The 144,179-nt window shown below is 37.3% G+C and overlaps 4 protein-coding genes and 1 pseudogene across 5 annotated transcripts; 4 read left to right on the top strand and 1 right to left on the bottom strand.

The window, feature by feature from the left end:
- Window positions 1-19,204: 19,204 nt before the first annotated feature.
- On the top strand, window positions 19,205-56,993 carry hhip (hedgehog interacting protein). The gene is made up of 13 exons (XM_051111875.1): window positions 19,205-19,902; window positions 22,628-22,820; window positions 26,993-27,134; window positions 30,380-30,581; window positions 36,693-36,844; window positions 37,851-38,024; window positions 38,134-38,277; window positions 38,717-38,838; window positions 40,159-40,282; window positions 40,761-40,891; window positions 43,089-43,173; window positions 54,271-54,419; window positions 54,507-56,993. The coding sequence occupies exons 1-13, from the start codon at window positions 19,633-19,635 to the stop codon at window positions 54,701-54,703; spliced, it is 2,085 nt and encodes a 694-aa protein (XP_050967832.1). The 5' UTR covers window positions 19,205-19,632; the 3' UTR covers window positions 54,704-56,993.
- A 16,989-nt stretch (window positions 56,994-73,982) lies between these two features.
- LOC127163162 (nephronectin) lies at window positions 73,983-79,947 on the top strand. The gene is made up of 6 exons (XM_051106253.1): window positions 73,983-74,074; window positions 75,493-75,563; window positions 75,949-76,071; window positions 76,286-76,405; window positions 78,279-78,413; window positions 79,751-79,947. Exons 1-6 carry the CDS (start codon window positions 73,983-73,985, stop codon window positions 79,945-79,947), a joined length of 738 nt encoding a protein of 245 aa, XP_050962210.1.
- A 9,189-nt stretch (window positions 79,948-89,136) lies between these two features.
- LOC127163157 (serine/threonine-protein kinase pim-2-like) lies at window positions 89,137-89,977 on the top strand (annotated as a pseudogene).
- Window positions 89,978-91,381: 1,404 nt separating this feature from the next.
- smad1 (SMAD family member 1) lies at window positions 91,382-116,121 on the bottom strand. 2 transcript variants are annotated; one of them, XM_051117797.1, is made up of 8 exons: window positions 115,979-116,067; window positions 113,475-113,536; window positions 107,452-108,035; window positions 102,137-102,415; window positions 101,529-101,645; window positions 95,441-95,662; window positions 95,014-95,270; window positions 91,382-92,883 (listed from the first exon to the last, which is right to left on the bottom strand). In XM_051117797.1, the coding sequence occupies exons 3-8, from the start codon at window positions 107,849-107,851 to the stop codon at window positions 92,740-92,742; spliced, it is 1,419 nt and encodes a 472-aa protein (XP_050973754.1). In that variant the 5' UTR covers window positions 107,852-108,035; window positions 113,475-113,536; window positions 115,979-116,067; the 3' UTR covers window positions 91,382-92,739. The 2 variants fall into 2 exon arrangements, with proteins under 2 accessions (XP_050973754.1, XP_050973746.1); XM_051117789.1 differs by lacking the exon at window positions 113,475-113,536 and having other exon boundaries at window positions 115,979-116,121.
- Window positions 116,122-133,201: 17,080 nt separating this feature from the next.
- On the top strand, window positions 133,202-142,490 carry mmaa (metabolism of cobalamin associated A). The gene is made up of 7 exons (XM_051124538.1): window positions 133,202-133,375; window positions 134,853-135,275; window positions 135,376-135,498; window positions 136,669-136,839; window positions 136,952-137,037; window positions 137,811-137,960; window positions 140,846-142,490. Exons 2-7 carry the CDS (start codon window positions 134,882-134,884, stop codon window positions 141,131-141,133), a joined length of 1,212 nt encoding a protein of 403 aa, XP_050980495.1. The 5' UTR covers window positions 133,202-133,375; window positions 134,853-134,881; the 3' UTR covers window positions 141,134-142,490.
- Window positions 142,491-144,179: the final 1,689 nt, after the last annotated feature.

Below are 144,179 nucleotides of genomic sequence, written 5' to 3'. Positions count from 1 at the left end.
TATAAAGCACATATTCTGCATGACCACATCCCTTATTCTACCTAATACCTAAACTTACTATAAAGCCTACTATAAATAAGCAGCAAATTAGGAGTTTATTGAGGCAAAAACTGTAGTTACTTGTTGGTTAATCGCAAGAATTGGACCTTAAAATAAAGTGCGGCCAAATTGTAGGGGTAGAAATATCAAAACAGCATTTAAAACTGTATTTGTGCTTTACCTTGAGTCACTGCAGTAAACCTACAATAATGATTTATATTTTGAAAGGACAGGTCGGAATTGTCAGGAATTTAAATGTGAAATTTGATCCTCATTTGTCCTTGTATATTACGTCCGTAAATATATAAAGGTTTTGTCTACTTTGTCTACTACTACCTTGTTTTTTTTTTTGTTTGTTTGTTTGTTTGTTTTTTTATATATATATATTTTCTCATAATTTCTCATAGGATGTTCTTACTGTGGGCCTTTGTGCATAACAAGGTTAGATAACAGGGTTTCACAAGAAAAACTAAATAATTAAAGGTAGGGTAAGTAATTTCTGGTAGCCAATGTTAATATCTGAAATCTCCAAAACAAACACGCCCCTACCCCAAAAGGGTCTCGCCCCTATTTTAAAGGCTTTATTCAACAGTTTCTTCTCCTCTGTATCAACTTCCATCTATGGAGGATCTCTCAGATTTCATCAAAAATATCTTAATTTGTGTTCTGAAGCTGAACAAAAGTCTTACAGATTTAGAATGGCATGAGGGTGAGTAATTAACCCGTTTAATCCCAAATTTGTTACATTTGAACTTTTCATTTAGCACAATATTTTGTCATTGCAACAGTTTAGTGCAGTTTTCACTAACAACTGCAATTGGATTTATTATTGTATACCTAAATTCACTGCTTTCCCACTGGTCACTATTGTGACCATCAACATGTTTACTCATTCTGTGACCACACGCAACAAAACTGAATATATCTAATTAATATATTAATACTAGACACCTTAAAGATAATGTGTACGAAAAATCTTTCTTATATCTTTATGTTAACATACTTTACTAGCCTTTCGTTTTGAAGGTTTGAGACCCTTTATTTTTTCCATATTTGCAGGAAGTGCACTAAAACATCAAAAAAAGTCTTTTAGAGCTTTATCAACGAAAACTTTTTTTATAGTCACTGTTGTGCCCAGTAGGATTAATGACAGAATTTTCATTTTTTGGTGAACTATTCCTTACAAGAAGAGAAAAGTAGCTAGATAAATTTGCCCTTTAGTCTACATCTTTGCCTGACTACAGCCTTTCAGATTCAAGACTCAACAGGTGCGCTGCACCCTCAATCCACAAAAGGGACCAAACCACCAAAGAAGGCACTGCCTCTGTCGTCCTGATGTCTCGTACTGGCACGGTGTGGAGACATTGTGAATCTTTGTGGTCTGCTATCTGCAATGTGGTCTGTCGGTGGGAATAATGGGTGGATTTTGGTGTGTGTGTGTGCGTAGAGAGGGCTTACTATTGCACAGATCGCTCTTTATGCTACTGTTTATTATGGTCAGGACAAAGTCATGCCTTGTGCACTGCACAAGAGCTGCCATATGTCAACATCTTGCTGGTGGTTCTCGGACTTCCAAACAGCAGATAGGGTGCAATGAACCTGCCATGTAAATTTTGGACAACGCATTTAGCAGAACTGTAATTATTTACAAAGAGCCAGTGCATGGGATTTTTCCCCTGTTTTTTTTTTTTTTCTCTGTTGTTGAGGGTAGTAAAACTAATTATATTGGTTCATCTAATTCTATTTTGCGCCTTCAGTGCTTTACCAGCTTGATGAAGGGTTCTTATTAAACATGATTCATCTTTTCATTGGAAGTGTTTGGCAGGGGGTGTGTGTATGTGTGTGTTTGTTCGTGAGAGGTTGTTATTGGGGGGATATTTGTGAGCACTCCTACAATGCCCCACCTGTGCCTCAGCCGTACCCCCTCGGACCACCCACTTAGGGGAGAGACAGGGCAGTGGGGAAGGCCTATAACCTCTCTGGGTGGGCAATAAGACCTTGAACTCAAGTAGAATATTTCAGAGTTGTGATCAAGAATCTGTGTGTCTGTGTTGATTGCATGGATGGGTCATGTTGCTTAAATAGTGCCACGGTTAGGTGTGTTTCTACTGGATGAAAACAAATGTTACATTGAATTCAAGCTGGTTTGCATGGGTAAAATGCCACGTACTTGTGTGCCTCCAAAACAAACCAGCTAAAATTGTCCCTCCTGGATTTTCACTTGCACACAATAGGCCAGAGAGGGGATTAACTATGGTAAGAAGGACTGGCTCTTTAAATGGGAGCGTTAAGCTGCTGGTCAATGGTGATTAGAGTGCTGTTTGTTTCTGGATTTTAAGAGGTCATCCAGTGGAAACATTGGTCCTAGATCAGCTTCCATCTGATTTTGTTGGCTGTAATTGGAGTGATAAGGCTTTCTGTGTACTTGAGGAAGAGGAGAACAGGCAGGGTGATGAGCGGGATGGCCAAGGGGAAGAACCCCTCCACGGTGGTCTGAAGAAATGCTGAACTCCCACAGCCACAGTGCACTGACTGCTAGTGACCCTGATCACTCCAGGGCTGACATGGAACCGATGCTCTTGCTCTCTGTGCCTCTCGCTTTCTCTATATTTATGCCATCCATCCTTATAATAATAATAATTTCTCCCTGCCGTTATATAGCCATGGTTTTAAAGGGATAGTTAACCCAAAAAATACATTTTTGAACAGTAGGTACTGTTAAAAAACAATTCTAATTTTAACTTAGTTTGTTTTACACTGTTTATATACACTGCTGTTCACCCAAAAATGAAAATTCTGTCATTAATTACTCAACCTCACGTCATTTCAAACCTGTAAGACCTTCGTTCATCTTCGGAACACAAATTAAGATATTTTTGATGAAATCTGAGATCTTTCTGACCCTGCACAGAGAGCAATGTAATTACCATGTTCAATGGCCAGAAAGGAGGATAGACATCATTAAAATAGTCCATGTGACATCATGTAATTTTATGAAGCTACGAGAATATTTTTTGTGCGCAAAGAAAAGAAATGTACGACTTTATTAAACAATTTCTTCTCTTCCGTGTCAGTCTCCACCATTGATGTCACATGGACTATTTTAACAATGTCCTTACTATCTTTCTGGGCCTTGAACGTGTCAGTTGCATTGAATGTCAGAAAGCTTTTGGATTTCACCAAACATATCTTAAAGTGTCCCTATTATGGATTATAAAAGGTTCATATTTTGGTTTTGGGAGTCATTTGCATGTGAGGTAAAAAAAAAAAAAAAAAAAAAAAACTTTAATTGTCTTATAATACGCATTTATTTTTACCTTATTTACTCCTTTAATCCTTATTTTTACCTTTACTTATTTTTATTTACCTTATTTTTACCTTAACTACTCCCAACGATTAGTTACTCAACGATTCATTTCCTCTTTCACGTGAAGCTAATCTGCAGTGATTGGTCCGATGACCCAGTCTGTTGTGATTGGTCTACTGCGTGCAGCGCATGTTGAAAACGGAACGCCCATCACCATTACATTAAACACCCAAACAGCCATGGTATGTTCATTATCCCAATGCAGAAACGTATTGATAAAGCACTGCAGTTTGTACACCAACATGTTGCTCTATTTTTTATTAGAACTCCAAGTGATAACAATGACAAACATTCACTATTCATCGACACATTTCTAGACAATCGTGAGCTAACAGATGTTGCCAGAGCTAACACAACTAAATACATCTAAACACTAAACACAACTAAATACATATTTTGCATGCTACAGAGTACACGAGAGCAATAATTTTTAAAAGATTACTCCACTTTCAGAATAAAAATGTCCTGATAATTTACTCATCCTCATGTCATCCAAGATATTCATGTCTTTCTTTCTTCAGATGCTAAGAAATTGCATTTTTTTCAGGAATACATTCTAGGATTTTTCTAAATATAGTGAACTTCAGTGGTGCTTAACGGATTGAAGGTTAAAAATGTAGTTTCAATGCAGCGTCAAAGGGCTCTAAACGATCCCAGCCGAGGAAGAAGGGTCTTATCTTGGAAAACTCGTCCATTTAAAAAAATAAAAATTAAAAATTAATATACCTTTAACATCAAATGCTCATCTTGTCTAGCTCTGCCATGCGCATGCGTACTCTGTGCACTCCGTTTCAAGACATTTAGGGTGTGTTGAAAAACTCCCACTTCATTTTCTCCCCCAACTTCAAAATCATCCTACATCACTGTTTTTGCCCTTTTTTTGTAAAGGGTGTTTGACCCTCCTTGCATGTTCACTTTGTAAACACTGAATCGGTACTGCAGTGATGTAGGACGATTTTTTTACTCTTTCTTTTGAAAGACAATAACTTTATAAACAGAGCACTTTCAGATTTACAACTTTGGAGGATGTTTTCATTAACTTAGAGCTATGTGACACATTGCATGAATGGTCATTTTCAAAAATCCATAATAGGGGCACTTTAATTTGTGTTCCAAAGATGAACAAAGGTCTTATGGGAAGCTAATGACACTAAAACAAATTCCTTGTATGTGCAAGCATACTTGGCAATAAAGCTCTTTCTGATTCAGATGTTTTATGTTTGGGTGAACTATTCCTTTAAGGCTGCATTTATTTGCTCAAAAATACAGTAAAAACAAACCATAATATTGTGAAATATTATTGTAATGTAAAGTAACTGTTTTCTATTTCAATGTATTGTAAAATGTCATTTATTATTCCTATAATGGCAAAGCTGAGTTTCAGCAGCCATGACTCAAGTTCTCAGTGTCACAAGATTTTTGAGAAATCATTTTGTGCTGATTTGCTGCTCAAAAACATTTTTTATTTCTTCTAATGTTGAAAATGTATGTGTTGATATTTTTGTGGAAATTACATTACATTTTTTTAAGGTTCTTTGAATAGAAATTTTAAAAGAACAGAATTTATTTGAAATAGAAATTTGTAGCAATGCAAGTCAAAAAAAAGTGGCCAGAGTAACATTCAAACGTTCACATTTTGTGTTCCATGGAAGAAAGAAAGTCATATGTGTGGGTAAATGATGAGAGAAATTTCATTTCTGTGTGAAGTGCAAACTATATTGATCTGTCCTGCTCCCTTACCTTGCAAAAGACACAGCAGTGTTTCTTGCAGTCCAAGCAAGAAACCGATATACAGAACATCTATTGTTGTGGCACAAACACGGACCGGAAGATAAAACTACTTCACGCATACCGTTCACATTCAAATAAACACGCGTGTACGCGTGTGGCGACATGGGGCCGAGAGGAACAAAACACACATTCACCAGCTATACAGCAAATTGAGCCCCCACCTAATAAGACAATCAAACACTGCTACTGACCCTTGGCGTGCCCAGGTTGGTTGGTTTACACCCGCGCCACCGGCCACCCCGTGTCTCTTTACCCACAGCCAATCTTTGCCTTGACTGATGGATTATATTGTTTGGCCTTCCTTGACTATAATTGGCTGTGTTGTATAGATTAACGCTTGAGATATACTCAGCAGATCCCAAACATGCCACGCATGGCCCCTGGGTCAATAACACTTCTATCAGTCTAGGGGCCTCAAAATGGTAAACAGGGTCAATTTCAGCTCCAACAGAGGTCCAGTCCTCCAGGACCAAACATACAGAGCCGATGGAACAAATGACGCTTTTTCCCCGTCTCTTTTTACTGAACTGATAAATATTTAGTCAGCCCTAAGATGATGTGACAGACTGGTAGTCCAAACAGCTCGCTAAACAATTGTCGAGACACGATTTGTATACTGTTCAGCTTCTTTGTGGCGAGTGTTGAAAATAATATTCCTAAACAGATGGGCATTTGTATTCTCTTATCGCTAAAGGACCCACTGGATTTACTCGAAATTATACATATAAAGTCATACAAATGCGATCTGAATTATAACAATACTCCAGGTTGAACATGCAACTAGGACATTCCAGTGCAATGTGAGGTCTTTGAGCAGAAATCCTTATATGGAATGTGCGGGAAAGGCCTCACCTGCCATTCAGAGCAGGGCGTGACTTTGAAGTCCACTGCAATTAACATCATGTCTTACTTGGAGCTGCAATGCGACGATAATTGTCTCTGCAGACTTTTGAATGCATTCCATTCATAAAAAGGAGAAAAGGAAGCCTGAGAAGATGAAAAGAGGCAAAAGCAGTTAGGTGTGAGGTAACCGCTTATGAGCTCACACAAAACGGTTCACTCAGAGTTCGACCGGTCTGTCTGCAACCTAACATCAAAGGAGAAAGCCATCATTTCACAGCGACAGTCCCACAATCTCATGTTAACAGCGATTGCAAACTAAACCGCCACAAATAGCTGGCTTTACTGTTCCTAAACATTGAAAAGCGACGCGTTAAACTATTTTCCGCCATGAAATTTGAGTTAAATGATCTGTATCTGCATCTTATCTCCACCCATATCCTTCATCGGAGTACTACGGGATGTAATTTAAAGAGTTAATACTTGGAAAGCTCAAGAGTGTTTGGACATGACTCGTGGGCTGCAACCGCAACAGTACACTGTCCAATTGACCATACAAATATTTGGAGTCTGCAAAGTGCTCATATTTGGCAGGCGACTCTTCCTCAAAGCGGCGTGGAAACCGCAGGTTGAGAGCGATAGAAAAAGGGCCCTCCCAAAGGAAAGACAAGTGTTGAGAGGTCTTTGCGAGTTCCTCTGCGCGCAGCGGTGATTGATGATCGATTGACCGCTTTGTTGCTGCATCAAAACAGGCCATGTGAACTCAGCGATGCAGATTCGCTGAGAGAACCCTGCGAACTTGGTGGGCCAAATGCATCCGATTGTAATGTCTCAGCTCATTAAACGTTTAATAAAAAACACACCTTGTGGCCTTGTTGCTTGGCACACGGAACCGCAGAGACAGACTCGCTTTGCGAGAATCAAAGGGGCGCATGCAAATGCTACATTGATTCAGAGATTGATTAGAAACACTGGAAGGATGTCTGACCGAGATGCTAAGATGAATAACTTCTGGATTAGAAATGTATGCCTCATTAGCTGATTTGCAGTATTTCCTATTCAGGCCTTGCTTTACAATGGAAAATTCCCATCTGTGGCACACAACACTCATCAAGTGATGACAGCTGGATAATACAGTGTGTTTCTTTTCTCAATCCCCTTTCACATACTGTTCTCCTGATGTGTTCGTGCCAGTCTTCTGAGAGAATACAGCACGTCCCGACTATGGGGACTTTCAGAACAACACAGTTATGCTGAGTTTCACTCAGGTGCTTATGAAATGAGACTCTTATTCCTCGGCTGGGATCGTGTAGAGCCCTTTGAAGCTGCATTAAAACTGCAATTTGGACCTTCAACCCGTTGGCCACCTTTGAAGTCCACTATATGGAGAAAAATCCTGGAATGTTTCCCTCAAAAACCTTCATTTCTTTTCGGATCGAAGGAAGAAAGACATGAACATCTTGGATGACATGGGGGTGAGTAAACTATCAGGAAATTTTGATTCTGGAAGTGAACTAATCCTTTATGTTTCTGCTTCAAGAGACAGAGAAGAACCAGAGGCAACGGCAGAATGCTTTTCAGCTCGGGAAGCACAGACCTCACTGTCAAGCCACAAAACGGACAGCCAGTGTAGCAAAGCCCTTTATCTGGGTCTATATACATCTTAAGTCAATAAAGGGTACTTTGTGTCTTTGGTGGTCCGCTGGTGCTATCAGGACCTGGAATGCAGCAAATGCAGCACGGACCACAACTAGCTCAAGGCCCGGCGGTGTGTCTTTGCAATTAGCTTAAGATAAACCTGGGGTTTTGCATTTGAACTGATTTATACTTTGTTCTCTTGGATATTTACAGAACACGCTTTCCAGCACAAAAGCAGCAGGGCCTAGTGTCTGTTTATAGTTATTGGCACTGCCTAATTTATAGCCAGGCTCAAGTGGTCCCGGAACGGCAGAAAGGGATGATGTTTGTTCAGAGATTGAGTGTATTTGCGTGTTTAATATTCAGTTTTGTGTGTGAGAAAATTTGTGTGTGAGGCATTTTTAATTTATGTGCATATGTTTTCAAACAGGGGCTTTGAAACGTTTTGATGCTGATGATTCTCCAGTATGATGATCCTATAGCAAGAGGCCCCCTACCAAAAATAAAAAGTTCACCAAAAAATGAAAGTACTGTCATTAATTACTTAGCATGTGGTATGGTATGGTAGTGAATATGCGGTGAAGACTGACATGGAAGAGAAGAAAGTGTTTAATAAAGTCCTTATTTTTATTTTCACAAGAAAAGGTATTCTCATAGATTTACAACAATATGGCTGAACCACTGATATCACATTTTAATGATGTCCTTACTACCTTTCTGTGCCTTGAACGTGGTAGTTGTGCTCGGATTTTATAAAAATATATCTTAATTTGTGTTCTGAAGATCTTAAGGTGTTATGGGTTTGGAACGACATGAGGGTAAATAATTAATGACAGAATTTTCATTTTAGGGCAAACTATCCCTTTAAATAATGGTTTTGAAAAATTGTGAAGCCAAACCATATTTTTGAAAATATAATTGTTATTTAAAACATTTTTTGTATAAATGATTTCAGTTCTATTATAATTTTATTTTTATTTATTTGTTTGTTTGTTTTGTGTTGCAGTTTGACAGTCATACAAAATTTGTACTTCAGTTTGTACTTCTTTTTTTTATTTTCTTTCCATGGATCCAATAAAGTCATTTGGTGGCCCCCAGAATTCCCAAATTGAAAAAAAAAAAAAAAACAATACATATATATACACACACACACACACACACACACATAATGCCTACATTTAAAATGAAATCAAAACTAAAAATTATGTAAAACTAAAAATAAATAAACAAACAAACAAATAAAACCATTGATCCAATAGAGCCATTTTGTGGCCTCCAGAAGTCCCAAATTGAAATGAATAAATAAATAAGTACAGAAATAAATAAATAAATAAAACCTGCATGTCATGTGGTCATTAACTTACATCAAAGCAGGGTGTTTTTCCCATAGAATAACAACTGTTGGTCCCCCAGAGAACCTTCCAGTGAACAGTTCCTAAAATAACCACTTTGAAGAACATTTAAAAAATTTAAAGAACCTTTTTTTTTTTTTTTTTTTTGACTATTAGGAACCTTTTATGCATTTGAAAGTTTCCATGGATTTTCATGGTTCTTCACAGAACCACTGATGTCAATAAAGAACCTTTATTTTTAAGAGTGAATATGTGAATGTGTTGTTAAATTATGAAAATTTATCTTAAAATCTATATATATCTATAATATAATCTATAATATTTTAGGTCAAAGGCAAAAGAGAATCCCTGTTCTAGACTAGCACATCTTACATGTATATAAACTATAGTGGGTTGAAGGACAGAAGTCACCATATGCCTGCTGAGGTTCAGCAGAACAGACTGTCCCATGGCTCTCTCTGGCTCCATGACACAACTGAGGAATGAGAGAAGACGTGTGGTTGTTAGACAGGGTGATGACCCCACTGCTTGCGAGGGTGAAGGCCTTGCTGGGAAAAGTCTGAGGCCCCGGTCCCACTAGCGCAATCGCATTGGCTCAAGCCACCGCTCGCTGGGTGGACCTGATGGAACACCCTGACACCCGCGTCACCCGGGAGCTAATGAGAACCTTCAGGCGGACCTCACTAACACCCATATGTATAATAGAAATAACAGACGCATAAACGCTTTGACTGTCAGCAACTTTTCGAAATACTCAGGAAAACACTTCAGACCAAATGGAGTGAAGCAACACGGGAGGGCAGAAAAGAAATTCAATGTGAATGCTTGACCTGCGCTGTATGTACAACCAAATACCCGCCGTGAACTGTATCAGCAAATACAACGCTGGCCGCAGTTTGTGTTTCATTCAGGGTGGCAGGATGGAAAAAATACTCTGAAGCTGTTGTTCTATGGTTTCTTTTGTACTTACCTTCTCCTTTAAGCAGAAAAAAAGATGTAATAAAAACATATGGACGTAGAAAGCTGAGCTTACTAGTGGAATGAGTCATTCCTGGTAATAAGATGCACGTCAAAGGGAAGTTTTCACTTTGGTTTTTGATATAAAAGAATAGCCAGAGGGCTAAGCTGGGAAATATTATTCTGCGACTGAGACCTCAGACCCTTCCCTGGGACAATAAAACATGGTGCAGTTACAAACTCGTGACCTTTTGAACTGAGATGAAAGTGAGAGCTCAGCACGGAGCACACTGGACCAATCTACCGCCTGCCCACTGTGTATCTGAGCCTCTCTCCACTATCTGATCTGGGCAACCGTTCTTACTGGAAAAAAAGGCAGACTGAGTCAACATTGTTTCCATGTCACATTTCAGATTCCCACACACATTGCAGATCACAACCTTGTGGTGCTTAAAGGTTAAGTTCACCCAATAATAAAAATTCTGCCATTTATTTACCCTCATGTGGTTCATGTTTGCTTTGGTACGCAAATAAAGATATTTTTAGCATTTTCTCCTCAGTTTTGTCTATCCACTGAAAGTCTAGTTAATCAACAGTTTTAAGCTTCAGAGGCTCTTCAGAAGTGACACGATTGCTTTACAGCATATGAAGAAACTGATTTACCCTAGGCTTTTATTCATATATAAACATTTTAGCATTATGGTAAACAGAACCTCAACCAATGAGGTTTGAAGTACAGTTGAGCTGCTGTGTTTACCATTTTTGACAATTACTGTACCTATAAGATAACGTAAGGAGCTAAATACAAGACCACATTGATACATTTCCTTCCCTAGATGTTTTCCTTTCCTTTTCACCTCATGTTGTTACAAAACCATTTGACTTTCTGTCATCTGAAGGACACAAAAAACTAGATTGTGAAAAATGTTTCAACTTTATTTGTCCATGCATTCAATGTTAAATGAAAAGTTCACTTCCAGAACAAAAATTTACTGATAATTTACTCACCCCCTTGTCATCCATTTATGTCTTTCTTTCTTTAGTTGTAAAGAAATTATGTTTTTTTGAGAAAAACATTTCAGGATTTCCCTCCATATAGTGGACTTCAGTGGTGCCCACGATTTTGAACTTCCAAAATGCCGTTTCAATGCAGCAAAGGGCTCTTAATGATCCCAGCTGAGGAAGAAGGGTCTTATATAGCAAAACGATTGGTTATTTTCTAAAAAAAAATTATAATTTATATACCTTTTAACATTAAATGCTCATCTTGTATAGCTCTGCATTAACTCTGTGTATTCCTTTTCAAGACAGTTAGGGTAGGCTGAAAAACTCCCATCTCATTTTCTTCTCCAATTTCAAAATCGTCCTACATCGCTGTTTTAGCTTTTTTTGTAAAGGCCGTTTGTTCTTCTTTGCATGTTGAGTTTGTAAACACTGGGTCGGTACTTCTGTAGCGATGTAGGATGATTTTGAAGTTGGAGGAGAAAATGAGAAGGGAGTTTTTCGACATACCCTAACTTTCTTGAACGGTAATACACAGAGTTCACGCAGAGCTAGACAAGATAAGCATTTAAGGATAAAAAGTATATAAATTGTCAATTTTTTAGAAAATAACCGATAATTTTACTAGATAAGACCCTTCATTTTGGAAGTTTAAACTCGCTGGCACCATAGAAGTCCACTATATGGAGAGAAATCCTGAAATGTTTTCCTCAAAAAATTTAATTTCTTTGTGACTGAAGAAAGAAAGACATGAACATCTTGGATGACAAGGGAGTGAGCCCATTATCTGTAAATTTTTGTTCTGGAAGTGAACTTCTCCTTAGTAGGGTCTAAAACAACATGAGACCTTACTGATTATAGTCTTGTATCAATCAATCAGTAATGATTTTGAGTACTTTAAAATATGTTGCGGTGGTAATATGCAAAATGTACAACATGTACAAAGTTCAAATATGTCCATTCAGAAGTAACAGCAGAGATATGTGTAATGTTTCAAATAAATGCTGTTCTTTTAACCACCTGTTCATCAAAGAATCCTGAGAAGAAAAAACAGTTTTCAACATAATTTGATGAGATTAATTAGAACCATTATTAATCATTGAGCAGCAACAACTGAGCACCAAATAACCACAATGGAATGATCATGCTTCAGTGAAGACTAGAGCAATGACTGCTAAAAATGCAGTATGAATTATATTTTATTAAAGTAGAAAACAGTTATTTTAAATTGTATAGTATTTCACAGTATTACAGTTTTACTGTATTTATGATCAAATTCAGCCTTAGTGAGAATAAGAGACTCCTTTGAAAGTTTTTTACCGGTAGCGGTAACTTTTTGACCGGTAGTCCACATCCTTTATTTTTGTCAGATCTGAGGAGCCGAGGACTCCCACATCGTTTGTGTGCCACTCGCTCATTTGTCACAAGCACGCGGCGGTCGATTTGGTCAACACTGGCGGAGTGTCCTGCCAGTCTGGGTTTCATAAAACAGTAGACGTCTGATAGAGATTTGAGTAGGCCGAGTCGGAACAGATGGGCCAAGCGTGGGGCACTGGTGGGATCATGTTGAAGGACCACCATCAATGCTGCTACGCACAGCACAACATGCTCGTGGCCCATTCCTCCCTTTCAACTCATTTGCAGTAAAGCCCAAGATGCAAAATCAGAACGAAGCCCCTGCTGCAATTTGCACTGACATATGGGAGGCAAATCTATGAGTCTACTCTGGGTAGCGCCGTTGGCCCCTACTGGAACCGTTTACAAATAATTAGCCTAGGGACAGGAAAAAAAGAACGAGAAAAAGAAAATCCATCTGTGTGCTAACCCTATGCTAACCTTTCAGGATGGGAAGCTTTGTGTGATCAGAATGAAATTTGGGAGGCCAAGCATAAAATGGACATAAATGATGTGGTTTATTTGACATTATCCAATCCGTTAGACCTCATAGCAAGCAGTGCAGGTTCCCTCTGGTCTGCGAAAGAGGAATCAGAAAGAGATGGTCATGGATGATGAAAGGCATGTGTGAGTGTGCGTGTGATGGGGTGGTAGTGGTGTCGGGAGTTTGTGTGTGGTAAATGAAAGCCTCTATGATGAAAAACCAGCGTTACGCACAGGTCAGGGAACAGCTTCGGGTCACGCTTTGGTGGGGTCTCTTGAGAAGCCTGCTTTTGCCATACCGATCACTAATCTGTGTTCTTGATAGGACTGCGCTTCCTGTAAGAAACTGAATCCAACACAGCACTGATCCATTTCCTTCCCCAGAGCAATGTCTACCATCTTGCTCCTTAAAAGCAGTATCACTCTTTGGCTTTAACATGAAAGAGGGGAAACATTGAAGAATCAAGTGTCGTGTTAACAGTTATTCAACTAATCCAGCGTCTTGACTTGCTTGCCTTACTGTACTGTCTCTCTTTAGCTATAATGGGATGGATGTGGTTCTCATAGACTTCAGTTACTTCAGAATGAAGAAAATCTCTAAGAACAAATGATTAAAGGAGGATTCCAGGTTCAGTGCAAGTTAAGCTCAGTCGACAGCATAATGTTGATTACCACAAAAATGATTTTAACTCATCACTCCTTTTCTTTAAAAAAAACTATGGTGAGGCACTTGGGGCCAATTTTTGGTAGACTTAAAGGAGTTTACCAAAAATGAAAATTCTGTCAATAATTTCTCACCTTCATGTCGTTCCAAACCCGTAAGAACTTCATCTTCGTAACACAAGTTAAGATATTTTTAATGAAAAAAGAGCTTTCTGACCCTGCATAGACAGCAATGCAATTACCACGTTCAAGGCCCCAATTTTTGTTAAAATAGTTCATGCGACATTTGTGGTTCAACCGCAATGTTATGAAGCTATGAGAATACTTTTGGTGTGCAAAGAAAACAAAAATAACTATTTCTTCTCTTTCATATCAGTCTTCAGCGAAAGTACCACAACACACAACTGACATGGAAGAGAAGAAGTTGTTGAATACCCTGTTAAAAAAAACAGCATATGCGGGTTAGGTATGTTTTGAAGCATGGCAGCTGGTTTGAGATGGTTATAAACTGGTTATGAGCTGGTCCTGAGCAGGAGCTAGTTGCTTTGGACCAGTGACCAGCTTAAACCAGCCCATAATCATCTTATAACCAGCTCAGGGCCAGCTTAATCCAGCACTCAACCAACTAAAGACCAGTTTAAACCAGCTCAAACCAGCTACCATGCTTCAAAACATACCTAACCGGCATATGCTGTTTTTTTTCAGCAGGGTAAAGTCATTATTTTTGGTTTCTTTGAGCACAAAAAAATTTCCTTGTAGCTTCATAACATTACGATTGAACCACTGTTGTCACATGGACTATTTTAAAGGGGTCATCGGATGCAAAACTTTGAACATAAAGTTGTTTGAATATAAATGTGTGTTGGCACAACCACCCTATAATATGAAATATATAATCTTTATAAGTGATATCCTCTTTTTCAAATCAAGCCATTTTCAGCATCTTGTCTGTGTAACATCAGAAAAAACCCAACCCGCTCCCATGATAGTTGATTGACACTGCCAGCTTACCTTAGACCCGCCCTGAGTGAGCTGAGAACAGTCCAACTCTGACTGCCATTGTGTCAACTCCAGTGCAGGGGAAGACAAGAATGTCTCAGATTGAGCGATTGAGGTGTTTTGTTGTTGGATGTAATAATGAACACAGTGGTCATAATTTACTCCCAACATCTGAGCCACTGAAGATGCAGTGGATTAACGTTACTTTCGTTTTTGCGCCCGGCGATCTACATAAATGCATCTATGTTCACGCGAATCATTCGTGAACCAGCTTCACCTACAGCAGAAGTGAGTATAAGGGTTTTTTTATGCATCTTTGTAAATCAGCTTTCTTAATAATGTACTAGTTAGGAAGTTTTGCGGCTAAAGTAAACAGTACTGCTCTGCACCCCACAGAAGAGAGGGGCGTGGCAAGCAGAGCTCATTAGCATTTAAAGGCAAATGCATCAAAACGGCTCACTCTGAAAAGGGCTAATTTTGACATGGTAAAAAGGGTGTTTTTACACTACCACTGAGAAATTTAAGAAACTTAAGTATGTTATAGACTTCTCATTAAGACCCTAACAAATTATATCAACTTGTGGAAAATGGGCATCGAATGACCCCTTTAACAATGTCCTTACTACCTTTCTGGGCCTTGAACGTGGTAATTGCGTTGCTGTCTATGCAGAGTCAGAAAGCTCTCGTATTTCATCATAAATATCCTAATTTGAAGATGAATGAAAGTCTTACGGGTTTGGAACGACATGACGGTGAGTAATTAATGACAGAATTTTCTCATTTTTTTAAACAGTTTAAATCAGTTTTATAATAATTTTGAGGTTTACATTATTACACTATCATGGTGACATAGTGACACTTCCATTGTAAAGACTTCAGTGTAACCCAGAGGTCTTTTTTTTTTTTTTCTTCTGTTTCTTTGAAGGACAAGTTGAAATTAATTTGTTGTGGTAACCAACATGTCATTATGCTGTCAGTTGATCTGAACTGGAATTGCACCCGGAATATTCCTTTAACAGAAAAAAAAATGAATTAAAGAGAAACGAGGACATGAGAGGCATAAAGATGGAAAGAAATGAAGAAATTAGAGAAGAGAAGATACACAGATGCCGAGGTGAAAGATGAAATAGTAGGGAAGGAGGATGTGACTACGTTCAGGAAAAAACGGAGCGATACGAACAGAGGCAGGTAGTCAAACTGAAACGGAGTAAAAGACGGGAATGAAGGAAACTTCGTGTGGTCCAATGGCAAAGGCCAATGATTTAGAGGTTGTTGATCCCGGGCAGGCGGCCCAGCGGCTCAGCGCAACCAATGACTCACTCACTCTCTCACACTCACTGGGAGCTGGCTCTCTGTCTAAGTCACCACACTTAAAACATCCTTATGTGTTTAGAGTCATTGAAGTGGAAACCAGGGCCTGCACCCATTGCTGGAAAGAGCTACTGAATCCCTCTCTCTCCCGCTCTCACTCTCCAGAATGTTCATAAACAGATGGCCGGACCTCATTAGCCATGTCACAACTACTGAGAACATCATGAACACATTGCATTCTCTCTGAATATGAAAGCCTGAACATGAAACCGTAGACAATTACCATTAGTGCTGAAATAAAAAAAAAAAACAGGGAGCAGGTTAAAGAAGGGGTTTCAAACTTTTTCATGCCACAGACCCTCAAATATGACGACCCCCTTGAGAGAAACCGTAAAATATAAAGAGAGCTATATATTTTCATGTACAAAGACCCATTTATACCTTATGAGAAAAGGTACAGTATTATATAACTGGATTTTATATAATTGGTTTTTCTATCTAAACACTACTACTACTACTAGTTCTTTTATCAATCTACATGCATTTTATTTTATGATGAGTAAATTCAGAGTGAACACTTGCTGGTGTACATGTTATAAGAGTCTACGTTTGGCCTGTGTTTCACAATGTTCATGCTGTTCTTGTAAGGATTTACTGTGATGGAGGCAAATGGTTTGCAATTGTCCTCCCCGCTATTAAACTGCGTTGTGTGCACGAAAACATTGGAGTGTGGCGTAATACACAGATAGGCACCACTTAGGAAGAACACTGACAAATGGCTGCTGACAGGACACTGTCACCTTTTCTCTTGTCGCTTACGATATTTGCTTGAGTGTTGTTTGCCACCTCTAATCTGTGAGTTCAAGGGTGTTACTGGATTCTGTGTGGTCAGGGACTATCCATCCCTCGGTGGGGAGTATTTTTCTTCAAGGGATATTGGACCAGAGCTGAGCCTTGTTACTGCTGAATGAGACAACAGATCTAACCCAGGGACTTTCCCAAATGACAAAGCAAGAAATATCCTGCCATCTCCGACCTCAATTGACGACTATATATTAGGTTCTGGTCAGGGCATAACTTCTCGTATAAACCAAAAAGGATAGTGCACATTGTTGTTAATGTCCTCGGTACTAAATCAGAGCATATGTGAAATTGCGGTTTTGCTTGAAATTGAAACTTTAAGAGTTTTCTCATAACAAAAACTCATTTCGCCATCTGTTGTTTGTTGAAACGGGGACCTGGAAGGGGTTACAAATTACTCATAATGTCTAATAGAATGCTTAAATATTACCAACGGTGTCGTAATAGTCACAACAGCAATGCTGAAAATGAGGGTTGAATGCATAATTTCAAAGCTCATAAATTCTCGTTGAGTCACAAAAAATTGGAACGGTTACTCTCAGATATTTGTCAATACATGTTGCCTTTTAACATCTAACATGCTTTAAGCGGGCCAGAAGATGCCAGTGGAAGAATATTGTAGCTTCTGCACAATAAGAAGGGTTGTATCTCTCCAAACAGATGTATTCCCAAGCCACAGCTGTATCGCACATGTTTTTATGTCACTCACCAATACTGGACTGATCTCTCTCAAGGACCTCAGTGATATGTGAATCATTGTCATTTCTGCAGTGCATAGAGACAGATCAAATAGGCCGGGCTCGCTTCTGAACGCAGAACAGGCCTGGCTGGATATGGTGGCATGCTGTTCGACGCTCAGGGCCATTTCCATAATTACCCAACAGTCCAATCACTGTGGATTCCTGCAACTCTTGATCTCTGCTGATAATCAGCCAGTGTTCTGGTCAGTGCTGGACCCCCAAGGATGAACAGGTGCGGTAATGCGACTGATTGCAACTAATGCAACTGAGGTCTGTTCAGAGAGGACATTCCCCTCTGGACCTGCAATCTGAAGATCTCTCTATAGATGAGAAGAAAAGAGGACTTGTCCTGCATTTGGCTCAGTCTTATCAGAAACCCTCTGAAGAGCAAGAATGCCAGACATTCTCACAACTCTGTTAACGTAAGAGTGTCGGACACTCAGATCAACAAACTGTCCTGCTGTAGCCCTTGATCGCCAACAGAGCACTTGGATGTTAGCATCTAATAGAAATAATTCATCAGGCAGGCGCATAAATAAATAAACAATACACGAGAGATAATGTATTAGCGAAATAAAGATTTACATTATCTCAGATGTTGAATTTAGGTTGTCCAATAACAATTGCTCCATCTAAATCCACAGCTGTGTACGAATTTGAACTACAGAGCAAATGTAATTGATATAAATCTTTTGACTTTGCATAATTTTTTTCTGTAAAAAAAATAAATAAATAAATAAAAAATAGAAAAAAATACTGAATATCATTTACTCACCCTCATGTTGTATGGATGAAAAACTGTACGACTTCATTCTGTGGAACATAAAAGATAAAGTCAATGTAAACCCAAACTGTTTGGTTACCAACATTCTTCAAAGTGTCTTCTTTTATGTTTTACAGATGAAAAAATCATACAGGTTTGTAACAACATGAGGGAGAGTAAATGATGACAGAATTTCATCTTTACGTCTAGCTATCTATATCTAGCTATCAATTTTCATGTATCTGTGGTTGTCAGAAAAAATATTATAAAAAGTGTTACAAGTGTTAACCAAACATTTTACACTATCTAATTGTTTCACTGAGAGTGTGGATCCTCATATAAAAATATGAATATCTTAAATGTTTTTAGTAATATTGTTATTAATATTAATAATAATAATAATTGTAATTAATTTTGTGTAGCATAAGCTTCAGCGTGTAAAAAATGTAGTACTTCCTCCACTTTTGAGCAAAAACAGAAATGCTGAAAAGTGCAAGCGGCCATGCAAAGAGAGCAGTGCTTTCCAGAGGTAGACACCTTTCAAACATGGGAAACAAAGTCTTCACATTTCTCCATTTAATTTATATATCATTGATATTTGGCATGGAAAGCATCATGATGACTTAAAAGTGATCTAAATTTCCAGCAACTAAGGTCAGTAGTGCCCCACACAAAGACAATAAAAAGTCAGTGTGAAACTCGTGTCAGTGAAATATGAAATAAATAAGATATAATGCATCATAAGACATAACAATAGTAATTTCATCTATATTTTACATTCAATAAAATGGTAACAGGTTCGTACTGTAATGACCAAACGATATATATAAACAATAAAATGTAAAAAAAAAAAGCAATGCAACATTGTTTTCCGTTAACCTTACACTTACAGTGTGTAACAGTTTAATTTACTTAGACGATGACGCGCGTTCCCGGACTGGATAGACGTCATCGTGCGCGTTCCCCTTCTCGCGCGCTGGTTAAAAAGAAGGTGGAAAGAGCACAGGGAAACATGTGAGTGCACTGAAGAGCATGCAACAGACAACTTAGTGCAACTTTTGATCACACGCATCAACCTTTGTGCACCAACGGGATTTAACTTTTGGGAAAGGAGACGTACAATTTCTGTATATAATCCGATCACTTTTATTTTTTTTTTTTTTGAATTTCTTATTAAAATACAGTATCATGTTTTTTTCCACTTTAACAACATCATAACCAGCACTTGTCTTAATTTATTATCATCATTTTTTTCATTTTCTTTTTTAACACCTTTGCTATTATTTAATTCAGATTACTTTATAAGCGAATAGTTGCTTTAATCAATATTAGTTATTCTATAACAACTTTCCGGACGCGTGGGGACTGTCATACGGCAGTCCTGATTTCTGAGCAGTCGCGTGTTCCGCTTTTGGTTTAATCCCTCTGAAAATGAAGCATTTGAAATTTGTGCTCCTGTTGGCCATCGCGGCCAATTTTTGGGAATGTGGTGATGCGAAATTCGGCGAGAAAGGAGAATTAAGTCCAAGGAGGAGGAGATGTTACGATGGAAGTCTGCCGAAACGCCTGAAGAAGAAAGAGAGAAAACTGTCACTGGAGGGAAGCGGCGGAGGGGAGGTTTGTCACAGGCTGTATCCTCGCGTGTCCTGCTGTCCGTCCAGGAGGGCTCCGTATCAGATACTCCATCGCAAAGATGCTCGGGTATGTTCAGGCTTCCTGCAGCCTCAAATTGACCTAGTGATTCTCATGCATGTTTTGTTATGGTAACGGGTTAATGCATTGATTTTGAGATGTTTGCAACAGCAGTATGCATGGTTGATCTTGTGCTGAACATATGGATACACACAGTATAAGCAGTAAGCGCGCTGTGTGTATCGAACGCGTTTTGCGTTAAAACCAGCAAGGCGCAGAACGCGTGAGTCTCAAGACGCGCTTTAAAAGTTAAACTTGTTATAACTTAGAAAATAGCGTGGCATGAGACGCCGATAAACACGGCGAGATCGCTCGCAATGGCTTAAGACGTCCGTCCCGCATGTGTTTACATGGAAAAACAATTAAAAACAGCTCGGACGGAGGTAAGAACGCGTGCGGTGCGGTTCACTCGCGAGCACGAGGCGTATGAATGAAATCGCTTAATTTTCATGCTCCCCTGCAGCAACATTGTGTTTCCGAAATCGGAATCGCTCTTAAAACCTGTATTCTTGCAATTCAATGTTTGCATGTGTAGATTAGACATTTTGCGCAACTTTTCTCGCTGATGTTTCAATGACAGCATGTGCTTCTCGCAGTGATGGATATAATTTGCATAAAACAGATGGGAAACAAATGTCTCTCGATCGGTAATGAATCGCACCTTTCTGAGGCTTTCTATAGACGTGAGAAGATTCATCTCAATAGTTTTATCAATGAACGCATTCTATGCCGAGAAATCGCTCTCTTTTCTCATGTAAACAACCTCCGCAAATCGACATACGCGGCTGGGTGGCATCGCACGTCGGTTTGTGACAAAAAGCCATATTGCATCATTTAATTTGCTCAAGTCATGCAAATAAGAGCGAGGCTGAATGGAACAAAAAAGAGTCGACATCTCCTCCTCCCCACTACACTGCCCACACACGGAGTCTTTTTGCTTATGGCAAAAGAATAACAACAACACCATTGTGTTTGTTAGTTTCACTAATGGGTGAAGCTGGAGAACATCATTCTCCCCCAGTCCTTGGCTCTGTCCAAGTGTTAGTTAATGCCTTTGAGTGAGTATTTGTCCTGCTCCCCACCCCAAACTTACTTACACCAATTCCCAGAGGGCCAAAATGGTTTCACTTAAGCTGTTTAATACAAGCTTACAGGTTTTGTGGGGAAGTTAGCTCAGTTGTGGTTTCATTTGGAGGGCGGCTGAACTGCGAATTCCGTGAATCGTGTCAGGTGATTCATTCGTTAAATCATCTGTTTGTTGAATCTTACGGTTGTGGTAACTAAGATCATCGATCACCTTTTTCTGGCACCTCAGAGCTGTAGCTTCCCTCATTGTTTGTCGCTAAATGACGAGCGATTGTTTTCGAATGAGTCTTTGTGTTTACGTTTGTTCTGTCAGTTTCAGTGACAAAGGATGTTGTGTGCCGTAATGCATCATCCCAACATCTGCTCAGATTTCACCATATAAACACGACTATCGTGACCTTTCATGCCGAACCGTACTATTTCAAAGCATATACTGTTAACTAAGTAATAGACAGTTGAACTTATACGTGCCTCCTATTTGCACTGGCGTGTTTTGACAGTAGTTACGTATGGCCTTACAAGGCTGTGATGTAGACCGTGGTGTGATTCGAAGCCGGTTTGAGCAACTTTTGGCATTTTTTGGAAAGCACAAAAAAACAAAACAAAGGTCCTCTTGTTGCTGGTGAGGGTGATGGCAACATTGGAGCCCATCCCAGCAACATATGGGTAGAGTGCATGGTTGAGAGCACACAAATGCTTCTCTCCATGGACCATGTGCCAGTCCATGGCTCGCTAAATCAATGGGCAATTTAAAGCAGGAGAGTTGCCACTCACAGATCGGGCTAACACACCAGCCACTGCAAGACTGAGAGCGAAGAGAGCTTGAAAATTCCCGTTCCGAACTCTCTGGTTCATATGGAGGTGTCAGTACGTTTTCTGGACACGGTTTTATCTTCCACCCACAAAGATGGTTTTGATTCACTCGAAAGAATCTGGAGAATCAAAATCAAAGAAATCTGTCAAAATGGTTTACTACGCAGAGCGGCGGGCCGGGGAGGAGGTGGGCCGTCTATGCGCTGTCTGCTGGGTGTGCTGGTCTAATTGACTTGGACAGACTGCTAATTTGTTGATACCAGCACGGGAATGATGTGCCCGTCTATCTATAAATTGGTGTTTACACATGGACCTCACACAGAGAGAGGGAGGTTTACCAGACTGCTGCGGCACAGGCGCATGTCTGGGGAAGGGAGCAGATTACATTGTTGTTTTATTACAGCTAATTTGTTACATAAATAAGCCTGCTCATTTTCTCGGCCCTAATCTACTGTTTACTTTTGTTTGGTGACTTAAGAAACATTTTGAGTATCCTCATTTCGGTCCGTTCGCTCCAGCATGGGTTCAGCTGCCATGCGAGGTGCAATTTTGGCTTAGCTGTTTGTGAGCTCAAATAAACAAATCAGGAGAAATCAAGTCCACATGGATGTGTGGTGTTTGTTAAGAGAGATGTTTAGAATGTGAATTCGTCCAATTAACGAGAAAACATTCCAAAAATGTGTGTCAAACCACCTAGTTTGATTTTCTTTTATTACGTATATACACAATATACAGTCGTTATATAAGAACGGCATTGTGGCATGAGTGCAATTTGGATTTGCCGTTCAATTAGAGCCACAGTTTTAACCTGTGCTGGTTGTTTTTCACTCCTCAGATCTTCTCAACCAATAACACAGAGTGCTCTAGACTGCTGGAGGAGATTAAGTGTGCCCATTGCTCACCACATGCCCAGATGCTCTTCCACTCGCCCAAAGTTGAAAAAGCACCACACAGAGAACAAGATCTACCCCGCTTATGCCACGACTACTGCCAAGAGTTCTACTACACCTGCAGAGGACACGTACCAGGTAACAAACAAGATCCATGCAAGAGTTTTACATAAAGAACATCAGGAATGTTCCCGTTCTGACACATGTATTGTGATCGTTCTAAATCCGGGTGAACAAATTACCTCAGATTAACACGTCAGACTGTGGGAGAAAACAAAATAACTGTGGCAGTTCCTGCATGGCAGAAGTGCCATTTAGGAACCACTTGTTGCACGTTTTTTTTGCAATGACTTGTGTATCACAAAGGCTTTAAATTATTGGTATTATACAAATATAAACGATAAAAATGTTCTGTTTAAAATAAATAGAAGCTTGAAGTTGTGACAAACACAATGAAGAACGCAAAAACACCCCTAACAAAGCTTGAAAATCTGTAGCTGTAAATGAATGATTTTATGACCTGTTTCTTCCCTTCGGTCCTTTGGCAAGCATCTTTTTTTTTTACGTCAGCACAGCCTGCCAAGATGTGTTTGGTGTTTATGTGCGTCTGTCTCTGGGTATGTGTGTGCGCGGGCATGGTCTGACTACGGTCTAGACATGACTGACACTCACACCTCACACAACGCACACACACACGCGCACGCTTTACAGGATGCAGCGGAAAACGAGGCCTGTTCAAGGCAATGCTCACATAATCAGTTTGTTTTTCTTGGTGGCAGCCTACGTTCAATGAAAAGACAAACATTAAGGCCTCTGAAACATAAGGGGGGGAAAAACAGATGGCAGTGGGGAGGAGTCCGAAGACCTGAAAAGCTCTAAGCCATCATAAGGTTTGTATTTTCTCCCAAACATGAATGACATCAGGAGCAAACATCCAATAGCTGCTCTATAGTGTTGCAACATTCGCTGTGTGATGCATTCCATCAGATGGAATGGTATGCAAAAGCTGGCCGCCAGACCAAACCTTCTTCCTATCAGCGCAGCCATAACAGATTAGATGGGGGCCGATATGCAAACAGAGAGCAAACGCAAGCCACACGCACATACACAGCCACGGAAATGTGAACAGACCAACAAAAATGAGACACTGTATGCATACAGTTTACCTTTCTGTCTTCCTCTACAAAACAGATAAATAAGGGTGGGCTGTCTGTTGCGACTCTTTGTAGAGGGAGTAAGCGTATGGGAAAGAGAGAGAGAAAGAGAGAGAAAATAGTGGTAAAGACTCTGAGAACAGGAGCTGGGGCCAAAAGACTTTCCCTCCTCCTCTCTCCCCCTCCCAAATCAGCATATGTGGTGACGAATGACACATTTATTTTTCTACAAAGGTTGTGTATATGTAAAACTGCTGAAGTGCATCAAGATGTCAAGTACTTTGGGTGGCCACCCAGGTTGCTTTGGAAGATAACCAGATGGAAGTATAACTATAGCGCTGAGGATGTGGAGTCTCTTTCTCTCTGTCCTGTTTTTTTGTAGGCCAGTACAATAAAACCAGAGCATATTGTGGAGGGGCTGAGACCGTGGTCGAGGCCACACAGTGTTTTCGCCATGTTTAGGGAAGTTATGAATCGTTCAAATTAGACAGTCCTTTCAGTACATGTAATTCATTTTTATCCATATTTTCAAACCATGTTGTTGGACCGTGATTGCATATTGGTTTTCAACAGTAATAAAAGTCCCTTCATATTTTCATGGCTTTTACTTTCAGTCCACTGAGATTAAGTAAAAACATGTCATTTCCAAAGTATTTACAGTACTTTTCAATGTGTTGATCTCATTTGATTTGGGAAAGCTTAAACTTTAAATTGGTTGGGTTAAATAAGGTTAGGTTTTAATTCTCAAAATTGCATAACACTTTGGGAGGTTAAGACTCAGATCTGTTGAAGATATTGCCACTAAAAAGTAGTTTCGAGATGATATATTCACACCCCACATCGGCAGACACTTTTTTTGATCCCCATGACCTTATAGATATAACGGAGACATAAACAAGTTCCCACATTCTTGAAAAAAAGATTACAAAAGGGTTTATTTGTAACACCATAGAAGAGCCATTTTGGGTTTCCCAAATGAACAGTTCTTCATTTCCAAAAGAACCGTTTTTCTAAGTGTAAAGAACATTTTAATCATCTAAAGAACCATTTTCCTTCCAAGGAACTTTTGATGTTAATAGCTCTTCATGGAATCATAAATGTCAAAAAAAGAACCTTTATGTTTAAAAGTCATTAAAAATCAAGAAAACAGGTAATTTTAGCGTTTTGTTTTCATGATAAAAAACTAAACTGTAATGATAAAAAAACTAAACTGTATAATATACTTTTTTCACCATATTTGATCACGTTTTTAAGTGACTTTTTTTGAATTGCTTTTTTCAGTCAGAAATGGTTGAACTTGTTCTGTTCTGAATGATTTGTTAGTAAACAGGTCTGAATGAAAATGTTTTTTAAAACTCTTTATCCATCAAAATGAGATACAGACATTGAATAGGTATGGTTAAATAAGGTTAGGATTTAATTTACAAAACTGCATTACACATCTAAAATATAGAGCAAAACTGGATCTAAACAAATGAGAGGTTGGCAGGTTAAGACTTGACCTGTTGAAGATATTGCTGCCAAAAAGTAGTTTTGAGATGATATATTCACACCCCACATCAGCAGACACTTTTTTTTTGATCCACACGACCTCACAGATATAACGGAGACATAAACAGGTTCCCACATTCTTGAAACAAAGTTTACGAAAGGGTTTCGTGATACCATAGAAGAGCAATTTTGGTTTCCCAAAGAAACTTTCAGTGAACAGTTCTTCTGGTTCTTTAAAAGAACTATTTTTCTTAGTGTAAGAACATTTTATTCATCTAAAGAACCCGTTTTTCCACCATATTTAATCAAATTTTTAAGTGACTTTTGAATTGCTTTCTGTTCACATATTAGTCTGAGTGATTCGTTAGTAATAGGTCTGAATTAAAATGTTTTTTAAAAATCTTTAACCATTTATGAGATACTGGCATGGAAAGGATATGGAAAATCATGGAAATTCAAAAGTGTGGGAACTGCATAAAGACTCTGACCTGTCAGCTACTATTGACAACAACTCCTGGACCCTTACCGCTCACACCAGCAGGCCCAAGATAACCACTGCGGTTTGCGTGTGGGTGGCATGCCAGTGTGAGTGGAGGTGGTGGTGGTGGGTGTGTGTGTGTTTGATCTCACTGTTGTGTTTAGATGTTTAGGGATATCCTATCACCTCTGTTGTTGGTGCTGTTGCTTCCCTCCCACACGCAGCCCCCTTCCTCAAGCGGCATGGGGGGCTCGCTGGAGATGAAAGGAAGGAGAGGAGTGTGTTTGTGTTTCTATCACTGCTGTATTTGCTCTACTCCTCCCCATGAGAGGGTTTAGCTAAGGTGGTAACCATATCAGTGAGGTTTTTAGGTCACAGGGGCTGCCAAACCGAGTGCTGTTCTCTCTCCTTGTTGTCGTGCTGCTCGTTCAACCAAAAGGAAAACGGTTCCTAGAAATGGACTGTTGTGTTGAGTTAATTTTCACAATTTTCATTGCACATTCCTCAACGCTAGATATCTGAATTATGGTTAATTTATTTTGGCTACTATTGGAGAAATAAATAAGGGTGTTTCCCATAAAAGTAAGCAAGCAAACTTAATCTCTTAAATGTAATCAATCAGTTTGGGTGTGTACTTATCATTTATTTGGATTTAACCTGCGTGTTTCTGCTGATAGATATAACAGCGAAGGAGATACAGACTGAACATTTGGCATTTTTGGGTTTAATTAAACTCACAAACTTTCCACATACGGACCACACATGTTTGAAGCGGTTTGTAATACCTCACTGGGGTTCAACCATCACATAATTGTAGCACCCAGAAGTGTGTATCGTTGTGGTTCTGTCAGCTATGACTGTTTTTAACAAATGGTTAAAGGTCTGGACCGATATGAATGACCATGACTTGCACTTGTCAGATATGAGAGGCAAAAACAAATGTCTTGATTTGAGACTCAGTATTTCATAAATGCACCATAGTCAAGATAGGAATTAAGCTTGGCACCGGAATCACCACCAAAACGCCCACACAATAAGCCGTCTGATGGCTGAGGACATACTTGACTCGAGTACAGCTTTGACTGTAGGGGATTCAGTTGGTTTTGGAGGTGATTACATCATCCGTGGACCCTGTGTGGTGTCTATCTCAGGCTGAGACCAGTTGTCTGTCTGTCTGTGTTTTTTAGAACTGTTCCAAGCCGACGTGGATGAGTTCTGCCAGTACTATGGAAGGAAGGACGGAGGCCTGTGCTTTCCAGATTTTCACAGAAAGCAACTGCGCCGAGATTCCAACTACCTGTTAGATGAAAAAATAGAAGTGATTAACAGGTATGCCTAATTCAGTTTCACACATTTGTTTTACTGTTAAACTGTAAAGAAACAGTTTACCTAAAAATAAAAATTCTGTCAATATTTATTCACTTATGTCATTCCAGCTGAGCTGTCAAGCTTCAAATTGCATACCTCCACATGACTGGTGTATACACTACAGTCAAAAGTTTTTGAACAGTAAGATTTTTAATGTTTTAGAGAAGTCTCTTTTGTTCACCAAGTTTGCATTTATTTGATCCAAAGTATAGGAAAGACAGTAACATTTTGAAATATTTGTACTATTTAAAATAACTGTTTTCTATTTGAATATGTTTTGAAATGTAATTTATTCCTGTGATTTCAAAGCTGAATTTTTAGTATCATAACTCCAGTCAGATGTTCCCTCAGAAATCATTCTAATATTCTAATTTGCTGCTCCAAAAACATTTATTATTATTCTGTTAAAAACAGCTGAGTAGATTTTTTCAGGTTTCATTGATGAATAGAAAGTTCAGAAGAACAGCATTTATCTGAAATTTATCTCAAATCAATAAATTAATAATACTGACTCCGAGCTTTGGAATGGTGTAGTGTAGAAGTTTTTTTATTTCAGATGAATGCTAATCTTTGAATCTTTCTATTAATCAGAGAAAAAATGTACTTAACTGTTTTAAATTTTGATAATAATAATAATAATAAATGTTTTTTGAACAGCAAATCAGCATATTAGAATGATTTCTGCAGGGTCATGCGACACTGAAGACTGGAGTAATGATGCTAAAAAAATTTAGCTTTTATCAAAGGAATAAATTACATTTTTAAATATATTCAAAGAAATTAGTTATTTTAAATAGTAAAAATATTTCACAATATTGCTGCTTTTGTTGTCATTTGGATCAGGCTTGATGAGCCGCAGAGCATTCTTTAAAAAATGTTAAAAATGACTTTTAGTGTATATGGATATGTATATATATAACATATATATGGTATATATACCATATCTACTCATAGTCATATGGCCAAAATTGAAGTCTTGACAGCTGTACTAGCTTTCCTTGGCACTTTAATTAGTATATATGATTAACAATGTCTGATTTGTGAACTAATTATTCTTTTTGATGAATCGGTTGATCCAGTTCACAAAACCAGTCTGAATGATTCATAAATAGTTCTGAATGGTTCTAATTGATTCTAAGGATCAGCTCAGAGTCTTGTTGCAACAGCCAGTGGCAAGGAAGATTATCAGTGAACAATGACTTTGTGTCACACAAATTGTACTGTAAGGCTGTTGATAAACGGGGCAACCTTTTGAGCAATGTTTCCGCCAATGGGCAACCAGGTGAGACACTGGGCCCACGACCGATCTAAAGTATGCATATAGAAAATTGATACCCATTCTCAGTGGGAAAGCCCAAGCAACACTGCTCAAAAAAGTTGCCTGGTAAAAAAAAAAACTCTAAAAGTTGCCCCATGTATCATCAGCGTGGAATCTAGTGAAGAAGTTGTATGGACTATATCTGTGGTACTTTTGCATCCTTTTTGACACGTGAAAGTTCCAGTTCCCATTCGTTGTAACTGCATGGAAAAGAGATCCAGTCCATTATTCAACATTTGACGTCAAGGTAATTAAATAATGACAGAATTTACATTTTTTGGGATGAGCTGTTCCCTGTAATGACATCTGCGTGTAACAACATTCGTCATCAGGCATGAGAGAAGCTTCCTTACCGTCATCTAATGTCCCGTGGCCCAGTACTGGCCTGCTTTGACTACTAGGTCATCAGGGCAGCCCCAACAAGGTCACTAGAGACAAGACACGCCTGACTAACCTTCCATGTCACAACATTCCTGCATGTACTCGTTGACTGGTCCATTGCCCCCTTTTCCAAGCCAAAGCTTTGTGGCCAGACGGAGTTTAGCCAGCTTTAAGAACACAAAGAAAGTGCTTATTCAGCAGGAACTCTGAGCTGTTGGTGACAGCCAGAGGGCTTTGACCATTTGTGACAGGACATAGTAAGGGATGTCATTTGGGGCTGGCTCTGATAGACTTTAGCTCATAGCTGAATATCCTGTTAATTGTAACTTCATTAAGTGTTTGGAAAAAAAGGGGATACACTCTTAAAAAAAGGTGCTTCACGATGTCATAGAATTTTTTTTTTGTTCAAATGGTTTCATAAAGAGCCTTCAACATCTGAAGAACCTTTCTGTTTCACACTTTGTGTGCAAAAGAAGGTTCTTCAGACTATAAAAAGGTGCTTTAAAGAGTGGTGCTTTGTGAAAGCAAAAATGGTTCTTCCTATATTTTTGAGAGTGTAGTTCACTCAAAAATGAAAATTCTGTCATTCTGTCTACACCTGTAAGGCTCTTCTTCAGAACACATAAGATGTTTTTGATTAATTCCAAGAGCTTCCTGACATTCGTGACAGCAGTGCAACTGACACGTCAGAAAGCTCTTGGATTTCATCAAAAATATCTTTGTGTTCCTAAGATGAACGAAGGTTTTACGGGTTTGGAATGACATGAGGGTGAGTAATTTTTTGGTGAACTATGATCTGATTTATTGACTCATTTCAGTGAAGTGTGCCCTCAGAACCTTTAGTTTTAACAGTGCTAAATGCCTCACTTTTGTATGACCTTCTGAAGCAAATAATGACAAGCTGTGAATCCACCATGTGTTTTGAGAAGGCCCTGAGCCCACAGTCATTGTAAATGAACGTCATAATTCTTCATGGGACCTCCCATTGCGAAGGGCCAGTAAAGCAGCATATCTGATCAGGCACAGTCACTGCAAGCACGTCAGACTGACGTTATTCTACAGCTCAGGCACAAGATGTCAGACATACATTTGCTGCCAGTTTGCCCGCTATTACATCTATGGAAAATCCCTTCAAGACTGCTTGTTAACAGGAGCACCCACAACGCTGATGCCCTTGTTTTATTTAAGGCATAATGCGAGTTGGCGTGTCCCCACATCAGATGTGACTTGTGGTTAATGGAACACTTGTTTCACAGCTTGAGAGCCCCCAACGTCTGACTATGTTAAATGAACTTCTCCTGTGGTGTTTTATTCAGTCTACTTCCAAACCAGTCCATCAAGCAGAAAGGATTCTGCCGTGTTCCTAACTGTAATAAACCTGTTTATAACAATTCAAATTATACAGTTACATTATTTATAACCAAAATAGACATTAGACAAGAACTTAAAAGCCTGATGCATAAACTAACCCATCAAAATTTCAAATCTTTCCATTCCTTTCCCACAGAAAACATAAACACAACTGTTACTGCACTCAGGAGATCCTTAGTGGTCTTCGACAGCCTATTGGCGTGGTGCATTGTGGGGATGGATCGCAGCGGCTTTTTATTTTGGAGAAGGAAGGATTTGTCCGTGTCCTAACACATGACATGGAGCTCCTAAAAGAGCCTTTTCTGGACATTCACAAGCTGGTCCAAAGTGGTATAAAGGTAAGCAGCACTTTGCTTGTTTATTGCCATTTTGATGTTATCAGGTGGCTGGGTTGACAATGTTTTATTTTATGTATTAAAAGGTATGCTCAGTGATTTTGTTTTTTCATTACAAACTATTATACATAAAGAAATGAATATGAAATTTATGCTTACAATCATGTGCACGTATATCAGATTAATATTCATTGGTGACTTGAAAATTCTACAGAAAATTATGTTTGTTTTTATATTATACAGCTATAAATTCATAAAAACATTGTTTTGGGAAAACACACTGTGATTAAAATGTTTTCACCAGTTTCAACTTAAAAACTTAAGTTTAGCAGCTGCCTTAAAATTTTAAGTTAAATCAGCTAAGTCATTTTAACTCATTAAAATAATATGAGTTGGAATGACTTGTACTTTTAAGTTGATTTCGCTTAAAACTTTAAAGCTGGTGCTAAACTTCAAAGTTTTTAAGTTTAAACTGGTAAAAACATTTTACAGTGCACTGGCATATAATGTAAAACATTACTGATTTCCTCCCTTATTCTTGGATACGTTTAACTATGAGATGCATGAAAAATTAATGACTATGAATAGAGCTGAAGTTCAAAAATGACATAAAGTTGACATGGAATGAAAATTTGATATATAATACAATGCAATTAATTTCCCAGTGGATATCCCAATGGATTTATACGTTCTTTTAAGTATTTTTGTTAAGCGTGCAAATAGAATTTTAGGGAAACTTCTAAACTTGAAGGTTTTCACTCCCGACATTGCTGACATATCTGCCTCTGAAGAGAAACTAGCTCCTATTTGATATTCATGCAGCCTGACCTCCCACCATCAGAGAAGTCTGTCTCGCATAAATCAGGAAGCCTCGCTGAAACCTGAAAGATCTGTTGTTCATCATTTTGGTTTGGCACCTTCTCAGACGAAGCCGAGGTGGGAGAAACGAAGCGCCCTAACAGAATAGAATCTTTAAGAAGCAAAATAACAACTTCTATGGATTTATTTCCATTCTTCCTCTCCTCCCACCACAAATCAAAACCTGAATGGAGGGTGATACTGACGCCAAAAATAGTGTTGGCGCAAAAATTGTATTATTATACAAATGTATTCTGTATGTGGGCTTCTATGTGTGTGGTTTGCTTGCTGTCAACCTGACTGCCAGCAGAGGAAACCTTGTGTTTGATTGTTGAGGATCAGTGAGAAAGGCTGAAATGTTGCCAGCTGTAGCGTTCGCTTACATGCATGTCTGTCAGTAGTAGTTATGGCGTGTGTCACAACAGATGTTTATCTGCCCCCACAAGTAGTGAGGCATTCTGTAATTCGAGAACATTTTGTTTAGGAAGTGTCCGGAGATGTAGAACAAGACCTGCTTTTTGACAGGAAGTTTATATATATTGCATACCTCCCGTTGCTTCACTTATAAAAGGAGAAGGAGTAATTATGGAGTCAACATGCAACAGCCCCACAGGAAAGACCCCCAATGTGCCTTATCATCATTAAACATAATTGGTTGTGGATAAAGCAATCATTATGACCATTAGAGTAAGCTCAAGCCCCAGCGGTCCCCAAGAGTGCTATTCTGTCAAGTTTAGCCGTTATCATTTCAAGTCGGCTGTGTTTACTCGGAGCATCAACAGGACATGTGGCCTTTGTGCCCGTGGAAGGCCCGGAGACCCGCTGGGACCCGACTTGGGCATGAAGGGGGACGATAGTGTTTTATCATGACTTTGATTTTAATGTTGTGTATCTCCTTCAAGCCCAATCCCCTTACTGCCAGTTAAGCCAAACTGCTTGGAAACAATGCTCTGTCTACTTAAGGGAGTCTTCCGGAGCACCGTGGGTGTTCTCTGATGAAACCGTATCTCTTCAGTCACTCACACACGCAAACAAACTGTGTGACATTATCAAATATTCGGAGCGACTTGTGCTTCTCCAATTACTGACGGAAGTTGTGTACTGAAATGCAAAAACAGGCTGTCTTCAAACTACTTAACATCTCTCCTTCCCTTTTATGAAGTTTTTTCTCATCACAGGTGGGTCAATGAGGTTCTCATTTTTATTTTTTTTGTCCAGATGTGTTAATTTAAGAATATGATCAAATTAACGGGATAGTTCACCCTTAAATGAAAATTTTGTCATTAATTACTAACAATCATGTCGTTCCAAACCTGTAAGACGTCCAACCTTTGACCTCCCGCATGCATCAAGGTAGTCTTGTGAACGTACGTCGAAGACTGACACGGAAGAGAAGAAATTGTTGAATCAAGTTATTTTTGTTTTGTTTGGGCACAAAAACTATTATTGTAGCTTTATACCATTATGGTTGAACCACTGATGTCACATGATCTATTTTAACAATGTCCTTACTACCTTTCTGGGCCTTAAAAGTGTGAGCAACGCAACTGACACATTGCGTGAATTATCTCTTTCATTTATTTTAAAAAATATGGCAAAATTAATGCATACGACTTGTATACATCTCTTCTATGATGGCATGGTTTTTACATTTATTTTGATATCTTTTGTGAGGCTTAAAGTCAAAATGTCTTAATATAATAAAAGAAAACCTTTTAATGGTTATACCATATGACATTTTTACAGTCATTGAAATGTTTCATAAATTCAACATTTTTTTAAACCATATGAAACAATAATACAAAAAGCACATTCCTTAGAACTCGGCCATCTGTTTTAAGCTAGATTTTTGAAAGATTCACAGATCACAGACTCTTGTCTGTCACTGACTCAGATGTCTCAATTCAGATCTTCCAAAGGAAGTGTCAGAGATCAAACACATAATGCCTTTTCGGTTTTGACACGGCGGAGAAGGATAGCCATTTTGGCTTCTGCTGCTTAGATCCAGCAAGGTGGATTGCACTGGCTACTGTGGAAGCATGTTGTAGGACTGCGGTCATATTTGATTTATTGCAAACTACTTTATTACACTCTCACATCTGTGGCTGGTCTTCAAGCGTAACCCTGCACCAGTCTGATTGGTTTAAACAAAGTAAGAGTGCTATCAGTAGAGGTGCTTAAATAGTTAACTACCAGTTGTCTATTTTGGGATGTCTTGTAAACTAGTTACCGTGTTCCAGATGCCGAAAAAAAGTCCTACATTGACAAGCGAAATTGTGAAGCGTAGGATTTCAGCGCCCTAAAGTGTTTATCTTCTAAACTATTTGTGTGAAAGAGCCCTGATTCGGTTCAAGTTGACATGATAGGTACACAAGTATGGTACTGCTTTGTTGTTGTCCTTGCTAGACGTAGTGAAGAAGACATCTGCACGCAATGTGAGCGGAGTTCCATTGTGGTGTATCAACTAACTCAAGGGCTCCAGCTGCAAAAAACGATTTCTTGCCGAAGCAAATAGATCACAGCATGTTGTGCACTCTGTCACTTGACACGCACAGCTGTTGAGCTCTTTCAGCTAGACGAGCAGGAGGGCTCTCGACTCTGTCAAAAAATAAGTATCCTGGCTTTGACAAATGGACCTTTTCCTCTCTCGTCCTTTGACTCTTTGAACAGTCCTCTTTGAGAAACGGCCTCTGCTTAGCTGTCATCTCGCATAGCTTCCTCGGAGTTCCTGGCCGGGGTTTTGACTTTGCGAGGACCCCTGAGACAGGATGAGCACCTGTGATGGAGCCATTCAGAAGATTTGTGGATTGCTCCAGAGAGCTGCCGCTGCAATAAGTGAATGTTATCCTACGATTCGATCTGCTCTTTTCACCGCTTGAAAGTGAGCGATCCTCACTCCAGCGCTGTCACAGGATTAATGTGTGTTAACAGGTGGAGGAGGGGGATTTGACTTGGGTCTTGGGATTCATTGTGTTGAACTAAATGGAACTCTGAATTAGTGAGCATTTCAGATTGCCTTTGAGGTAGGCACGCATTGTTTTTCTCCAATCAGCTCGGGTGGAATGCCTCTTTATGTAGGATTGCCTGAGCCAATAAGGATCAAAAGGTGCTCAGAAACAATGTGCAAGCCAGGCCATGCATCAAGCCCTGAAAGGCAAGCAGCTGCCGATGGGGCGGATGGGGGTCCGGGAGAGGGGGGCGGTAGCGCTCCCTGTTCCTGTCTGCGAATACATCTGACCCTCATGTATTCTCACTAGCATTCTTTTCGAGAAGCTGTTACAACCTAATCTTCACACTGTCAAAGCAACAGGCAACGCACAGAATGCTAACAATAACACAGAACCCCTGACCATGACGTTTTGAAGCCACATTTCACTGATGAGATGTCTAAGAAAAGTTCTCGTGGCTGCCGCAGTGGAACAATATGTACCAGCGCTGCAGCTAAGCAGAGGCTTGTACACGTAGCCCTATGATGGATGGAGGGAGAATATCATGAAGTTTGTCTTCTCTTAATTAAGTTTTTGGTAGCACCCAGAGGAACGGGCCTGGAAAAATGAAGGGTTTTTTTGTGCCTACTTGTTGAAGGAACGATCATTAGCAAAAGCTAATATTTCAGCTAATTTTGTTCTTTGGTGGTCCCTGGCCTGAGATCATACGACTCTCTGGAATTCTTAACTTGACCTGCTCCTTCTGTGTTTGTTTTGGGATTCAGGTCAGTGCATCAGGAGTCCAACATGTTGAGAGGGAGTTTCGGGAAAAGGAAGAACTTTTCATTCGCAAAAGCAGAGCGTGGAGAAATGATATCAACCTGCTGTTAACTCGACCCAACCTCGTTTTGTGTTTGACTAATGTGGAACAGACATTTAATGGGTACCACAAAGTTTTGCTTGTGATTTCACTCTTTGCGGTCTGCTAAAGAGTCCTCCCGAGTGCTATTATTCATGTCCCTACAGATCCAATTCGAATTCCTCCGGAGCATTCCAGAGATGGAGCGCTCGCACTTGAAGCCTATTCGAATTGGATTACTTCAGCACAGCCCAACAGAGTCGCTCTGACCAATTTATGATCTGTATGTTTTGGCGTGTACTGTGAGCTGAACCACGCCGTTAACTTGAGCAATCCACAGAAGACCTCTCTTTGCTGAATTCCTGTGAGAAATCCGAAAGGAATGCCGCAGAGATGGCACAGCCAGCTAATTTCATGAAAACTCTATTTGTTTACTTATTCGACAGCCAATATCACTAAATTGTTAGTGTATGCGCTGTAATTAAACTGGCGTTATGTCTTATCCCAAAGCATTAAATCATAATCGTTTTTCAGGGACTTGCCTCAAACCCGTTTGTTCATTCATTGATTCATTGATTCATTCATGAGGCGTGCGCTTAGCAATCTGTTCATTCATTTCATTTGTGTTACCAGAAAGAAAACAAAGTTGGAAAGATGAAAGGGTGGAAAGCCCAACATTATTACTTTCCCCAGGAACTAAAGCGACATAGCTGCTTATTACAACGGCCTATGATGAGTGGACCACCAGAGTAGTGACAACTCATGTAGTAGCCTCCGGGATGAGAGGTTTTACCTATTACACAAGCAATTTCAATGTTTTCTAACTTGTTGCCAAGACAGTGGGAGTGTTTTTTTTTTTTTTTTTCTGCCCATTCCTTTTCTTGCCTCTCTCAAATTTTGCATGGGTTTAAAAATAAAAAGCGAGAGAGAGAGAGAGACAGAGAGAGGGAAGAGGGTGGATGGGGGTGCTAAAGGAATCCTGGACTTTTGTGCTCTCTATGAACTGCGAGCGAGCTAATGAATTGTTTCAGCCACTCGGCACTGCATTCACGGATATCCCCCAAAGATTACACACACAAATCACTTGCACAATGGAGGCCGCAAGGAGGGCCTGGGCATCCCAGAGGAGCCTGGCCCCAAATACAAGCGCCTATAACCAAGACGGGGTTGGTGAAAAGGTGGGTGTGTGGGGGGGTTTGCTTGAAGTCAAATGTTTTATAATCGTTTGTAATGCAGTAGTCAAGGAGAGGGGAGGTAAGGGAAAAAAGCAAGGGGGCAAGAGGGCATGGGGTAACTGGCCCCCATATGGAGAGAGACCGAGATGGAGAAAGACAGAAAGAAAAAGGAGAGAGAGAGAGAGAGAGAGGGGGACATGGGGAGGCCCGGCTTTAGCTTTTTGCAGCCCAGCCCAATCTAAAAAAGGGACATAATTAACTTCTGGATTCTTTGTGTACCCCATCTGACTTGCAGGGAGGAGATGAAAGGGGCTTGCTAAGCCTTGCATTCCACCCCAATTATAAGAAAAATGGAAAGCTCTACGTCTCCTACACGACCAACCAAGAGCGCTGGGCTATCGGACCACACGACCACATTCTTCGTGTTGTCGAGTACACTGTGTCCAGGTAATGAGAAACCAGTCAACACCTGACCAACCATCATAGACATATTCTCATATTCACATATCACCAGACTATCCACCTTGATATTCAAAAAAGCAAAACAAACCAAAAAAAAGGATCAAAATTCAGTTAGAGACAAAACCTTGCCCTACCCCAATGTCAATACTTGGTTACGGCCTTGGATCAAACACTATACACATGGACTTGTATGCGTAATGTTTGTTTTCCATGTGGTTTTGGATAAGTCATGAGAAGCCGAGCTCCTCGTGAAATGCCTTCGCTGACAGTGATGAATGTTTTATAGAGATATGTAATCACAACATATAATTATCACGAAAGCTGACATCCATTCTGATTGTGTTCGGCTCCCCAGCTGCGATGCATAACACCCAGCATTAACAAAACGAGCTCAAGTATACATTTTGTAAATTAGCCTTTCAAATGCCATGATAATCAGACATGGAATCCGTTGCCCCTTTTTGCATTTTCTTTGCTGATTTTTAGGGAATAATCTCTTGTCATTTTTAAACTAATAAATAAATATATTTTGCGCTTATTGTGTACATACATGCTTTTATGTTGTACTTCTTTTTTTTTTTTTTTTAAATCTGCATGTAATTACATCTGTAATTAATTTCTGATTATATTTGTAATTACACTGTTCACCAATCCCTTACACCTTAACTCACCCTTAAACCTACCCATACCAACAAACCTGTCCCTAACCTTACCCGTATAAAAGAGTTTTGTAATACAATATGAACACAATCATTACATTGTACTTATTTTTTATGTAAGTACATAGTAGTTAAGGCCACCTAATATAAAGTGGGAGCAAAAAAGGATATAATAATTCAGATTTGTATTAAAATGTATTTATTTTCTATGTTACAATAGAGTCATCCTTGTGAGCCTACAGAGGTTTTTACCCTAGTGGTTTGGAAAATGGATGGATTGGTGGATTTGGTTTTATATTTATATTTATATATGTTTTAATATTTGGTTTTAGGAAAAACCCAAACCAGGTGGACACAAGGACCACTCGGGTTTTAATGGAAGTAGCTGAGCTCCACCGAAAGCATCTGGGAGGACAGCTCCTCTTTGGTCCTGATGGGCTTCTACACATCTTTTTAGGTGATGGCATGATCACTTTGGATGATATGGAGGAGATGGATGGTCTGAGGTAAGTATTGAATGCTTATAGCTGTAATACATCAGGCACTATTGATGAGTCAAGCTATATATATCAGTGCTGTTTCAAATATATTCAGTGGAGTGTTCTTTTGCCATAGTGATTTCACAGGATCTGTCCTCCGGGTGGATGTGGACACAGATTGCTGTAGCACTCCTTACTCTATACCCAAAAACAACCCCTATTTTAACAGCACAAATCAGCCTCCTGAAATCTTTGCCCATGGACTGCATGACCCAGGGAGGTAAGGTCAAACATGTTACTGAATTTGTCCTTTCCTAACAGCTGCTTTTTAAATTCTTTACATTATATGTTGGAATATGGATGTGGGAAATTGCACCTGTACATCACTGAGGTCAGGTTCTGATGTTGGGCGATGAGGGTTCTAGTCATCATTCCAGTTCAGGTCTGGGTTTTGTGCAGGCTAGTAAATCCAGACGCAGTAAATCATTTCTTTATGGACCCACACAAACTGTTACCATAAAGGTGGAAGCACGGAATTTCTCGAGAATGTAACTGGATAGTGTTAAGATGTGTCTGAAATTAAGGGACATTGCCAGTCTCGCCTGTTTGAATTAGAAGTGCACGCAAACACATATATTTTATATTTAAATAAAGTGTCATATAACAAATAGCAGTGTTGTTTACTGCAAAATGCATTAAAATGGTACTTTGTGGTCTAGGTGTGCAGTGGATAAGCTCCGCATGGACACCAATGGGAGTCTGCTGATCCTGTGCACAGATACTGTTGGCAAAAATACGACAACAGGCAGGATCCTACAGGTCATCAAAGGGAAAGACTACGGTATGTCTGTTAGAAGTGGCTGATTTCTAAAAACATGATGGATTACTGTACAAGCAGAAAGGCTTTTCAACAAGCCAAGTAATTCCAACCAGGCAACCACTCAAGAAGTTCCTGTATTGTATTTCACAAAACATTAAATTCTCAGTCCATGTACTGGTTATGAAATAATGTTAAGCTTTTATGCTGAGAACAGAATGTCTTCGATGAAATAGGAGTGTGTTCCAAAAAATGATTTAAGACTTTCCGTAGAAACCGATCAACGCTTTATTCAAGAGTTTCATTACAACACTATCGTTTCATAACGTGAGAACATACTTTAAATATTAAAATTCTTTTTTAATCCCTGGGGACTTGCAAGCACATATAACTATATTATGTATCGCTCTCAAAGAGCGTTTATATGCTCATTTAGTACATTGTTGAAACACAAAACGAGCAGCATGGCAGTCCATCTCTCAATCGTGCTGACTAAGACCCTAAATCAATACCAGAAGTGAATATATATTATTTCCTATGGCCAAAGTAATGGATTGGCTTTCTTGTACTCCTCCGTACACATTTGGCAGCAAACAAATATGGCTTTCTCCCAACCAATGCATTTAAACCCCAAAAAGATTGTCTGGCGAGCGAGCCAAATTACCCCAAACACCAAGCCATTTACGATGTTAAACCATCACCATGGTGAATGACTTACTTCATTAAATCACATTTTATTGTTTTACGGGGCTCTGACTGTAACGTTATAATACTCGCCATTCCCTAAGCTGCTGTAATCTTTGTAGCCATACACAAATATACACAAACACTCAATAGTAATTGTAGGATTACCTCACCCTTTCCTCTCGTGTCCTTTTCCTAATCTATTTGAGCTATAATGTGAACTTAACAGTGCTTAAACTCAACGTTAATAAGGACATTTAGTGAAACGAACATAGCCCTCCATATCAAGTTTACATAGTGTTTTTATAACCGTCTGGGGAATAGCTAATTAAAACCAGCCTGTGTGAAGTGCTAATGGTCTCTTGACAGATTGTGGTAAACATGGATATCCCTTACACAAACAAAGAAAACTGTTATTATGGGGATAAATCAACTTTGCGACACATGTAGGGTGGTGATTGAAGACATTTAGAGTGTAAAATGTGTAAAATTGACTTATCCAAACAATGCAGATGATTTCCGTTAGCTCATTTGAATTTTGGAGCTCAAATAACCCATAACTCATAAAAATAACCTAAAACTCATAAAATGTACAACCACATGTTACCTTGCTCTGTTTTTCTTTTTTTAATGGTGAGTTGTTGGTGTGTCTGCCCACAGAAAATGAGCCATCTATGTTTGATTTGGGGTCAAATGAAGGTGCCGTCCCAGTCGGTGGATTCATCTACAGGGGATGTCAGTCAAGAAGACTTTATGGAAGTTATGTATTTGGAGACAAAAATGGGTATGTTGCGTTATTATATGATGTGATATTATAATAATTAATTATGCTTGCAAAAAACGGATATTGAACTTCCGTTAAATTTTTTTTTTTTTTTTTTTTGATAATTGTTAAACTGCGAATGGAAACTGCCATCTTTCCTGTGCAATTGACTGTGCCAACACACACACACTCGGCACATACCCCAATGAAGAAAAAGAGCTTTTTCAGGGAAAATTGATAGCAGGTTTCCTGCCAGGTCAATGGGCCGCTGGTATATGTTTTTCACACTTTGTGCAGGTTTGTAATTCATCCTCACTATCAGCCTGCCTTTTTTTGTCAACAGTGAGAGATAAACTTTAGAAAATAAATCGTTCCTGGAAATCCAAAGCAGTAAATGTCATGTGATTTTGTTTTGTAAAATAAAGATGTTCTGCTGGGACTTTGTGCAGAGTAGACAGAGCAATGACATTTTTAACCCTTGACTTTATGATTGTTACAGGAACTTCAGAATTCTGCAGAGGCCGTCAGAAGACAGGTCGTGGCAAGAGAAGCCTCTTTGTCTTGGTACAAGCAGTTCCTGTGGTTCCTCGCTGGTAGGCCACATCCTGGGGTTTGGCGAAGATGAATTAGGTCAGTGAGCTCTCAAAAAGCTTTATGTGTGGTCATTTCACCGCACATTTTGTGTGCTTCTGTCATAACCTTTATTCATGGGTTCTGTCAAGTTTTCTTTAAAAACTATATTACGCAGAAGGTACATACACTATTGTTCAAATTGTTGTTTTTTAAAATATTTATTTAAAGAAATTAAAGGATAAGTTCACTACAGAATTAAAGTTTCCTAATAATTTACTCACTCCTATATCATCCAAGATGTTAATGTCTGTCTTTCTTCAGTCGAAATGAAATTAAGGTTTTTGAGGAAAACACTTCAGTAGTTCAAGGTTCAAGGTATACTTAATTGTCCCTTTTTAGGGAAATTTGTCTTCAGAAGACAACTACCACATTACATAAAACACATAGTTGCAAAATAGCACACACAAAAAACCACACTCTACCTAATGTAGGTAGAGCACGAGCCTGGGTCGCAAGCAGAGCAGCGCCACCGGAAGTGGAAGTTTATAGCCGTATACTGGACTTCAATGGGGGCCAAGGGGTTGAAGGTCCAAATTGTAGTTTCAATACAGCTTCAAATGGCTCTAAACAATCCCACACGAGGAATAAGGGTATTACCTAGGGAAACGATTGTTCATTTTCTAAAAAAAAATGAAAATTGATATACTTTTTAACCACAAATGCTCACCTTCACAACTTAACGCATTACATAGTCATGTTGGAAAGGTCATGCGTGATGTAGGCGGAAGTACCGACCCGACAAAGTGAATGTGCAACACTCCCTTTACAAAATGATAAAACAACTATGTTGGGCGATTTTGAAGTTAGAGGAGAAAATGAGATGGAGTTTTTTCCTACTTTTTTAAACCGAAGTACACAGGCGAAGAATTAACCATGCGTGACCTTTCCCATGTGATTACGTAATTCATAAAGTTGTGGATGCACAACTGGTTTTATAGAAAATGACCATTTTGCTAGATAAGACCCTTATTCCTCATCTGGGACCATGTAGAGCCTTTTTAAGCTGCATTGAAACTGCAATTTGGACCTTCAGCCTGCTGATCCCCATTGAAGTCCACTATATGGAGAAAAATCCTTGAAAGTTTGAAATAAAATAAACACTGAGAAACTAAGAAATGTTTTTTTTTTTTTTTCAAACACCAAATCAGCATATTAGAATGATTTCTGAAGACAGGAGAACACATTTAAAAACAAATGATTATATTAATGTAATAATATTTCACAATATTTCTGGTTTTACTGATCAAATAAATGCATCCTTGGTGTGCATAAGAGGCTTCTGAACATTTGAACAGTAGTGTAACTACAGGCATTTCTCAAAAGCACTAATGCAAAAAAGAAAACAAAGGATTTGTTTAGTTTAGACAAGGTCTAATGAAGTGATCGTTTTACATTAGACTGTGTATACTGTAGTCACAGGAGGGAGAAATAGTGGCTCCCGAATCCAAGAATCATCTGAATGACACAGAACAGAAAGAAAACCAATCCCTTGTCTTACGTCCCATTTTCAAATCTTTCCTCTAAGGAACATTCTGCTATGATACACTACTCCTTTAGTTTCCTGACAGATTACTTCCTCTCTTTTGCTGCTAACAGACGATACAATTGGAAATCAAAGGTCAGCGCAATCTGTCAGCATATAGAGTTTATATGCGCAATCTCCTCCGTTTCCTTAGTTGTTCTTTCAACATTGATAACAACTGATTTCAGGCTTACGGGAACAGTAATGGGGGTCATTTTTATGTGAACTGGATGCCAAAGTTATGCCCGCTCACTGCTGCTAGGCTGTAGTCTCTGCCACCATGTAATATCCCCACAGCTCAGAGCATCACAGGGAACATAAACTCTCGAATCCAAACACCAGGTCAAGTGTGACAGAGAATAAATCCCGAGCTTTGCCAAGAGTGGGCCTCTGTGAGGGAGAGATAGCATTTGTTGCTGATTTGTAAGAGGGATTCAGTGGAAGGCTGTACTGGAGACCCACATGGCAGTCTCCTGACACATGTTTACAATCTGTGCACAGTGCTGCAAGCTTGCTCCTCATTAAATTACTTGCATGACGATTTAATGAGCCCCTCTCGAAACCCTCTCATGCACCAGTGTCAAGTGCAACGAGTAGGAAGGAAGGAAGGTGAGAGAAGACAAATGAGATCCCTAAAAGACCTACATGTTTTTTTTTTTTTTGCTTCTGCAGGTGAGGTCTACATCCTCGCTTCCAGCAAAAGCACGGCGATACAGTCGCACAACGGAAAACTCTACAAGTTGGTGGACCCTAAAAGGTGCGTTAAGCCTCAAATACACAGAGCAACATATTGTATACAACGGAGTTTATGCAACAGCCTCTCTGTTTTTCCGTTTTCATTGCTTGCATGTGAAATATGTGATGTTACTGCTGAGCAATGCTAATATTGAAACACGCGTAATTAATTCCATTTTTATTCCGCTTTACAAAACATCCCCCGGTATTCTTCTTACGTGCTATGGTTTGAACATCTGCGTGGTTAGTTCATACCAAGAGAGAGAAGGTTATTTTGAAAAATGTTACAACTGGATTTTTTCATGCGATGAAAATCGATGGGGTCCGAAGCGTTGACAAAAACGCTGAGACGCCTTACAATATATCTTTCTTTTGTGGGTGAGTTAATGATGACAGAATGGTCATTTGTGGGTGAATAATCCCGTTAAAGCATTACTCGTTTTCGCTCGCAGACACGCACGAGGACTCTAGCTTCCCTTAAACAAATCATCACACAACTGCCGGTCTTAGCCAACACAAACCTCGGCCATAATTGGAGAGTAAGCATACCATTTCCAAATGTTAGTGTAACGTGTTTCTAACACCAACACAGTCAAGGTGGCTCGGACACAGCGCTGGTTAACTAGCGAGCTTGTGTGGTCGGTTGGGTGTTTTCCTTGCTTGGACAGGACTTACACACCTGTCTTCAACAGAGGGAATGCTTTCTCTGAGAACCCTGAGTGCGCTCACATGCATCTGCGGCTGAACCGAATTTATCCAATTGACATACATGTGCACGAGTTCACAGCGAGAGATTCAACACATGTGAATGGAGTCGGTTAAAGGATTTAATCATTTCTGTATGCTCGTGGGATTTTTCAATATGGCGTAATTTAACCCGTGTGTTTTACACCACTAAAAGCCACTTTTACGATAGATCTCGAAAATCGTTCTCACCAAGCCAAGTACATATGAAAGGCATATCATCTATTAGAAATGAGCGTATGAATTCCCACATAACAACTGCCAAAAGTGTTTGCATTTTTAATAGATCAAATATATCATTTCCAGAAAAAAGGGACATTACAATAGGCACAGGCAGATCTGTCAAGTCTCTAATTCAAACCAATCGCTCATGAAACTTGTTTTTGTGCTTTCTACGCCATTCAAAGTCCTTTTACTGGACCTTTTTACACCATGAGTGTATAAATTACCCTCTATTATCAGGTGAAATGATTCAAAACTTAGAATCTGTGTCTTGTTTATTAGTTACAAAGCACTGACATTCCAAAATAGCTGAATTTTCAAATTCAGTCTCACATTTTGATAAATCCACCTTGCATATCAATATGCAATATCAATTATTAGTTCACATACTCATATGGCTTTCATTAGTTAATGCATTATGAACTAACATGAACAATGAACAACTGTATTTTTATTAACTAACATTAAATCAGAAGTCCACTTCCAAAACAAAAATTTACAGATAATGTACTGACCCCCTTGTCATCCAAGATGTTCATGTCTTAAAGAAATTATGTTTTTTGAGTTGAACATTCAAAGATTTTTCTTCATATAATGGACTGATATGGTGCCCCGATTTTGAACTTCCAAAATGCAGTTTAAATGCGGTTGTAAATGATCCCAGCCGAGGAAGAAGGGTCTTATCTAGTGAAACAATCAGTTATTTTCATTAAAAAATACAATTTAAACACTTTTTAATCTCAAACGCTCGTCTTGTCTTGCTCTGCCTGAACTCTGTGTATTCTGGCTCAAGACAGTTAGGGTATGTCGAAAAACTCCAATCTTTTGAGTTTTTATTTTCTCCCTCAACTTCAAAAATCATTTCAAAATCATCCTACATCATTGCAGAAGTACTGACCCAGTCTTTGCAAAGTGAACATGCAAAGAAGATCAAACACCCTCAACAAAAAAGGCAAAACAGCGATATAAGATGATTTTGAAGTTAAGGGGGAACATGAGAAGGGTGTTTTTCGACATACGCTAACTGTCATGAACCAGAAAAAAACAGTTCAGACAGACTGAGACAAGACGAGCGTTTGACATTAAAAATATATAAATTGCATTATTTTTATGAAAATAACCGATCATTTCGCTAGATAAGACCCTTCTTCCTCGGCTGGGATCTTCTGAAGACGCATTTCAACTGCATTTTGGAAGTTCAAAATCTGGGCACCATACCAGTCCATTATATGGAAAATCCTGAAATGTTTCCCACAAAAACATAATTTCTTTATGGCTGACGAAAGAAAGACATGAACATCTTGGATGACAAGGAGTGAGTACATTATCTGCCAATTTTTGTTCTGGAAGTGGACTTCTCCTTTAACGAAGATTAATAAATAGTGTAATAAATGTATTATTCATTATTTTTTAATGTTATCTAATGACACTTTATTGTAAAGTGTTACAAAAAATGATTTAGAATAATTTATATAATATGCAGCTTTATTTAAGTGAGGACTGAAGGCTGTGAAAATGAAAACTAAAAGCATTCCAGGGAAAAATACAAAACAATATCCAAGTGATTTTCCAAAGGGTTCAATTATCTGGAAGTGGAAGCCACCCAGACACTGGCTAGGCTGGTCCTCAAAAACTCTCCATTCAAACAAGAAGCAGAAAGGCTGTTGATCACTACAAAGTTCAGTTTCCAAGAACCACACAGAAGTCCACCAGTCAATTATAAGATAAGAGTCCTTTGTAACACTGGTAGGTATAGGGGACCACGAGACGGCACATCTGAAGTTTGCCTTAGTAGTGGCCCTATTGCAGTTGTGCTCTAGATAAGGCCTAGATTCAAAGCAGTATGTGTGGCGCAAATCTAACACTGCCCACATCTTAGTGTACGCTATACCTGCAGTGAAGTATGTTGGTGAACGCATCATGTGGGCTGTGTTTCATCAGCAGGAAATGGCAAATATTTTCCAGACCATGCTGAAGCCTGGAGCAAAATTGCCTGGAAAAATGAGCCAACATCACATGTAATAAATAGAGATTGTCATTACTGAAAAAAAAAATTCCTTTTTTCTCCATATAGTTGGACTTCTTTTGCAATTCTTTTGGCCTATACAGCCTGTTCTGACAGCTGAATGACAACATCCACACATATCAATAGAAACCAATAAATGTTTGAAGAACACATCTGAGAAACACTTTCCTCATTGTTTTGTCACCAAAATAGATGTAGAGTTGTGGTTGAGTGTCACTTCTGAAGTGACTTTTATTCACTCCCTACATTTTTGAACCAGGGACTTAAAGATATGTCAGAAAGAAAACAAATATAACTGCATATCTTCCATATTCCAGCCAATATCACATGCAATAAATAGAGACTGTCATTACTGTAAAAAAACAAAACAAAATTCCTTTTGACGGAAAAGTTCCAGAATGAAAATTTCCTGATAATTTGCTCACCCCCATCTCATCCAAGATGTTCATGTCTTTCTTTCTTCACTGGCAAAGAAATTAAGGTTTTGAGGAAAACATTCCAGGATTTTTCTCCCTATAGTTGGACTTCAATTAGGATCAACGGGTTAAAGGTCCAAATTGCAGTTTCAATTTAGCTTCAAAAGGCTCAACACAATCCCAGCTGAGGAATAAGGGTCTTATCTAGCGAAACGATTGATCATTTTGTTAAAAAAAAAATATAATAATATACTTTTTAACCACAAATGCTTATCTTGCACTAGCTCGACAATGTGCATCTTCATGTATTTCGTAATCACTTTGGAAAAGTCATGCGCGGTTAGTTCTTCGTCTGTGTACTTCGGTTTAAAAAGGTAGGGTAGGTCAAAAAACTCCATCTCAACTTCCCCTCCAACTTCAAAATTGTCTGACATTATTTTACCTTTTTTGTAAAGGGTGTTTAACTTTCTTTGCGTGTCCGCTTTACAAACACTGGGTCGGAACTTTCGCCTACGCCTCGCTATGTGATTACGTAATGCGTGAATACAAGCATTTGTGGTTAAAAGGTATATAAATTTGTATTTTTCTTAGAAAATGACAGATCGTTTCGCTAGATAAAACCCTTTTTCCTCATCTGGGATCGTGTAGAGCCCTTTGAAGCAGCATTAAAACAGCAGTTTGGACCTTCAACCAGTTGGCCACCACTGAAGTCCACTAAACCAAGGAAAATCCTGGAAAGTTTTCCTCAAAAACTTCAACATTTTCATTCTGGAAATTAACTTCTGCTTTAAAAATATGTATTGAATCAGTATGCAAACAATGAAATGCTGTTGTCACAGACACCAATATTTGCATGTAGGATTTCAGCAAAGATTGAGAGAAAATTGCTTGAAGGTCTGACTATTTTTGTGACGCACTGTATACCCAGGTGACGACAGTGCCACCCAAGTCTAATGCTATTAATTACCACAGATGTTTCCATGAGTCTGCTAAACAAGGCCCCTCAAACTTACTTTATTTATGTTTTCTGGCATTGCTGCATTTTTCCAAAGAACAATTTTTTCCACCATTGATTGGGGTTGTTTAGTCTGTCGGACCTGTGGTGTTGGGTTCACTGTTTTATATATCATGTCACTTTTCGTGATCTAATTACCAAATAAAAGAGCTGATGTAACATTTCTGAGTGACTAGCACTGTCAAGTGGGGTGGTCCAGCATTTACATTTCTAGTATCTACATTTACATCTTTCCCGCACCTTTTAACCTTTGCGTTCTGGCTAGGTTTGAGGGCTTCAAAATACCTTTGTTGTGTTTGGAATATGATCTGCCACATTGAGTATTTGGGCGGGTAGGGGTGAGTGCGTAAAATATATCATAGAGTATCATATCACATGAAAGTCAAATGTTTGAGATGTTGCAGTAAACCTCACCGGGATGACTGCACTCATCCGAGTTTGTTTAGCAGTCTGTTAATGTAAAATAATAAATAAGCCACCGCACTCTGAAATGTACACGTATCAATGTCCGATGTGAACAAGAGAGAAATTGTAGGATTGTTTATTGGCCGGTGGCAATAAGTGCGAAGATGCCAGTAACCGAACTATTTATAATTTGGTTTTTCAGTAATATTAAACACAAACTGACGCACATCCTAAGTCCCATTCAGTTTTTTTAACTGATCCAGTATATGAAATGTTGAAATGTTTGTTATCTCAGTAGGCACACTCCTTGTAAGCAAAATTTAGCTCAGCAAATAAAGTTCACCTCATGTAAGCTACCAGAAACAAGAATTTCATAGCAATTCTTTTGGCCTATACAGCCTGTTCTGACAGCTGAATGACAACATCCAAACATGTCAATAGAAACCAATAAATGTTTGAAGAACACATCTCAGAAACACTTTCCTCATTGTTTTGTCACCTAAATAGATGTAGAGTTGTGGTTGAGTGTCACTTCTGAAGTGACTTTTATTCACTCCCTACATTTTTGAACCATAGACTTAAAAATATGTCAGAAAGAAAACAAATATAACCGCATATCTTCCATGACTTTGGATTTTGGCTGAATGTGTTGAATAGGCTCTTTAGATGCACTTTTCTGTAGCGATATGGAAGTTGCAAATTCTTCTAGGCTTAAGTGTGCGTGTCAAGAGCTGATATATAAACACTTTAAAAAGTGCTCACATTCTCCTGGTCCCCATCTCTCACAAGCCTCCTTTATTTCACGGCCTGTCCTAAATCTCTCCTGCTCACAACCGTGTTCCTCCCCTTGACAAAGACCCTTAGGGGTGGCACTGAAAGGCCTACAGCTACAATACACAGTAAATTTTTTGATACAATGTAACCACAAAGAGGTGCTAACAAAAGAGAGAGATGACAAAAAGGACAGAGGAGTCACACAGAGTGCCTTGATGAAGGTTTTTTTATGCTGTGCTCGTTGAGCAGCCCTCAGCCCTTCACTCCTCTACCCGTGTGCTTGCTTTCATCAAATAACTCAACTGTTTCTTACTATCAAAGCCAACAAGTTAAGCCAAGAGATATTAAACTGTCTCCCGAAGAAAAGCTCGGAGCTACTGGAGTCATTACCCATTCCGCAATTCCACTGAAAGCACCACAGATTTCCACAGAATTGGACCACCCATCATTCACCAAGTCCCCCACCCTATTTATGAAATATTTTGGCTTAATAATTATGTTTTCAATTACCAATAAGTGTCTAGTACTGTTACACTTAACACGTCTAAATCAAATTCCACACATTTACAGCACTAAAAACATCCACAGCTCTTAAATTTCTCAATCCCAGTGTTGATGATTCCTACCTAGGTAGGTAATGTAGAACGGGAACTGGGATCATGGCTGGCATGTTGTGCCAAACAGTCCGTGGATGGACAAAAAGAGAAGTTGGGCAGCTGATGTGTTCAACCTCCCATTCAAGCTACAGGACAGTCTTAAACTAATAAGCTGGGGCGTTCTTTTAATTTATCAGTCTGTGTTTTATGCAAGTGGCCTCACAGAGCTGATACATTCCCACAGTGCCTGTTGACCCAGCTGTCTTTGTCAAGTGCCACGGCAGCAGGTGTTGTTTTCACGGCCACCCTGCCAGTAATACAAACTGTTTAGTAGCGCCGCTGACCCCGACGTCATTAACAGTGTTAGTCCAATCCTCTAGGGAGCGCCTCTTTCTCTCCTTTCCCTCCCTCCCTCTTTTTCTTTTTCACTACCCATCTCTATTTCTTTCTGTCCCTCATCTTTTCTGTCTCTCTCTGTTTTTTAACAACGTAACAGCCTGTCACAACAACACAAAAAACCCCAAAGTGTGGATGAGAGACAAGGGAGACCTGATATGGGTGCTGAAAGTAGTTGAGGGGAGCATGGGAACTGCACCCCCACTAGACCCCCCAGCACATCCTGCCACAATTCCCTTGTTACCACCCTATTCCTGCCATCAGTCACTGAAGCTGTCAGTGGTACTCTGAGGTCCAACATCCCACTCTCTCACATCGACACTCCCAAGGCTGGTTCATACAATGCTGACAAGCACCAACATCCAACGATTGTTGGGTTTCATTGATCAGTTTGTTAAACCTGATGGCATTTTACCAACGTCAGTTGGTCTGATTTTTTTTAAACAAATTCCAACAAATACTGACAGAATAAAACTTATTTGTGAACCCTTGTGAACCTAGAAGGCAAGCATCCCTGCCAGCTTCTTAGCAACAACTGAGACTTGGTTATGCCCATCAGTTGTTAATTGGATGCGATGTTATTTTGCCGGTAAATTGGTAATGAGAAGTAATGTACAAACTAGGATAGTTCACCCAAAAATTTAAATTCTGTCATTAATTACTCACCCTCCTGTTGTTCCGAACCCGTTATCTTCGGAACACAAATTAAGATATTAAGAGTTTACATCCTGTGAAAATCTGCAAGCTTTCTGAACCTGCACAGACAGCAACACAACTGACACGTTCAATGCCCAGAAAGGTAGTAAGGACATCATTGAAATAGTCCATGTGACATCAGTGTTTCAACCGTAATGTTATGAAGCTACGAGGACACTTTTTGTGAACAAAGAACACAAAAATAACGATTTTATGCCACAATTTCTTCTTCTCCATGTCAGTCTTCGACATGTGTTCATGAGAGAACCACAACGTATGTGTGTGATGCTGCTGACGCAGGAGCCGGCATTCTGACCATAGACTGTAAAAAAAGATGGACAACACACTTTCACTCTCTTCCACTGAAGAAAAGTGAAGTCGCCAATAGGGTGCTGGGACATATTGTGCTGATTTGGGACCAGAGTCTGCACAGTAGTAAACACGGGACTCGAGACTGCACAGTAGAGAGCGAAGTGGAGCTGCGTCCCGCCCACACTCCCACAGAGACGATCGCAAGCACACGCCCCTAATTAGCCTGACTGCACCAATTTTTGTCTGCTGTCAACTGTCTCAACTGTCAATGATGATGTCACACTCCCATTTTTATAGCATCACATAACTAAAACCAAACTTATTTTAAAAAAACGAACACTTGAACTTACATCAGCGTGATAAAAGCTACATAAAATGACAAAAACCATCTTTGGAATTTTTTTTTTGTGACCAGCCACCTGGGGTGATCGAAATGGCTTCACTTTTTAAGACTTGGTTCTGACGTAGAACCCGGATGAGCTGTGCCTTGTTTACAAACAAAGAAGACGCACACTGTACTTAAAACAGTTGTCGTAATTTGTCTGAAGATTTAGATGGAGACACAACAAGCCAACTTCAAAGAACTAGCAGCGATGAAAGCCTCAGACTACAGCAGACTGCAAACTAACATGCATGTTCTGCACCCGTGTGAGAGGAATTAGCTGTCTATATTAGCAGCTATCAATAGTATATATTTGTCATTCAGAACGAGAAACCGAAACAAGGATATACGAGATATACGCAGATATACAAAACGCCTTCTCAGGCACTCGTTTGCTAAACTGAACATCCAAACAAAATTCTCACTCTTGCCGATGGCCCTGATGCCACCGAAATGAACCCGATGAGGCCCGACATCTGGATAACACCAAACAAACTAGCTCGACAGACGCTCACTGTTGGCTTGGTGTGTCCAGGCCTTAAGAGAGATGGACATTCTACATCAGTACTCTCTTGAACACTCGTCAAATACTGACACTGAAGAGAATAAATTGTTGAAGAGTTGTTATTTTTGTTTCCTTTGTGCACAAAAAGTATTCTCGCAGCTTCATAAGATTACGGTTGAACCACTGATGGACTATTTTAACAATGTCCTTACTACCTTTCTGGGCCTTGAATGTGTCAGTTGTGTTGCTGTCTATGCAGGGTCAGTAAGCTTTCGCATTTCATAAAAACTTAATTTGTGTTCTGAAGATGAACGAAGGTCTTATGGACTGCAAAAAAAAAAAAAAAATAAAAATCACTCTATTGCTTGTGCCCAATTTTGCCTAATCCCAAAATGTTCACTCTTCATAAAAGTCAAGCTTAAAATGGCTTACTTGCTTAGTTATTAGTCTCTGTGCAGTATTTTAACATAGGAAAAATGACACACTTCAGCTTTAAATGCTCAGATTCCACCTCCATTCTTTCCACAACTCTCATCGTTAAGCACAGAATCATTGGCCACCTAACTTTCCCATACGCCACCTCTAGTGAGATACACAGGATGTGAACTCACCAAGAGCTCTCCAGCCTGTTTCCCATACAGTTACTGCTTCACTGGAGTCCAATTACAGTGTGTTTGTGTGTGTGCTGGCCTGTTGGGTATGTCAACAGCCCTGCTGCTCACTAATAGACAGCCTTGAAGAGATTTGCCTGGCTCATTAAGCAGTGTGTTTAGCTGAGTGAGGCATAAGAATGTTTGGAGAGCTGAACTTCAGGACAGGTTCATCACAAACCACTTAGTTTGACACTGAGGTTTTGCATTTGAAATCCATTACGTACAAAAGCATTATTGTTTCCAGACATCGCCACACAGAGCCCGATTTTTGATGTGTTATTGTAGGTATTACGCACAAACTGTTCATAGTGCTGGAAATTCCCACACACTTGAATGTAGGTGTAATGTAATGCAAAGATGTGGGTGAGAATGAAGTAATAATTGTCTTTTTGTCTTTATTCATAGAAAGTAGAATCTTTTTCACATTTACAGAACTTTTGCAATAGATGGACTGCCAGATGAAATCTAAATAAACGTGTTGCTTGAAATTAACCCTGTAAATAATAAGCTGCGAACAAACAGTAATTTCACACTACAGTAAATTTTGTTAGTTACTTGTTTTTTTTTTAAAAAGAACTATGTTGAATATTTACTTGTACTCTTAACAACCTAATTAAAGGGTTACTTCCAGAACAAAAATTTCCGGATAATTTACTCACCCCATGTTATCCAAGATGTTCATGTCTTTCTTTCTTCAGTCGAAAACTTTCCAGGATTTTTTTCCATATAGTGGACTTCAATGGGGATCAATGGGTTGAAGGTCCAAACTGCAGTTTCAGTGCAGTTTCAAAGAGCTCTACACGATCCCAGCTGAGGAATAAGGGTCTTATCTAAAAAAAAAAAAAAAAAATATATACTTTTTAACCACAAATTGTTATCATGCACTAGCTCTGCAATGCGCTTTTGCAAATTCACGCATTTTGTAATCATGTTGTAAAGTTCATGCGTGGTTAGTTCAGCTTGCACTAGCTTAACTTCACACATTACATAGTCACGTTGGAAAGGTCACCATGACGTAAGTGGAAGTACCAACCCAGTGTTTACAAAGCGAACATGCAAAGAAAGTCAAACACCCTTTACAAAAAAAGGTAAAACAACAATTTTGGACAATGTCGAACAATTTTGAAGTTGGAGGAGAAATTGAGAGTTTTTCATTTTTGAACTTGACATAGTCGAAGAACTAACCACGCATGAACTTTATAACATGATTACAAAATGCGTAAATTTGCGAAAGCGCATTGCAGAGCTAGTGCATTATAACCATTTGTGGTTAAAAAGTAGTATATAAATTTGTAATTTTTTTTAGAAAATGACTGATTGTTTTGCTAGATAAGACCCTTATTCCTCAGCTGGGATCATGTAGAGCCCTTTGAAGCTGCATTGAAACTGCAGTTTGGATCTTCAACCCATTGATCCCCATTGAAGTCCACCATATGGAGAAAAATCCTGGAAAGGTTTCCTCAAAAACCTTAATTTCTTTTCGACTGAAGAAAGAAAGACATTAACATCTTGGATGACATGGGGTGAGTAAATTATCAGGAAAAATTTCATTCCGGAGGTTGTATTTATTGGCCACATACATCAGTGGGCAGCGGACGCATTTGAGTAAAGTAACCGTTAGACTGCAAAGAAAGAAATTACAGTATTTTACACCTCACAAAGAATGACAGTCAATTTTAATTAGTTATTTTTCTTAAATAAGATGCTTGCAGGCTACAAATGCGATCTCCAGAGGACCCTCTAAAATGAGACGCAGCTCATATTTCAAAAGTTAGCGTGACCATCCCATGATAAAATGACTTTTTGTCTCTAAACAAGTTTTCCAAATTTAAGCTTGTTTATGAAATACTTGCCTGATTAATACACGTCTGCATGCTTGGCAAGTGTTTCGTTCGTGATCTGAAAGGGAAAACATGCGAGTGTATGGTGAGAAAATCAGGCTTTTCGTTGACCATCAATGCTCTCTAACTCATGCAGGCCACAGGTCCCTAAAGAGTGCAGGCGACCAGTCGAGGATCCAGAGATGCTAAGCACCGCTTGTTCTCGTGAATGCAAGAATGGCCACTGTACACCAACTGGGAAGTGCTGCTGCAGTTCTGGCTGGGAGGGCCCCTTCTGCTTACGAGGTACAGAGCCAATCAGAGCACTTCATCTGTGTCTTTGATTTCAAAGTTGTCCATTCTCTCAACGGATTTTCTGTTTGTCATTCGCAGCCAAATGTGAACCAGCCTGTCGCAACGGCGGGGTCTGCGTGGAGCCCAACAAATGTCTCTGCAAGGAGGGATTCTCTGGCAGCCAGTGCGAGAAAGGAGAGCGAGGGACGCGAGGGGACGGTGAGAAAGACAGCATTCTGGAGCACATCATTGACATGACGTCTTACCTGCTGGACCTCACCAGTTATATTGTATAAAAAGCAGAGCAGGATGATAACACGCTCTTCACCGGTTGGCAGACTAAATGTTACGGAGGCCTTTCAAGAGTTTGCTTTCAGGACACCATCCCCAATCTCCAACTGCCCCTCACCTGATCCTCCTCTCCCACCACTGTTTCATGAGCCACAGGCTTTGATCTCCATGCTCCCCTACACCATCTGCACTCCCACCCCTATGCACAAACACACACGGAAAACAATAACAGGGTGGCCAATGGAACCTTAAGGCGCATAGCTGAAGGGGTCGCATGTTGGAGGTCCCACGCAGGGCTCCCTGGTTTTACTGCTGGTATGATATGTAAAGTCAAGCGTCCCTGCAAGGGGACTCACAGAGCACTGGAAGCCCCACATGAGACCAACTCGGATGTTCGGTCCAATTCCAACATGGGTGCCGGTTAGTACTACAGGACTAATTGGGAATTTAGGGAGTCAAGAATAGCAACACTCATTTAGCAAAGTCAGACGTACAGTCTACCAAACTGAACTGCACCATAAAGAAAATCACTGCCATGGATTCACAGGTTGGGGAAGTAGCTGTCAATACAGCCGCAAAACCATACAACAGACTTAGTCTTATCCAGCGGGTCTGTGTATAACTGGAGAATCATTATGATGGGACTTGATGCCAGTTTACATGCAGTTTAGAAACAGATCTGCTCAAACGTCATCCATCTTCTTGATGTAATTGCTGAAACGATCAATGAGGATCCTGCAGATTCAAAACTGAATATTGGTTGTTTCATTTAGATGAAAACGTCAAGTGAAATGTAAACCTATAAGAATGTTCGAACAGTCACTTTGATTACGTTAATTTAATACATTAGTTGGAGATGACTGGTTTGCGGAGAAGCTACAGAACCCTTTAAGAGGTAACTGCTCTGGTTAAAGTTGCAGTATCAGCTATATTATTTTCCTATAGTTGTTCATGACCATGCACGCTGCTTTCATTGCAAATTGTATATCTTATCATATTTTAAAATGTTCATATATCTTCTTCCTGTGTGATGTCAAGCACAGAAGTTTGTTTTGTCTTCATATGGAAAACCCTCATAAGGTGATTTTAGCAAATACTACAATGTTTTCACAGATTCTTTGACTCACAATGGGGAGACTCACAATTTAATGTTCTCCATATTTTTTTGTTTTTTGTTTTTCTAAACACCAAACCATACTCAGTTTTGTCATATACAAAAGGGAACAAGACTGGTGACTGGTGTACATTTCATATAGTACTGTACTGAGATGCGTACTACTTAGATTTGCCATTGTTCTAATAGAGGAGGGTTTATTTTTTTAAGGAATAATATATGGGAGAGGAGCAGTTTTGCATTAAGCCTGTAAATTCATTTTATGTATTTTACTAGATACTTACACAGTTCTGTTGACGATATGACATCTATAAAAGTCTAATTTAAAGCTATAACATTGTTCTCTTACTACAAGAGTGCTTTGACAGAAAAATTAAACATAGATCTTTATTTCCGACTATGTGATGTTTCTCTGAAACAAGGCACAAGCTATAATTTTTAGAGCCAGTTTTGTTTTTCAACCTGCTTATGAATGACTAGAAGAGGATGTTAAATATGGTCTGTCATTAAGACTCCACAGTATCCCTCCAAAAATGGATGCTTTATAGAGCGAATTGTTGGTTGAGCGCTATCCAGTAGATGTATTAGCAAAATGCACTATAACTCAAATCGAAATTTTCCCTCATCAAATCATTTTTTTTTTCTTTGAATAACTCAAACTAGTCTAAAATGGAACCAGATTCTGTTCAGCTTTAGACTTTAGAAATTTGTAATCAGTGGTCATAAATTGTACCCTGATGTGATACTTTTCATTGAAAGGTTTCAGTCCCCTCTGAAATAGTCAGGTGTATTTAATGTTTTTAGTATAATCACTTATTCCTCCCAAAGACAAGTATATCAACAACAACCCCCACATGTTTATGACTTTCTATTCAGTGCATTTTAACATTCTTTGTTACATTACATGTAAGGAATTCATGCTGTAAATCTACATTATAATTTTAGCACTTAATGTGAAACCTGCATTGGAGCTGCTGGGAAGGTGTCATGTGAATAGAGTAACCCTGATTCTTTTATTATTTAAGTAGTTACGCCTTAAAGTTATTTAAGTTGTCTACAATGTTTTTACTGTTGTATGTGAAGAAATATGGTCATTTATTGTAAATAACTAGGTTTATCTTGGGTTCTTCTCAGAAATATCAATATGTTTATTAAAGTGTATAGCATGTTTGAGAACTTAATGAACGACTCTACTTTTTTTTCTCTCAAAAATTTGATCTGATGTGTGATTTAACTCACCATGAGTGTTTTTCATAAATGTTTTACTACATAAATCTATACAACCTGATCTCATGACAAAAACGTACCTGTGGAATATGTAGCGCCACAAAATAGATACGAAATACGTTTCGTTACATATTTGATGTAAAATGTCCACTGAGTGGTGCTAAAAGAGTGTTTGGTTTTTGGACACGAAACAGATGGATGTACATATGGTATGTTTTAAGTGAAATTGTTTTTGTACATTTTGTACAGTTCTGACTTGAAATGTCTGTTGGGTATAACGCTAATGCTTCATTTTACAATAAGTATAAGTACCATCAGCACTATACCTAAACCTACCCGATAGTATTAACATAAGCGAATGTGATGTAAAATTGCAATCGCAATCATGCCGTTTTAGCTTGTTTTGTGACCACTCATCTTTCAGTTCTTTCATCATGAGTCATGTTTTTCACACGATTTGTACCCAAGGATTCCACATGCTAAGTCCAATTCTGTGCCGACTGAGCTACCGGGCAAGCTTGTTTCGTCCAGTGTTGTGCCCATTTTCAACCCCCTGCCAAATTATTACTCCTTGTTGGGGTAGTAATCTTGCAGCAGTCAGAATTCAGCACAACACTGGAAAGCAAAACATATGAAGCTGTAATCACAACTGTGTATGAAAACGATTACAAGTGTTCACTGTTTTACTGCCTCTAGTGTTCATTTCTGTTGGAAACAGCAGTGATATCTAATTATTGGTACATCCCACAGGTACGTTTTCATCATGAGATAAGGTAGCATCTGGATTACATCAGCTTACACCAATGAGCCATTACATTATGACCACCTATCTAGTAACCTGTAGGACCTCCTTTAGCCCACAAAACAGCGGCAATGTGGCCAGGTACAGTATTGATTCGATGAGGTGCCGATAGGTACCACCTGTCTTGGGTACCAGATACCCCAGATAGGTCAGGGGTATCTGGTACCATAATGTCAACAGCAGGTCCTCCAGTTCCCGTATGTTGCATGGTGATGGTGATATAGCGAGAACCCTCTTTTCCAAGTCGAACCACAAATGTTCGACTGGGTGAATTTGGAGGCCAAGGTATTAACAGAAATTCACCATCATGTTACTTGAACCACTCTTTGACAATTCTGGCAGTGTGGCACGGCACATTATATCCTGTTGGTAATGGCCATCACTGGCAGGACACAGTTGCCATGAATGGGTGCACTTGGTCTGCAATGATGCTCAATACCTTACAGCTGTCAGGAACTGTGCTATTGGGATAATTGGGTCTAAAGTGTCCCAAGAAAACATTGCCAACAACATAACCGCCCAGTGTATCCAGGTGCCAAAGCCTTGTTTGGTAATCAGGGTATCTGCCCTTGGCCATTGACGTGATTCACCAGGAATCTTTATTCGTCAGACCAGGCCACTTTCTTTCAAGCATCTACAGTCCAATCTTGATGATCTTGGGCCTATTTCATGCATTGTTGGAGATGACGTACAGTTAGCATGAGGACCCAGCTGGGTGGTTGACTAAGCAGGCCCATACACAGAAGCAATGCAATGAATTGCGTTAACGAAAACTGGTTGCGTTAACGAAAACTATCCATCGTTGACGGATATATTTTTTATAAGTGCCAGAAAAATCTGAAGGCCGTCGGTCACTTTGACAGTTACACTTAGGGTGATCTATTGTAACTTGTAACTGTAATTTCCACCCCTATCCAGTTGGTGGCGAGTGCACTCCAGTGTGGCAGCAGAGCACGGCATCCAGAACAAAAATAAAACTCACGATTCTTTTGCGGCGAGTACCCACCCCACATTAAAGAGCACCTGAATCAGAGGTCTTAAACTCAGTTCCTGGAGGGCCACAGCTCTGCAGAGTTTAGCTCCAACCAGCTCCAACTCCCACCTGCTTGGAAGTTTCCCTCCAGGAATTGAGTTTGAGACCAATGGCCTAAATGGTATTTATTGCTTGAATTTTCCAATGAAATGGACAGAATTTGAAATATGAGACTTTATTTCATATCAAATGTATCAAAGCTTATTGCAATTTATTGGATAGGAGGCACACTATGTACTGTTCATTTATCAACCGAAAACAAAGCATAGACCAAAAGATTGATTGGGATTTATGAATATTGGTTCATAAAAATGAGAAAATATTAAAATCGCTGTCACTGCAGGGTGTGGTGTTGAACATGAAAAGTTACGCAGTCTCATTTGTTCATCTGTTCTCTTCAAAATAAATGCATAAGCCTATATCGTCCTGTTGGTTCATAATTAAACATTAAACTGTGAACAAAAATAAAAGCAATTAAATGTGTTATTATACTTAAAATATTTAAAAAATATTATAGATTATGACAGAATTTTCACGAACGACACATGGCTGGACAACGGTTTGACGTTTGGCCATCCGTGCACCACATTTGATACATACTTACCACAGCATGTAAACAACAAAGAAGTCACAAAGTTTCTTAAATTAAAGCTATGGTGCGCAGTGCCATCACAACTTTTTTCATTTATCAAACTCTGCTATATCAGCAGCTTTTTCTATTCTGACACCAAATACTCTACTGACCTAAGTTGGTTCTCATGTGGTATATACAGTGGAGATCAAAAATAGAGAACAATCTATAAACACTTGATTTTTTTCTATCTTCATCACTCAAAGTTTAAAAGAATATTAACTGTAAGTATACCACTGTTTTAACTTGTTTGACAAAATAACCAAGGCATTGCAACAAAAAACTTTATTTTGTGGAAAGCACATCAAAATTAGAGAACACTGTAGCATGAAACAAGATTACAACTAAAATATTTTGGAGGGTTACAGCTGTCAGAAATTAGTAGAAAGTGTAGAGACCCTTGGTTCGAATGATTTCAGCACATCTGCAGCCAAAGGACATCACTAGTTTCTCACACTGCTCTGGTGTGATCTTGGTCCACTGTTTTTCCAATCTCGTCCATAGATCGGTAACTGTGGTGGGTTTCTTAGCCATAAATTTGTCTCCAAGGATTTTCCAGAGATTTTCAGTCTAGATTAGATTAGGACTCTGGCTCGACCATTTAATTATTTCAGTGTTCTTAGCTTCAAGGAACTGCTTTACCTGTTTTTGCAGTGAGATGGGGGCATTGCATGAAAATTGCAGGCTGATTGGGAGATGCTTACAGCCAAGGAACAGCATGTTGCTGAAGGAGGTTCTGATAAACATTTATTTTCAACCTGCCATATAGCACTATAAGAGGCCCAACTCCTGCTGCCCCAAACCATGACACCTTTCACTGACTTTTTTGAGGTTCAGTCTTTCCCCAGTTTGACACTGAACAAAATGTTTTCCATTAGACCCTAATAAATTAAACTTGCTCTCATCACTAAAGAGAATTTTGGACCAGTTCTCCTCTCTCCTTAGCACTTTCAGTCCGAATTCTCTTAACCCAAGACAGATCCTTACCCTGTTCAGCACTGAACTTGCAAGCAATTCCAGCTGCTGTGTTGAACCCATTCCTCATTGAGAGCCTCTGCATTATCCTCTTTTTGTGCATTTGTCTTACATGGACAACCAGCCTTTTGGGGGGACTTGAATGATTTTGTGTCATTGTAAACTTAAAATATTAAATAAATCATGGAATGACCAGCTTCTCTTTCAGTCACTGAAAGGGTCATCCCTTTGACCTTCATCTGGACAACCTCCTTTCACAAGGTTTTAGTCACCTTAAGGTTTCTCCTTAGGGTTTCTCATGTCATTTAGGAAATTAGCACCAGATACCAAATTAACACCAATAACATGAAGGTATCTGTAAGTGTTTTCTAATTTTGTTTCAAATATCTCATTTAAGTTTTTTATACTGTGTATCAGAATACAATTAATTTATCTAATTGTGACCTACACTGTATGTTGCTCTCTGAACTGCACCTGCGGCACCATTTGGTTACTATGCACACTCATTGCTTTAGGCTGGGGATGATCATTACCAAGCAGGCACACATCATCATAAGATATTTGGTTAAATTTTGGTTGTGACGTCGTGTGACGAAAATTCGGTGTCAATGTCAATTAAAAGTCAATGTTAATTTGATGTCCAATTCTGAAGATTAAATCATTGATCAGAATTAAGTAAGAACCTTAAGTCAACATCAAATTGACGTCAAAATGCTGACATCAACTTGATTTTCATTCTCAACCAAAATGCAATGTCTGTCCGACGTTGGGGTCCAACATCAACCTGACATTGTACTGACGTCCAGTGCCTACTGGGACTGTAACGGCTCATCGTTATATAGTGACTATATAGTTTTACAAACATGGATATTTTTAATTTTCTCCTGCTAAACTAAAGAAAAAGGAGAGTAAATTTTGCATTGAATTAGTTTAGTGCTCAGATGTATCTAATTTCCATCAAGATACAGTGGACAGAGAGGTGCACTGAGCGGTCAACAAGCTCTTAACCCAGCATTTTCCCAGTGTTTATCCAGCGTGAAATGTCAATCACTTATATGTCACACTTCTGTCACGGTACGCTCAGATGAAAGTACCGTATTTAAATAAGTGTGTTATGCCCACAACAACAACAAAAATACGTTCACTTGGAAAATGCCCATTCAGTGCCGTCCTCTGCAAATCTTTACTGGAAACTTAACAAACAGAGCGGTGTAGGTTGATAGCGTTATTAAATTCCATCTCCAAACATCAATCAGGTTGAGTGGTCGTTATAATAATGAATGAGGACCACCCACATCACCATAGTCACCCCAATGTATTTAGAGTAACGCAATACTAAGTTGTCTGTGCGTTGTTCGGAGCCAATCAAAATTGTGTTGGGAGAACAGGGCCGATAGGGGTGTATTTGAGTTTATATACTATCTGTGGCATGAATCATTACTTTTCATTTGGAATAGTTTTCTTTCTCTTCCCCAAAGGGCCTTTGCCTGGCTATATTTCATAAACAGTGTAACCCGGCACTCAGCATAAACATGACGAGTCTGTATACTAAATATTTGTGAAACTCTGATGGTTGGAAAACTCGCTTATAATATCATATACACAGAATAAAGACTTATCAGGCAGATAATGGGTTTAGATAAGAGAATGACAAGAGATAGGGACGTACTACTTTATCTAGACTGTATATGTGGATATATGTATATCAGTGAACTTGCACGAACACCGTTCTTAATCTATTAAACAGAACACACACATCTACTTTTATCACACCCGTGTTTTAGCAGAGTATTCTATTACCTCATATATTTATGTGACTGAGTCAGTGAGGACTACTGCTGAAGTGTGTGTGGTCATGACTGAGGAAGTCTGAGTCCCCTCAGAGCCTCACTGATGAGGCTATGCATCACAACGCACCCTCAAAATTAGAGCAAACATGTATCGGTAGTCTTCCTTAAATCACGTCCTTAAAGTAATAGTTCATCCAGAATGAAGGTTCTGTCATCAGTTACTCATTCCAAATTCATATGATTTGCTTTCATTTGTGGAATACAAAAGTAGATATTAAAAGAATGTTTTAGCACCAAATAGCACATAAAGTAATCTATAAAATACTACGTAAATACTACTAAGTAGAATTATCACTTATTATGATGAACAGAGCAAAATTTATATGGTAATTTACCATCAAATCAAACCCAAATTAAATATGGCAATAACAGACCTTTGTCAGGGTAGTTTCATTTAATTTGTCTGGAATGAAAACATAAAGGTACAGTGCGTTAAATGGATTGTTCTGTCATTTAATAACATACCAATGTTATAGCAGGACTGATTCTGATTGGGTTTCTGAAATAAAAAACTGAAAGGATTCCATTGCATAAGTATTCATACCCTCTTCTGGGACATTTGAAATTTAGCACAGGAGCATTCGTATCACTTGCAGATGTTACTACACTACAACCTGTCGAGCTCAGAGACATGATTGTGTCAAGGCACATATCTGGGGAAGAGGTCAGAAAAAAATTCTGCTGCACAGAAACATGTAGCCTCCATTATCCATAATGGAATAAGTTTGAAACAACAGGAATCTTCCTAGAGCTGGCCTCTTGGCCACACTGAGCAACTCATGGAGAAGGGCTTTGCTTAGACTGGTGACCAAGAAACTGATAGTTGACTCTAGGTCACTCTAGTGGAGCTCCATGATCATGTAAACAGATAGGAGAAACTTACAGTAATACATCACCACAACACCACCAATCTGGTTTTTATCCGGTCTCAATCCTCTCCTCAGTGAAGACGCATGAAAACCTACTTGGACTTTACAATAAAGCATCATATATGGAGGCACTGCTCATCACCTGCACAATAGCATCCCAAAAGTAAAGTGTGCTGGTAGCAGCCTCATGCTGTGGGGCTGTTTTTCAGCGGCAGGAACTAAGGGACTTGTCAGAGTAGAGTAGAAGGAAAGCTCAACACATCAAAAAATATAGATAGCCATAATGAAAACCCAGTCTAGAGCATTCAGAACCTCAGACAAAGCAGAAGGTTCAACTTCCAACAGGACAAGCCTCAGCACACAGCAAGAGTGGCTTATAGACAACTCTGTGTATTACCTTGAGTGGCCTAGCCACAGCTTGGGCTTGAACCCAGTTACACATTTCTGGAGAAACCTGAAAATGTCTGTCAGCCCCCATCCAAGCTGACAGAGCTTGAGAGGTGAAGAGGTGAGAAGAATAGCAGATAATTGCCAAATGCAGATGTGTAAAGCTTGTCGCATCATACACAAAAATACCTAAGTTAAGTACTGAGTTAAGGGTATGAATACTTATGCAATATACTTATTTCCATGTTTTATTTTTAATAAATTTCCAAATTTGTCACAAACCTGTTTTGTGCTTTGTCATTATAGTGTATGGAGTGTAGATTGATGTGGGAAAAAAGTAATTTAAAGCAGTTTAACAAGGCTGCAACATAAAATGTGAAAAAAATGGGGTAGGAATACTTTCGCAATGCAATCTATCATTTCTCTGTGGCTTTATCATTATAGCTGTGGTGTAAATTTATATTGAGAATGATTTTTAGAACTACATCTTTATCATTATCTTTATAGTTATTATCTATGGGGTGAACAGGCCTTAAAAACCTATCCCTCACATCCTCATTTAATATGGCATCTAACCTGACTAGAGCCTCTATGGCGAAAAGTTGATAAAAATCAAACCTCACTGGTTCTTGAGTGAGCATGACGTCACATCACATGACCAAGTCATAGTTTTGCTTCAGAAAATTTTGAATTTAAACCACTGGAGTCATTTGGATTACTTTAAAGCACTCCTTATGTCCTTTATCTTGAAGCTTTTGGACCCCATTGACTTTTATTATATGAATTCTACAAATTTCTTCTTTTGTGTTCAGCAGAAGAAAGACAACCATTTGAGTTTGGAACAACGTGAGGGTGAGTAAATAAGAATTTTACCGATTTTTCTGTGTTTATATATATTTTGGGGGGTAAGCAGTCCCTTTAAATTTGAGGAAACGAAAATGAAACCAGCACCCAAGGTAGTGCTATACTCTCCATGTCAACAGGTCCATGCTATCTTCCAGGCTTTACCTCTAGTAGAACTAATCTCTCTTTGTCAAGCACTCTAGCATATTGCATATGGCAGATTAGCTTAAAAGAGAAACACTCTCCAAGGCCTTGGATCTTCAATCCTGACTCGCATCCATGAAATGATGCAATTATGGTTCCTACTGGGGCCCAATCTGTCATGTAAACACACACCCAGCCCTATCCAAGGGCAAGGACTGGAGATTGGCAGGAGGAGACAGGTAGATGTCAGGATGAGAGAATGATAGAAGGGGGATGGGTGTGGAGGACTTCAGTTCGCATGCCAATTTGGTGTTTACGTGTGGTGTTTTCGATGCAGGATGTGAATAAAAACATGGGTGAATGTGTGTGGCAATGCACTCATGTGGTTGTGCAATGAGACACTTTGTCTTTTTTGTCCATCTTCCTGTACCGCGATCCTTAGCGGGGCTTAGTAAACAATTGGTATCAACAGAATGGGACCACCTAGGTAAAAGTTTCCATGTTGAGGCATTTTTTCAAACTGTGGCTGCAAATTTTCCCAAACACATTAAAACAAGCTAAGCAAATGTTTTATGATGGTACTTGCGTAGTGTATTGTTATATTAACCTGTGCAAACGGTCATTCGTCTTGGCAAACTCGCCGTGTTTCTACGCTTCAGATCTGTGAGGCCCCTTGAGCTTACCTAACTAAAAAGTCAACAGGCTACATCAAAAGCCACAGTCCAGCTTTCTGCAGCATGATCAAAGGAGATGAATGGGCTTTGGCTTAAAGATGTGCACTAAACACTTGCAAGGTCATCTGTAAAAGTGGATAAAGGAATTTCTCCTTACCTTTACATATTCTGGCATTTCTGGCACCAGTGAAGTGATAAAACATATTTGTACACAAAGTCAGTGACCGCATTTCGAATACTGTACTTTTCCAAAACTTCTCTCTAATGTACTGTAACTTAAAGGCGCAGTTCACCCAAAACTGGCAATTCTACCATGATTTTTTACATAATTTACTCATCCAGCTTTTTCGTCTGTTGAAAACAAAACATGATTATTTAAAGAATGATTCAAGTGTGTTTGCCATACAATGGAAATCAATGGGGTCCAAAATAACACTGTAACACTGACTTTCACCATATGGGGAAAAAAAATACTAAGACATTTTTTAAATATCTTTTCTGTGTTCTGCAGAAGAAAGAAACACATACATGTTTGGGTGAACTATCCTTAAGTGTATTCCAATCATACTTTTTAATATATTTTATAATGTAATTTATTCCTGTGATGTCAAAGCTGAATTTTCAGCAGCCATTACTTCAGTGTCACATGATCCTTCAGAAATCATTCTAATATGCTAATATGTGGCTTAAGAAAGATTAAAAGATTGAAAAGTGAAAACTGTGATACGACAACAGAAAATACAAAAGCACTATTTGAAATAGAGTTGTAACTTCTATGTTAATAACAGTATTAATTGCTTAATATAATCTTACTAACTTAGTGTATATGAATGATTCATTGGATCTAAACACAATCAAGATTCTACCGGACTAAGTGAAAATCCACTTTAAATCCTCAGACTGATAAATTTAGACGTAGACGTGGTAGTCATATAAATGTTTTTGTGTTATATTCCTCGCCATAGAACTTAATCAGCACAGTATGTGCTTATGACTCAAGCACGCTGTGTTTACAATGGCTCTTTTGTGTATCGGTTGGTTAATGAGGCCAGGCATAGCTGGACCATGATGTGCGTGATGATGTCTTGTGTTGCTGTTGTCTGTGTAAGTTGCCTTACTGTCTGTCAACTCCCTGAGAATCTGGAGTTTACAAGCTGCATTGCGAATCTGAAGGGATAACAGTCAAAACTGACAGCCCACACACGCTCCTGATAAACATGTACTTGTGCATGCAGAGAAATACACAAACACACACATCCTTAATGGGAAACATCCTGATTTGACGTGGTCTTGTCCACCCTGAACCAGATGTGCATGCTGAAAATAAATTAATCATCCTAACGTAACCGGCATCATTTAATATCAGAAGAATCCAGCATTTCTTGTATATTGACATTGTTATCTGCATCTTTGGTGTGTGGTATATCAAAAATATTTAGGCCTCAATTTAATATTTACATATTTTAAGTGCTACATGGAGTGAGTGAGATAGAGGCACCCTCTGGTGAAGCACTTCTCATTATCACAATGTGAATTATTCAACTTTATTGTTTTTATTAACACATTTGAATGGGTTGCATGGGATGTAACTGGCGAAATAACAACCCTGACCAGTGCGCTGAAATGCCAACAACACTAAAGATAAATATAAGACATGCAAGAACATAATAAATCAGCACTGCCACAGGTGTCATGTATATAGAATGTCTCGTTCTAAGAATCGGAGGACAACAAAGGGCCTTTCTGACTTTGAGCTGTTATATCTATGACCCACCCAAGAGCTCATCGTTTTGGTCCCCCACCCCTGTTGTGTCAAATGTCATGTCACTGATGCCCCGTCAGCCCCTCTGCAGGTGTCTTGTCACACCCTCTGAACCCCGTGGCTTGGCCTATGACCTCCAACACCTGGAAGAAGCCCAGTTCCTAATGACCTTTGACCCTGCTGTGTTCATCACTGCCTGGCACCTGTTGAACACATCAGAGAGCTCTGCTATTCACATAAGACACTTTCAACATGAGGTCAACAGGTTGTGAGGGAAAGAATCTTTGGTTCAGTTCTTAAATGTCACAACTTTCAAGTAACATGTCATATTCAGTATAGCCAAATGACATATAACAAGTCTAATATGGAGTGTAATGGCATTCCAGAATAAACTGCTACAGATCAAAGCTTCATCTGTGAACAGATACTCGTCACACACAGGACAAATAATTTTCTTTTCATTTCTTTTATTTTCAAGTTAAACAGAAGGTGGTAGTCCTTCCATATCACTTCAGCTCCTCATATTCAATTAAATTCACATTTATTTGTATAGCGCTTTTCATATATTTCAAAGCATGTTTCTATATTACAATTAAGAGTATTTGGGGTTTTTTTAGGTAACTATGTCAAAGTAATGGGCATATGGCAGATATGTACTTGTAACATGCTTTGTTTTCTGTGTGTTTATGGTTTGGCCCTGTTTGACCTAGTTTTTCCCAGTCTGTTTAATTAGTCATTCTGTTCACCTGTTGTCTAATTATCTCATTAGTTCCTATTGTTTGGTTCTTGCTTATAAGCCCTCGGTTTTCTTTGATGTCCCCAGTGTGTGTATGTGAAGTTTTAACTCAAAGTAACCAATAGATATTTTTTTTCATAGCTTGTTAAATTTGCCACTTCTGGTATGATCCAAAACGCACCACTTTAAATACAAATGAGCTGGTGCTCCCGGCCTCCTTTTCAGAAGAGGGAAGAGCTTCAAGAACGGGGAAACAAAAGACAATCTCACGCACTGAAAATGTCAGAAACTCTTATTGGTGATGTTCAGTGCATAATAAATGCACGTTTATGAATTACACACACGGGGAGCACAGCGCGATAAAAATAATGACAGCTGGTCTCATGGTGCCATCGCATGCTATCACGAACTTTAGAAATCCCACTTGTGATTATGACCTTGACAAATTCAAGTGGTCGACTTCACATTGCTTTCATATGCAATTTTTATCTACCATTTCTGGTAGCACGTGATGGCAGCATCAGTGAAAACATGCAGAGACAATGGTAGCTTTAGCAACATTGGCCTTACAGAGTGCTTGCAAAAAGTCAATTTAGAAAAAAATTGACATGTGATACTTACTTTGTCTGGAGCTGACGTCCGTGCACGAATCATTTGTATTGATCCCTAAACATATAGTGGACTCTACAAATTTTTTATGGGACATTTTCTTCGAAAATGTAATTTAACCACAGTGCCCTCAGTGGCTCAGATTGAGGGAGTCTATGGAGACTTCTATGTTCGTTGGTGCATCCCAAAACACAACACTTGTAAGGCGCTGACGTTGCACACACGGCAAAAGTAGTCAAAATTGACATCTGATGTGGCTCGATAGCGCCACCTATAAAATTTCAATGAAGTGTCCCTCAAATGACATTTCACGTACATGTACGAAATTTGGTAGACACATGAAACACCAATACCTACAAACTCCCAAAATTTTGTAATCGATATGGAACTTAAAGGCACAATATGTACATTTTCGCCACTAGAGGGTGCATATTCAAAACAAACAAAGAAACAAGGGCGTAGTTTGGTGACACCATAACTAAGTATGGAATCATGGGAGTTTTCGGAGCTTTTATTATGCCAGAGTCAGCTGCTTCCGCTTCTTCCGATCATGCACAAGTAGAAAAAATCAGTGCTGTTTTATCATACTAGATACATTTGAGTGTATTGAAAGTTCTGTTATAATGCTACATATTGTGCCTTTAATAGGTAGCCAATGTAGAGATTGGAAAGTTGGGGTGATATGATCATATTTTCTTGATATGGAAAGAACTCTAGCAGTTGCATTTTGGACTAACTGTAGCTTGTTTACTGAAGATGCAGGACAACTACCTACACTGTAAAAAATAAAAAACACAATTTGTTGAGTCAGCTTAAAGTAATTTGTTACCCTGCTGCCTTAAAATTTTAAGTTCAGTCAACTAAAATAAGTTTATTCAACTTGAAATGTTAAGTTGTACTAAGAAACAACTTAGATATTTGTGTTTGCTAAACTTAACAGATGGGTAAGTAACCCAGCTGCCTTCAAATTTTAAGTTGATTCAACTCAAATATCTAAGTTGTCACTTAGGTTAATTTAACATTTCAAGTTGAATAAACTTTTTTTGAGTTGACTGAACTTAAAATTTTAAGGCAGCTAGGTTACAAATTATTTTAAGTTGACTCAACAAATTGTTTTTTACAGTGTAGTAGTGCATTACAATAATCCATTTCTAGAGGTCATGAAAGAGTAAAGTTAATCATACCGATTTGGAACGGCTTGAGAGTGTGTAAGTGATTACAGTATTTTGGTTGAACTATACCTTTATTTTATACAACAGTTGGTTTTTGGTCCTCAAATTCAATTGGTCGAGTACCAATATCAGTCCAACATCACTACCCATCTCTGTATCACTCAGCCTGTTTTTGTGCATTGTTTCATTCTGAAATGAATCGCCAACTACCAAGAGTCACTCACAGATTTGCATGCATTGTGGTACATCGGTGCATCGAAGACACAGAACAGAAGAAATTGTTGAATAGAGTCATTATTTTTGTTTTCTTTGTGCACAAAAAGTATTCTTGTAGCTTAATAAAAGTAAGGTTGAACCACTGATGTCCCATGGACTTTTTTAACAATATCCTTACTACCTTTCTGGGCCTTGAATGTGGTAGTTGTGTTGCTTTCTATGGAGGGTCAGAAAGTTCTTGGATTTCATCAAAAATATCTTAATTTGTGTTCAGAAGATGAACAAAGGTCTTACAGGATTGGAACCAATGTGAGGGTGAGAAATTAATGACAGTGTAGTGACAATGTCACTGTAAACTCAAATTTTATTTCTGTAGAAAAATTTGTTTGTACAGTGACTTCCATTAGTGACCTTCTGAAATCTCAGATCCATTTAAAATGACTTGGAGTTATTTGATGTGATGTGCAAATAGTTAAATCATCTGATGGGGTTAAGGGGGTGGGTGGCATCACATCAATCTTAGAACCACACACTGTGACAACCCAGGAGCTTAGCATCGCCTCTGCATGATAACACACTCACTCAAGTACCAGGATTATGTTTAATTGTGTTATCACGATGAACAGGCTCTGAGGTTTGGCGGAGAGTCAAAGGCAGATAATGCTTACTGGTCTTTCTACCCACCCAGTGATGTGCAGCGGTGCACTTGACAAATCCAAGAAGCTTTAACACAGTGAAATGCATCGCAAAACTGCTGCTCCTCTGCACCAACTGTGTCATCGTAAAGACTAAAAAAGGTACTGTGGTTGAAACACCACATATGCTTTTATACAGTGCCATATGAGACTGATTTGAGTTCTGTCTTAAGGGTGAGTCATCAAATGCAGTAATCTCATAATTAGCATTGTGCTCTGCCACTTTGCATGTCTACACGTTCTGTGGAAAATAATAATAAGTGTAATTCACTCAAGCTTTATACTTGTTGGAGCTATATTACCCCTTGTGGGCTAAACAAAAGTAATTTGTACAAAAAGTATTTTTGTTGTTTGCGTGTGTCTTCTGTTTGGAATGATCTATGTGTTTTGGACAATATTGTCCTGTCAATGGCTAACTGGCTTCCTCTTTTGGTTTAAAAAAGAAGAAAGAAATGTCAAATTCCTTATTTTCCCTTAAAACTAAACAGACTTCTTAACTTAATTGTGTACTCGGCAAATGTGTGTTTACATTTAATTATTTGTACCAGCTGTGTCTGTGGTTTTGAACTTCATACTGACACCTATAGGCACGGATGTATAAAGTTTATTCACTGCTTCTATTTCACAACAAAGCTGTTTGTTTATGAGGGTTGTGCACCATTCAGAACTGAATGGAGAGTAAGTTATCAATTCAAATTCAACTCCTGAATTTGAAATGAGGTAGGATGCAGAATTAAACCATTTTTTAACTAATAAAATCAAATGACGGTGCTGAGATGTTTGAAAGATACAGTATGTATTTAGTTTATTTCATTTAGTTTATATATGTTACTTCATTTCGCAGAATGCATTAACAGTGTTACATTTCCTTGAATTATAGTTCAGTAGATATCTTTTCTTGTCATTCCTGACTTTAAATTCACTTTTGCATTCACACCTTAGTATGGTGTGTCACCAATACAATTTACACTTATAAACTTAAAGCAATCCTGTTCTCATCTCTGTTGGTCCTCTTTTTTTAAGTCTCACAGACATGCATATAATGCATGATCTTGGATTCATTTCCAAAACTTTTTTTGGTGTTCGTGCTGGTATGCAGCTGGATACTACAATGCACTGTTAAAAGACCGCGGTGAACTCTCTTCATGCAGAGACTGTGTTAGATGGAGCCAATTTGCTGTGTGTCATGTGTTCGCATTCACCATTGTTTGGTCGTTTTATTTTTCCACTTGTATCTGGACCACTGGATCGCACATATGCTAATCCCTGAAATCACTCCGGACTATGTAGCAGACTGTGGTATATTGTTTTTGTTATATTGTTTGTATTGTTAATGCATTGTAAAACACTCTGTATAAAGTACACATTATTTTTTTTAACGAGTGAATTAACCCAGTGAACTGCACGACATAGCTGATCATGTGGTGTAAAGATGTCGGCACACATGAGGGAACGATCTGTTCCGTGAAGTATAAAATAACATTATAGAAGTCTGATTTAAAGGGGACATCGGATGCCCATTTTCCACAAGTTGGTATGATTCTAGGGTCTTCATAAAATGTCTATAACATACTTTGTTTAAAATTTCTCAGTGGTCGTGTAAAACAACACAGTGACCTGTTTCGGTGCATGTCTCCTAATTTCACCATTTTGAAAATGGTGGACAATGTACAACTGGCTAAGGGCAGAAATATGGTAATACGGGACAGTCTGTCAGAAGCCGTAGGCAGGGCTTGAGCAATATGATGTCATACTGCTCAGATAATCAAAATGACTTCATAATTGAGACTGCTTAGGTTTTTTTGGGATTAAAAAAAGAAGTGAATGTATGTTTATCACTGTAGGGTGGTTGTGTCCACACACTGCTACAACACATTAATATGCAAACACCATGTAGAAGTGAATTTTGCATCCAATGTCCCCTTCAAAGTCTCTTTAAAGAGGTCATCAGATGCAACTCACTTTTACATGTTGTTTGAACATAAATGTGTGTTGGCAGTGTCTGTACACAACCATACATAATGATACACCCAGTGGTATTTATTTATTTTTTTAATCTTTGTAAGTAATATCATCTTTTTCAAATCGGGCCATTCTCAGCGTCTTGTCGGTGTGATGTCACCAAGGCCGCTCCCACGATAGTTGATTGACATGACTGTCTTACCTTAGACCTGCCCTAAATGAGCTAAGTGAGCTGAGAACAGTCTGACCGTCATTGTGTCGACTCCGGTGCAGGGGAAGACAAGAATGTCTCAGATTGAGCGATTTGAGGTGTTTTGTTGTTTAATGTAGTAATGCACATACACTATAAAAAATAAAAAAACACAATTTGCTGAGTCAGCTTAAAATAATTTGTTACCCTGCTGCCTTAAACTTTTAAGTTCAGTCAACTAAAATAAGTTTAGTCAATTTGAAATGTTAAGTTGTACTAAGTAACAACTTAGATATTTGTGTTTGCTAAACTTAACAGATGGGTAACCCAGTAACCCAGCTGCCTTAAAATTTTAAGTTGATTCAACTCAAATATCTAAGTTGTCACTTAGTATAACTAAACATTTCAAGTTGAATAAACTTTTTTTGAGTTGACTGAACTTAAAATTTTAAGGCAGCCATGTTACAAATTATTTTAAGTTGACTCAACAAATTGTTTTTTTACAGTGTAGCAGTCATCATTTACTCCCGACATTTGAACCGCTGAAAACACAGAGGATTAACCTTACTTTCATTTTAGAAGGAAATGCGCCTGGGCATCTACATAAATGCATCTATGTTCGCTTCACCTACAGCAGAAGTGAGTATAAGGGTTTTTTATGCATCTTTACAAATTGTCTTTCATAATAATGTGCTAGTTAGCAAGTTTTACGGCAAAGTAACCCCACAGAAAAGAGGGGCGGGGTGAGCAGAGCTTATTAGCATTTAAAAGAACATGCAACAGAATGGCTCGCTCTGAAAAGGGCTGATTTTGACAAGGTAAAAATGGTGTTGTTTTACACTACCACTGATAAATTTTAACTAAAGTATGTTATAGACTTTTCATTAAGACCCTAAAGAATCATATCAACTTCATCAGATTACCCCTTTAACAGGTCTGTTACCATCTAAGGGGCCATTAGTGGTACTGCAGGGCAATGCAATTTATTGTTTGATTTTTGTGATTAAGAAAATGTGTGAATCAATCAAAGCCAAAGAAGTGACATTGTAGTGGTATTTTATATGATAATATGTTGAACATATTTACCACATATGTGCAGACATTATACTGCATATGTGAAACAGACTGCCCGACTTAATTTCCTTACCTACCCACACAGCCACATCCCGCCAGACAGAGTCCTCTTTCATCAGCACACAGGTGACATGACCTGTCTACACTTGCACACAAAGACACACAATTCCCATGTATTTGTCACGGATTTATCAGGGACTGTCCTTTGTCATGTCTGACACATATGCTTCTTCCACTAGAGAGCAAAACAGCTGTGAGGGAAGTGCTTTTCAGTGTCTACTGGGAAAAAAATGTTCTGTTTCTAACTTGACACGATATGATGCCATTTAAAAGCTACATGAAGGGTCGTATCTTTCAACACTTTATCATTATTGGACTTCTCTGTGTTCCTCACATAGCCATTCCCAACAGGTGAGTAGAAATGATTTTTTATTTCACCATAAAACTCTTTTGTGGCTCTCTAAGATCTATGCATAACCATAATAGATCAATGTGAACTTTGTAAACTTTTTAGACATTAAGACTTTAACCTTCAGTTCTTCCACAAAAAAAGCTATTTTCAGAGTTAAGTGTATATATTTCAAAACCTGTTACAGTGTTTGCAACATATAAAGTGTCATTTATGTTAATGACATCTGAATGTCTGTTTTCGTGATCCATTCTGATTGATCTCAAAACATTAAAAGATAAGAATCTGTTGAGGTGAGAACAACTTTTTATCTCTCTATGCCAATATTGTTATTTCAGTGGTTAATTCATAAAATAGGAGCAAATGTTATATTAAAATAAACATTTTTATCTTTTCTACCCTTGTATAAATTTCTGGTCATAATTCTGAGTAGTCAAAAATACAATGCAGATGTACTAGTTGACCAGTGATTTGAATAACAGCGTTATAAATAAAAGACGCTATTAACGGCATTACTTTTTTTTAAGTAACGTGTAATCGAACCAATGACTGTTTCCCCGTTACAACGCTGTTACCGTTACTGACAACAAAATGCAGTGTTACTATAACTTTTGTGTTGCGTTCTTCTTCTGAGGTAAATTCTGGCTTATTCTTCTCAGAGGGATTCTTACAGAAACGAAAAGTAGCTGAAATGAACTTGATGAATGTTCACGTTTGTTTACAGAGGTGATGTGGGTGTTTATATACATGTCCGCACGTCTCACGTGGGTGTTTAAAATTTGAAAAGCAGAGCCACTTGTAGACGTGATTACATTAGAGATGAGTTTAGACGGTAAATTCTGTAGCTCACATTGGTATCATATGGATTACTTACTAGAATATTTGTTTTCAACTTCATTAACAAGTAGACATTTTGAGCTTTCTATAAATATATTTCTCATGTTTGTGAGGCAGGTATTCACAGAGATTCAGGTTGTAGTCTGTGAAGAGAGGTGATGGAGACCAAGATGAAAGAAAGCACACCCTGTTTATCTTATTTATTTTACAAAAGCACATTGTTTTCTTGTTGTTATGATGTTTTTCATGTCCGCGGGTTAAAGTGACCCAAATAAAGTGATATTTAGCCCTAGGTGTCTCTCATATTGTCCCACAGCAGCATTATAATAGTGTAGAGTATTGTACAATTTTTTATTCATTTACCATATTTAATGTTGGGGGCATCCAAGTTATTTGACATTTTTGAACATTTTGTTAAAAAGTAACACAATAGTTACTTTCCCTGGTAATTAGTTACTTTTATAATGATGTAACTCAGTTACTATTTGTGAGAAGTAACTGGCAACTATAATTACTTTTTAAAGTAACATTCCCAACACCGTAGTTGTTTTTCATTTATAAAATGTTCTCAATCTTCTGTCAGACTAAAATTCTGCGTTGGGCCTGACCGGTGCTCATGCATGGAGGGTTACAAGGGCAAAGACTGCAACAAAGGTAAGGTTGATAATATAACGTCTAAAATAGCACTGATTTTAAAAAGATCAAATCATGAGGAATATGATTTTATTTTATGTGTAACAGTCAGAAACTTAAATGCTGTCAAAGCAGTCTCATTGGGCTTAATAAAGAGGGAGTAGGACATGAATCTTCATTCAATGACACCAGAAGAACTAACAATAAGAGTAAAACGTGGGAACGTCTGTCGAAATGTATGTTTTTATTGGCTGTGTGTATCCTAATGAATGCTTATCCTAAACAATCCAAACCTTAGGAAAGTGTGACTGAAGTAACTTTTTAGGGTCCCTGATCATTTAAGAGGGCACAAATCTTAATAAAGTCAAAGTAGCTTAACTGTTTTTGTGTTTTCTTTGTATTACAGATGTCAATGAGTGTGGGCTACCTATAAGGCCCTGTTCCCACAGATGCATGAACACTATGGGCAGTTACCGTTGTTTCTGTAATCATGGATACATGCTGGACACTGATGGCAAATCCTGCGTCAGTAAGGCAATGCATAAAGCATTAAATTATCTTTGGTGAACCAAATGGTTGCCAAATTTGCGATAAGAGGGAAAAATAACCTCAATTCAGGCTACATCCATTTCCCATATGTCCTATTGTTTTCCATCTTTAGGTACTGTGTTGTGTGTAAACAGTACACATTGCATTTTCCATGCTTCCACATGTTTTTTCTTTCTCTCTCTCTCTCTCTCCAGAGAAATTGAACTGCACCTCCCTTCGATGTCAGTTTGGTTGCCAGATTGAGAGAGATGGTGAAATAGGCTGTTTGTGTCCCCCAGGGCTCTACTTGGCTCTAGATAACAGAACCTGCAAAGGTGATCCTGTATTCCCAGTGTTGCTTTATCCCTCCTTCCATTGTGTTAAACTTTCTTTGAACCTCCAGTACATACCTAATTTCTTTTGCATTATGCATTGGACCTGTGTAAATTAATTTAAGATGTAACAATTAAACCTATGATCAGTGAGTCCTACTAGGCCAATGATTGGATATATATAGTTAGCTCTACAGCATAAATGGCAATGTTACAAAAATGTGCCATTTTTTCCTTGGGGAAAATTTTCTAAGTGCACATTGTTGCTAGGTAAGGGATGGTGTAGGAATCAGCCTCCTTTGAACTGTCAGAATTGTTGGAGTGAGGTGAAGCAGCCAGTGCCAAAAGATATCACTCTGGCATCCACTGAGAACAGGTGTGGAGACAGCTTCCCATGCAGCACACAGGGCATTTCAGCAACCCCCACATAGCAAGCTAATGGCTCCTACCTACAAGCCAGAAAGTCTGTCATTAGCAAACCCTCAGCTTAAATGTTCATGATACTCTCTTTCAGCCCAGAACACTTATCAGCTAATTTTTCAGAAGATCTCTAAAGTTTAGAGTGACCCTGTAGAAACAACAATAAAAAGTCCTCATCTAAATGAAATGAGGCATAAGGCAGGTCAGTATTCAGTTAGCGAATAAAGTTAGAATTGTTAAAAACTTTTAAGCCTTTCTATCACTGCAGAGCCACTTTTAGCATTTTGTGCTTTGTTATTACAGAAATTACTAGCCACAGTTTTTACGGCCCTATATATAACAGTCTAATGTGAAGGTCACAAATTAACATTGAGCAAGAGCATCACAGCATATCCATGTAATGTTGCTACAAACATCCAGGGAGCCTTTAATTTACTTGCTTAAAGAGGATAAATATGTCCTTGGCTTTTTACCTTGTTGTTAACAGAGGTGCACATTTCAGTGATTAAAGCAGTCACTTGTTCTAACCTGGCTCTTATCCCAGTGTAAGTGTTACAACAGGGTTGTATTTGTTCAGTATCTGTTGGCAAGGTTTTTGATTTTGTGTATTGTTTGATCATATGGACACTTTTCACATTTCCAGTTTTTTCAGAAGTAGAAGTCATCATAATTTGGTAGAATTTGGGTGAACGGTAACTACAACAAATATAATTTTTGCATTCCCATTTGCTCGAACGGCAAAAGAAAAAAAGCATTCCTATGACTATGAACTATGAACACAAAATATTGATGATTTGTTGTCACTCTGTCAGCCATTGCATTAGAAACTCTCACACAGCTGCATTAACTAGTTTTAAGTAATTTTCAAGGTAATAAAACAAAGTATAGTGTTATAAACACACATTAAAGGGGTCATCGGATGCCCATTTTCTGCTGATATGATTCTTTAGGGTCTTAATGAGAAGTCTATAACATACTTCGGCTAAAATTTTTTGACACAATGGCGGTTGGACTTTTACGACTCATCAGGGCGGGTCTAAGGTAAGACGGCCTTGTCAAACAACTATCATGGAAGCGTCTTTGGTCTGTGTGACGTCACACCAACAAAAAGCCGAGAATGGCCTGATTTGAAAAAGGGGACATTACTTATAAAGATTAAAAAATACCACTGGGTGGATTTTTTATCATTATAGGGTGGTTGTGTACACACACTGCCAACGCACATTTATGTTCAAACAATATGTGAATGTGAGTTTTGCATCCGATGACTTCTTTTTGAATGTAAAAAAAAAAAAAAAAAACTGTGGAAATGCGTCATCACAGTCTGCAAAAAGGGTCTATTGTTATATTCATATTGTCATGTCATAGAACTGAACCACAGAGACACTGCTGAAATGATGATGTTATCTTTTGACTGTTTCTTATTGCATCTACTAATCAATTTTGTCTTTTGCAGACATAAATGAGTGTGATAGTCTCTCCCACACCTGCATAGAGAGCCAGTCCTGCAGGAACACTTTTGGGAGTTTCATTTGTGTCTGTAAGGATGGATATGTTTTGGGAACACTTAAGGATTCAGTCACATGTCGAGGTATCCTTGAATTAGTATCCTCGAATATCCACAAATTAAGATATTTCTTATAAAATCGGAGAACTTTCTGACCCTGCATAGACAGCCATGCAACTGACACGTTCAAGGTCCAGAAAAGTGGTAGGGACATTATGAAGCTACGAGAATACTTTTTGTGTGTTTGCAAGCAGAGGAAACTTTTGTGGTACTCATGACAATGCATCAAAGACTGACATGTTAGAGAAGAAATTGTTGAACAAAGAAGATTTTTTGTTTTCTTTGCACACAAAAAGTATTCTTGTAGCTTCATAAAATTAAGGTCGAACCACTGATGTCACATGAACTATTTTATCAATGTTTGGAATGGCATGAGGGTGAGTAATTAATGACAGAATTTTCATTTTTGGGTAAACTATCCCTTTAAGCTCATTCTAGTTACCATTTCTGATTAATATAATAGTGAAAATGTTGATATTTTACAACAGTAACGACATTAATTTTAGGTAATGACAGACAAAGTGGTGAGGCACTAGAAAAGAGCTGTTTGGCTTGTGTGTTGCAGGGAAATACACTTATATGGACAGAGTAGAAGTGACTACGTTGTGTATATTTCATGGAACTTCTGCAAAAGGAGCCTTTTACAGCAGTCTGACTTGAAATTCAATAGAAAATCTAAAATTCAAACATAAAGTCTAAAATACACTACCAGTTTTTTTTAAAGAATTCTCTTCTGCTCACCAAGCCTGCATTTATTTGATCCAAAATACAGCAAAAGCAGTAATATTGTGAAATATTTTTACTATTTAAAATAGCGGCTTTCTATTTGAATATATATTTTAAATGTAATTTATTCCTGTGATCGAAGCTGAACTTTCAGCTTGATTACTCCAGTCTTCAGTGTCACATGATCCTCTCAAAAATCATTAGAAATTAATACTTTATTTAACAATGTTTTAAATTGATCAATAGACATGATAATAAAGACATTTATAATGTTACAATAGATTTCTATTTCAAATAAATGCAAGTCTTCTAAACTTTCTATTCATCAAAAAACCTTAAAAAAAAATCTTGAATGATTTCTGAAGGATCATGTGACTGGAGTAATGATGCTAAAAATTCAGCTTTGAAATCACAGGAATAAATTACATTTTAAAATATATTCAATTAGAAAACTGTTATCTTATATAGTTATTTTTGCTGTTGAGCAGAAGAGACTTCTTTAAAAAACATTAAAAATCTTACTGTTCAAAAACTTTTGACTGGTAGTGTATTATAATCGACCAGTCTTCAAAGTGTTACAGAAAGTTCATCAACAGCTCTGACCTGAGTTTCCTTCTCTTATGTGTTACATACAGATAAAGATGAGTGTCTGACAGGCAACCATCGCTGCAGCCACCAAGCCAGCTGTGTGAACACAGAAGGCTCGTATACTTGCAAGTGTGAAAAGGGCTACACTGGAGACGGCTTCAGATGCTGGAAGAGGAGCAACAGACTGCCATGGGCCGCTATGTACTTCCAGTATAAACGCTCTAAACAAATCAGGCCAGTATAGAAACTGCAGTGCTGGGATGGCTACTGGTATTTCAAAAATTAAGAAAATTTCAGTGTATGTGTCATGAAATATGGGTCTTTGGCTTAGTTTTTCATGCAGGAAATTAACCCAGAAGACCCAAGAGCATGTTAGCTATTTGGATTTACTGGTGACTTGCAACAACTTTCAGTTTAGATAGATTTATATTATTTATGTATTTAAAAAAAATAAAAATAAAAAAAAAACAATAAATAAACTGCAATGCCTCAGTAGTTCCTGACGTCAGTTCTTCTTAATAAAATACTGACCTCTGGTGGAAAGATGTTTCCTAGTTCTTAAACCAAAGGATTTCATAGAATCTCACAGATCTTCGATATGTTCACTCAAGTTCTCTGAATTCTATATTCAAGAGTACATATTGTGGAAAAGCGGTGAAAATGCGAGTGCGCCGTGGCTCAGGTCGAGCTCTGGCAGCGGTGGGAATGGGCAGCTGCATCCAGACTCCCTTACTCCATTCACGTTCACCACAGCAGGTGTCACTTTGGACCTTCACAGAGAAATAGAGAGCACTCGAAACCCTGGAACTACTTACGGGACAGCCAAGAACAAAGGAACGAAATGGGGGAACATACAACCTCATCGAGTAACTCAGACCACAATGCCTGGAGAGGGGAAAAATTCCACAACTCACCACAAGAAACGCGATAAAAACCTGCTCTTTTTCATTCGAAGCTGTCAGAAAGCATCTATACAAAGGACACAAACAGAAACATTTCAGATAAAAGGTTCCAGGCCCCTTTTTATGAAGCAGACCTCACACCAAGTTGTATGTAATTCCTACCAGAAACTGGTTTATTTACCGAAAAATAAGATTTAACGCCAAGCTTGGCACTACAAATAAAAAGCAAACAAGTGGAGGAAGCTAAGAAAGGAGAGGAGGGAGTGAGAGCGAACCTGGGGAGAAAAGGAAACTCACACAGCAGTGGAAAGTTTCTCTCTGTCGTTCTAGTTATTTTTCTCAGTTCTGTTTATGTGACACTCAGAGGGCCGAAAGGGCTGGACTGTGCTTGTGCTAATGTAACACTGCTGCTGCCATTGGTGCTAAATTAAGTGAAAACGATTAATATGTAAATGTAATTTGGACATCTGCACCTACTACAGCTCTTTCGGCCCATCTATTTAGGAATTCAGCCCTCCGCTCGGCTTTCATTATTTAAAAAAACAATATTACCATTTTCCAAGCAGCTGAGCGATGACTGGAAGGGCTGCAAAGAGCCAATGACAATACAGAGCTGAGGGGAGTTGGAGGGTGGAGGGATGATAGTGTAACCCGCCACCCACGTTGCTGAAAAGAGCGCATGCTCAAAACATAGGCACTGAACTATAAAACCACACAGACCCCTGTATTACTCGTGCTGTCCCATTCACTTAGGGTGATCTCAAACAGGCTTTTTCATCCGCAAGTCTTTCCACGATTATTGCAGCACTACAAGTCTCCCGGTGGGGACCGTGCTCCGGCACGCACCCACTCTGTGAGACGTAACACGCTGTTTCCGAGGGCTTAGCCCGGTGATTGAAGTGGCCACCTGCCCGGTTATAGAAGAAAGTGGCGCAGGTCTTAAGCATTTCCTGTAAGTCCTGAAAGTACGTCCTGTTGTGACACCAAGCCATCTATCCAGGATGTTTGACCCAAAACCTACACGAATGCATAAAGAGGCTCAAAATGACTTGCTAATGGTTTTATTCAAACTAAAATTTGCTGTCGTGTTTGTTTTTAGCTTAAAAATAAGAATTTCATTATGCATAAATGTTCAATAATGTTGTTCATGTATAATAAACAGTTGTGTTTATGTGCAAAATGTATTATTTATTACTCACTGTAGTCATTTGAACCATGAGACCATTGTTTGAGTGTGTGTGTGTGTGTATATGTGTGTATATATATATATATATATAATTTGATATATACAGTTGAGGTCAAAAGTTTACATACCCCTTTCAGAATCTGCAAAATGTTAAATATTTTACTAAAATAAAAGGGGTCATACAAAATGCATTTTATTGTTTATTTTGTACTGACCTGAATAAGATATTTCACATAAAGGTTTTTTACATATAGTCCACAAAAATTATATAAAAATTACCCCGTTAAAAAGTTTACTCATGCATACCTAAATAATCCACAGGTGCTCACTGATGCTCCAGAAGGAAAGACAACACTTTAAGAGCCGGGGGGTGAAAACTTATTTAACTTATTTTGTATTTTGGGAACATGTAACTATCTCCTGTAGCCTCTGAAGGGTAGTACTAAATGAAAAAAAATATGATATTTAGGCAAAATAAGAGAAACCTCTCAGTTCTGTTCAAAAGTTTTCACCCCCAGCTCTTTATGCATGTTTTTTTCCTTCTGTATCATCAGTGAGCGTTTGAACATTCTGAAATAGCTGCATATGAGTCCCTCAGTTGTCCTCAGTGTGAAAAGATGGATCTCAAAATCATACAGTTCTTGTTGGAAAGGGTAAGATACACAAAAATGCTGAAAAACAAGAAGAATTTGTGTGCCCTGAAGAATTTTTCTGAAGAACAGCAGGCAGTTTAACTGTTCAGGACAAACAAGGGACTCATGAACACCTATCGCTAAACAAAAAACACAGCTGTGGATCATTCAGGCAAGAACACAGTATTAAGAATCCAAGGGATGTGAACTTTTGAACAGGTTCGTTTTTATAAATTCAGCTATTATTAAAACTTTTTAATGAAACTATACTCAAAAACTCACAGCCTATAGAATAATTTTGATCACATTTATGCAAGTTCCTCTATAATAACAACAAAATACCAGGTCATTCTCTTCTGAAAGACAAATGTTAACAGACTGGTTTCATTGTTTTCCTCACATTTTTGGCATCAAAAGTTTATTGCAATGTCTAAATTTTTGGATTTATCCCTATATGGGTTGGATCTGGACTGCAGTTCTTGTATTGAAACTTTAGCCCTCGTACTGTAAATTTCATATGATCTTCTGGGAAAATGCAACTGTTGTATTATTACTCTGTCCAAAAACTGTTCTGTTATAATGTGGGTGGCACAGAAGTAAGTTTAGGAAATGTGGAATTTAGAAAAGTTGTCTTAATATATGTTTAAGAATCCTGAATTAAATAGCTTTGGCATATTAAGAAAGCTTAAAAATTGACTATAAAAGCTTAAAGTGTATATTAAAAAGCTTAAAATCCACAAAGTCTAGGCTTATCATCTTATAAAGCTCCTAGAAAGCACAGAAACTTGCCAGAATATGAAGGCTGTAATGATGTACGATATGTTCACAGAGCACCCTGCTGCAAGGATTATCCTGCAAGAGCAGGAAAGATTTTGAAACTAATCTAGAACGGTATGCTTTTCTGATGTTGAATTCACTTTTATGTTCCAGAATGAACAGGGGTGAAGAATGAGGTCAGAAGAAGAGTTATAAACCTTCGTCAAACCATTTTTGTCTGGAATTACCAAAGACTCCTCAGAAACAGGGCCAGAAACATTCACGACAGCTGCATAAAAGGTCACTTCATGTGTTTTTAGTTATCAGCTATTTGGTTGCTATCAAATTGCCAAATATGAACCTGGTTGTTCAAGCTACATGTATAAACCTCCAAAATGGAATTAGGCATAAGCCACAGCCCAGATGTGAGAGTCTCTTTTCATCAAGAGAACTTGCAAACGGACACAAATTAAATCAAATGTTAATCGTTGCATCAATGCATTGTTAATTTGTCATTCTCCAGATTGCAGATCACCAGATGTAATCATTTGAAAAGATAGAAATCAATTTATTACTTCTAATGTCGTTCCAGACCTATAAGACTTCAGTTTATCTTTGAAAAACTGATGACAATAGTATGAGAAAAGCCTGAGAGATTTCTGTCCATCCACTGAAAGTCCATTCCACCATCATTTTCAGCTTCACACAGTTATAGACATTCTAAAAGCAATCCAAAGAATCAAGCAGTTTAACACTTTATATGATGAATTCACACAAAAACCAACTAGGTTTGTTCTCACACGTCTAGTACATGTTGAGCTGCTGAAAAATGTGTCAATTATACCAAAATTAAATTCAGAGTAGAGACATAAATGCCATAAATTTAGCTCTGAGAAAGCCAGTAACTCAATTCAAATATGCATTCTCAGGCAGCAGTTCTTGGTGAGGGTGGGGGTCAAAGGGTGGACGCTTTCTGGCAGTGATTGAAATGGTCTATTAGAACATCCCCATAACTGAAGTGGAACAGTGGGAGTGTTGTGGATTATGTCAGAACAGCTGTGGCACGATTCTAGATGGTTAGCTAAGTGGCTTACAGTATGTACTTTCTCTGTTCGACTCTGTTTCTTGTGGTAAAGGTAAAACCCCATGAAACACACTGCAGGTACGAACAGACATAGCACTACATAAACACATTTGGAATATATGGGATGCTGGCAATCTGTCAGAGGTGCACCACCCTGTGGTGAAACTTGTCTTTCACTAGCACCTGCCAAGTTCCTGTGGCTCAGTTACCTGGAAAAATAATGGCAAATAAATCAATCAATCAATCACCCATTACTTAAAATACTGATGACTAGTGCTTCTGAGTGGAACTGTTTTTTTAAAGTGAAGAATTACTATAATAATAATAAAAATAACACGCACATAGCTGCATTATTACAAAATATCACATCTTCATTTCAAGTTAATCAGACATTAAATTACAGAAACAGTCCAAAATACTAGATGCCAATAAAACTTGACTGCAGGAGCCGTTTATGTTGGCTTTTGTTAGGAAATATCAGCCTCTTGTGGTCAATGAGTTACATGACATCTAATGTTTTTAAAGTTAGTGGTGATTAATAAGAGCATTAAAAATGTACTGAGAAGCTGCTTTGTTTATGTAACATCTTAAGGATGTTGGAGCTGGACTAGGTTAAGATAACAAGCAACTTGCATGACATGCCTGAGCAACTGAAAGATAATGCTTTCATTTGTTTCTCAAATTTCTCAACTGACTGTTCTGTGAATTATTGTAAACATGCTGCTGTTTTTTCAGAACATATTTTATTGAAAAGCAGTGCCAAGCTTTTTATCTTTAGAGGCAATGCAGGTAAGTACATTTATTTTTAATCTTACAGTGTAATAAGTCTGATCAAATAAGACATCAAGCGTATCATTGTTTGAGTGTTGCTAATAAAATTACTATATACCCGCATACATACAGAATATGACAAGTGTAAGTGCTTTTAAATATATGAAGAGTTCAGATGCAAAAGCCTCCCAATCAGAAGTACCAGTATTTACATAGAAACCTATACAAAGCAGCCAAAAAGAAATGCTCATTTTAAAGAAATACATCAGATGGATTTAGAGACTTTTGCATCTGAACTCTTCATATACTGAACATTAAGCAATTAATGCACCAACAACAGACTGTTGCAATCATTGTATGTGTTTTTTTTTTTTTCTTCTTTTTTTTTTTTTAACCCTTTCACACGTGAGTTTAAAATATTCTAGCTGAGCCCCCAGAGTGAGTTTTTTTAGGCGACCGTTATTTAGAACGTATAGCCTTACTGTTTCCATGGCGACGCGTCGTGTTTGTCACGTGATACAATGCAGCCACAATAGCGCTGTAGTACACATGTATCACTTTTATATCGTTTTCCCCTTTTATTAATATTCACAAACGTACTCACTGTATTATGAAATATCTGATATTCCGATTCTGAAATATGTGCAAGTAAATGTATTTGGAGGTTTAAACACTGTTATAATGAGCGTGTTAGTTGATCTATGCCGAGTGATGGGCGCCGCCATGTTCGCGTTGAATCCAAACTGTGGGATTTACAAAACGCAAATTCATCCTCTCCTCCCGAAAAAACATTAAAGTAAGTCTCTGGTGAGCTTGGAGAAGAGCAGAGTAAACTTTATAGTTACCTACACAATGTGTATATGATATCAATAAAACATGTCGTCAGATAACATTTGTAAGGATCATTATTGCCGCTTCCATAGACATCGGCGTGTATTTTGCAAACTATAAATGCATCGTTTTACTAGGACTTATCTGTATGTAAATGTCTGGAACCTAAAATAAGTATTATATGGTTGAAAACACGGAATAGTTGCGATAATATGACAAGTGCTCAGCGCGTCCGATCTGGCTCAGCGCCAGCCAAAGCGCCAAAGCAGATCTGAATTCAGCGGTTTATCACGTGACGCGCTGAACGTTCGAATCACACCGGTGTGATCGTACGCTCCAGGGACCAGCCAATAATGATCACACTGGTGTGATCGTACGCGTGAAAGGGTTAATTTCATCTGCTTCTGAATCTTATTTGGGCTCAAACATAACGGCTCAATCATTAATCATGATAATGATAAAAACTCGATATGCTGTAAAGGAGGTCAGGGATATAGTGCAATGAAGTTATCCAGAAGTGGGCATACTTACATTTTTGCAAAAGATGATGCCCCTTACATTTTCTGTTTATTATAGAGAGTGACAATAAGGATTAAAAATGGTCTTTTTTAAAATATTTTATGTTTTTGGTGCAAGAAACATTGCTTTCTATAAACTTACCTCAAGAAACATAAAAATCTGAAACATGAGCCCAAACAAACATTAAAGACAAACATTAAAGGTTGGGGGCAGGGGTGTAGCTATCATTTCAGCAGTGTGGGGTACAGAAATGTAATTATACACATATATATGGGTCATTCCACAAAATCGATGCCTTTTGCATCGCCATACTGTCAGAAAAAGGTACAGTTCGATCGCTGGGGCGGTTCCCTAACCTACAAAGTGAGAAGGTACAAGTATGTACTTTTAAAGTACTAATATATACATTTAAGCTACCAATATGGACCTTTAAGTTATATGTACTAAAATGTACCTTTAAGGTACTAATATGATCCGTTTAGGGGTAGGTAAAGTACAAAGATCTACCTTTTCACTTTTGTACCTTCTGCCCCAGCGACAGAACTGTAACTTTTTTTCTGGGAGTGCAAAAAATAATTAAACTAAGATTTAATATAACAACAAATAAATTTGTGATTTAAAAACATAACAATACTATGTATTCTTTCAACAATATTACGTAAATAATTTAAATCATTTAAATAGCATTTATGCTAATAAGATTGAGGTTTTTGGCCTGTCCCTGATTTTTCTTTTTCAGCAGGACTTTTGATTTGAAAAAATTAGAGATAAAATTATATAAAAATCACATTTGCATATTTTTCTAAATACAGTCTTATTTTTAAGCAATGTTTCTGGCATAAAGTTTATTTCATATATGTATTTATTATATTTTATTAATGACAATTTTATGATTTGTTTATATACTACAAACACATTTTCCATCTTTTTATCACAGAATAAGGCAAAATACTTTCTATACTGTAATAAATGCTATGTCAATTAGCACTGCATTATTCATATACTTCAATTACTACCCGAAGATTATCGGTCCAAAACTTTTCTGCTTTTTATTCAGGGACAGATTCTTTGTTCATATTAGGGATTTCCTGATATGTCACAAGTTATTATTTCTATGACTTTCTGTGATAGAGCAACCTCTGGCTTCGAGTATGAATAAAACAGACAGTGTTGAAGCTTATAAAATTCCTGGTATTTGCTGCCATCTCAGCAAACAGCCTGTGCATCTATGTTGATGTCACTTAGATGAAATGCCCCACAGAAGACATTAGTGAGTTCTTTCTTAAATTATTTATTTTAAACTAACTGTATGTAGTTTTGTGTATTTTTAGAACTTCTAGGCTTAGAACAAAGATGCTCCTATTGTGACTATTATCCAGTGACAAATATTGTTATCATGGGACTCCTTTCACAACTTAAAAAAATGTTTGAGAAGGAGTGTGTACAGGAACCATGTGTTCTTCTTAAAACCACCACTGACACAATGGAATACCATCATCCTTATCAGCCTGATGAGGCATCTGTTGTTGCTGGTGGTACTGATGGAGGAAAGGAGGTAGAGAGAGAGGAGAAAAAGAAAAGGAAAGGCTTCTGGAGGTGGCCAGCTCTGCGCTTTCCTCGAAAAGCCGCTAAATATGACCTGGCCAAGGCTGAGAAAAAGTACCAGGCTGAAGCCGGATCATATCGGATGTTTACCGATGGTACAATTTTAGACTGATTCCTTTTTAAATGAACAATCACTGTCCCAAAACACTGCTGTTGTGATCACTCCAAACATTTTAGAGTGACATATCAGAAATGAAATTAAAAGTTTTTGATGAGGATGATCTGAGAATAGTTGTATTAGGTGTATGTTAGAGCTTAAACAAATCTATTCACATTTTTTAGAAAAGTTTAATTTTAAGATATCAACTCAAATGTGCTCCTAAATGAAGTGCTACCCTAATTTGAGTATGATATTCTACTGATTTATTTGAATCTGTTCATATTACAGCTCCAGCTTCTAAAGTCCACCTTGCTGCTGAGAAACAGCTGGAGCAGGACGTCCCAGGCAAAGGTGAGAATAATAAATCCATGAGAATTAGAAATGTTGTTATGAATAAACACTGTAAAAATATGATCAATAAGTCATTTAAATTAAGCAACATTTTTATACGTTGTACAAGATTAAACTCATTATTAAACTAATTTTTGAGTGATTTTAATGTAATTTCATTTGTAAGTGACTTAAACACCTGGGTTGACTGCACAGAAAAATTAAGGCAGCAACTTTTTTACAGTGAAATGTATATATAAAACTATTTCAAACTGTGATTGTTCATCTTTTATTAGGCCACATCCGCAGCCATTATAAAATCGGCCCAAAACTGGGTCAAGGAGGGTTTGGCTTTGTCTACGAAGGGACTCGCTGCATGGATGTACTTGAGGTTTCAATTTATTCTTACTTCCAAAACTTTGCATATCTCTTCAGAATTAATAGCTGGACTGTTAATGATCTACGTGCAACGCTAATTGTTATCTTGTTGTTTTGTTGATCAGGTGGCTGTGAAATTCTCAGTGAAGTCACCAAACATGCCACATATCAGAGTGGTTGGTAGGATGCACATTTATATTAATATTAATCAAATAGTTCTCAGTGACAAACTGTTCTGATTTGTGGGCCAAGTCATCATTTAAAAAAAAAAAAAAAAAACATTTCAATCCAAGCGTCAAATTTCATTTCCTTTAGCCTGGTTATACCAAAGCCATCCCTATGGAGATAGGCCTGACACTCATGGCCTATAAGAGCTCCAGAAGTCCTCAGATCATAAAACTTTTGGACTGGGAGGACAACAAGCACCACTTCATCATGGTCATGGAGCGGCCCATGCCCTGCACGGACTTAAAAAGTTTTGTGAAGCTCCTTGATGAGAGGACGCTCGAAAGGTCATGCGGCAGGTCATTGAAGCCGCTAATGTGTGCAACAAGCATGGTGTCTTTCATCGGGACATCAAAATGGAAAACCTGCTGGTGAACACAAACACCATGGAGGTGAAACTGATCGACTTTGGGCGTGGTGCGCAAATGGAGAAATTTGCCTACGAAGTCTTCAGTGGTATGTGTTATGCTAACTGTCTCACAGAATTGCATCCTAGATAGTCAACATGATGTATTGAATGGACAAAATCTCTTTCCTCCAGGCACAGAAGCGTACTGTCCACCAGAGTTCACCGCTGATGGCAGATACCACGCTAACCCAACAACAGTGTGGTCGCTAGGGATCCTCCTATTCATGATGGCGTGTGGATATTATCCCACAGACTACGATCTGGATCTGATCAATACGAAGAGCTGGACCAGACGTGGCCTGTCACAAGGTAAGATCTTCATCACAGTAGAATGAAGGACAATCTGTATTGTAAAAAAACAAAAAAGACCTGTATCTTGAAAGAAAGCAGGTGTAAAGAATAATCTAATAAATCAAACATCTCTCGTCTTTTTGCGCAGAATGCTGCCACATGATTTCTGCATGTTTGCAGTCTGATCCACAGCAGAGGATCGATTTGGAGAAGATGCATCTCCATGACTGGTTTCAGGTGCTTAGTCTAAGATGAGCTAAATGTTATTTGTTATTTTTGGTTTGGTTTGATCATCAGTCGTAAACTGCATGCCAAATCAGAGATGCTATAAATGCAATGTATTTAGCCTATTTTTTTATAAGGTCATGGACTAAGACATGAAGAGCATAAGAAAACAACTCCTGTCAAGGCCATCCTGTTGTTCTCTGCCTTCTGTCAGCTTTGCGTCTGGCGGGCTGACTTGAGTGGCCTTTCCATCCTTCCACTCACGCCTTATGTGTATATGATAGATATGTATAAAGATATGTGTATAAGACAAGTGTATAAGATAATGTAATAAAATAATTGTATAAAAATGTATAAGAAAACTTGGTAAAAAAAAAATATATATATATATATATATATATATATATATATATAGATACACATTAAATCAACTGATTCATGGACACTAAAGGAATATTATTGTGAATTTTGATTGCAACTATGATTGTTGATTATTAGCAAAAACGTGTTATAGCGCATTCTAACCAAATTTAATATACAGCTTCAAACATTTATGAAACTAAACATGCTTATTCAAAATAACTTGTTCTCCATATGGCCAAGGTTTGAGATGTTCTAACTGTGTGCACACAGCATATAGACATAAACTAATAATTTAAAAAAGAAGCCTACTGTGTAATAGCAGAATGATTTGAAACTGATATTTCAAGGTAAGTAAATAAATAAATAATTACAATACTTACATACAGTCTCCTTCAGCAATGTACAGGTTTTACCCAACAATTAATAATACTGCCTTTTAAGTAATTTTAAGACAGTTTAATTAGTTTGAATATGAACTTTTTGTGTTTTGGGTATACATACTGTATACATAACGTTACATAATATATACATAAACGTACATAGTTCCCAACTTACCTTTTGTACCTGAAAAAATAGGGTTTTGCTCTACTGAACTTGCATCACATTATGATACGTGCGGCACATTCACTTTTTTGCAAACTTTCAATACAAATGTCAGATTTGACACTAGAGGGAGCTGTTTTCTTCTTTTTGATCCTACAGGCACCGTCATCATCTTGCTGTTGTTACAGGTCTTCATTTCAAATACAGTGAAGAAAGACTAGCGTGTTGAAACTAGCGTGTTGCTGTTGTGTTGTTTCAATAATAATGTTTCAATTTAATCTTCTCATCTGTCCTGTACATTTATGCAAGTGTATTATAGATTTCAGTGCTGTCAGTGATCATAATCATAGGCCTACAGTAGGTTTATTTCTATGCTATTTTAACATTAAATTAGACTTTATGTAATGCCTTACAATTGTATTAACGTCACTGCATATCTAATAACATTTACATTAACAGATTACATTTGCAAAAGTGATTTGTTTGCCTTAAAACTTCATAAGCATAAAGAGACAAAAAAGACAGTGGTAATGAAACAATTTTATTGAATCTTCCAGTAGAGACTTGATATTCATGGAATAGAACTGCTTTCTGATAGTACAAGTAAGCAAGAACAGCACAAAAAAGGGACAGAGACAAGAAGCCGCTTATGAAAGTGCAGATATGAAGGAACAACATTATATATTTTCTTCAAAAAAATACAAAAATGTTTACATTTTAACAGTGGATGGGATTTCACTATGAATAAAAAAAACTGTTAATCAAAAATTAACTACTTTTTACAAAACAATATCACTAGTGCCATTTAGAACTCAGTCAGCAAAAAAGGTAATTATTTCACTCTAAAAATGCCGAAAACGCATAGGCATCAAGTACACTTTTTCTCTTGCTTTTTTAAAGATGTTTTATGAAAACATTATTCATGGCATTTTAGAAAAAAAAAAAATAATAATAACAGAGAAAATAGGACGTTCTTCTGTGCAGCACAGTGGTGCGGTGCACGATATACGGACAAAGTAAACAAAGCCTGCCTCTGCTTTCATAGATATCAAAGACTTACAATCCTGGGGATCAAACCACACTTGCAAAAAAACAGACTGCACAGCACTTTCTCTACTAATAAGTACATTTACACACCCATTTTTTGAATCAGTCGAACACAACTGCAATAAAAGTAGCGCAACATACGCATGAGTTTGCTCATGCATCCCTACCCACTAATAACATGCCCTAACTCCCTATACGTTTATCCCATTCAAAAGTTTTGTGTTCAAATATACGTATTTTTTATTCTACAATAGACATTTTTGTCCATATTTGCTACATTTTTTTCTTCTCGCCAACTGTGAGGAATTTGCATTAATAACCTCGTTATCCTTCTCACAGCTTCATGCCGTTCAGTTCATTAAAGCATTATATTTCTGCACGTTTTCGTCTACCAGACATTTTCACGCTACGCTACTCTGTACAACACCGTACTAGTCTCTAAGCTACGATGCAGATCTTTTTTTCGCCAATGGAATACTGATTTGTAAACTGCAAAAAAAGAGGAAAAAATGCAAAAGAAAATGAAAGAAAACAAACAATTGGCTTAAAAACCCAACTTCTCTCGCAAACAAGACCAAAGGAGGATACTTGCCACAAGTATGATGGCCTCATCATTTAACATGCTTGGTCACACGAAGTTGTCAAGTATCTTCCAGATTCTCACGGGCTGAGAACTGAGGACTCTTCAGCCAAAATTGATGCCCCCAAACAAACTGCCTTCAAGTAGAAAACAAACCCCACCCTCCTCCCGCCTCCCACCTCCCGTCAACCAATAGGCTTCTGCATGGGAACCCAGACAGACAGGGTTACATCTGCAGTTGCCTTATGACCAGCTCTGTCTAGGAGACGGAGGAAATGGGGTTGTGAGGAGAGCCCATCTGGGTGAGGACTTTATCCAACCACTGTAGGGGCCCGTGAAGGTGAATCTCAATCCAGCATGGGGTGCTTGTCACATCCTGTCGATGATACTCTGCACCCCAACCCTGGAACACAAGTACAAATATATCAGCTGTATTTCTCCTAATAATTATGTGCTACATAAAGGGAAGATTAACTCAAAAATGGGAATTCTCACTGAATTCTGATATTTAGTCACTCATAGGGTTCCAAACCTGTAACTGGTAGAAATTTGTCAACGGTACAGATTTTGTACTATCAGTTCTATAGCTGTTACAGAGTCACGTGACATTACTGTGCTATGTGAAAACATATTGCGGTTCGAAAGTTATTTTAAGCCATTGAAACGCAATCAGCAGCTAAAGAACTAATTTCGCTATATGTGCGAGCTGTGAGTTTCTGAGCACTGTCAGAGAGATGCGCACATGTGAAAATGATGCTCATAGAGCATGGGAGTATCGAACCGAGTTATTTTTGCTGCTTTGTAGGCCTTAAATGGTTAAATACACACATTTGTATTTGTCAAAATGCCTGTCTTTGCAAGTATCATCGTAAACACAGTAATTTAGGGTGTAAGTGAAAGCAAACAGCTGAGAAAGAAAACACATGTGGAGCAGTATATTGGATCCAGGCAGCTCTTAAAGTGACAGCAGTCTGATATTCCTGCTGTCTGTCATTCCTGTTAATTAAACAACAAAGGACAGAAAATCTCTCACTGCTTTTGACTAAATCACTTTTGTAACTTTAATAAGAAGAAATATAAATTTTATTTACATGGTGAAGAATATGCTGTGTTTTATACAAACTGATATCGGAATCGGCAGATAATGCCTTTAAATGGGTGTGCTAGCGGTTAGATCACGTCAGCAGTTTGGCTCATTCTTGAAGCAAAGTTTTTCTGAATAATGATTAGATTCGCTGTTTTGGATCACTGCATGTACAGAATGACCTGTTCGGTAAGGAGTTTTAATTCTGTAGGGGGCGCTGTTGGCCTATTAATAAAATGAAAGTAAAAAGACTGTTTCTGATTAAATAAAGCAGTAACTGATGTCATAAAATCATGAGTACGTGTTGATTTAAAGGTCAGAATCTATAGCTAAATTAAATAATTTTATATGCTTATTTATTCATTAATGTGTAACATGTTACATTTTTTAAACATTATGAGCTCTAAAAGATTTTCAGAATTTTAACAACTCTTTTGCTTTAGACCGTCTACTTAATGTTTAATCTTAAAATAAAATGTTAAGGTTGCCACTGCATTTTTCTGGAAAAAATAAAATAGATAAATAAATGCAGCAATTGATATATAGTTTATAGTTATTTTCAAAGCTTCAGTGTACTGTCATTATAAAATAACTTCATTATTGTTTATTTATTGTTTAAGTTCTTATAAAAAACTAACCAAAATTAAAAAAAAATATGTTTATAATTTTCGCACAAGAGAGACTTGGTGTTGTCCAAACAAAAGGAAATATATCGGCATTGGCTATCAGCCAAAATGAGTTGAAAAATATCTACATATCAGCAAAAATCCAATATCGTGTATCCCTACTTTATATAATGTATGTAGCATTTCTTATTTATTTGTTTTACTGTAGTTTTCGTCCTATTGCTTGTAATTTGTTTCTAATTCTTATTTAATCACTCAGTGTTTTCTTTTCTATAGTGAGCTTGAGGGGTTTTTTTTTTTGTTTGTTTTTTTTTTAGTTTAGTATTATTTTGTTGTGATATTGACACTGGTGTCAATAATTATGAAATTTCTATTGTATAAAAAATGTTGATATCATCAAGACCTTATTTAAACTGACATATTGTTTCCGTAAAATAAAATTACTGTTATCGTGATAGAAGATTTTGATCATATCACCCAACCCTAGTGGGGTCCAAAGCGTATTCTGAAACATCACGTGACACTGAAGACTTCAGTAATGTCAGCTAAAAATTTCTAAACTTGTAATAATATTCTCATTATTACTTTTTTTTACTGGATTTGTAATCATATAAATGCAACCTCGGTGAGCATAAGAGTCTTATTTCAAAAACAACAACAAAAAAATCTTAATCAAACTTTTGGCTGGTATTTGACACAAACATTCTTCACAGAAGAATAAAAGTTATACAGGTTTGGAACTACATAAGGAGTAAATGATAAAATAATTACAATTTTTGGGTGAGGGATCACTTGAGTTTTTCGTTTATATAGTTTAGCTTACCTTTACAAAGCTCATGCGGATGGTGCACATCTTAGTGAGTTCATAAACGGCTTCAAAACCGTGATTGACGGACTGTGCCAAGAGCTCGGCAAACTCCTGGTTGTTGAAGATCTTTAGGCTGCAGCGGCTGGGGATCTTGCATACGGTGGTGGGGTGGAAACCGTGGTGATAGTTGCAGTTGCGGCTCTGGACAAAGATACTGCTGTCGCTCAAACATTCAGCATATACCTCTCCTCCCACATAGTACAAATGGACTCCTGCAAAATATATAAAAAGGTCATGGTGAGTTTACATTATAAACATTTATTTATTTAACTTATTAACAGCATTTTTGAGACAGGCCATGTATTCAGTATCATGTTCAACTTTGGCAGATACTGTAGAACCGTTGTTTTTATATAGAAATCACTTCAGTGACAAGTCAAACCTTTTCCGATGTGGCGTCGAGTGTTCTCGATGGTCGAGTTGCGGTTGACATTCGAGAGCAGACCAAGGCAGAAGCGGTTACGGTTGTTGGAGGGGTCGGTAAAGCCGTCCACCAGTACGCTGGTTGAGGAGGCCTGGAAAGCCTCTCCCACACGATTATTCAGCTCATAGTACACAATGGAGCACCAGTGTTTGGGTTCTGCATACGCCACAGGCTGAACATCTGCACAGATGGTTAGGAACTCATTCAGCACAAGCACAAATACACTTACTGTATTAAAGCAAAGTAGCATGGTGTAAAAATTTAACTATAAGGAACTCTTAAAGGGATAGTTCACCCAAAAATGAAAATTACCCCTTGATTTACTCACCTTCAAGCCATCCTAGGTGTATATGACTTTTTCCTTTCAGACCAATACAATTGAAGTTATATTAAAAAAGAGTCTTGGCTCTTTCAAGCTTTATCATGGCAGTGAATGGGTGTTGAGATTCAATAATGCATAGAAGTCCAATAAAGTTAATTAATCCATCATAAAAAGTACTCCACACAGGTCCGGAGGGTTAATAAAGGCTTTCTGACGCAAGTTAATGGGTTTGTGTGAGAAAAATATCCATATTTACAACTTTATAAAAAGTAATCTCAAGTTTCCGCTAACTGTCGAACACATGTTCACAAGAAAGTGGAGTTCCAGTGAATGACTTACGACGTAGATATAGCATAAGCGCTGGTTAGAATATGCTAGTCTCACGAGAACCAAGTTTTGTTTACAGAAGCAAAGGAAAACCAGTTTCCTCTTGGCTTATATCAAAATCCTCCGACATTTTTTCTTTACAAATCTTCATTTTGTACTTCTAAATTGTGACCGGTGTTTTGTTTTGCTCTCTCCTCTGCACTTCTGCGTTCATCACTTCTTACCGGAACTTACACTATGCATGTACAACAGTTAGCGGAAGCTTAAGATTATGGTTTAAAATATGGATATTTTTCTTACAAAAGTGCATTGATTCACTTCAGAGGGCCTTTATTAACTCCTTGAAGTAGTGTGGAGCACATTTTATGGTGGATTATCGCACTTTAGAACTTTTTTTGGACATTTGAATCTCAAAACCCATTCACTGCCATTACAAAGCCCGGAAGAACAGGACATTTTTTAATATTACTCTGATTGTATTCGTCCGAAAGAAGAAAGTCATATACACCTAGGATGTCTTGAGTGTGAGTAAATCATGGGGCAACTGTCATTTTTGTGTGAACTATCCCTTTAAGATCACCAGGGCTGTTTTTGAAAATAAAAAAAAAGAAAGAAAACCCTTTTTTTCCCTTCAAGTTCAAGAGAACAGCATTTATTTGAAACAGAAATATTCCTTGCTGAATAAAAGTATTGTTTAAAAAAACTTACTGACCCCAAACTGTTCAACAGCAGTGTGTATTTTTAATATTAATATATTTATATTTATGACTTTTTAAGACAAATTGGCAATTTCACAGGTTTAATAACTTTACATTACTTTTTTAAATATGTCTTTGACAGTATTGACACAACCCCCAATGTCTTTGAATGTGATTAAGCAATATGATTAACAGATTTAGACTTGCATCTCATCTCTTACAGCAGAGGGCATATCGATTTTACTAGGGTATTTATATGAGGTCACTGTTGCTAGGCTATTAATGGTAACACTTTAGTAACAGGCTGCAGTGATTGGTTATTACCCTGCACTATTCAAGGGCCAACAAAATACAACCAAATCAGCATAATACAAGTGGGATAGCTGTCCGTATCAAATCCCACACCAGTGAAGGGCAAACATGTTGGTCTCAGTCATGAAAATGCCCTCTTTCTGATATCCACAGCTCATCTGTGCCAACTGTACAAATCCCAAAGAGAGGGTAATTTGTTTATCTATGGCATATTTCTACCCAGCTTCCTCTGGTCTGTGACACTGGGCCACAGGTGTGTTTTGTCTACTCTTTTCCCATTAGCCTATCACAATAGAAGTGAGCACTCCACAGGATGCAGCTTGAGCGTGCATCCCAAAACTCTGACGGTACCACAATTTCCACAAATATTTCAACAGCTCATAATCTCTCAGTGCAACCCCCTCACCTCCTGTGTGTCACTATGTACAAACTGTACTTTTAATGTGCTGAATAAGGAAATAATTGGAATAACTGAATCTGAAGTGCAGGGCTGTTTTCATGCAATGGACACAAATTTGTGTTTTAAACACTGTTAAAAGTTCACCCATGTTGTTCAAAACCCACAAGACCTTTGTTCATCTTTCATAAAAAATATCTTAATTTGTGTTCCAAAAATGAACAAAGGTCCTACGGGTTTGGAACGACATGAGGGTGAGTAATTAATGACACAATTTTCATTTTTGGGTGAACTATCCCTTTAAGACATTTTTTCCAAATGCAGGATGCATAAGAAATAAAAATGGGAAAGTAAAACCGGTAATTAACCCATATTAAAGGTGTTTACAGCATTCAGGAAAGTAATGTACAGTGTTCATTTAAGCTTCTGCTGTCACTGACTCACTGTAAATAATAAGCCACAGCCAATTCCAACTCACAGCCCAACAACAGTGCTGCAATAACTAATGGATAACAGAAATAATCAACGACAAATTTCATTATCAATTAGTCTGGTCTCTGCGCTGTACACTTTAACTTCCATTAGTCATGGACAACATGCAGTCTATGGACAAAACACACTTAAAAACAGCGGAGGGTGCACAAACCTGAGAATGCTGTATATTATATGTTCTTTAAAGGAGAAGTCCACTTCCAGAACAACAATTTACAAATAATTTACTCACCCCCTTGTCATCCAAGATGTTCATGTCTTTCTGTCTTCAGTTGTGAAGAAATGATGGTTTTTGAGGAAAGCATTTCAGGATTTTTCTCCATATAATGGACTTCACTGGTGCCCCAATTTTAAACTTCCAAAATGCAGTTTAAATGCAGCTTCAAATGCTCTAAACGATCCCAGCCGAGGAAGAAGGGTCTTATATTGTGAAAGGATTGGTAGTTTTTTTTCGAAAAATACAAATTTGTATACTTTTTAAGCACAAAAGCTCATGCAGCACAGGCTCTGGGATGCGCGTCCATGATGCTACGAATTAGTAATGGGTAGCTCTTGAACTCTTCTTTCATTTTGAATGAATCTTTAATGTGACTCAGGAAGAACAAGTCGTCTCGGGGAGTGATTAGTTCAGTCGTGCATGCGCAACATCCTATTAGGTTTTGTACTGGAATTAGTTCATCTGTTTCGAGTCTTCGGGTTTTTCGAGTTGTTCGTTCATCTTATGGGGCTGTCACGTGATGAACGAACGAACGACTCAAACCTGAAAACTTCTCAGATAAGAGGTGAGGTGAGCTAATCATAGACTAAAGATCCAGGTAAACAATGAATTAATCTTTTTTGTTTTTTATAGCATTATAGTTTTGTCTTGTTTTTAGTGTTGATCAACACAAACAACAAAATGACTCAAAAAAAGATTTGTTCATTTTGCTGAACGAAACTCAAAGGTCCGAGCAGGTAAAATGATCCGAACTTCCCATCACTACTACGAATCACGTGTAAGTTCATCGTCTGTGTACGGAGTATGGCGAAAAACTCTTAAAAAAATCTTATTGTCTTCTACAGCCTGAGAGGAGGACATCGTTGTACCTTTTTGTTTGTAAACAGCATTTACAAACTTACTTGCACTTTCTAAGTCTTTGCGCGTTCGCTTTGTAAACACTGGGTCTGTATTTCTGCCCACGTTCCGTGTGACCTTTCGACGTGATTCAATAGTACGTAGCGTCGTGAACACGCATCCCAGAGCCTGTGCTACACGAGCTTTTTTGCTTAAAAAGTATAAAAAAAATTATTTTCCGAAAAAATGACAGATCGTTTCACTAGACAAGACCCTTCTTCCTCGGCTGGGATAGTTTAGAGCCCTTTAAAGCTGCATTTAAACTACATTTTGGAAGTTCAAAATCGGGGCACCAATGAAGTCCATTATATGGAGAAAAATCCTGAAATGCTTTCCTCAAAAACCACAATTTCTTCACGACTGAAGACAGAAAGACATGAATATCTTGGATGACAAGGGGGTGAGTAAATTATTTGTGAATTGTTGTTTTGGAAGTGGACTTCTCCTTTAAGCACATGTATACTCATATAATTTACTGTCTTGCATTGGCAGATGTCTTTGCTATTTAATGCATTTCAGGCATGTTTTTCCAGCACATCATTTACATTTTATGGTTATATTTTCCTGACAGCAAGCAAGTTTCAGTTAAACTTTACAGACGTCACTGTATGAGTGGAAGCACATACATGGGTTCCAAACAGACAGAACAAAATGGAGAATTGAAGTACAACAATTCTGACTGAATATTGTTGCTGGATATCCAAAAGAGTCAAATCAAAGGGGTCATATGATGCGATTTCATGTTTTTTCTTTGTCTTTAGACTGTTGCAAGCTGTTTATATATATAAGATCTGTAAAGTTGCAAAGATTAAAGTCTCAAACCTAAAGAGATATTCTTTATAAAAGTTAAAACTCAGTCACGCATTCCTAAAACAGCTCATTCAAACATGCCCCACAAATTTACGTCATGTTGTGGGAAGATTTGCATAACACTGCCCAAATATATACGCAAACAAAGAAGGTGTAACTTTTATTCTTGCTGTAGTATTGTTGCAGCCGTTGCTACACCGTGTGTTTCATTGTGAAATCGATAGTACTTTGTTTGGCCTTCCAAATGAGTACACAATTGGAAATCAGTGGTTAAGTTATATTTACAACACCGTTCTAGAACAGTACAATGCAAATATTTGAGTGTGTGCAGCGCATTTTACGGAGGACTGTTTCCTGAACCTGGGAGAGTAGCCTACAATGCCGTCTGTGCACACTATAAAGTGAGGCAATTCCAACTTTGCAAGGACAGTCTGGCGCTTCTGACGCATAGCCTGTAAATACGTTTTCACGTTTAAAGAATTTGCTACTGACTACTCAAAGGCGAGTTTTGAGCAGTGTAGAGTAGTGCTTGTTTGTCGTTTGTATGATCACAAATGCAGACATGGTGTTATGTTTACGGAACGTGATGCAACACAACGCAACACAACTAAAGACAGTATGAGTCATTATAATCAGTAATTATGTCGACCCTGGATGCAACAAATTCCTAATTTCTAATGTGTTTTATTGTTTTTGTCTCATCGCGCCAGGACACGGCATCAGGGAGCGAAACAATTCCGTTACACACTTGAGATATTCGGCCAATCACAACGCACTAAATAGCTAGCTAATCAGAGAACACAGCGCTCTTCAGAACAGTGAGCTTTGTAAAAATCAACGAGTTTCAAAAAGGGGGCGACCGAGAGGAACAATAATGTACAGTATATGGAAAATAATGTGTTCTCTGAACATCAAACTGCATAAACACATACACCAATGTTCTTTTTAGCACGTCATATGACTTTATCATGCTACTCATGCAAATAATGGTATTTTTATAAAAGCAGTAACTGTAAAGTTATTTACATGTTAAATATCATTTTTTGTGGTTTTAAACTTTCTTCAAAACTGTGCACAAATTTGTAACATTTACATTTCAAATCTTTCTTGCACATGTATAGCACAGCCTGCAAATGTACATCCACTTAATTTGTTTTATCGCCTTCAATTTGAACATTGTTTGGAGGATAACAGTGAGCAGGATGTGGAATAAATACAGAAAATGAATTAATTATTAAAGGTACTGTTTACTGTTATTCAAAGAACAACATTATTTTCTGATATTGTATAACTGTAACTTCATGTATTCAATTTCGTTCATAATCACGTGACATACATTGCTGCAAGATTAACCAGATTTAAAGAACAAAAAGTCAGACTGTCTGCGACTTTGTGTGTGTGAGAGTATGTTTGTGTTTGGACTTCCTGCACCTGCAGTGTGGGCAGGCAGCTGCTGATAGCTTTAAGCAGCCCATGTAATACAGTAAGGAAGGGGCAATTTCTTTGCCAGAGTGGCTGAATCTTAGTATGGTCTCTCATTCTGCTGTGAGTTTTAGAATTTTAATGGATTGTACCTGGTTGGTTGTTGAGCTCCAATGGCAGGTTCTGACCTAACAGGTTAGTGTCCATTGGTTGGGGACAGTCCTGTGTCATTGGCTCCTCAGGGGGCATATAAGCAGGCGGAGGGGTTTCTTTTGAAGCAACAACCAAAAAAAAAAAAGAAAAGAAATGTAGATAAATAAAAACGATAAAAATTATCCCACCGAATACAAATAGCTCTCAATATACACAATATAAATATACCTATAATTAACCTTTTTTACATTCCCAGGTTTGAAAAGCTGAAGTAAACTATAGTAGTGTAAATTTCTATAGAAGCACAGCAAATCTTATTTTTTTAATTCACATGCTTAGCAGTCAGAAGTGAGACAGATGTCCAATAGTGGCAGTAGAAACACCATGGTAGCAATGTTGTACATCTTAAAATCAAAGAAAAATACAATAAAAAAGTTGTACCTGTAACAACTTCACAAATATTTCACATTATTACTTTTTTGTTGTATTTTTGATCAAATAAATGCTGCATTGGTCTGTGACGTGAAGACACTTCTTTAAAAAAATTAATCTTATTAATTTTGATTGTTAAATACACTGAAAAATTAATATCTTAAGTGCAGTTCACCTGGCATCTGAAAAGGGCTGCCTGGGTCCGAGCTGGATGGTGAATGAGGGAAGGTGGCTGTACTGCCTGTGCCGCTGTTGGGCGAGCTGGGGTAGCTGTTGGTCGGTGAGTTCGGTGTGAAAGGAAGGGCGTTCGCTGGTTGCTGTTGAAAGGAGTCGGGAAAGGTGGCGTTCTGAGGCATTGGGGGTTCCGTTTGGTGGAGTGGGTTCCGGAAGCGTGGCAGCATAGAGAGTTTAGCATTGAACTCGCTGTTTCGTGGTACCAGCACAGGTGGTAGCACTGCAGGAAGAGAGGAGAAACATGCCAATCATAAGCAATCGGAATTGAGTAGGTGACACAAGAATCCGTCAGACTTTGACAAATGAATGAGGTATGAATTCACGTATGGTCATACACACCCTGTGACCACCAAATCAGAGCATATCTGACTACAGTGCATCAGTGCATCATAATCAGTGATAATATGAAAAACCTACAAGACATATATTGAAAAAAATGGATAACCTAAATAAGCAGCATATCTGCACTAGTGGCCAAATTTTCTTTTCTTGTTTATTGACATGACATTAATCTTTATTGTAGGCTTACCAAATGATTTGAAGGATTTTTTTATTTACTGGCAAAATAAAATAAAATAAAATAAAATAAAAAAAAAATTATAAAATACAATAAAATAAACTGAAATAAAAAACTATAAAACAATACAATGAAATAAAAACAATAAAATAAATAAAATAAAAATGATAAAATACAATAAGATAAAATAAAATAAAATAAAATAAAATGAATAAAATAAAAAATGATAATACAATAAAATGAAATAAAAAAGAAATAAAAAATAAAATTATAAAACAGTAAAAAAATAAATTAAATAAAATATAATGTATTAAAAAAGAACAAAATAAAATACAATAAAATAAAAACAAAAAAAAATGAAATTAAAAAAATGATAAAATAAAATAAAATAAAAACAATAAAAATATATAAAATACAATAAATAAAATGAAATAAAACAATAAAATAAAATGAAACAAAAACAATAAAATAAAATAAAAAACAATAAAATGGAATAAAAAGAATAATAAAATGAAATGACATAAAATGAAATAAAAAACACTGAGAACTAAAGATATACCAATGAAACAATGACAGTTCACCCAAAGTTCTGTCATCATTTACTCATTGTTACAAACCTCTATGACCTTCCTTTTTTTCTGGAACAGAACAAAAAAGATATTTTGAAAAATGTTTCAACTGTTCGTGTCCACACAATGAAAGTCAGTGGGATCCAAAACAACCGTCATTGTATGGACAGAAAACACAGAGATAATTTTCAAAATACCATCTCTGATTCACAGAAGAAGAAAAAGTGATTTGGAACAACATGAGGGTGAGTAAATAATAATTTGTTTGTATTGTTTTGTTGTCCACTATTTTCAGTTTTTTTGTAAAACACAAATTGCTGCATCCAAAAGTCATATTCACAGTTGTTACACACGCCTGTACTCTCTAAAAATAGCAGAGCAATAAAATGTGGTAACTGGTGTTTCCGCCTATGTTGCCCACATAACTTTTTATTTATACAATCTAATAGTTTTACATGGTCAAAACATTTGCAGTGAGATCGGGAACATGTATTTCAGCGAAACAGCAATGAGTATTGTTAAACAATAGATGCGGACGGCGTGCTGCCGTTCTGGAAAGGAGGGGAAAGACAGGTGTCCAGACATCCACAGGCCTGCACTACACAAGCGTGTGCAAGGCGGGCAACCAGTCTTTCCTGCTATTGTCTGTGTGGGTGACAGGAGTTCCTGTAAAACTCTTCCTCTATACAGCCACATGTTTCAGCCTCCACACACACACTCACACAGACCCTGAACAAAGCCCTCATTCTGCCCCCGCCTGGAATTTCCTGCTCCTGCTCTCATAATGCGCACACACACACACACACACACACACACATACTGTGGACAGCTGTTTCTGTGTTGTCAGCTGACCCTCATCTTCTGCTTAGCCAACAAAAAGGGGGCTGTGCTTTTGAAGTCCATAAGCAGAGGTAAAGAAAATGTTCTTGTTTCCCATTAAGACACACACACACACAAACACACAAGAGCACAGAAGGTTTTTAGACTCCACAGTTTTTCTCTCAAGCGGTATCAGGATCAAACAAACGAGAAAAGCACCTGGCAGAGGCCGGAGAGAGATATGGAAGGGGAAGGACAGAAAAAGAAAGAGACCATCTGCAGGAACCATGGGAAAGGAAAACTTAGGAACATGCATGGAAAACGGTACATATGGGCAATATAATCCATATGGCATTCACTGACAGAGTGATTTGGCTCACTTGTTCTTCTGAAGGTAAATATTACTAACAGGAAGAGAAATAAATCAAATCTGCACACCATTTTCATACAAGTTGATATCATAATACATTAAATGGACACAATTTCCTTGCTGTAAAAACTGACTCAAATATATGTATTTTTATGACTTAGACATCTGAGTAATTTCCATGACATTTCCAGACCATGACATTTCAAATATTTGATATTTCAGGTTTTCCATGACAGTGAGAACCTTAGATTGTGAATGAATGTTTCTGACCAAATCTGTAAAGAGAAAAACCATTCTTGTTACTTTCCACACATCATAATTAATGTTCACTGGAGTCTTGCCCTTTTGAAGCACAAGCACATGACTGCTTATGAGCACAAGCCAACATCATTTGAGTGATGATTGTGAAGGAGCAATTCATCAGTTTGACCTACTGAACGAGTACAATCTTTCTTAAAATGAGTCTGCATTTTCACAAAATGGCTTTGACGAAATAGAACAGACCAATAGAAATGACAGATCTGCTGCAGTCATTCATGTGAAAACAGCCTATGATGCTTAAACACTCTTTCTAGAGTCTCAAAGCAGATTTTCTGAAAATACAAATGTTAATAAAGGATAATAAAGGGACATTCACACCAAGAATGATAACTATAACTATACTGTCCACACCGACGGGTGAAAATATTTCATTTATTATGAAAGTGCGCTGTCATCTTGAGCTCTTTAAAGTCAAGTAGATGCCGAGAGGCTGTGAATGGTTTTGTCGTTCATCAGCTGGGTCTGAAAAAAGCTCTAAAAATGATTTCAAAGGTAATGTTGCTCTGTGTTGTTATAGTTGTGGTGTGGAATCTGTTCTTATACGATGTGAAAGATTATTCAAATGCTACTGTTATGAAGTTATCGTCTTTGGTGTGAATGGGCCTTAAATTAATAGTCCACCCAACAATAAAAATTCTGTCATCAATTACTCACCCTCATGTGGTTCCAAACCTGTAAGACCTTTGTTCGTCTTTAAAACACAAATTAAGATATTTCTGATGAAATCCGAGAGCTTTCTGACCCTGCATAGACAGCAACGCAGCTGCCAAGTTCATGTGTCATGGTATTCTTGTGAACGCGCATCTGACTGACTGACATGGAAGAGAAGAAATTGTTAAATGAAGTCATTATTTTTGTTTTCTTTGCACACAAAAAGTATTCTTGTAGCTTCATAACATTACGATTGAACCACTAACGTCAAATGGACTGCTATAACAATGTCCACTACCTTTCTCGGCCTTGAACACGGTAGTTGCGTTGCTGTCTATGCAGGGTCAGAAAGCTCTCAAACTTCATCAAAAACATCTTAATTTGTGTTCCAAAGATGAACAAAGGTCTTACAGGTTTGGAACGACATGAGGGTGAGTAACTGATGACAGAATTTAAATTTTTTGGTGAATTATCCCTTTAAAGAGCAGGTCATATGGTATTTTAAAGTGTCCTAATATGGTGTTGGAGTCCCCTACAATAGGTTTAAATGCATCTAAGGTCAGAAAACATCGTAATTTTCTCAGAATACACAATTATACATAGAGTCATTTCTCAAAGTTTCGAAATGATTCGTTTGATCAATTCTGAGTATAAGCTTATTCTTCTCTGATTTGTCAGCTGGCCAAGCCTGTTGTGATTGGTACAGAGAGGAGTACTTGAGCAAGTTAGCGAGTGCCGTGTTGATCTGTGCTGCCAAGTCTGCGGGTTGAAGCAACCCCAATAATGTCATATTTAGCTCCTGGAATGTCAATTTACCAGGGGAACCCCAATAAAAAATGTGTAATTTGCACCCCGGAATGTGATTTTTAACAGTGACCCCCCTCGAAATGCGATTGGGCTAGTTTAGAGCTAGTTTTGAGTAGTAATTGGGCAGGTTTTGTTGTGAAAACCTGGCAACCCTGGCTACCACTGACAATGACATGCACCTTTACATAAAACAATAGTGCTTCAATCTGTTCTTAAAATAATGATATAAATACATTTTGCTTCACACTTATGCAAGCGAATCGTGCCCACAGCTAAAGTTCAGCTGCTAAACTGTAAACACTTAACAAAACAATAATGGTGGATACGTTAGCCAAGTGCTAACGTGACTAACTGATGAAACAACACAGTTTGTAAACCAAAATATGTCTACACTCTTTATTATTACATGAAGTAAGTAGAACAACAACAGTCTACATTAATCAACACATTCTTAGGAAATAGTGGGTTCACAACAAATGATCAGAACTATTACAGTACTACAGTAACATCGTGGTTTACCTGAAAACCTAAAACTGCACTAGGTATACATCACAAAAAATTTATATTTTGAGCACTAAATTGAAAATGTACACAAAACGTATCAATCAGACTTACAGGTTGTGGCTCGGAGACGCTTTTTAGTCCAAATAAAGAAGATCAGAAGCCAAAGAAGATAAAAGCCAGGATTAGAGAAACTGTAATTACTGTAACTACTAACTTTTAACTACTGATTCTTCACAACATCAACTTTCGGCAATGAAAACGAAACAAACTTGCTTTCAAAGCACAGAACACAGAGTATTGTAAACACACTGACTAGTGGAAGTGTTTGTGGGCAGGTCATAGTGTTTGTATTTTGCGGGTAGGCCGGGATTATGCAAATGTGTTACCCAGTGACATATATCAGTAACAGGCAGAAGATTCGAAAATATGACAACTCGTTAAGGCGATTCAGAGCCGACTTAATTAACTATGCAGACTGTTTACATTGAAGGATAGCTACATTACAAACTGCAAAAAAAGATATTTTTCGAAAACCCATATGACCCACTTTTTAAGACACTGACTGAATCTGAATGAACAGATTCAAAAGATTCAAGTCATTAGGATGAATCAAATGAATTCCAACCACAAGCCTAGATAACCAATCAGCTTCTATTACGTAGTGATCATGAACTACCGACTCCGATTTAGTCACTCACCTGGACTGTCCACCCTCTTGTAGTGGTAGGGATTGATGCACACATCTTTCTGCTTAGATCCAAAGGGGAACTCGCAACACTCCAGGGCCTTGAGCTCATGATGTGACTGCAGGTCCGGCCAACGCCATACACGGCAGTAGATGACATGAGGCAGCCCCTTCCGGTGTGACACCTGGAGCCTTCCGTCCAGTGATCGCGGGATAGTAACACAGTTGCTTGGCTGACCGGGACAGCTGAGTGCCCTCTCCAGCTCCTCCATAGCACCCTTCTTCTTCTTCAGCTTCTTGACCAGAGCATCCACCGCCTTCTCTGCCCACTTCTCTTCTTCGTCCCCTTGCTTCCAGCCCAGCAGTCGCTTGACCGCCGGGCTGGTGAAGGAGAAGAGCGAGGTGACGTTCATAGTGGCGCCACGTGCGCCCCAGCCAAAGCTGTCACAGTTACTCCGTAGGATTCAGCCACACAGGAACAATGAATTTCTGTTCTACCTCCTCCAAGAGAATCAAAAACTCAACCACTGCGACACATGGACAGGGTACTGCTGAAAGCTGTGTTGTTCCAGAGCTAGATCAGACTGTCAAGTGCACCTGTAAAGAGACAGACAACTCAGTCAGACATTTATACTTTGGGATGTTTAAGAGATTCCACACTAAAGGCTGGAATAAACTACATGAGTTTTGCCTAGATTTCTGGTCTTATTTGGATTCTGCACAAGTTTCTGGTAGAAAGTCAGATATAGACTGCAGATACAGTTAAAGTCAAAAGTTTACATACACCTTGCAGAATCTGCAAAATGTTAATTTTAGCAAAATGCATGTTATTTTTTTTAGTACTGACCTGAATAAGATATTTCACATAAAAGACATTTACATATAGTCCACAAGTGAAAATAATAGATAAATTTATAAAAACGACTCCATTCAAAAGTTTACATACACTTGATCCCAATACTGTGTTGTTACCTGAATGATCCACAGCTGTTTTTTTTTTTAGTGATAGTTGTTAACTGCCTGCTGTTTTTCAGAAAAATACTTCAGGTCCCACAAATTCTTTGGTTTTTCAGCATTTGTATGAACCCTTTCCAACAATGACTCTATGATTTTGAGATGCATCTTTTCACACTGAGGACAACTGCGGGACTCATCTGCAACTATTACAGAAGGTTCAAACACTCACTAATGCTCTAGAAGGAAAAGTGATGCATTAAGAGCTGGGGGTGTAAATTTTGAACAGAATGAAGATGTGTACATTTTTGTTATTTTGCCTAAATATCATATATATTTTTTTATTTAGTACTGCCCTTCAGAAGCTAAAGAAGATACTTTTTTCCCAGAAGACAAAATAAGTTACATTTACCCTGATCTTCAAATTCAAAAAGTATTCACCCCCCAGCTCTTAATGCATTGTTACCTTCTGAAGCATCAGTGAGTGTTTGAACCTTCTGAAATAGTTGCATATGAGTCCCTCATTTGTCCTTAGTGTGAAAAGATGGATCTTAAAATCATACAGTCTTTGTTGGAAAGGGTTCAAATACACAAAAATACTGGAAAACCAAAGAATTTGTGGAACCTGAAGGATTTTTCTGAAAAACATGGTCATTTTAACTGTTCAGGACTCTAAAGTCAATATCACTGAAGTATTAACAGTATCAAGAATCAAGTGTATGTAAACTTTTGAATGGGGTCAATTTTATAAATTCATCTATTATTTTCTCTTGTGGACTACATGTAAGTGTCTTTTATTTGAAATATCTTATTCAGGTCAGCACTAAATAAAAAATATCATGCATTTTGTTAGATCCCTCTTATTTTGGTAAAATAATTAACATTTTGCAGATTCTGCACGGTGTATGCAAACTTATTAAATATTCACTGAAGTTCTTTACATTTTGCTGTAGATGACTTTACCATTACACCGCATTAGAAGCCTTTCTGAAATCAGTTCAGTTGAGGTATCCTCATGCACAAACACTTTAATGTCACCAATCCTGAACAAATGACGCAATACATCTAGCCTGAGATCACTGTGATGATGACATCATTCTTTTACGGCTTCTCGGAATGGCTGCCTTCAGAATCACAGCACAAAGCTTCCAATTACATCTGCTCTACGGTAAGTTCTCAAAATGGCTTTCAGCATATGGGAAGTGGGATGTGTTCATACGGCACGCTAAATGATACTGGTGTGACACACTACCGAGTGATGCTGTACAGCGCTGAACAATGTCCTGACTCATATCAGTTTCCTCAAACGTAAAGATGCTGCAACTTACAACAGGATGTCATTCAGGAGACTGAAAGCAGTAGGCTTTGAAACATAACGTAGGTTCTAGTTAACCATACACTCGGTCCAAAAAAAGTGTAAAAAATTTAGGAACGGGAGCCGTTCCACATCCCGAGAATAGAGAGGAAACGCATTTGGGATAAAGATAAAAGCATCCATTCAGAGAGATCCCAAAGCAGCCATTCACTAACCAGCATTCATGGAAGGGAAATAAGAGTGCACAATGAGAGTTCACACTTCTTTTGAAGTTACCAGATGGTTCGGCATAGCATCCTCCCTGGAATAAAGCATGAGGCCTGAAATATATTTCTTGGGGTGGGATACTTTCACATCCAGTATGATAACTGAAACACTTCTGAATTGCATAAACATTATTCTTGCTCTTTCTAGACAAAACCTGTTTCATTCCACACATATGAAAGGTCTAAGCTTATTTTGTTTTGCCAAGGACTTTCCAGTCTATCAGAGTCTGAGAGGCAAGAAAGTTCTTTTTTCTACTGATTCTGTTTTGGCCCATCAACACTAGATAAGTAAGGTGACATCAGATAGCAGCTATTTGAACTATGCTGAGTGCTAAGAATAATGTTGTCCTCGATGAGTGTGACCGCCCTCAGCTACTGTTTCACTTTAGAAAGCTTGTCTGATGTAGGTTACAATCAGGGCAAAGTATCACAACACAAATATGTATTTTAATTCAATCAATTTTTACACACGCTGCAAAAATCTTAACAAAATCAGAAAATATCATTGGGTTATAAACTCATGAACTCTGCACATCACAGTTGGAGTCATTCAATGAAAACAGTTGCTGTTTATTAAGTATGGAGAGAGTAGTAGCTGTTATCGTTGACCACATCAAAAGGTAGGCTTAAAAGTTGCTGCTATATTTAGCACTATCTCGCAGCCAAATATTTATTTAAAAGCCTGGGACCTTATGCTGTTGTCAGGGAGAAGATGAGCAACAGGCAGGAAGCATCACCAATATCCTGCAAAACAGAATATATATATTTTGGTTGGTTGTTCAAATTTATTGTAGTCTTCCATAATAGAACCTACACCTAGAAGTTCTTTCTTCTTAAGACAAGCTAAGAAAGATAACAGATGGGTTAAAGATAAAAATGTGGAGAATTTTTCATCTGTTCTTATTGAATAAGGACCAGGTGAGCTTGCAAAGACTTCATGCCATGGAAGATCTGTCAGTGAGGTTCAGCCGAAACTTCTTGTTTTTGTTTGCAATAGCACTACTGTGCTGTAACCCACTATGCTCTGCTCACATGCTTTAATAATAATATCTTTGTAGGACTATATATTATGTGGATAATTAATCAAAAAAAAAAGGTATTTCTGATTCTGTTTGATAGAACTAAGTAAAAAAAATATATATTGATATTTAATTTTATGCTGTTACTTTCAATAAAGTGTGGTTATTTTATTTTATTTATTTATTTATTTTTTTTTTTAATTCAGTATCATTCAAATTATGAGTTAAATTAAAAAGTCTTACAAACTTACTTTATATTATTTAATAAGATAATAAATAATTATTACAAAGCATTTTTGTTCTCTGTTTCATGCATCCAGAATTTTTGGTTTCGGTCCAAAATTTTCATTTTGGTGCATCCCTAATGTATATAAGCCTAATATACAACATAGTAGCCTACTACTACTACTACTACTACTATTAATAATAAACCTTTGAAGAGATACATTTAAAAAAAAAAAGTTTTTAGCATGGGAACTTAGCAAACGCACTAATACTAAATACACATCATTAAATTTTTTAAAGATTTTTAAAAGAGTTTTATTGTAACATTATAACCACTAAAAAGTTTTGTTTCTTTTAAATTGTTAACTTTTAATCTCTTTTTTATGTATGTATGTGTTTATGTATGTATGTATGTATTTGTTTTTTTTTATCTTTTTTTATACACACTTTTGGACTGAATTTTAAGAATATTAATGCCTTCTGAACCATTGCAGCATCTAAGTCTGTGCAAGTAAAATAAACATATTTTGTTTGAAAATACTGTACAGTAATATTTTGTTGTTTTGATGTTGTCTTGTTAGAATATAAATGAACTGTTTGAGTTGATACTAATAATTTTCAGATTACATGTTCTCATAAATTTCATATGATGATATAAAAAAAAAAAAATAGAAGAATTCAGAATCAGAATTACTGACAAATATATTTTATTTTATATACATTGCCAGTCAAAAGTTTTTAATTAATTATTTTTTTTATTTTAATCTTGATCACAGGAATAAATTACATTTTAAAATTTATTCAAATAGAAAACGGTTATTTTAAATAGTAAAATATTTCAGAATATGACTGATTTTGCTGTAGTTTGGATGAAATAAACGCAGACTTGGTGAGCAGAAGAGAATTCTTTAAAAAAAACACGAAACATCTTACTGTTAAAAAACTTTTTCTTCCATTCCTTGTTTTTCTGTGGTTCATGTAAAATGTAAAATTTAAAACAATTTATTTTTTAAATTAATTTTTAATGAATAAAAAGTGAAGTTGTAACATGGTAATAACAACATTTTTACATTTCAAAAAATATTTTAAAAAGCATACAGTTTAAACCCAATAATAATGAACATTGTGAAAGAAAATGACAAACTTAAAGAAAGGGAAAATTAAGTTATTTAGCACATCTGAGATTCTAATATCAGTGATAATGTAATATTACAAGGCGCATATTATGACACCCAAAACACTCTCTATAAGAGGTGGAGCAACTCTTCAACACCTTTCCGTGACTGTTACAAGTATCTCCATTACACATCAAGAGCCTCTTTATCTTTACGTATCACAGGCAGCCAGGGGCTTCTCATTGGCAAAGGCTGTAGGCCACTTCAAACTCAAAAACACATGCAGCTGTTCCCTGAGGGAATCTGTCATACATGTTGAAAGCACCCTTCCCGAACCCAAACACCACACATTTTGTGTATTCCCACAGCAGGTGCTGTCTGAACATCCGTAAATGCAGTTCTCACACCAGACCCTTGGGTTTGGTAAGATCTTTTGCTGTGTCTGGTTAGAGCTTTGATGACCGCCAACAGGTCTCTGAGTTTCTATCCATCTGGCTTGTTTAATTCAATTCCACATCATTTGGAAAGGAACTCCACAGTACAAACATCTAGGCATACAAAGACTGTTGGAGTGATGGGAATTGATACATATTATTGAGGATTCATAAAATCTGACCACTTGTCTGACCACACACTTACGTAAAAGGTCAATATACGATCGTATTGACTCAGACAATGTTAGTTTGCACTGTCTGGAGTCCAGTCAAAACAACCAATGCTCAAAGGTAAGTTCACCTGCCTAGGGATACAAAAATTGGGCGGAGACGAAATGAGCGTAAGATGAGCGTAAAGGGGTCTTGTCGGTGAACTTGAGCACTTGCTGCTTGAAAAATTGCGCAAATGGAAAAAAACGGCAGTTTCGGTTCCACATTTGCAATGCAAGGGCAGCCATTAAAATGCAATCACTGAACATTCAGCTAGTGCTCTCCAGGCCTGAGTGCATGTAAATATTAGCATTAGCTTGAGGGTTGGTGCAGCGGGCAGAGCTAATGTGGCTCCCATCACGCAACTTTGACAGCCTTGACCCCCCGCATCATCTCCATGTATCATTTTGCGCTGGTTCAGTGCCGTTAATCAATTTAGGAGGCAGTAATGATGCTCTCTCGGCCCTCCCAGGGGACTCTGCATTATAAAGAACTTACATTATTTATCAAGGGCTGGATCTGGGGCCCTCCATTAAGCGCCAGCTCTATTGCGATGTTCTCTAATAAAAAAAAAAAAACAAGGGTTGGGGGTTGGACAAATGGAGAAGGCAGGATGAAGAGAAAGTGAGAGTGAGAGAGACAGACACTCGAGAGCAAGTGCGTTTCAAACTCCCTGTGATGCCACATTTAAATCAAACTGGCCAAAGGTTCATGCACAACAGCTAATGCTCTGTAAACTGATGGTGAATTGTTTGTTCTCAGTATGCTGTGAGTCACCGTGGAGCTTCGCTGATTCTATGAGGCAAGAAACCACTGTGATTACAAAAGAAGTTTGACCTGTTACACTTCTGGAAGTCATTTAAAAGGCATTTCATATTTAGACACATGAATACATCATATACGTTTCACAGACGGATGCTTTCACTTTACACTTTGCAATCAGAAAGCAGAGACACTACGTCTGTCTGTGAATAAAATTCCTGTCATATTTCCTCATGTGATATACAGTTGTGAATATAGTTACAGTAGTGAATATAGTTTAATTATTTTTAGCTTGTTTACATATTTATGCATTAATTTATTTATTTATTAGATATCTGCCCATTTCTCACAATAATAACACCACCACCAACAACAAAATAATATTAATGAATCAAAACATCATTTTAGGTCTGTGAACAATATGTCAGATATATATTATGATATACAGTTGCGATAATTTCCAATTACAGTGGACAGGCAGGATGATGATGATTATTATAATGAATAATATTGTTGTTTACCAACAACAACAACAAAAATAATAATAATAATGACCAACTTTTAATACAGTAAGGCTGTGAAGTGATTAATCTCGATTAATCATATCCAAAGTAAAAGTTTGTTTGCGTAATAAAAAAATCTGTGTATAATGTATTTATTATGCATACATAAATACACATGCATGTACATATTCAAGAAATGTGTTATATTTATGTAATAAATATTCATATTTATATATATATATATATATATATATAAATATTTAAAAATATATACACGTATGCGTTTATTTACATATACATAATAAATATACACAGTATATTATTTTTCTACATAGTTTTTATACAAATATACATTGTATATTATTTTATTTACACACATATATTATGTAAACACAAACTTTTATTTCAGATGCGATTAATCATGATTAATCGTTTGACAGCCTACAACAAGCAAAATGTAATTACTTTTATTTTTCACTTTTTATTTCTTTTATTAAATAATGAATATTAATAAATTAAAAGTGTAAAATGTTTGGAAAAATCTGGAAATGTAAATACATAAAACTGAATGTTTTAAATTTTAAATTTTTTTAGGTCACTGTTCACACATCGTTTAAGATTTGATTTTCAAAACTGGGTACCACAGGGGGTCTGCCAATTACTGTTAATTACCGCTAATTACTGTTTGATCCCAAACTAATTTTTTTGACTAAAATTAAAATGTGCATTTATCAGAATTACAATATTCAATTACAGCCAATGTCAAACACTAAAGTTTAGCTAAATGTTTAATTGCCCCACCTGTTTTAATGTATTGAAAATGTATGTACAATCAATAATGATTATTTTAATGGCTTTTTAATGTACTGTACACATGTTGTTATAGCCTAGCCTTAAAATGCAACCCTCAGTCCACCAAGGTAACTCACCCAAACAATACAGTAAGTTAAATGCTGATATAAGACAATCACTCACACACACACACATGCTCCTTTTCTCTGTCTGTCACAACACACACACACACACACACACACAAAGTGTGAGAATAAAACAATCCAAGCAAATCATGGACAAGGACAAATTCTTGTCCTTTGAGTAATCTGATATGTCATCTTCAATGATGTCAGGAAATCTGGCTCAGGTCTCACAGGCTCTGCATGCATCATGTACGGGGGCAAATATTCACTGTAAGTGACGTGTATGATTTATTGCCATTTTTGAACAATCAAAAAAATCCCCTCCAACTGCACAATAAACCGAAGTGGGTGGTAAAGCACGAAATGAAGCATAATGGAACGAATAATATAAAAAGGAATGACTAAAATGTGTGTGGATTTAATAACAATCAAGGTCAACAGTTATAAAGTATATAAACAAATACTACAAAAAATTAAATATTTTTTACTATATTGTTAAAACTGACTGCAAACATCAGCAACAGCACAAACATCATGTGACAGTCAAACAAAATTGCACTTCATGCACTACAAACAGCAAGACTATGAGAACAAGAGGCTGATGTGCAGACACACCACATGAACCATAGCTAATACTGAGTGATTTACTCTCCTGAGTTGTTATGAAGAGCAACCAAGTTGGATGCTGCTCTCAACGCGCGATAAACACTTGGAAAGAAGTTATAGATTGCGCGTTACTCTAAAAACCATTTACAAAAGTGCCGTTTGTAATTTCTCAGTTTGTCGACGCGTTTAAATAGAAAACTAAAGTTTACTGTACCTTGTGCGCCACCTCGACGCGATCCTTCACAGCATTCATACAAGCAGACTCGCTGTGCTCGCCTGGCGTCAGTGTGTCGCGGACCGCCGCACCCTCCGCACTAAACTCGTATCACGCCGCGGGATATAGTGAGGGGCGGTGCGCAAGTCCTAACAAGTCCTACTTTTTTACACATTCAACGTTTTCAAAGTACTGTGGAATGAATTATGTAACATTGTAACAATGTAGCCTACTTTTCTAGAGCCCGAGGAGGCCAATCCGTGGCCCATCATGGCACTGTCCTGGGTAGGACCGGGGGGAAGCCATGTGGTGCAATGAGCGTATCAAGTGATGCTCTGGTAATTCAACTCAACATTCAACTTCTGATGTGATTCATTATCATTGTGCAGTACAGTAGGGTGAATACAAGTAGCGTGTGACAAAAGGTAAACAAACCTCTATTATTAATAATCAGCATTAAGTTCAACCCAGGGATAGAATGAGATAGAAAAGGGTTATAATGTCATTTGGATTTGCATATTTACATAAAAACAACGCTTATGGCAAATTTTCAGCATTTTGTTTAAGGTATCTTGACTGATTGAGACACAAGTGCCTTAACTGCCAATATGTAAATAAAATAAATGCACAAATATTTGTCTTGAAAGTTATTTAGATAGTGATATGGTTATTTATTAGCAAAAAAAAGTTATTAAAAAAGTTACTAAAGTGTTAATTCACCGTTGCGCTGCAAAAAAAATGTCTGTAACAACGTGAAGACGAAAAACAAATCGAGAAAAAAATTACAATCCATCATTACAGAAAATATTTTCACAAACAACTAAATCAACGAATGTTATTTAAGGCAATTGTAACGAAACCCTTCAATGTCAGGTTGTTAATTTCAACAGTTTATTATTTATTAATAACCCAGCTCCATATGTTTCTGAGTGCGAGAGCTCATGGAACTATATTATCCCGTGGCGGCGGTGGCGGAGGGATACCATCGAAGAGTAGCATCGTGCTCACGCAGATTACGTCACGCGGTTGGCGACAGAATGTCTGAGTGAGGCGCGAGTAAGCTGCACGTGAATGTGAAATCGGGGAAAACACTGCGAGCTGAGAGTGCATTTCAAGAAGTGTGCAGAATTATAAAATAGTTATAATATGTCAGAAATTTGTCGTATAGATAATTATTATTATAGTTAGCCTTTTTGTTCTGTTTATTTTCGTTGATTTTTACCTTGCAACTGTCATATTAAGCTGCAGCTTAGTTATTTTCATTTTATTTAATTGAATAGCTTCCTATCAGCCAATTTTTTACATAAGTCACTGCATTGGATTCATTTTCATATTATCAGATTTTTCAATTGCATATAAGATGCGCCGAGACCAACTCTAAATAAAGCTTTCCAATCACAACGTGCTAAAACATGAGTATAAAATCATATCTAGCAGATGTGTATATGCAATTATTTTATAGAAATGGTAGTTGGATGTCTTACGAAAGTGTTTATGCTTAATGACATACACCTAAGTTTAAGGATAAAGTCGCCTCCTAATGAGCAAGGAAACTACAATGCTCATCTTGTCTCCCACTGGGCTGCTGTCAGGTGCACTTTCAATTTGAGTCCTTTTGTCTTAACAGTATTACCCACTGCTGAGGAGGGAGGAGAGGTCGGAGGAGGGCCTCTCACCTCTGTCACTGAGCCTTCATTCACCCTCATCACAATGGAGCCGGACGGTCGTGCCATGGGAATGTGAGGTAGTGCTGAAAATCTGCTTATCCAAAAACGGTATTGTACAAAATGTAAAGTTGGACCTGAAGAAATATACTATGTTATCCCTAAATCAGTGGTATTTTCATTTCTTTTTGGGGAGCCAAGCTGTGCGCTTGCTTACATATGCGACTCATTTGTGCTTTGGTGCCATCAGCGGTCTTTGGCACAGCACTGGTGTTTTCAGTAATGCTAAGCATGATGGCAGAGAATCAGGCAGCTCGCATTTCAAACAGGCGCCTCCATTGACACCGTGCTCCTGCTCTTCTAGAAATAATGTCTGGAGTGGTAATATTTAAATACTGTCTCCAAGGGCTTTTTTATTTATCCTGTGGACCTTCATATGCCACGGATCATAAGCTCACCTGCATACACTACCTGTCAAAAGTTTTGGAACAGTAAGATTTTTAATGTTTTTTTAAAGACGTCTCATCTGCTCACCAAGCCTGCATTTATTTGATCCAAAACACAGCAAAAACAGTCAAATTTAGAAATGTATTTACTATTTAAAAGAACTGTTTTCTATTTGAATATATTTTAAAATTTAATTTATTCCTGTGATCAAAGCTACATTTTCAGCATCATTACTCCAGTCTTCAGTGTCACATGGTCCTTCAGAAATCATTCTAGTATTTGCTATTCAAGAAACATTTTTTATTATAATTATTATCAATATTATCAATTTAAAACAGCAAAGTAAATTTTTTTGGGGGATTCTTTGATGAATGATTTCTGAAGGATCATGTGACTGGAGTAATGCAAAAATTCAGCTTTGAAATCAAAGGACGAAATTACACTTTAAAATATATTACAGTAGAAAAGAGTTATTTTAAGTAGTATAAATATTTCAAAATTTTACTGTTTTTGCTGTGCTTTGGATCAAATAAATGCCGGTTTGATGAGCAGAAGAGACTTCTTTAAAAACATTGACTGGTAGTGTAAGTACATGTTAATTTGATGCTTGAAGAAGTATGAAAAATTGCGGAATAGCATTAAAGGAACATTCTGTGTTCAATGTTTGATAAGATAATACATGTGGCATGTTAATTACAAAAAAAAGTTTAAAATTTGACTGAAAGTAAATCAAGGTTACTGTAATACACTTACAAATGAATGGGGAAACACTGGGGGGAAAAAAAACCCTTAATGGGGTGAATTTTGTAGCTTTTAACAGCAGAAATGTAAAACGTATATTAAAATGCACTTGCAACATTTCTTGTGAAAAACATGTATTATTTGAGCTATAAAGGCATAATGTCACCATTGCAACAAAGCTGTAATATTAATTTATAGTAATATGAGTCACAAAATCATGTTAACACATATTATGTATCTTGAGCAGGGTTATTACAGTAAAAAATAAATAAATAAAAATAAAAACAGAAAATAAAATTAAAACTATAAAAGCTTTTTTTTTACTTAAAATAAAATGAACATTAACTGAAATAGCAAACTTTTAATTTTTTAATTTAGTTTAGCTTGATGTACAAAAATAACAAAAACTAAAACTGAAAAAAAAGTAAATAAACTATGTAGACACATAAGGAAAAAAAAATTATATATTTAAATGAAAAATGGTTATTCTAATAAAACAATTATTATTTTAAGTTTTCCAAACTGGCCCCATTCACTTCAAGCCCTACTCTGTAACCCGTTTTGCTTTTGTTTTGTTTGATTAAACAAAATGAGGGCAAATCAAAAATTAATTTTTGTGGTTACATTGAACCCATAATATTTCTTAAAGGAATAGTTCACCCAAAAATAAAAAAAATAATAATTAATTACTCACCCTCATGTCATTCCAAAGTGGTAAGACCTTTGTCATCTTCAAAACACAAATTAAGATATTTTTGATTAAATCTGAGAGCTTTCTGACCCTGCATAGTCAGCAATGCAACTGACACGTTCAAGCCCCAGGAAGGTAGTAAGGACATTGTTAAAATAGTCCATGTGACATCAGTGGTTCAACTATAATGTTATGAAGTTACAAAAATACTTTTTGTGCACAAAGAAAACAAAAATAACGACTTTATTCAACGATTTCTTCTATTCTGTGTTAGTCTTTGACGCGTTTTCACAGGTTTTTTTTTTTTTTTTTCGTTTTTCATTCATTACAGGAATTTTCATTTTTGGGTGAACTATCCCTTTAAGGTTGTTATACCTTGAATGCCTTAAACATACTATAAAAAATACACTTTCTCTCTCTGAGGGTTTGAATTTTTAATGAACACCTAGAAACTTCTAGAAAGCACAATCTAGAGGTATGTGTGTTAAAAGATGAGAGAGCACAGTGGCCTTGACAGCTGACCGTGCATGCCTCCTATTTTCCTCCGTGATAACAACTTTGGTGACTGGCATTTGTTCAAATGGACAATATGTTATTTGTAAATGGGCGGCGTGTAAGATGAAGCTCCCCACCCTGGCCTGGCTAGAGTTAACCCCTCTCCCCACCATCAGCAATCCCCATGGTTGCTAGGAGGGTGGTCTGCCATACCCCAGGGTGGAGAGAGGAATAAGAGGACAATTGTGGGGCTTTGCGTAAGGCTCAAGAGGCTGGAACAGCTGCCATGGTCACTTGGTGGAGGGCTTGCATACTGAAGACCACGCTAGTGTAAAAGCATTTGCCAAGGTCGTGCTTGTCATTTGTGATAAAAAGTCCATTGAGTCTGGTTTTGTGAATGCACTTTTGACATACTGTTAAAATATTAGGAGGAAATTGGTTAAACATATTTGATTTATTTAACATACATTATATTGCAACTAAACTTGAGCCTTACTGTACAAAAATGTGTGTATTTTTGGTAACACTTTACAATAAGGCGTCATTTGTTAACATTAGTTAATGTATTAACTAACATGAACATACAATAAACGATACATGTATTACAGTTTTTTATTAATAAAAAATACAGTTGTTCATTGTTAGTTCACAGTGTATTAACTAATGTTAACAAACACAACTATAAAAATTTTAATAATGCATTAGTAAACGCTAAAATTAACTAAGATTAATAAATGCTGTAGAAGTTTTGTTTATTCTTAGTTCATGTTAACTAATGTAGTTATCTAATGTTAATTAATAAAAACCTTATCGTAAAGTGTTACCGTATTTTTATTTGTAAAAAAAAAAGTAAAAAATCTGTTAACTGGTTAAACATTGCATTATATGTAATTTTACTGTAAAATAGCATCACATTTATGGCTTTGGCAAGAAAGAACTATGAATTACCAAATAATTGACATTGAAGATACTGTTACTGTTCCTCCCATAGACATGGCATTAGAAACACCCTTGTATTAGAATTAACTCGTTTTTTGAAATTTGATGAAAAGGTGATATAATACAAAGTATAGTGTTATAAATGTACATATATTTAAAAAAAAAAATCAAAATATGAAAAAAAAATTCAAGGATTTATGATGATGATGACCATTGAAACGCATCAAAAGGGTCCATTGTATGTATGAAAGCAAATAGCAATTATTATTAATGACTTGTTAGTTCCAACCTAATTATATAAATCAATTATACAAAAACAGATAACTTAATTTTTAACAATTTTCAAAAATCATATTTTTTCATTGTGCATTACAATTAATCTCAATCAAACTGCCGTTGGGTTATTTTGATTAAACTATAAAATAACTAAAAAATAAAGCTAACTAAAACAATAAAAACATGATAACATAATTAAAAAACATGATATTTAAGAAAAAAAGTTATCTGTTTTTGCAAAAAATAAAAATAAAAAAAATAACAATAATAATAAATAATACTAATAATAAAAAAATATATATATACATATATATATAACTGGCAACAAAATCTTTGATGCTCTTCAACATTACAAATTGTAATTCATTTTCACAGTAAAAATTATTCAAGTTTATAGAAAATAATACTTAATAAAAATAAAAATGTACACTGGTAATTTCTAAAAGCTATTTGCCATCCTATAATAACTGAAACATTGTCACTAGCTGGCAACCACAGCCTTTTTTTCTGTATATTTAACAGGATTTTTTACAGTCTAATTTAAAGGCATGTTGAGACACATATGCTATCTGCTCTGATTGCTCATGTTGTTTATGTAGTAGTTCAAGTATAAGTTAATTAATCCTTGTATATTTCCTGATATGCAAACATGCAAAATTACACGCATAATGTTCTCTCCGGTAGCTCTAGTGAGTATTCACACATCTCTTTTAACTCTCTCTCACACACACATAAACTCAACTGAGCAGTTGACATTTACAATCCTCATTCTGAGTTTTAATGATGGTCTTTTTGCAGTAATAATGACATGACGTCAGATAGTAGAGCAGATCACTGGGTCAATTACTCAACCAGTTAATTGACTCTTCTGGGACCACAAGACCCCAGACAGAACAAATGAACTCTACACATGAGCAATGACTTAATATTTTAGACTCATAAAATGGCAAAATATTAACTCAGATTATTAAAACCTCAAATGCTATATACATGAATAAAGCTAAGCACCTAAAGGAATGTTTCACCCAAAAAATAACATTTGCTTAAGATGTACTCACCCTCAAGCCATCCAAGATGTAGATGAATTTGTTATTTGTCTTATGGATGCTCTACAGTGAATGGGTACCATCAGAATGAGGTCAAACAGTTCAACAATACAATTCCTCTATCCATAATATTGCTTTTGGCAATGAAAAAGTTGAATCATGACAGAAATATGCACAGATCAAGCACCATTTAACAACCCCAAACCATTCTAAACAAATACGTTGGTGGATATTTGCATGAACTATTCATTTTACACTCTGTGTTCATTTGACAGGTGTTGGTGATGCTATTGTTTGCATGTTCAGCAAATATAACTCCTGCATTACATCATGCAACTTGGAAGACGGAGTGATATTTTTATTCCCATATCACAGATGTTCCTTCAGTTCAACACTGTAAGGTCATTTCTCATGAGACAAGCGCTGTGGTGCTGCGTCCATCTGGAGATATTGTAAGCGATAGTCCTCTGACATCATCCTTTCCTGTGGCGTATTCCAAACAGAGTTCTGTGTGGTGAAAATAGCTCTGGCTGTAAACAAAGCTTCCATGTCTGATTTGCTTTTCTTAGAAAGGAATAATAGTATATGCACTATAATGCCAAAGAAAACATAGGAGGGAAGACTAACTCAGCATTTACACAATGAAGCTTATATTACAACAAAAGCCAGATCCACCCTAAACTCATTTTAATTTAAACTCACGTTAAAGACTTATACAGTGCAAATATGTGCGCTGTCAGCTTGAGTTAAAAACATCCCACTGGACCATTCAAAATATGTAGTGTAATGTGCTAAATACAGAAAAAACTACAAAGTACAAATAAGGCTTTTAGAATCTTAGCTGCAGGGTTTTCCTTGAATTCAACAGTTGTGAGCATGCAAGACATTGTGTGCAATGAATGATGTCATCCCCATCGCTTCATTGATCGTAGCTGCCATGGCTACCACAGTGCTGTAACTGTAGCAGCGGTAGGTCAAAGGTTACAAAGATAGCCCAGCAATTGAATTTATGGGAGGGCTTGTAGGTATCAGGTTTTCTCATTCACCCCCACACCACTTTGTTGATTCTGAAGCTGCCTTTCCTTTCCAATCCTCCTCATTCTCTCCGTCCTTCATCCAATTAGTGGCAATTAACCACAGGACCTGGCCAGCTACCTTTCTGATGATAACCTCTGTCTAATGCAGATTTCTGTTTGCAAACATTTATGCAGGAATGTTTTTGAACACTCAATACTGATACGCTAAATATGATAAACATTGAGATATCACTGAGAACATACAGTTGAGGTCAAAGTTTACATGCACCTTGCAGAATCTGCAAAATTTTAATTGTTTTACCAAAATAAGAGGGATCATACAAAATGCATGTTATTTTTTATTTAGGACTGACCTGAACGAGATATTTCACATAAAAGATATTTGCAGAAGGAAAAACATTGCATTAAGAGCCAGGTGTAAAAACTTTTGGAATTTGAAGATCACGGTAGTTTTAACTTATTTTGTATTCTAGGAAACATGTAAGCATCTTCTGTAGCTTCTGAAGGATAGTACTAAATGAAAAAAAAGGAAAATAAGAAAAATGTACACATTCTGTTCAAAAGTTTACACCCCTGGCTCTTAATGCATTGTTTATCCTTCTGGTGCATCAGTGAGCGTGTGAATCTTCTGTAATAGTTGCATATGAGTCCCTCAGTTGTCCTCTGTTTGAAAAGAAGCATCTCAAAATCATACAGTCAATGTTGGAAAAGGTTCAAATACACAACGAATGCTGAAAAACCAAAGAATTTGTAGGACCTGAAGGATTTTTCTGAAGAACAGCGGGTAACTGTTCAGAAAAAAAAAGTGGATCATTCAGGTAATAGTATTAAGAATCAAGTGTATGTAAACTTTTGAACAGGGTTAATTTTTTTAAAGAATCAACTATTATTTTCTCTTGTAGACTATATGTCAATGTCTTTTATGTGAAATATCTTATGTATGATCCCTCTTATTTTGGTAAAATAACATTTTGCAGATTCTGCAAGGTGTGTGTACACTTTTGACCTCTCAAGTCTATTTAAGAGGAATAGCTCATCCAAAAATGAAATGTTGCTGGAAAAGTACGCTCCTTCAGGTCACCAAATTTGTAGATGAGTTTGTTTCTTTATAGGAACAGATTTGGAGAAATGTAGCATTACATCACTTGCTCACCAATGATTCCTCTTCTGTGAATAGGTGTCTAAATTCAGAATGAGAGTGAATACAGCTGATAAAAACATCACAATAATCCACAAGTAATCCACACGATCATAACGTCCATAAAATAACGTCCTGTGAAGTGAAACGCTGTTTGTTTAAAAAAAAAAATTCAAAATTAAGATGCATTAAAGATGAATAGGCCTTCTTCATGTCAACCCTATGTTTATTTTTTCCTGGGCTTTCACAACTCTCAAACCTTGCTCTTTTATAAATGTCTGTTAAAACTAGTCTTGTCGATACCTACATATATTTTTAAAGGTAAACCATATGTCTCACGTTATTAAGATGTTTTATTAACATTCAACGCATTACAGTTATAGCGTCGTAAATTTACAACAAAAACGCTTGTGAACAGTTCCCTCTAGTGTCCAATCATAATCCGTTCACACATTAAATCTGTATTCTTTAATATTATATACGACACACCTGCAATTAGAATTGAAAAGTTTGAATGATAGTAAGTAAAATTACTTTAAGCACTTTTAAGTACTTTTTTACTTTAAGAAATCTCAGCAGAGTCTCATTTTTCAGACACAAACGCTTTCCTATAATAAAACGTTTTGCATGTCGCCTTCTGCACATCCTGATTTTGCTGAGTTAGATGTGTTCCATTTTAATCCAAAAATTTAATCTTGACCATATCCCTACACCTAAACCTAACCTTACCCATGAGTAATCCGTTAAATCAGAGGAAATGATAGATGAATGACACTGCACCAAACAAGCACCAAACACTGATTGTAAACTATTCACAGAAACTATAAACTGTTTTTTCAAATCTGATTGGTTAATCACAATGTTGTTCCAGGGTCAACAAAGATGTTGATCTAGGAACATGTTGTACTTGGTAAAATCAGGTTTTGCGTCCTGGATATTTAAATGAAGTTATGCTATTGGCCATGATTTTGAGTTAGCACAACATCCATCTGTGTATAAATACAGTGTAAAGAGGATTACGTCCATTAAAAACTACGGACAAAACCTATTGTAATGGTTGCATTTGAGTCCCTCAGTCGTCCTTAGTGTAAAAAGATGCATCTTAAAGTTTAACCAAAGTTCCATTAAAGGAACAACACAGTATTAAGAATAAAGTGTATGTAAACTTTTGAACAAGGTCATTTTTCAAAACTTGTAAGACAATCACATAAACAATTATTATTTGTTGTTTGAGTTTAATATGGAGAAATTGGACATGGATTGGGGGGGGACTTCTGCTTCTGCTTAATATCTGGTGGCCCATAACCATATTGTCTAAGGTGTCTGAACTATGGCCATCGAGGTACACTGTACTGATAAGTTTAGCTCCAACCCGGATCAAGCAAAACTGCCTGTAACTTTCTAGCAGCCTAATCCTGAAGAACTTGATTAACTTGTTCAGCTGTGTTTAATTAGGGATAAAACTAAATTCTACAGCACAACGGTCCTCAAGGTTAAAGGGGAAAAAAAAAAAAAACTGCTGTAGGCCAACTGCCATCTCGTACAATACAAAATTTAATCATATGAGTTTGGAGCAGTTCAATGGAAGTAGTGGTCCCTGCAGGTTGGATTAGTGGTTGTGTCAAATGATCAATCCAGGTGACCAGAAAGAAATTTTAAGCATAATGTTATTAATCTATATTTTACGAGAAGGAATAGCAAGTGTTATTTCACAGACAGAGCTTTGAGTATTGTTTTTGTTGTATTATTTTAAGTAGGCTATGAAATTGCACTGCTTGTGATGAAAGAGCTGAACACCAGAAGTGCCTCTATTTGTGTGTTCATTTAGGCATCTATTCTTATGTCTATCCTCAAATATTGTTTTGAAAGGTAAGAGATCCCAGAATTCTCCCAAACGTTATACCAGGGGTGTCCAATCCTGCTCCTGGAGGGCAGGTGTCCAATCCCAATTAAACACACCTGAACCAGCTAATTTAAGGTCTTAATAGGTACACCAGAAACGTCTAGGCAGGTGTGTTGAGGCAAGTTGGAGCTAAACTTTGCAGGACAGTAGCCCTCGGGGATCGAGTTTGGAAACCGCTTTCCTGCGTTATACTTTTTGAGAGACTCTCCAATGCTCAAACTCAGCACTGCCCCCTGAAGTCTACAGGGGTACAAAACAGTCGCTGCTTTAAAATGAACCTGATGCATTTATGAAGACTCACCAGCAGATGGAGCTAGTGACACGTCAGAGATATGATTGTAGAAGAAAAATAACACATTTATTAACACTGTAATGTACTATTCTGATGTGGACTCCTTTAACTGGAGTCTTTATCATTTTAATCAGGTTTGTCAAATATACAAACCATTCCTTGTAAACACTTACCCAGTGAATATTTCATTTGTATGGTCACTGTTTCTACTAATGTTTACTGTTTTTAAATAATTGTGATTATAATATCTTTTTATAGCATGGATCAGATGTTATTACCTCTGTTCTCGATAGTTTTAGTTTTAAACACAAACAGAATATTTAAAATATTAATGTTCATTGGTATGAGACAACACCTTTTCATGTGACAGAGAAGTTAGCAATAAACTCTACTATACTATAATGCAGATTTCTAATAATGTTTAGCAGCGTTGACTGATGTAGTCATTGAACAATGACATAATGTAAAGATCTGATTTAAAAAAACAAACTTTTGTTAGTGTCTGCATGCGCAAATGACAAAAATATTGTCTATCACTGATTTATCCACAGTATCACAACTTTAATGAAATTGTTACATTAAGAAAACTATGAAAATTAAGTAATAAACTTTAACCAGTCACTACAGACTTGCTTTTCACCCACAGATTTTAATTAGATTATAGATACAGTTATGGTCAAAATTTTGCATACACATTGCAGTATCAGAAAAAAAGTTAACTATTTTACCAAAATAAGAGGGACCGTACAAAATGCATGTTATCTTTTATTTAGTACTGACCTTAATAAGATATTTCACATAAAAGATGTTTACATATAGTCCACAAAATAAAGTAATAGTTGTTTCTAAAGTTTCTAAGTACATAATACTTCAGGTCCCACAAATTTTGTGGATTTTTACCGTACATTTCTGCCATTTGTACATCAGCTTGACATAGTCGCCACTAGTAAGCTACTACTAAATATATTGTAAAAACTTTAATTTTCTGTAAAGCTGCTTTGTAAAAATTTGTATTGTGAAAAGTGCTATACAAACACACTTGAATTGAACTGAATTGAATATGAATCGAAATGTTAAAACTTTTTAAGTACTAAATGAAAAAAAAAAAAATATTTAGCCAAAATAAGAAAAGTGTACACATCTTCATTCTTTTCAAAAGTTTACACCCTTGACCACAACTGTATATTATCTATATCATAGATCACTGCTTCCGTACAGGTAATTCCGTAGGAAAGAGAGAGAGAGAGAGAGAGAGAGATAATGCCATGTTTTAAAGTGGTCATCGGATGGCCATTTTCCACAAGTTGATATGATTCTTTAGAGTCATAATAAAAAGTCTACAATATACTTTGGTTGAAAATTCTCAATGGTAGTGTCAAACAACACCCTTTTTACCTTTCCAAAATCAGCTCTGCAAACATCATCCTGTTCTGGTTGAGGCTGCTTTATATGCAAATGAGCTCTGCTCTCCTCCCCCTCTCTTCTCTTTGTGGAGTGACGAGCCTGTTTACTTTAGCCGTGTTTAGCCGCTAAACTTGCTAACTAGCATATTATTAGGAAAAGATTCATTAAAAAACCCTTAGACTCACTTCTGCTGTAAGTGAAGCTGGATCACAAATGATTCGTGCAAACATAGACGGATACAGTGCCCTCCACTAATATTGGCACCCTTGGTAAATATGAGCAAAGGTGGCTGTGAGAATGAATCTGCATTGTTTATCCTTTTAATATTTAATTAAAAAAATTCACAATATTCTAACCTATAATTTAAGTAAAACTATGGAAATCAGGGGCAAAATCTTATTATGAAATAAATGTTTTTCTTTAGTTCATGCTGACCACAATTATTGGCACCCAATTATTGCAACACCCTTTATTCAAGATAACAGCTCTGAGTTTTCTCCTTTAATGCCTGAAGAGTTTGGAGAACACCTGACAAGAGATCAGAGACTATTCCTTCATACAGAAACTCTTCAGATCCTTTAGTTTCCCAGCTCCATGCTGGTGCTTCTTCTCTTCAGTCCACCTCACGCATTTTCTATAGGGTTGAGGTTAGGCAACTGGGAGGGCCATGGCAAAAGCTTCATTTTATGCTCAGTAACACATTTTTGTGTTGATTTTGATGTTTGATTTGGATCACTGTCCTGATGGAAGATCCAACCACAGCTCATTATAGAACTTCTAACAGATGCAGTCAGGTTTACATTTTTTATCTGTTGGTATTTGCTAGAATCCATGATGCCATGTATCTGAACAAGATGTCCAGGACCTCTGGCAGGAAAATAAGCCCACAACATTAAAGATCCAGCAGTATATTTAACCGTGAGCATGGGGTACTTTTTGTACCAAACCTATTTTGAGTTTTTGCTGCCAGAAAGCTCTTTTTTTTAGTTTCATCTTACCACAGAAGCCAGTCCCGCTTGAAATTTAAGTTATGTCTGACAACTGAATATGCTGGAGTTTGTTTTTGGATGTGCAAGGAGGATTTTTCTTGAAACCCTCCTGAACAACATTTGGTGACGTAGGGGCTGTTTGAATTTTTTTTTTAGTCTTTTGACCCCAAGACTCAACTTATCTCTGCAATTCTCCTACTGTGATCCTTGGAGAGTCTTTGGACACTTAAACTCTCCTCCTCACCATGCATTAGGACGATATAGACACACATCCCTTTCCAGGCAGATTTGTAACATCTTTAGATGACTGGAATTCTTAATTATTGTCCTAATGATGGAAATTGTGATTTTCAATGCTTTAGCTCTTTTCTTAGAGCCATTTTCTATTTTGTGAAGCTCAACAATCTTGTTCTGCACATCAGAACTATTTTATTTGGTTTTATTCCTTGTGATGGATGATTAAGGAAATTTGGCCTTTGTGCTCCTCATATTTATAATCTTGTGAAACAGGAAGTTATTGCTGGATAATATCATTCTAGTGTGCTAAATAAATGCAAATATGAATGGGAATATACTTCAGAGATATTTTACTCATTATAATTTCTAAGGGTGCCAATAATTGTGCCCAACATGCATATGAGAAAAACATTTATTTCATAACGTAAGTTTCCCCCCACTTTTAATTGTTTTACTTCAATGAAAGGTTAGCATTTTGTGAATTTTTAGAATGTAAGATCATAAAGATAAACAAAGCAGATTTATTTTCATAGCTGTCTTTGCTCATATTTACCAAGGGTGCCAATATTAGTGGAGGGCACTGTATATGTAGATCAGGAGGCGCATTCCCTTCGCAAACAAATGTAATCTACTGCATCTTCAGCAGCTCAGATGTCGGGAGTAAGTCAGTCGCTCAGTTCTTGTCTAACTTACATCCCCGCTCCTGCATCAAAACAATGGAGGGCGGACTGTTGCAGCTGATCTGTGGTAAGATGCTCATGTCAATCAACTATCGTGGGAGCAGCCTCTGTAGGTGTGACGCAACAATGACAGGCATCTAAGAATGGCTCGATTTGAAAAAGGGAATATTATGTTTACAGATTAATTACATTTTTATCATGATTTTTATCATTATAGGGTAGATTTGTACGTACACTGCCAACACACATCAATGTTCAAGAAGGGAGCCTTTCATGAGACATAAGAGAAGTTCTGCTAGAAATTTCACTAGATTATAAAACAAACAAAACATATAATGCTACAATTTTTTCCTGAATGAGTGAAGATGTTTCCTTGTGGAGTCTTCCCAGTCATTCTAGGGCAGGAACAAAGAACCTCTGAGGCCTCTATGACAGGGAGATCTTCTACCTTATTGGCTTCAACAGGAAATGCAAAGACTCAGAGCTTTTAAGAACAGTAGCAAGATCTGGAGTAACTGTAAAAGAAACATCTTGGGCAGCCATGAACAGAACCTCTGGTGCGATGGTGACAACAAAACTGCCTTGAAAGGAACCACTGGGGCAAAACTGGCAGGAACTTCTGCAGTGTCCATATTAAGAACCTCTTAGGTAGATGAAGTGGCCAAAACAAAAATATTTTGAACTGGAGTGGACATCAAATGAACTCCGGGACTGGAGAGGCTGAGATAGGAGTTCTGGCAAAGGGCTGGGGCCGTCCATGACAGGGAGTTTAGAAACTGGATGGCCATTACTTTGGAGATAGCTGTGGCAGAACTACTGCCTACTACAGTCGCCAAGACAAGATGCTCTGGGAAACTCTGGGGCATCTTTAACGGGGAGCTCTGGATAGCCATAACAGACCACCTGGGACAGGCAAGATGGACATCTGGCACTGGTGTGGTTGAGACAGGAAGCAGTGGGCAGCAGCTCTGAGACTGGGATGTCCATGACAGGGAGCATCATTAAAAAAGTGGCAAACAAACAAACAAAAAAAACAAACAATGTACACATCCCTAGGCAGCAATATCGGAAGACACAAATATTTCTGCCTCAAGCCTTGGCACCTGATGCTACCAGAGCTTGCCAGCCTCACCAGACACTAAGGACTAGAGGGATGGATGGGCCACTCGTGTCAGTACACCAGACGCTAAAATAACTAAAAAGCACTTCCTGGGTGGCGGGATGACCTAAAACAAAAACAGAAACAAAATCAGGTTAATTGAATAAATACATTACAGAACAGATTTGACTTGACTTTGACTTAAGTAGTAGGTAGTTTTTGTTTTCGTATACTAATTATTGACCTTGTTTGTGAAAATCTTTTGTCAAGCTGGGCAGAAACCACAGCCAGTCCTTGATCTTGACCAGATCTGTGTGGTCTAGATAGCTGCAAACCAAAGTGTAAAAAAACATAATATTCAGGGGGCAGTACTCCCTTGTGTCTGGAGGAAAGAAATGTGTAGGTTTGAATTGCCACAGCGTGATTTCTCTGTATCCATGAGCATGTGCAACATGCTTGAAAGTTAAATTGCCACTGAAAGTGCTGTATGGCATTTCACACAGCATGTCCATGCAGCTGAAATCAGTCAGTATCACATCTAGGGTGTTTGTGTTCACTTACAAGTTCTCCAGCTTGATGTCTCTGTAGAGAACTCTGTGGCTACAGCACTTGTTAGCAGCCTCAGTGACCTGCTGCATCACATGCCATGCGAACTCTTCGTTGAAGATGCCCCCACACTGCTCCGAAAAGTCGAAGAGATTTTCACAGGCGAGGGGCACTGCAAGACCATAACATAATGGTCGGGGAGGTCCTGCCAGTCCAGCAGCTCAATGATGTGAGCTGGGATCTTTATTGGCAAGGCCTGTCAGGATGATTTCCAGATCAGGCTGGAGGAAAGACTATTTTTATTATGGTTAGATGGAAGTGGTTTCTTCAAATTATCGTCAAAGGCAAAAACAACTTGCTGTCTATAACAAAAATAATTATAATAAACATAAAATGTAAAAATTACCGGAAGGCCGTACTTCATCGCACTCCCTTAACAACGGCACCTCCTTCCCACTGTTTATCGCTGTTTTTGTAGCTGGCAAAAATGCATTATTAAATATAAGCAGTTAAGGCACTAAGATATATTTATATGTTACCACATTAATGTAATTGTTTGATAATAATTCTAGTAGGCCTAGAATAATTGATACTTTTGACTCATCCCTCATTTTAAGGTTTAATATATGTGACCCTGCACCACAAAAACAGTCATAAGTTGCTCGGGTATATTTGTAGCAATAGCCAACAAAAAATTGTATGGGTCAAAAAAAAATTTTATACCAAAAATCATTAAGATATTAAGTAGAGATCATGTTCCATGAAGATATTTTGTAAATGTCCTACCGTAAATATATCAAAACGTTATTTTTTATTAGTAATGTGCATTGCTAAGAACTTTATTTGTTTTTTTGTTTTTTGTTTTTTGGTTTCTTTAAATAATTTACATCCATATTAGGGCTATGTGATAATTTAAACATTTTGAATATCTATTTTCCCCATTCTCTCTCTCTTGTATTACTGAATCATCATTGGCTATTGGTTGCGTTTTCTCTCACGACCACAGGAGGGCAGACATGTACATGTGTACATGTGCAGACATGTACATGTAGTAACATCACTATTTTTTAAATATTTTATTCATTTGATATTCTGTTCATTCTTAAAATAAATTACATTAAAAAAATGTATTTGTTTTGTATTAAAAATATTGATTTATTGATTGAATAAACCATGTAATCAGCAATGGCGCATGATAGCCTATGTTTGTGCAACATGACAAAATGCATTTATATTGTAAAAACAAACAAAACAATATCTTTTGTAAATAAATACGCCAGAAAAAAAAAGTTATGACGTTTTTACAAAGTGGAAAAACGCTAATACAACGTAATTGTGGTTACTGCGTTAATAAAGACGATTAAACTCTTTGATATATAAAAATAATTTATTTTAACAATATGACACCTTCCAATACAATCATCTAATCTGAGAAAAAAAAATTAAAAAAGAAAACTTTCGATACCTACAACATCATTATCTAGTATTTGAAGCTGGGAATTTTATTAGGATGTTTTTTGTGTGAATGGACAAAAATGAAATACTTTAATTTTGAAGAGTGAACGCTTTTATTTTGAAAAAACATTGACGTTCCTCACTTACACGACCTCGGCAGCATTGGTGATAGTGTCAATAGTATCACAGCTGATTTGGTGAACCCATGAGATACAAGATTTATTAAGACTTTCGTTATTAATCGGTCTGCCCAAATGAAGACAGAACCTAAACTACAGATGGCTTTAAGGCGATAAACAGACGGTTTAAGGAATCTTGGTGAGCTTTCATTGATGATGATTTCTGTTTTTGATTGTCGGTGTCCTGTCTGATTCAATGAACACGCTGTCATTTTTTTTAAATGTGTCATGAACTGATGTGATCTAATAACAGAGATCAGTGGCTCCCATATGATGTAGAATTTTGTCTGAAAATGAACAATAGTTTTCGCCAAAATATCCTGTTTGCTCCAATTTTTGTTATCACTGTGAATTTATAATGAACTAATATTGTAAAAAGCTTTCAGAAGCTATCATTTTGTTTAATCTGTGTTTTTCTGTAGTGGCTAATGTCAAATTACTACAGCGTTATAACAGCAAGTGTACAGGTGAACGTCTCTGTACCTTTTTTTGAACTGTTATCCAAATGCACAAATCATATACTTTTAAATAACAATATTTGATATGTTTGATAAAGTGTTATATAACATAAACATAAAACCTAGCATCAAAAGCAGCTATTTTCAAAGAGTATCACATATCTGTTACCTAAAATGTTGGCCCCAAAAGTTTCAAATCAAAGGTCAATTTAAAAAAATAAATAAATAAAAAAAAGTCTCTCAAACTTTTAAGTATTTAGCTTTACAAGCATTTGATCCCAAATAAGCCTAATGAGTTGCTAAATTTGCAAAACTGTTATTTTTTTAACTGCATTATTTACATAGTGTTAGATTTTTTTGTGTGTTTATTTCTGTGGAAGTCAATAAGTAAATTAGTGTTTTAAACTCTTTCCCAAATTTTGGTAACAGTGTTACAATTTTACCTTATTGAAAAATTCTCATGTGATATTTTGTTAATTTCCAAAAAGTTAAAAACCTCGGTTTACTTCCTGTATATATATATATATATATATGTGTGTGTGTGTGTGTATAAATGTATATACATATGTGACCCTGGATCACAAAACCAGTCGTAAGGGTCATTTTTTCAAAATTGAGATTCATACATCATATAAAAGCTGAATAAATAAGCTTTTCATTGATGTATGGTTAGGATAGGACAATATTTGGCCGAGATACAACTATTTAAAAATCAGGAATCTGAGGGTGCAAAAAAAATCAAAATATTGAGAAAATCACATCACATTCACATTCTTCAAATAATGTTCTTAACAATGTATATTACTAATCAAAAATTAAGTTTTCATACATTTACAGTAGGAATTTTACATCTTCATGGAACATGATCTTTACTTAATATCCTAATGATTTTTGCCATAAAAGAAAAATCGATAATTTTGACCCATACAATGTATTTTTGGCTATTGCTTCAAATAAACCCCAGCGACTTAAGACTGGTTTTTGTGGTCCAGGGTCACACATATAAAAGAAACAAGGCCCTGTTTTGTACATTATTCATGGAACATGACATGATCATTTGCGTACACTATGGTTACAATGGTATATTTTGATAAAGCTGTAATGTTTACCACTTTTACACATAGCTAATCACATGAATGTTCTTTGCTATTTTCACAGAACAAGTTATACTCAACAGAAAAAGGAAGATGGGTCCAACTAGAGTTTTTCCAATTCTTCATCGTGTTGCTGCTCTTTCTTCTATACGCAGTACAACAGCATTAAGACATTCCCTTTGTAGGCCTACTGTAAAACTGTGCTATGCCTCCCTCTGCACCCTCCAACAGACGAGATCTGTTTCAGCAGAGACTGCCTTCAGCCATCACATTTCAGACCTGACTGACAGGGAGAAAAGACTACTGGCCAAGCTTTATGATGGACTTATCGGGGGTCAAAGGGCAGCTCTCGCGGAATCTATAACCCTTGTGGAGACCCAGCATCCAAGGAAGAAAGAGTTGGCCCAGGTCCTGCTTCAAAGAGTGCTGGCCTTTCGTCAGGAGCAGGAGAAACGCAATGGTGGAAATCCAGTGGCTTTCAGAGTGGGTCAGTAAGGTGACGTGAACTGTAGGAGTGAAGCTGAACTGTATTGCTGTTTGCATGATTGCCTCAATCTTCAATCACATCTTTGTATGTGTGACTTCAGGACTGTCTGGTCCCCCTGGTGCTGGAAAGTCTTCATTCATCGAGGTTGTTGGGAAGATGCTGACAGGAAGAGGACATAAAGTGTCAGTACTGGCTGTGGATCCTTCCTCGTGCACAACTGGAGGTGAACAGACACTCAAATGTTAGAAATTATGGTGCCAGTTTTTTCCTTTGTGCTTTAGATGTTGGCATATGTACAGCTGAGGTCAAAAGTTTACATACACCTTGCAGAATCTGCAAAATGTTAAATATTTTACCAAAATAAGAGGGATCATACAAAATGCATGTTGTTTTTTTATTTAGTAATGACCTAAATTAGATATTTCACATAATAGACGTTTACATATAGTCCACAAGAAAAAATAATAGTTTATGACTTTTTGAATTTGAATATCAGGGTAAATATAACTTATTTTGTCTTCTGGGAAACATGTAATTATCTTCTGTAGCTTCTGAAGGGTAGTACTAAATAAAAAAAATTATTTTAGGCAAAATAAGACAAATGTATGCATGTTCATTCTGTTCAAAAGTTTACACCCCTGCCTTATTACATAGTTTTTCCTCCTGGAGCATCAGTGAGCATTTGAACCTTCTGTAATAGCCCCTCAGTGTAAAAAGATGGATGCGAAAATCATGCAGTCACTGGATTCAAATACACAAAAAGACTGAAAAACCAAGTAATTTGTGGGACCTGAAGGGTTTTTCTGAAGAATAGTGGGCAGTTTAACTGTTCAGGACAAACAAAAGGACTTATGAACAGCTATTACTTAAAAAAAAAAAACATCTGTGGATCATTATGTATGTGAACTTTTGAATCAGGTCATTTTATAAATATTTTCTCTTGTGGACTATATGCAAATGTCTTTTATGTGAAATATCTTATTCAGGTCAGTACTAAATAAAAAATAACATGCATTTTGTATGATCCTTCTGACTTTGGTAAAATAAGTATATGTAAACTTTTGACCTCAACTGAGTCACTTTAGTCAGTTTTTAGTTGTTTTTATGTGGTTAAAAATATTAATCTTGACATTTTTTATCATATTTTCAGAACAATAATGTTATTTGGAGATTTTTCAAAATGTATGCAATGCTGAATTTGCAGAAGCCATTACTTGGGTTTTCAGTGTCACATGATCCTTCATATTTTCATGGAAAATGATCCATTTTTTTCAAGACTCTTAAATTAAGAGAAAATTTTAAAAAACAGCATTGTTTGTATTTACTGCTACTTTTGGTCAATATAATGCATCTTTGCTGAAAAACTAAAATTTTTAGCTAACTTTGTATGCAGGTTCACTAATGGGGGACAAAACACGAATGACAGAGCTCTCCAGAGACATGAACGCTTACATCCGACCATCTCCCACATCAGGAACCCTCGGTGGTGTGACAAGAACCACCAACGAAGCCATAGTCCTCTGTGAGGGTGCAGGCTATGACATTGTACTAGTGGAAACCGTGGGTAAGCCTTCATTCCAGTTTAATTTTGATGCAGTTTTATGCTTATCCTTTAAAAAACATCTAGGTATGCAAAGTAACTCTGCAGTGTCATTGAAGTTTAAAACTTTACACAGGTGTGGGTCAGTCTGAGTTTGCTGTGGCTGACATGGTGGATATGTTTGTGCTGCTGATCCCACCAGCAGGGGGCGATGAACTACAGGTATACACACTTCCTTTACTTGATACCTATTGCCATAGACGTATTGCCGTGGAGGCCTTAAAATGACTTTAATAGTTAGTTCACCCAAAAATGAAAAATCTGTCATTAATTACTCATCCTCAATATTTTTTGTATTAAAAAAAACACCCAAAATAATGACGCAAATGAGAAGAATTGTTGAATAAAGTTGTTATTTTTGGGGAGGGTTTGTGCACAAAAAGTATTCTCGTAGCTTCGTAAAATTACGGTTGAACCACTGATGTCACATGGACTATTTTGTTGATGTTCTTGGTACCTTTCTGGACCTTGAACGTGGAAAGACCCTTGCTGTCTATGGAGGGTCAGAAAGCTCCTGGATTTAATCAAAAATATCTTAATTTGTGTTCCAAAATTGAATGAGGGTCTAACAGGTTTGGAACAACATGATGGTGAGTAATTAATGACAAAATTTTGGGTAAACTACCCTTTTAATAGTTCAATTTCAACTTCAAAATTAATTTTTTAAATTAATTTTAATCAATATTTTTACTGGGGAGAAATTGTAAGTAAAACATTTCAAAAAAAGAATATTAGAAAATTATATATAAATGTATTTTAAAAAAAAGAATGCCCTTGGAGTCAAAAAGAGTTCTCACTCTTGTTATAGAATATTATCTGCATGATCTGAACTTTTATATATTATATAAATATATTTATATATTAACTTTTTATATTATAAGTGATATTTGTTTGTGAAACTCATTGATAGTGGCTTGTACTGCATTTTTAAAAAGGGAATCAAAAGAGGAATTATTGAGATGGCTGACTTGGTGGTGGTTACAAAATCAGATGGCGAATTGGTTGTTCCAGCACGGAAGATACAGGCAGAATACACAAGTGCCCTGAAGTTACTTCGAAAGAAGTCCAAGGTCTGGAAACCAAAGGTGTGTGATTTTTTTTTTTTTTTTTTTTTTTTTTTTTTTTTTTTTAATAATCATGGTTTACATTCACAACTTACGCATACCCAAAGAGAGAGCAATTGTAATTAATTTTATTTAGTTTTTTTATTTAGTGAAATATAATATGACAATTAGATATGCGATGGCCCTTCTTTTTTTAAAGAAAATGGCCGTTAAAGAATCTAAAACAACTGGTTTTAGCTCATTTCACAACATGCAGACTGCAGATTTTTATAGATGTTAGAGAGAAAGACAGGGAATTCACGTATGCACTACCAAATGTTTGAAATGTTCAAAAAAGTAGTAAGCAGCACAACCGTTTTCAATGTGTAATAAGAAATGTTTCTTGAGCAGCGAATCAGCATATTAGAATGATTTCTGAAGGATCTTGTGACACTGAAGACTGGAGTAATGGCTGATGAAAATTCAGTTTTCCTATCCCAGAAATAAATGATATTTTAAAATATATTCAAATTAAATTGCAGTGTATAAATATATGTATGTCACTCGTTATTCTAAAGAAAAATGGCCCAACAGTTTTAACAGTAAAGTCATGTTAGAGGAGGCAATGCCTTTAATGCAATATGATTAGATATGACTGGTTATGATTGGCTGTGATTGGTTCATATGATAAATCCTGCCTCTTGTGTTCATGCACATACCGCATTCGCGAATCAGTGGAATGCACAATTTAACGACATTACTCCGAAGACTAATTTTAAAAAGTAAGAAAACTCTCAAAAACTTAGATATAACCACATTGTTACATCAAAATAAGATTTTAAATGACATGAAAACATGTTTTTAGTAAGTAATCAACTTGGTGAAATTTAAAGGAGAAGTTCACTTCCAGAACAAAAATTTACAGATAATTTACTCATCCCTTGTCACCCAAGATGTCTTTCTTTCTTCAGTCATAAAGAAATTATGTTTTGTTTTTGTTTTTTTTGAGGAAAACATTTCAGGAATGTTCCCCATATAGTGGACTTCTTTGGTGCCCATGAGTTTGAACTTCAAAATGCAGTTTAAATGCAACTTCAAACTTAAAACTTAAATGCAACTACTATTATCTTATAAGACCCTTCTTCCTCAGCTGGGATCGTTTAGAACCCTTTGAAGCTGCATTTAATATGCATTTTGGAAGTTCAAACTCGCGGGCACCATAGAAGTCCACCATATGGAGAGAAATCCTGAAATGTTTTCCTCAAGAAACATAATTTTGTTACAACTGAAGACAGAAAGACATGAACATCTTGGATGACAAGGGGATGAGTAAATTACCTGTAAATTTTTGTTCTGGAAGTGGACTACTCCTTCTAAAAACACTAACTTCAATAAAAAGAATATTGATTACATTGTTAATCAATATAACAATATAAAAACTTTTTCAGATAGTGTAAGTAATCCTTATTTAATGAAGAAAATGTGACTGGGACATAAATTTACATTTATTTAAAGGGGTCATCGGATGCAAAGTTCACTTTTACATGTTGTTTGAACATTAATGCGTGTTGGCAGTGTATGTACAAATCTACCCTATAATGATAAAAAAAAACCATGCAGTGGTTTTTAATTAATCTGTAAAAATAATATCCCCTTTTTCAAATCGAGCCATTCTCGGATGCCTGTCTCAGTGTGGTGTCACACCGACAGAGGACGCTCCCACGATATTTGATTTACATTAGCGTCTTACCTCAGACCCGCCTTACATCAGCTGTAACAGTCCGACCACCATTGTTTCAGTGCCGCAGCAGGGATGTAAGTTAGACAAGAATATCTCAGAATGAGCGATTGAGGCATTGTGTTGCTGGATGTAATAATGAACATAGTGGTCGTCATTTACTCCCGACATCTGAGCTGCTGAAGATGCAGTGGATTACATTTGTTTGTGAATGGAATGCGCCTCTTGATCTACATATATCTGTCTATGTTTGCGCGAATCATTCGTGATCCAGCTTCACTTACAGCAGAAGTCAGTATAAGGGTTTTTTAATGAATCTTTTCCTAATAACGTGCTAGTTAGCAAGTTTAGCGGCTAAAGTAAACAGGTTCGTCACTCCACAGAGAGAAGAGAGGGGCGGGGCCAGCAGAGCTCATTAACATTTAAAGCAACCTCGACCAGAACAGGATGATTTTTGCAGAGTTATTTACACTACCATTAAGAAATTTTAACCAAAGCATGACCCTAAAGAATCATATCAACTTGTGGAAAATGGGCATCCGATGACCCCTTTAATAAAAACAAAACAAAACAAAAAACTGAGGACTTTACTTCCTCATTTCCAAACACCACTGCATGCCACTAGTATATATATGTATTTATATATCTTCATTCTCTGTTTTTCCTGGCCAGCGGAGTGTTCTGTTGTCTTTTCCCATCATTCTCTGCTCTGCGTTGTCAAGTTTTTCCTCTTTGTCCCTCACCCCCAGTATTACTTCTACCCGCGGGGCACAGCGCCAACATAGGCAGCCCTTTGAATGGCCAAATGCTGCCTCATGCGTTTCACTGATTAGAGGCCACCCACATGGATGAAAACCGCTAAAGCCTTTGTCTCCTCTCAGCAGCATGATTTCTGAACTCCATCCGTGTACTGGAGAATGCGACGGTCATATTGATTTTTTTTGCCCTCCCTAAAGACTCTAGTATATAGGTCTTTCACTGAAAACGAGGATAGAGTGACGTGTGTGGGCGAACACCCTTTACATTTCCAGTCTGGCTGCTCAAAAATATAGCATCTGCCTGCTTCCGTTCTGTCTGCTTATTTCTTTCTCTTCTTTCTGTTTTTATCTATGTTTAGCTCTCCACATCTACACCAACACATTTTTATATGCTTTCTCTCTCTTTTCCACTCTTTTGCACGTGTGGTCAGGTGGTCCGCATATCTTCTCAGACGGGGCAGGGTGTGCCTGAGCTGTGGGATACCATGCTACAGTTCCGGGATGCAATGCTAAGCAGTGGGGAGCTTAGAGTCCGGCGGCAAACTCAGCAGAAGGTGTGGTTGTGGAATCTGATCCAGGAGAACGCTCTACGCCACTTCCAGCAGCATCCAGCGGTGCGTGCCGAGCTCCCGGAGCTGGAACGAAGGGTCACGAGTGGACATATCTCACCCGGTCTTGCTGCTGACCTCCTTCTGAAAATCTTCTCCAGTGTACAGTGACGGAAGGCTGTTGGATTGGAAACTACAAGCCAATAGAAAGAAAGAAAGATCATGCAACGAGTCGTACTACCTTTGATATCTTAAGTCTTATGTGAATAAGATAATTGTGTTTCACCTGGTTTTAAAGGATTTTAAGAACTGAAGATATTTGATCATTATTACAGATGAGATTATTGTGGTTTATTGTATCTTGCAAAGTTGGTAAAATTGTATTTAAAGAAAAGGAAATTAAATGATTAATAACTTCTACACCCTATGACCTGAAATCTGATATTTTTATGGGACTCAGCAATAAAATATTCTTTTCTGCCAGCCCCCATGGGCCAGTGATTTAAAAAACAAACAAACAATTGTCTCATATTAATATGATAAGTGATATCACATGAGCAGCAAGAGTGCTGTTTGTACACAACAGTTCAGTAAATAAGAAGTTAGTGTTGTGTTATATTTTAAACACAATATTGTCTGTTTTTGCTCAGTTTTGCCAACAAAAATATTACCTATAAAGCCACAGCAGAATTGTGCATCTTCGAGCAACACAGCAGGTTTTAGTTTTTTGAATGAATCTGCGTTTTGAACGAATATGTTGAGCCAATGATTGAAAAGCCCATCCATATGAATAAATAAGCCATTTGAACGAATCGAATGAATGAATGACTCATAAGGACATTTACCGCCTCCTGCTGGCAGTTTTAGTTCTTATTTAGAGTATTATTTCATTTAAAAAAAAAAGGGAAAAACACTTTAAAAGGATAGTTCACCCCAAAAAATTAGACGGCATCATTTACTCAAACTTGAATGTCTTACTTTATGTTGTGGAACATAAAAGAAGGTATTTTGAATACTGTAACAAAGCTATTACCAATGACAATGAAAAAACGGAGATGTTTCTCAAATTATCTTCTTTTATGTTGAATAGTTTACGTTAGACCATTGTAGCCTAAACGTGTAATACATTTTATGTTGAATTAAATCATATATTTCTTTCTAAAGCTACTGTTTGTAATGTTTGCTTAATACGTTTTCATTTAACACAAAAAATAGCTTTAAAATAATTTTGGGGTGGTGTTTTCACGGCCAAATGTATTGCATTTGCGATTAATTAATTAGATTATCTAATTAATTAGATTACAAATTTTATTCAACTGACAGCCCTAATATATATATTAAAAATTCTTAAAACAGTCATTTATAATGTATAACCTAATATATAATATCTAAAAACATATGTAAAAAAATCACTGAACATTTTCTTTACAAAAGCAAAAGCAAATATTAATGTTAAATGTTTGCTTTCCTGCAAACTTTTGCACTGATTCCAAAAATATGATTTCAATAAAATGCAATGCATTATTTATTTATACAGTAATATAGTATTTAAAATATTTAAAAATATAAAATTCTTTTAGAATTTTTAGAATTACCTGTGTAATGTAAATAATAAAAAAATAAAAATGCTGGAAACATTACTGTTTATTTGATTTTATTTGTACATCTTTACATTTGCACTGAATCCATAAAATATTTTTTTTTTTTCTCTCAATACAGTATCTTTCTAATAAAGTGTAAAACATCATAAAAAAATCTTCCTGCATTACCTTTTATTAAACCTTATTATTTAAACCTTAAGCTTTTTATTTTAATTCTGAAAGATCATAAATGAACACTTTTGTTGGAAATCATTCTGTGGTATTCTGTGGAAAACATTACTGTTCATTATTTTATATGCTATCTATTTTAGTCATCTTGTGAATATCCTAGTCACATATTCCCATAACTTGATATAAGATGTATGATAAAATGGGGGAGAAATATCTATTTTTGGGGGAGAAATACTTTAAAAAATGGAAGATTCCATGTAAATGACCTTTGACCTTTCCAACAGTATATTGTTTTATATAATTATGTTTTTAAGTCCTACTGTACATTGATGCTATGTAAACTACTAGCATTACTGCAGTATACTGTTGTGATAAACATTTTCCTGTAAAAAAACAAAAAAGTGATAAAAAAGCAAAGCGCTGATATTCACCTTTGTTTAGTCTTAAAGTATTTGTTCCAAATCATCCAGAACCAGAACAGTTTTTTTACAATTCTCTGCAAGTCAGCAAATGATATTGCTGATCTTACATCATAGCTCCATTACATGAATGTAAATGAGCTCATACAGTAGAGTGTATTCCAGTAGTTGATGTTCTCTCAGGCTGACACTAGATGGACCTGTAGACCTGGAGAGATCTTTGTCCATTATGTAAATAAGCTCCTCTGCATGCCACTGCTGTTTGTCTCAGCCTACAATAGTGTGCTGTTGGCCTGCCCCTTACAGACTCCGAATATGCTGACTGCGATTCCAGTCCTGTTCATTCCTGTCTCGATGTTGTACCACAACTGAGATTTACAAACTCTTAAGAGAATAAGCCATGTTGAACGCTGCCATGTTGTAACCCAGCATTGTTCTGTTTCAATAAATCCCAAGTTCCTGTGACCTCATCTCATTTTTGTTCTGCAAGCTGCGCGTGTTTGCGTACAGACACGTTCTGCCTCCTGTGCACATGCTTTCCAGTCATTATGCCTTGTGCTTCTGTCTTATGACTCAGACTGGAATGCTTTGTGAATACTGATGAACTCCAAAGACCTGAGGGCCGCCCTCTCCATCAATCACGAATAAAAGCTCTTGGCCTTTCTCTGTAAACGGAGATACGTTAGATCTGAGCTTCTGGACTGTACCCGCAGAGCCCAGAACTGTGGTTTGTCTGGTGGAAACGTTCTTCAGTTTATGATATCATGCTGCAGCCTAAACAGTACTTACATACACATTTAACATTTAGAAAGATTGGATTTGTGTAAGGACATGCAGGACCCAGTGTCTCACTAGAGTCTCATTAGCATGTTTAAAAATATGCAGTACTGTTCCAAAGTTTGTGGTTTGTACATTTTTTTAAACAAGTCTCACCAAAACAGCTCACCAAAACTGTGATTTGATCAAAAGTAAAAGCTGTAAAATTGTGAAACATTAGAATTTAAAATACGTGTTTTCTATTTGAAC

The sequence above is a fragment of the Labeo rohita genome, chromosome 1, assembly GCF_022985175.1.
Source record: "Labeo rohita strain BAU-BD-2019 chromosome 1, IGBB_LRoh.1.0, whole genome shotgun sequence".
NCBI lineage: Eukaryota > Metazoa > Chordata > Actinopteri > Cypriniformes > Cyprinidae > Labeo > Labeo rohita.
The sequence above is the reverse complement of the archived record's forward strand: the minus strand, read 5'-3'. Positions and strand labels throughout refer to the sequence as shown.

Bases quoted from the DNA above. Each gene is read 5' to 3' on its own strand.
- hhip (XM_051111875.1), top strand. From the start codon at position 19,633: ATGAAGCATTTGAAATTTGTGCTCCTGTTGGCCATCGCGGCCAATTTT. The intron at 38,839-40,158 runs GTATGTCTGTTA...GTCTGCCCACAG, and splicing joins CATCAAAGGGAAAGACTACG to AAAATGAGCCATCTATGTTT. The intron at 54,420-54,506 runs GTACAGAGCCAA...TGTCATTCGCAG, and splicing joins GGGCCCCTTCTGCTTACGAG to CCAAATGTGAACCAGCCTGT.
- LOC127163162 (XM_051106253.1), top strand. From the start codon at position 73,983: ATGCCATTTAAAAGCTACATGAAGGGTCGTATCTTTCAACACTTTATC. The intron at 76,072-76,285 runs GTAAGGCAATGC...CTCTCTCTCCAG, and splicing joins TGATGGCAAATCCTGCGTCA to AGAAATTGAACTGCACCTCC. The intron at 78,414-79,750 runs GTATCCTTGAAT...TGTTACATACAG, and splicing joins GGATTCAGTCACATGTCGAG to ATAAAGATGAGTGTCTGACA.
- smad1 (XM_051117789.1), bottom strand. From the start codon at position 107,851: ATGAACGTCACCTCGCTCTTCTCCTTCACCAGCCCGGCGGTCAAGCGA. The intron at 95,663-101,528 runs GTACAATCCATT...CCATCTGTGCAG, and splicing joins GGAGCTCAACAACCAACCAG to ATGTTCAGCCTGTGGCGTAT. The intron at 95,271-95,440 runs GTTTGACTTGTC...TATATTTTGCAG, and splicing joins TCGACGCCACATCGGAAAAG to GAGTCCATTTGTACTATGTG.
- mmaa (XM_051124538.1), top strand. From the start codon at position 134,882: ATGGGTCCAACTAGAGTTTTTCCAATTCTTCATCGTGTTGCTGCTCTT. The intron at 136,840-136,951 runs GTAAGCCTTCAT...AACTTTACACAG, and splicing joins TGTACTAGTGGAAACCGTGG to GTGTGGGTCAGTCTGAGTTT. The intron at 137,961-140,845 runs GTGTGTGATTTT...ACGTGTGGTCAG, and splicing joins CCAAGGTCTGGAAACCAAAG to GTGGTCCGCATATCTTCTCA.